Source organism: Zootoca vivipara, chromosome 3, assembly GCF_963506605.1.
Source record: "Zootoca vivipara chromosome 3, rZooViv1.1, whole genome shotgun sequence".
In the NCBI taxonomy this organism is placed as follows: domain Eukaryota; kingdom Metazoa; phylum Chordata; class Lepidosauria; order Squamata; family Lacertidae; genus Zootoca; species Zootoca vivipara.
This window is the reverse complement of record NC_083278.1, coordinates 108,690,961-108,796,314: the sequence shown is the minus strand read 5'-3', so window position 1 is coordinate 108,796,314 and position 105,354 is coordinate 108,690,961. Positions and strand designations below refer to the sequence as shown.

General features: G+C 45.1%; 2 protein-coding genes across 5 annotated transcripts; both read right to left on the bottom strand.

Annotated features, from left to right (window-relative positions):
• Positions 1-24,574: 24,574 nt before the first annotated feature.
• Positions 24,575-38,334, bottom strand: C3H2orf73 (chromosome 3 C2orf73 homolog). The gene is made up of 5 exons (XM_035110483.2): positions 38,184-38,334; positions 33,163-33,376; positions 31,818-31,974; positions 28,884-28,999; positions 24,575-25,482 (listed from the first exon to the last, which is right to left on the bottom strand). Exons 1-5 carry the CDS (start codon positions 38,237-38,239, stop codon positions 25,042-25,044), a joined length of 984 nt encoding a protein of 327 aa, XP_034966374.2. The 5' UTR covers positions 38,240-38,334; the 3' UTR covers positions 24,575-25,041.
• A 13,106-nt stretch (positions 38,335-51,440) lies between these two features.
• ACYP2 (acylphosphatase 2) lies at positions 51,441-105,052 on the bottom strand. 4 transcript variants are annotated; one of them, XM_060273133.1, is made up of 4 exons: positions 104,137-104,651; positions 101,886-101,902; positions 98,758-98,867; positions 51,441-51,650 (listed from the first exon to the last, which is right to left on the bottom strand). In XM_060273133.1, the coding sequence occupies exons 1-4, from the start codon at positions 104,144-104,146 to the stop codon at positions 51,536-51,538; spliced, it is 252 nt and encodes an 83-aa protein (XP_060129116.1). In that variant the 5' UTR covers positions 104,147-104,651; the 3' UTR covers positions 51,441-51,535. The 4 variants fall into 4 exon arrangements, with proteins under 4 accessions (XP_060129116.1, XP_034966858.2, XP_034966857.2 ...); XM_035110967.2 differs by lacking the exon at positions 104,137-104,651 and adding an exon at positions 104,768-105,052 and having other exon boundaries at positions 51,448-51,650; XM_035110966.2 differs by lacking the exons at positions 51,441-51,650; positions 98,758-98,867; positions 104,137-104,651 and adding an exon at positions 104,768-104,893 and having other exon boundaries at positions 98,875-101,902.
• Between the last annotated feature and the right edge of the window lie 302 nt (positions 105,053-105,354).

Below are 105,354 nucleotides of genomic sequence, written 5' to 3'. Positions count from 1 at the left end.
GATTCAAACTTCAAGAAAGAAGATTCCACCTAAACATTAGGAAGAACTTCCTGACAGTAAGAGCTGTTCGACAGTGGAATTTGCTGCTAAGAAGTGTGGTGGAGTCTCCTTCTTTGGAGGTCTTTAAGCAGAGGCTTGACAGGCATATGTCAAGAATGCTTTGATTGTGTTTCCTGCTTGGCAGGGGGTTGGACTGGATGGCCCTTGTGGTCTCTTCCAACTCTATGATTCTATGACTACCAAGGTACCACTGCAGTCTCTAGAAATTCGAAAGATTAAAATGTGCCCTTTGAGTGGCTGATCAACAACATTTTTGGGGGCAAGAGGCCTAATAATATCCTGGTTCTCCTGAACATACTGGGATCAAAGAAGAAACCGGGACGGCTTCTGTAAATCTGGGACTGTTCCTGGAAAACAGGGACACTTGCAATGGAGAAGTGTGCTTTTAGGGGCGAAAGTACTTACTACAGAGAATGTGCTGGATGAGGGAAGAGGATGATCAACAGCCCAGATCTGGGAAGTGATGGTGTGCAGCACCAACAATTCCCATGACCTTGGGAAAGTCAAGCTGGGCCTTCTGAGTTTCAACCTTCAGAAAGGCCTTGGCGGTTGAAAGCAGCGAAAGACGCCCAGCGAATATTTGGCAGTTCTGCTTCAGCAGTATTATAAACATCTCCACGAGAACATGGAGGCACACAATGGCTAGGCTTACCCTAGAGGAAATGGTACTTCATCAGGGCGTAACTTGTTTAAATAATCTCTTAATTGAAAGGGGGGGAATCTGGATAGACACTGAATGTCTTTTTAGAGCAGGAAAAAGAGAGCAGGAATGGTCAGCTCCAAGTCTTCAGGATATGCTGAGTGGCCCTACATGACTTGTTTTGCTAGGCAAAACAAGAGGGTCAAAGAGGGAGGACATCATTCACCCAAAAAGCATGGAGCTTGTACCTTTTTGTGAAGAGCTACCACCTGCTTCTATTACGTCTCTAACTATGAGAGAGAGAGAGAGAGAGAGAGAGAGAGAGAGAGAGAGAGATGATAGAATAGATAGAGAGATAGATGATAGATAGATAGATATAGCTCTCCAGACTGAAAAAGCGCCCAGGTACTGTAGTATAATAACCACATTAAACAGTCATGCCTTCGCCCAAAGAATCCTGGGAAATTTAGCTTGCCAAGGGTGATGAGCATCATTAAAGGTAAAGGGGCCCCTGACCATCAGGTCCAGTCGTGTCCGACTCTGGGGTTGCGGCGCTCATCTCACTCTATAGGCCAAGGGAGCCAGCATTTGTCCGCAGACAGCTTCCAGGTCATGTGGCCAGCACGACAAAGCTGCTTCTGGCGAACCAGAGCAGCGCACGGAAACGCCGTTTACCTTCCCGCTGGAGCGGTCCCTATTTATCTACTTGCACTTTTGAAATATACTCGGAGTCGAGAGTGAATTTCATGCTCTTTATTCAGCTCATATTCATCAAGGAGAAGAAGAGAAGACGAATAGCTCTTTTCCCAAAACCATCTGCTTATATACATTATTTACACAATGGGCCTTGCGTGATTGGCTACTTCAGGGCTACACCTGTGGGCCAATTATATTGTGGATTGACTTCTGCCTGCAGCCTGATTGGCTGCTCCTACAGGCCAATCAGGTAGCAGATTCACTTCTGCCAGCCGCCTGATTGGCTGCTCCAGCAGGCCAATCAGGTTGCGGATTCACTTCCACCTGGAGTTGGATTGGGTAGCTCCCGCTGATTCTGAATCCTATTGTTCTAGGATTCAGCTCAGTACATAACAACTTTGGTGTGCTTTCGAACTGCTAGGTGGGCAGGAGCTGGGACCGAGCAACAGGAGCTCACCCCATTGCAGGGATTCGAACCGCCGACCTTCTGATCAGCAAGCCTCTGTGGTTTAACCCACAGCGCCACCTGGGTCCCTTTTGATGGTGCATCATTAGAAGACCCCTATTCCCGTCACCAGAGCTACAATTGTCAGGGTAATTTAACAACCAATTCCTCTTTCCTGGGAACTTTGGGAATTGTAATTCTTCAAGGGGAATAGCGTTCTCTCAGCACCCCTTAACAAACTTCCATTCCCAACATTCTCGGAGCGGGGGAGCCATATTCAAAGTGGTATAATATTGCTTTAAATCTATAGTGCAGATGGGGCTCACTTATGTGGACCAGCCTTTAGAGAGCATAGCTGTCAGGTTCTCCCTTTTTAAAAAGCGAAATTCCCTTATGCTGAATAGGCTTCCTCGTGAGAAAAGGGAAAACTTGACAACTATGTTAGAGAGATGGCTCATCTCTTTACAGGGCTTCTGTTCTCACTTGGCAGGGAGGGTGAAAAAAGAGGATTCCATCAGGAGTTAAGTGTGGGATTAATACAATCAACCAGTAGATTAATCAATAAAAGTTTGGTTTTTTTAAACCTTGCTGTTAAATGTTAATTGATAAGGGCAGATTTTAACCCATGTGGCTGAGTTTACACTGGCTTGCTTCTTAGGCCAGCATGTTACAGTAATGGGGAATAAAATATTAAAGATAGCCTTCCTTCTAACAAGTAATGGTGGCAGCAGCCTATTAAATGGTAAGTGGTTTCTATTATTTTCTTCAGTACGTTACATGCACCGTCCGTGAGTTAGGGACTCTGCACGTGAAGAAAGGCTCTCATGGATTCAGAGGATGAGGCCAATAGTAGGTCCAACAGTCAAGCAGGTGATTTCTTCACATGCTGTAGTAGAGGAAATGAGGGGCAGATGGGGGACATCAACCTGGGAAGGTAGCCTATCTACCGTAAGAGAAGAAAAACTCTGATCCTAAACCTCTGCTGCCTTGTGGGAAATATTCAAGAGAAAACAAGGAGTAAACCCTACACAAATCCAGAGTGGAGTCCCTAAAATGGCACCTTGTACGCCATGCCAGTGTGGTGTGATGGTTAAGAACGGTAGACTCGTAATCTGGGGAACCGGGTTCGCGTCTCTGCTCCTCCACATGCAGCTGCTGGGTGACCTTGGGCTAGTCACACTTCTCTGAAGTCTCTCAGCCTCACTCACCTCACAGAGTGTTTGTTGTGGGGGAGGAAGGGAAAATGAGACTGTTAGTCGCTTTGAGACTCCTTCGGGTAGTGATAAAGCGGGATATCAAATCCAAACTCTTCTTCTTCTGGAATTACAGTTCTGTGAGGAGAGAAACCAGGGAGTTAAGGGCCTCAGCATCCTTGTTTAACACTCTATATGATATATACTGTATAGTGAATTAACACAGATGCCTGCTTTTTTTTTTACGCTCCTCAAGGCCGTGCCAATGGTGGCTTTTGGAATAAGCTCCCACATTTCAGAATCTTGACTTCTTGTTTAATAGTCCAATGTTTGTTGACGCACCATCTTAGTCAAGGTGGCTTTGCAAATGCATCACACATTCCCCAGCTTGCAGGAATGAAAGATGGCAAAGTTTTGTATGAAGAACTTAAATCAGATTTTTAAAACATAAGTAAAGCTATCTTCTGATGGTCGGTCTACAATGAAGGTTTATGTTGCATGTATAAACCATATTAACCCAGAGAGCATATACTGGAGGTGACATCTGAGGTGGTTGGAATACTTCCACAGGAAAATAATGTATGTTCATTTTAAATACATTTCCCATGGGAAGAAGTTTATTTCCATTGCAAACATAAAACCAGCTTTGTTTTGTCTACAGCTCCACAGTGCAGAAGAACCCTTATCGTACGGGGCTTGGGTGTTTGGCTGTAACTTTGATCTAAATTCAGGCAGTCATAAAGCTAAAAGGGCTTGTGTTTATTAGTGCTTAGTTATGCCAAAAACTTTCCCTGCTATGCTCTCAGAGTTGAAAAGGTCCTTCAGTATCTTCCGATTTCTGCTGGCCCCATTATATCAGAGTCAGAATTGGTTGCTCACCACCTCCTCTGGAACCTGAAGAAGCCAAACCAGATATATATCCGGGAACCAGAAAATGCATGGAGGGAGCTTCACTGAGTCCTGGAAGAGGCTAGTTTGCAGTAGCTAGATTGCAGTAGCTCATGATGGCGGGCATCATTTCACATGAGAGCTGTGCCTTGTTGAACAGGAACCTGACAAAACCAAATATATTGGATGAACCCTTTCCTGATTTCTTGGGAAAGGCACCCCTGTTATGATTTCTGCATGTCTTGCAGCTATTACAAAGGCTGGGTGTGTGTGATTTCGTCCATGACTCCACATTGCAAATAGCAATCGCAACAACATATAGTGACATACATCTGCTCCTCTCACTTCACCGGTGGGTGCTTAACTGTTCTTTAACAAAAATGCAACAATTGCAACAGCTTTTAAAGCATTTCAGCAGTATAACCAATTGCATAATTTCCTGTAATATCCCCATAGTTATTATTTCTTCTGCTTTTTCATGGTGTGCCGCATGCCCCAATAAAGGTTGAGGTAATCTTAGGCGTTCCACATTTGTGAAATACATGGAGACGCGATTATTTTTGATGGGCAAAAGTTCTGACAGACAGTTTGATTCTTCCTCTAGACAGATGTGAATAAATAACCTTGCCCTTATGCCCCAGTGTGTCCACTGTTTTCATGTCTTATGATAACGACAACTACAAAAGGAACATTTCTGAAAGCTCTAGATCAGCCTTCGCCAACTTGATACGTCCCAAATGCTTTGGACTACAACTCCAATCAGCTCCAACTAGTTGCCAGTCCCAAAACATTTCTAGGGCACCCGGGTGACCAAATGCTGTGATGGCCATCTTTTTATAACATATTTTCCCTTGATTTCCATCCTGTCTGTATAGGCAGAACCAGAGAGCAAATGAGTGGGGTAACCTAAGGTTACCAGATTTTTTTCAATGAATCTGGGGACACAATAAATAAATAAATAAATAAATAAATAAATAAATAAATAAATAAATAAATGTTCAGGATGTTGATGCTGCAGCAATGGCGGTGGCAGAGAGGCGGTCGCTGCCTTGACCTCAACCACCACCTTTCCCCTTCCTCCAAGGCTTCTATCTCCTTTCTCCATGAGCCTGGGCAGCCCCTGAGTTGTTGGTTCTTCGGGGTGTGGGTGGGGAAGTGGTTTCGCGGTGGGTCAGGCATGGAAGGCGGAGAAGGAGGGCCGAGAGTGGTGGCGGCGGCAGCGAGGCTCAGGCAGCGCGATGCCTCCCTTCCCATCGGAGCAGCCCCAATCCCGTTCCTACTTGCGTGAAAGCAGGAGGGTGTGGGGAGCCCTCAGCTGGGAAGGGATGCTTCCCGTTGCCTAACTGAGAGCTCCCTGCCCCCTCCTGCTTGCATTCGAGCTCTGATAGGCAGCATGAAGCCTCCCTTCACAGCTTTGTTGCTGGGGTCAGGGAAGGTGGAGGCAGCCCGGAAGCTGCATCTCAGAGCCCCTGCACCACCATCATATCGGGACTTCCGAGCAGCTCCTGAAGTCAGCCAGAGCCAACTGCTGAGACTGCCGCTGCTGCGTTTCCCGGGGGCATTAGATGAAATTGGGGACATTCCGGGGATAGAATTTGTCCGAGGACTTATTCCCAAATCCGGGGACTGTCCCCGGGAAATGGGGACGTCTGGTGGTAACCCTAGGGAAACCTCTGCCCCCGCAATGATGGACCTCCTGTGATTACTCGAAGGAAAGTCACAAATTATAAACATGCTTGCCATCCTTGGGCTGAACAAGGTTCTCTACCCCCCAGTTTAAGTGTGTGGCTGTGAGAAATTGTTTCCCCAACAGCAGTGATATTACAGACAAATTTACTTCAATCAGGAAAACATCATAGAATCATAGAATCATAGAGTTGGAAGAGACCACAAGGGCCATCCAGTCCAACCCCCTGCCAAGCAGGAAACACCATCAAAGCATTCTTGACATATGGCTGTCAAGCCTCTGCTTAAAGACCTCCAAAGAAGGAGACTCCACCACACTTCTTGGTAGCAAATTCCACTGCTGAACAGCTCTTACTGCCAGGAAGTTCTTCCTAATGTTTAGGTGGAAGCTTCTTTCTTGTAGTTTGAATCCATTGCTCCGTGTCCGCTTCTCTGGAGCAGCAGAAAACAACCTTTCACCCTCCTCTATATGACATCCTTTTATATATTTGAACATGGCTATCATATCACCCCTTAACATGTGCCTTCCTTTCAGCCCTCCAAGAGGATTTGTGCACAGGACACTTCGCAACACCTCCATTCAACAGATTTTCTACATGTAACATGGTTTGCATTTTAGTGTTCTGCGGGAACAGCTAAACAATCTGAAACCCTCTTTCACCGAGAGCATGTGATAATATGGAAATTATCTCTGGAAGGACGCAGGGCAAGACTATATCTGTGCAGTTGGAAGTCATGCGTTTGATTTCAAGTCAGTGGTGGCACCGGGGGGGGGGGGGAATAGCGATGAGGGAGTGGGGCGGGGAGAGAGAGACTTTGTGGCTTATGTTTGATGAACTAAAACTGGCTGCTGTGGGTCTGAAAAGCAAGAGGGGGTTAATAGCAATCATAGGATTAAAAAGTGCACTCTGTGTATCCATATGGTGTTTTCCCACAATTTCGGTACATGCACATTGTGGAAGAGGGCTTCCATGCTCATGTCCTGTTTCTCAGCTTCCGATAGACATCTAATTGAATGGAATTTGTCCCCTGGCAGTTACCTGAGTGGCTTACATTTGGATATGATTTTCACCTGGCATTTTCATCTCCATCCTCCCACTATTATATGACTTTGATTGTGATTCATTTTTAGTTGCTTGGTGTAGGGATTTACAGAAGAAGGTGGTTTTTCTTATGATTTTTGCAATTGTTTTGCTGACGACTTGTGGGTTGTTCCATATGGTTTTACATTGCAGTTGTGACGTTCTATTGTGCTATTGGAATTCATTGTTCGTAAGCCACATTGTGACTCGTACGAGTGAAAAGCGGCATATGTATAACAAATGAAATTAAATGAAACTATTCGCCGTCCCAAGCAAACCTGCCTCTGTAGAAACTGTTTCATGTTAAAAAAAAAAGGAAAAGGAAAAGGAAAAGAACAAAAGGACAAAGGCATCCACAGAAATCTGGTAGCAGCACTTAGAAGATGGAGCAGATATCATTTTCAGATTTCCCGAGGATAGAGATGCTCTGGATTTAGAAGGGACAAAGTTTGGGGCAGCAGCTATTTACAGTGAATGTTGTATGGATGAGGGAGGGTTAAAGGAAACATGTAGGGTTACATATTCCACTTTAGACTGAGGTGTGGATGCACCCTTAGTTATCTTCTTCTTGGATACGGGCTTCCTTTGGTTTAGGCATCAGAATTTTTTGCTTCTTAGCTTACCACTGCTTGTAAAAAGGTAAAGGGACCCCTGACCATTAGGTCCAGTCACGGACGACTCTGGGGTTGCGGCACTCATCTTGCTTTATTGGCCGAGGGAGCAGGCATACAGCTTCCAGGTCTTGTGGCCAGCATGACCAAGCTGCTTCTGGCAAAACTGAGCAACAGGAGCTCACCCCTCATGAGGATTCGAACCGCCGACCTTCTGATCAGCAAGCCCTAGGCTCTGTGGTTTAACCCACAGTGCCACCCGCACCCCAGGTACCACTGCTTGTACTGTATACCTAATACCGAAAACTGCCCTGTTCTTAACTTGTGATTACCCAGCCCCTGCCTATCTTCCAGCAACCACGTGCCATGTTATTTTTAATTTGCAGCTGAAAGGGTATGCTGGGGAGGGTGGTAGAAACAGGAAATAATCTTGCAAATAAACAAAAGATACATAACAGGGCGGATCCCTAGCCTGCTGTAAACGAAAACTTTCCTTTTGGAAAGAACAGAGTTATATTTAAATTCTGATTCTTTCCCCAGGAGAAAATGAGAGAGGTGTGTCCGTCAGTCCGCTGCATTTCAAGATTCCATTTGGACAAAGAGCTCAGTCAGGAGGACCAGACAAAAGAGTTGTGCCCTGGACTTCAACTCCCTTCGCTCCAGTGAAAAAATATTTTATCTTTCAAAAGCTAGAAGATCAGAGAAATACACGCAGGCCACACCAGTGCACTGCAATCACCACCAACAGATCAGATAAGCTCCTTGGCCAGGTGTATTATAAACATCATTTCAAAAAATCTGAGGAGTGTAGCTTTTGTGTTTGTTTGGTTTGAATCTGAATACTGAAAGAATAAGCTTTCCTGAAATGGCCCAAGTAGTTAAGACTCAGTTATATAACAGGCAGAAACAGCACTTTGGGGAAGGGCTGTAGCTCAGGGTGTGAGAGTATCTGCTCTGCATGCCAGGTTCAGTCTGTGGTATCTTTGCATAGGGGCATAAGAGCCAAATCCTAGGGGCTGTGGGGGCTTTGCCACCACCCCCCAACAATAAAATATTTGAGGGGGCCAGGCCCCTGAAAAGTTGATGGGCATTCCCATCACATCACTTGGGGAGACAAGCGAACTAATACCAGTGTACTGGAAGAAGCAAAGATCGCCAGTGTTGAAGCAATGATTCTTCAACCTCAACTTTGTTGGACTGGTCATGTTGTTCGGATGCCTGATTATTGTCCTCCAAAGCAGCTACTCTATTCCAAACTTAAAAATGGGAAGTGTAATGCTGGTGGTCAACAAAAAGGTTTAAAGACTGTCTCAAGGCAAATCTTTAAAAATGTAGTATAAACACTAACAATTGGGGAACACTTGCCTGTGAGCCCTCCAATTGGAGAACAGCCTTTACTAAAGGTGTCATGGGCTTTGAAGACACTTGAACTCAGGACGAAAGGGAGAAACGTGCTAAGAGGAAGGCACGCTTGGCAAACCCTCATCATGATCAACTCCCACCCGGAAACCTATGTCCCCACTGTGGAAGGACGTGTGGATCCAGAATTGGCCTCCACAGTCACTTACGGACTCATTGTTAAAACCGTGTTTATGGAAGACAATCTTACTCAGCTACGAGGGATCGTCACAGAATAAGAAGTGCGCTGTGTCATGTGATCGATTATGCGGGGCAGGGCTTACCTGGGCCCCAACAATATTTTATTCAAGTTGACACCCCAATGTAGGGGTAGGAGGAAACCCTGGAGAGTCACTTCCAACAGCCAAGATGCCAATTTTTTTGCACTTCCATGACGATTTGTGCTCACGATGCTCTCAGGGTGGTCACACACAATGCTGCTTCCAGTACTCTTTGTGCCTGCAAAATCTTTGGGGGTGGCTGCACTGTTGTTGCTTTTCAGCCCATGCATATCCTGTAACTTCCTGCTAAAATCATGAAATGCTTTACACCACACTGTTGTTGTTTAGTCGTTTAGTCATGTCCAACTCTTCGTGACCCCATGGACCAGAGCACGCCAGGCACTCCTGTCTTCCACTGCCTCCCGCAGTTTGCTCAGACTCATGTTGGTGGCTTCGAGAACACTGTCCAACCATCTCATCCTCTGTCGTCCCCTTCTCCTTGTGCCCTCCATCTTTCCCAACATCAGGGTCTTTTCCAGGGAGTCACCACACTAGGGGCTGCCAACTCCCCAGATACAAGTACCAGTATCTGAGGGTTAGCAAGAAGTTTGGTAAAGAAGATAAACCTGTCCCTCCCACTTGCCTACTTTTTTTCCTCCTGGTGACGGATCATGGACAGTATTGAACCATTCATATGGCTATGAATAGCACTGATCTTGTTTCAAATAATTCACGGACAAGTTCTTATGCCCACTGGTGGATTGTTATAAGGGTCACTGACTATCAACGGGAGGAATGTGATTGCAATTTGTAGCCTGGGTTTGTTTTGCTTTGGATTCCACCTGTTGGAACCCACTAAGCTTTTCCCTGCTTGATCAAAGCAGTGGTTCCAATGCACATTTGGAGGTCGTTCATGCCCCTAGGGCCTAATCCAAGGTCCCCGGTAGTCAAGCGGAGTTAGTTGGGTAGATGTTAATAAGCGTTGGATCAAGGCCATAAATATGCAAGGCCATGCCTGGGCGGAAAACAAAACTGCAGGAGTTCTAAGAAGGGGAAATGCCTACTGGGGATTGTCAAACTAGGGACAGTTAAGAGGGGGGGCCCACCCTGACTGCTAGGAAGTGTGGAAAAGGGGAAGGGGCAGTCTCACCTCCATCAGGATGCATTCATGTTGCATGTAGCCTCCAGTGTAGGCACATGTGAAAAGTGATGCGCTTACTTTACATTATGAGAGTCGAACTCCTGATAGCAAGAATTACAGAGCAAGCAGAGCGAATGAGCTCTTCTGGTGAGCTGCCCCCGCTGCCAAATTGTATAAGATCTGCCAGAGGCTAATGTTATAATTCTCAAATCCCCAAGCAGACAATATCTTTCTTAAGATCTTAAGGAAACCTGTCAGTTTCAGGTTCTCTCCGTTTCCCCCCCTTTCCCCAGTGCTCAGTTCAGTTCCTCGCATTTTGGCGTCAGCTTACGCGGATCGTCTCCTCGTGAAAATTGGTTGGCGTTTTTGTGTGAATTTCTTCCACTATGCAATTTTTTTTCACAAGCAGATTTCCCCATGCGTAGTGCAATTTTGTATGTTGTTCTCACATATTTTATGCATTCTTTCCCCTAATATAGGCATCGTTTTACACTTTTTTTACACTTTTTTGATAATAATAATAATAATAATAATAATAATAATAATAATAATAGAGCGACGAAACATCAAACATTAAAAACTTTCCTAAACAGGGCTGTCTTCAGATGTCTTCTAAAAGTCAGATAGTTATTTATTCCCTTGACATCTGAAGGGAGGGCATTCCACAGGGTGGGTGCCACTACCAAGAAGGCCCTCTGCCTGTTCCCTGTAACCTCACTTCTCGCAGGGAGGGAACTGCCAGAAGGCCCTCGGCGCTGGACCTCAGTGTCCGGGCTGAATGATGGGGGATGGAGACGCTCCTTCAGGTATACTGGGCCGAGGCCGTTTAGGGCTTTAAAGGTCCAGCACCAGCACTTTGAATTGTGCTTGGAAACGTACTGGGAGCCAATGAAGATCCATTAGGACCGGTGCTACGTGGTCTCGGCGGCCACTCCCGGTCATCAGTCTAGCTGCTGCATTCTGGATTAGTTGTAGCTTCTGGGTCACCTTCAAAGGTAGCCCCATGGGAGCGCATTGCAGTTAAATCTCATGATGTGCCGTTGTTTTTTTATGGGATACATCTACGAACTTAGAAAATGCTGTACAGTATTCCAAATGAGGCACGCTCAGGGTCTCAAGGGAGCTGTGTGAGGAAGCTGGCTGCATTTGTAGTCCCAAGAATTAGACTTGTGTTGTGGCTCTCGGGGGCACCAAATCCTGGCTTCTCTCGGGTGCCAAGGCCTCCCTCCACCCAGGATGGAACCCTGGTGCGCAGATGGAGTGGCATCGTTCCAAAACAAAGCAGCTCGCTGCTTTTATGAACCCAAAGCCCCCACGATGAGAGGAGAGAGAGAGAGAGAGGCGAGCTGGAGGAAGCCACACCTTACCTCATCTCTGCTCTTTCCTCCATGCCCGTTGCCAAGCTGCAGTCTGGAAAGGGGGGGGAGAGAGAGGAGAGGGCAAGGATGGGGAGGGAACTGCGGGCCAGCCGGCGCCAGGCAGCTTCTGTGTTTCTCTGTGTTTGTGCACTGTCTCTGGCCGCTGGTTCGCAGAACAGCCAGCGCTTGTCATTCAGGGAGCAGCAGCTGCCGTCCGGAGCCAGGAAGGAAAGCTTCCTTTTTCTGTCTCTCCAAACTGTTCTGTATCTCCGAGAAATAAGCAGGAGAAGGACTCGTTAGGGCTGGAACAGGGCTTTTAAAGATTTGCTCTTCAGCCAATTTCTGGAGAAATGGGCAATTGCATTTTCAGATTATTGTATACTGCTTGCATACACTTGTTGCAAGGGCTGACTTTATCCTTTCTCTTGACCAGGGCGAAAATGGCCAGGAGTTCGGCGACACGCTCAGAAGAATTCTGTGTGTGTAGCTGCAACCCGTTTGGGCCTTTGTAGCTGCGAATTTCAGGGGGGTGACAGAGAAGGCCAACAGTGAGAGTAGAGCAGGCACCCCCAAAACTGCGGCCCTCCAGATGTTTTTGCCTACAACTCCCATGATCCCTAGCTAACAGGACCAGTGGTCAGGGATGATGGGAATTGTAGTCCAAAACATCTGGAGGGGATGCCTGGAGTAGAGTCTCTTAACCGGCCAATGGGAGACCCCAACCATCCATTTATGATAGGGCCAGAAAACTAGGGCTGGCCCTAGCATTTTGCAGAATGAGGCCGCTGCCTCAGGTGCTGGATGCTGTAGGATGATGCTCCTAAGTTAGCCCTGGTACCCCTAAGTTAGCCCTTAGCTAAACTTGGAGGAAGATTTCATGTTCAGTCTCCTGGCTTCTGCACGTGAGCGAGCGCCTTCATGTCTTTCATGTCAGGCAGAAGAATGTCTCGGCAGGGGCCCCCACTTGACCTCACCTGGCCTGTTATGATTAAGAAGATTCCTTGCCGATTTGAGTTTGCTAGTTTCCCATAGTTTCCCCATTTGGTTAGTGTGGGTTGTGGACATAAGCAGACACCCCTCTTCGCATGTCCCAGGTTCAGGATCCATCGTAGCATTGAGTTCCCCTTTCACAAAATATCTGAAGAACTACTGCAAGGAGGGATGAATCATAGAATCATAGAGTTGGAAGAGACCACAAGGGCCATCCAGTCCAACCCCTTGCCAAGCAGGAAACACCATCAAAGCATTCCTGACATATGGCCGTCAAGCCTCCGCTTAAAGACCTCCAAAGAAGGACACTCCTTGGCAGCAAATTCCACTGCCGAACAGCTCTTATTGTCAGGAAGTTCTTCCTAATGTTTAGGTGGAATCTTCTTTCTTGTAGCTTGAATCCATTGCTCTGTGTCCGCTTCTCTGGAGCAGCAGAAAACAACCTTTCTCCCTCCTCCATATGGCATCCTTTAATATAGGGGAGTCCTTGCTGCACCCACTAAACTAGCTTGCTGCCTTCAGGTGTGGTGGAGAACTCTGGCCCACCTTGACACTCCACCTTCCTCTGGCATCAGACAAGCCGCAAAATGAAGGCAGCCCTGTTTAGGGAAGGTTTTAATATTTAATGCTGTACAGTATTGTTTTAACACTTGATGGGGAGCCGCCCAGAGTGTCTGGGGAGACTCAGCCAGATGAGCGGGGTACAAATAATAAATTATTATTATTATTATTATTATTATTATTATTATTATTATTATTATTATTATTATGTATTTGGGCAAGACAATGAATGATCCCAATGCTAATCTTAATGGCTTGCTCCACTACCTATTTCAGTCCTGATGCTAATTTAAAACAATGAAACCATATTTGAACTATGAAATGAGAGGGTGTGGTAATCAATCTTCCCAAAATTTATTCCATTTTATCCAAAAGCCATTTTTAAAAATCCCATCTGTATGATGCCCAATAGGAGATTCCACACTGAATAGGGAAAACCACTTTGTAAACCAGACTTCCTCAGTCTGATGCCCCCACCCCCACCCCAGATTCTGTTGACTACAAATCCCATCATCCATGACCATTGACCATGCTGGCTGGGGCTGATAGGAGTTGTGGTCCAAAACATTTGGAGGGCACCATGTTGGGGAAGGCTGCTGTACATGCCAAAGGTAGGGCTGCCATACATCTGGGATCGGCAAAATGTCCAGGAAAGCCCGGACATACGGCAACTACTAGCCCGGATTGGCAACCCTACTGAAGGATATGATTTGATTTGTGTCCTGGCATTGCAAATAGGCATCGTGGGAACAAAGGAATCTGCCTTATACAACTTGGAACAAGTGATCTATCTAGCTCAGCATTTTCTACACTGAAGCTGAACTAGATGGATCAGTGGTCTGAGGTATACAAGCTGCCAAGTCTCCCGTTTTCCCCAGGAAATCCCCATTTTTACAGCTATTCCTAGCTGAAAAAACAGATTTTTTTGTTTTTTCCTGGTTTATTTTGGCGTGGCGGCCATTTTGGAACTGGGTGGAGCATGTTCAGAAGCGACTTTTGATGCTGCTCTGCCCAGTTCCAAAATGGCTGCAGTGCGACTTCTGGCGTGGCGGCCATTTTGGAACTGGGCAAAGCAGCATCAAAAGTCACTTATGAGCATGCTCTGCCCAGTTCCAAAATGGCGGCAGCGCTACCTCCGGCCTGCTATTTCCGGCCCGGTCCCTTATTTCTCTGGCAGCAACTTGGCGGGTATGCCCAGGGGTTCGGACAGGGGATTCTCCCAGCCCTTCTTTGAGATTCTGGAGGCTGAACGTGGGACATTTGGCACACAATCTACTACTGAACTATAACCCCCCTTCCCCAAAGCAGTGCCGATTCCAGTTTCAAATAAGTGCTGCATGAAACTCTTTGCTGACGCCACCTTCCCCTTCTGTAGGTGCTCTCAAGGCCCAGCTGAGCCGCTTTTAAGTGTTAGTATTGAATGATCCACAAATGAGCTCTTACTTTTTGAAAGGTCAATGGCTCCAAGAAAGAGGGCTCTAAATAGCCGGGATTGAGATAAAACAAGGGGCTGCGTCACAAGTGCACTTAGGCCAAGACAGAAGATGGGGAAAGAGAGAGATGAGAACAATAAGTTCAAAGTCACTGATTATCCGACCTGCATAAGGTGTATGACTAATATATGGTGGTCGGTCAGTCACGCAGTACATCTCCTTATTTTATTTCATTTGCTTCAGTACCAGGCAGACAGCAAAACCAGGGGTTTAATCACGCCCTTGATTGGCTGCCATTTAAAGCCGGGGAGCAGCATTTAGGTTGTTGAATCGTAGGTTTTGCAGGACTGGCTTAGCATCAGTGGTGATCTATGATATCCATGTATCTCAGGAGACAAGCGTACCCCATCTGGGTGGGGAACCAGGATGGGCCAGAGATAGGAATGGGTAGAGTCAAAGGTACATAACAGCCAACACTTGGAAGCCAAAATCCGGGACGTCATCTTCCTGGACGCCATCTTCCCATTTTTATAGCATGGTGGCCATTTTGGTTGCCATGATCTTGCGTGATTTCACACCGTAGTCCCGTCCCCCCCCCCAAAAAAGCACCTTTTCAGGCACAGAGAGCCCAAAATGTGCATTTTGGGACACCGCATGATCGCAGCCCCCCCCCAAGTGTTTTATTTGGGGGGAAATCGTGCCACAAAATTGCGCGAGATCACAGCACCCAAAATGGCCACTGTTGTCTTGCAATAAAAAAAAATGTTTTGGGGGGACACTTTCGGGGTATGCAGGTGTGAGTCTTACCTTTGTACAGTCAGTTGGAGGTTTCTAGGAACATTTCCATGTACACATATTTTCATACAGGCATAAAGGGGACATTATTAAAGCATTACAACCAGGACATGTTGCATTTTTCAACTTTCAAATTCCAAAAATTAGGGGTGTGCTAAAAAAAAGTTGCAATATGACTTGGGAATTCAAAATATATTTTGCTTAAATTAATATAATTCAGTTTTGCTTGGTAAGTAAAATGCGTGTGAAATTTCATGGCAATCACTAAAAACGATTCCCATGTACTTGCAGTTATATTATATATTATTTTATTTATTTATTTATTTATTTATTTATCATTATCATTATTATTATTAATATTATTATTACTACTATTATTGAGCAGTACCTGACATTTTCGAAACGTAACATTTAAAAAACATTTGGCTTTCCAAAAGCAGCTAATGTGCTTCTTCATCAGACGTAGACTTACCAAGCTAAGTGTTATCCAGTCACAACGATAACAGCTGGTTTTAATTCCTCACACTGAAGAACAGATATATATATATATATCCCACTGAAAAGAAAAATGCAAAAATTAAGTTTGGCCCCTTAAAATGGCACAGCCACCTCAGGTACTTTGGTTAGTAGGTGGTGAATAAATACCATATATTCCAGGGTATAAGACGACTGGGCGTATAAGACGATCCCCAACTTTTGAGAAGATTTTCCTGGGTCAAAAAGTAGTCTTATATGCATGAATATACAGTATTTCACATAATACAGAACAGTCACGCTGTGTACAATAGACCTATAAGGCACATTCAAAGCACATATTCCCCCTCAAAGAATTCTGGGCACTGTAGTTTACTCCTCACAGAGATACAACCCCCAGCAAACTTTAACAAACTGCAGTGTCCAGAATTGTCTGAGGGACAGAACGAGCTTTGAAGATACAGGGAGTATGCCACCTTACAAGGGCTGTCATATGTCTGGATTTTCCCGGACATTACCAGGATCTTGGGCAAGTCAATCAAAAAACTGTGGGGGGTTTTGCGAAAAAAACTCAACAATTCTGGGGTGTCCTTTTTTTTTACTTTTTGAAATATGGCCACCCCACCTAGAACAGAGGCAGTCAAGGTTGTGTCCTCCGCATGTCACCAAATTACAACTTGTAACATCCTTGACCTTTGGCCCTGCTGGCTGGGACTGATGGGAGTTCGACTCAGGCAACATCTAGAAAGCCACAAGTCCCGCACAAGAACATTCCTTCCAAGCCCAAATTGGTGTGATCAGTCCAGACCCTGGGCTCCTGTAAACCTAGCCACCTAAGTCTCCCCAATGGAGAGGTTAACGGGTAAAAACGTCACCCAAACAGTGATTTACAATGTGGGTATGTCCCATAGCTGCCAAGTTTTCCCTTTTCTCGCGAGGAAGCCTATTCAGCATAAGGGAATTTCCCTTAAAAAAAAGGGAGAACTTGGCAGCTATGGTATGTCCTGTCCATTCACTGTTCAACAGGAAGTCAGCTGGAAAACAGGTCTGCCTTTATTAGCTGCAAGGAACTTTTCTACGCCGAAGAGCCAGAGTCCATTTTTTCATGTGCCACTTGTGGCAAATCCTTAATTGCTTGGGTGCCAGACTCCTTCGCAACGCTCGCCTTGCCGCAGGTTGCTTGGCCAATTAGTTCCTCCCCAGTTGCCTGGTAACCTAGGAGACAAGAAAGTCACATTTCTAGGTAAGGAGGCTGCTAAAAGAGTTCTTTCTCTTTCTCTCCTACACTGAGAAAGCATCTTGGTATAACTCCACACTGAAACTAAGGTTTCGGGAGCTGGTACTTAGAATATAACCGGGTGTGAGAATGCTATTTTGCAGCAGTTTGCCTGTGGTTCTTTTTATCTGGCCTGGGAAGAAAGTCTACTGATTTTGCGGGGACCGAAAAGGAAAAGATAATAATGCAGTCTTCATATCCTTCTATGTCAACATGAAGTTGATCAGGGGCAGAGCACGTGCTTTGTGCATGCAGAAGTCCGCACATTCAATGTGCATGTCCCCAAGTGGAACCTAGGTAATTACTGTATCTTATACAAAGTCAGACGATTGGCCAATCTAGCTCATTGTCTGTTGTTGCCTTCGACTAGCGGTGTGTCGTGGACCGGTTGGATGATGAGGAATGGGGGGGGGGGGAGAACTAGCTGGGAAGACGGCTCAGAGCCCAGGGATTCTCGGTGGGATGACAATGAGTGGTCAGAGGGAGAAGACTGGGAGGAGGAGGTGTCTGAAGCTGAAGAGGTAACAGGGTTTAGTGAGCTGGGAGAGTTGGTGGCAGAGAGCAGTCCAGAATCAGGGACAGAAGCTGGAGAGGAGGGAGGCCAAGAGGCAGAGATGACTCTGACTGGTGCAGAGTCACAGGTGTCTCCCCCTCCTATGGTGACAAGCTTGATCTCTCAGGGAACCCCGTGCCCTAGCAATTTTGTTTGCAAAAAAAAAAAGACTGCTAAACAGGTATGTCTCTGATATGTAAAGCAGAAGACAGAGGTCCTCTGGTTGGGTCGGGATGACATGGGGCGAGGGGGCCAACTTCCATCTTTCGCTGGGGCTCAATTGGTGTCAGCCACTTCTGTCAAGAGCTTGGGTGTAACCTTGGATGCCTCCCTTTCCATGGAGGCACAGGTTGCAACCACAGCCAAGGTGGCATTTTTCCATCTTCGCCGCATTAAGCAGTTGGTCCCCTACCTCTCTCAACCTGATCTGGCCACAGTGATCCATGCGATGGTCACCTCCAGGCTTGATTATTGTAACTCGCTCTATGCGGGGCTGCTCTCGAAACTGACCCAGAAACTCCAGCGGGTGCAGAATGCTGCGGCGAGGTTACTTACGGGGTCCCGGCCACGGGATCACATTCATCCAGTGCTTTACCAACTGCACTGGCTCCCGGTGGAGTACAGGATCAGGTTTAAGGTGCTGGTTTTGACCTTTAAAGCCTTATGCGGCTTAGGACCCTCGTACCTACGGGACCGCCTCTCCCGGTATGACCCACAGAGGACATTAAGGTCCACAAATAATAACGTATTGGAGATCCCGAGTCACAAGATGGTTAGGCTAGCCTCGACCAGGGCCTGGGCCTTCTCAGTACTGGCCCCGACCTGGTGGAACGCTCTGTCCCAGGAGACTAGGGCCCTGCAGGATTTGTCATCTTTTCGTGGCGCCTGCAAGACAGAGCTGTTCCGTTTGGCCTTCGGACTGACACAGCCTGACCCCACGGTTACCCTGCCCTAAGGTTTTATTTCATAATGGTTTTATCTTATTCGTAGATTTTTAATTTTAAAATTGAATTTTAACATTGTATTAATCTGCGTTTTAACTGAATTGTTTCTTTTATACTTGTGTTATTATTTGTTGTTGACTGGGAAGGGCGGGGTATAAATAAAAATAATTATTATTATTATTATTATTAAGTACAGGTGACTTGTTGCTATATAGGAGGTAATGATGGGAGTTGCCCCAGGAAGGAGGGCATTTCTTTCTTCATCCCCTACCCCGTCTAGAAGTGATGCTCCAATTGTCTGCTTGCAAAAAAGAACAATACAATGGCAGTTTGATACGAAAGCAGCTCCATGGTGGGAGTTCTTAGAGTTTGCCATCCCTGGTTGCATAAGAGCACGTGTTGCTGTCTGAAGTGGAATGGGAAGGAGGCCATTAGAGCCTCTCCCAGTGACCTGTGAGGACATAATGTCCCCTCTAATCTCCTCTTTGCCGCTTTGAAGAGTTTTCAGTTCGCACAGATCAATGGCCCAGCTGGAGAGTTTACTCAGCTGTTTCTGAGGTAATGCCTCATGTCTGGGTTCCCCACAATGCTTTTGAAATGTTAGAAAAAGTCACTGCTTATTGCAGAGAAACATGCAGATCCCAGGAGCTCGATGGCGGGGGCTTATTTATCCAGTGCCAATAACCCTACAAATGCCAGGGCATGATTTGAAAGGCTTTCGCCAGAGTTCAAAACGTTTCTGGAGAAAAATGCCAGTGCTGCCTCGATAAGTCTTTATCAGATCAAAATTTCTAGCAATTAAACAAAACAACAACAACTCCTTTATAGCCTAGGCATCTGTACGTTAGGCAGGCCTCGTCTTCTCAAGTAAGGGAGATGTTTTTGAAAAAAATATGTCTCAGACTGTGTGCACATTCTCATTTCCTGTACCTTAGCACCTTAGCACAATCCGTGTCTATCCTGACACTTAATAATAATAATAATTTATCATTTATACCCCGCCCATCTGGCCGGGTTCCCCCAGCCACTCTGGGCGGCTTCCAACAAAATATTAAAATACAGAAATCCATCAAACATTAAAAGCTTTCCTAAACAGGGCTGCCTTAAGATGCCTTCTAAAGGTCTGGTAATTGTTATTCTCTTTGACCTCTGGTGGGAGGGCATTCCACAGGGTGGGCGCCACTACCGAGAAGGCCCTCTGCCTGGTTCCCTGTAACTTGGCTTCTCGTAGCGAGGGAACCGCCAGAAGGCCCTCGGCGCTGGATCTCAGTGTGCGGGCAGAATGATGGGGGAGGAGACGCTCCTTCAGGTATACTGGACCGAGGCTGTTTAGGGCTTTAAAGGTCAGCACCAACACTTTGAATTGTGCTTGGAAACGTACTGGGAGCCAATGTAGGTCTTTCAGGACCGGTGTTATGTGGTCTCGGCGGCCACTCCCAGTCACCAGTCTAGCTGCCGCATTCTGGATTAATCGCAGTTTCCGGGTCACCTTCAAAGGTAGCCCCACGTAGAGCGCATTACAGTAGTCCAAGCGGGAGATAACCAGAGCATGCACTACTCTGGTGAGACAGTCCGCTTCTTCGGAAATACTTCTTCGGAAATACTGCATTTTGATGCATTCCCCCCCCCCAAAAAAAACCAGCCGGTAATGTGAATACACCATGAGCCGAGTTTCAGGAAGGCTTTTGTTATTACACCTAGAGGATTTATATATTGCTGTCTGGTGATGAAAAGCTACATTACATTGTGTGTCTCCTTATTCCTGCTGGCGGGCAGGAAGCTAAATTTGCGGATCTGCTCTGAAATATTTCTTTTGTTTTCATTATGGCATATAGCTAAATTATTGCAGCTGCTATGGGTAGGTCCAGTATTTGGCATGGTATGTTATGTATATGTATTCTCCCCTTCACACAACACACAAGCAACGCGTCTGTTTATGTATTACCAATTCAAACATCCTCCCCACAGAGATTCTCGTGTTGGAATTAAAGTATCTCCTGTCTCATTAACAAAGGGAAAGAAAGGAAGCAAATTCTCACGAAAAGTGTCTATCCTTGAAGTGCCTTTAATTACTTTTCTGTGATGAGTACGGCATTCAACAGAGCCACGTTCCAAATATTATTGAACCAGATTTCAATGGGGATAACCATTTTGCTTGATTTCAATGATGAATGCTGCACACGCTGCTATGTTATTGTTATGGATTCCTCCTACTGCTGTCTTTATGGTGCTTCTGGTATATTTTAGTTGTTTTAATTATATGTTGGAAGTTGGAACTGACCCTAGAAGGCCTCCTAAAATACTTTTAACGATGATTGTAGCAGCAGCAGCAGCAGCGACTTCGGGGAGCATGATTTTCAGACGTCAGCAGCGCGTTACATTTGTGTTATATTCTGAGAAATCACTTGCAAAAATGTGTGCATTTGTCAAAACGACATACATGATTGCGTTTATTAGGAAACGTTTGCACCAAAATGCTGAAGAATTTGTGAAGTTTTGTTTTGTTATATGTAAAAAAAAACAGATTGCAAATTGCTGCAGAAATGTGTAGAATGAGAGAGAGAAGCTGAGAGAACCGAGTCTGACAGATCTCTAAAGGGAATACAGAAGGGAAAGGCATACTGTTGCAGCTGTAAACTTTATAGGCAGAACTGTAGAGAAAATGAAGGCTCCCTGCAGGCCATCCAGTTGTTTAAAACACTGAAATAGTTTATGGCGTATGCAGCAGATATTGCTGAGCAATAGTGGGGACTCAAGCCATCCAAACTACTGCCCCACCCCTCCAGAAATAGTTTATTTTTTGAGCATCCCGTCCCCTGCAGAGCATTCCTACGCCTTCAGATCTTCCATAGTGGCAGGGCCTTCTCCTGCCCAGCCTCTTCCTGGGCCCTGCTGCTTGCCGTGCGGCATAGCTGTAGCCCCAGTCAGTTGCACCAGGTCGGGGAAGAACAGGGGTTGGGTGGGAACAGGCAGGAAAACTGCAGCTGCCTTGCTTCCTGCCATATTTGGGAGGTTTTAAAGGCATAGGAGTGCTCTTTGGTTTCCAAACTAGCAATCCTGCACGGACAGCATTTGGAGGTTGCTTCCGACGGCAGACATTTTAGCAGCACTCAATCATTGCTGTGCTGAAAGCATTGGTAGAAGCTTGGGGAAGAGCCTCAGTCAAAAAGCCCTAAGCACGTTTTCCAGCGCCTGTTGATCCCAAGCATGACTGGAGGAGAGTCCTGCAGGATGTAACCTAAGCAGTCAAGTGCAACACTTCCAGTTTGCCCAGAGTGGACACACAGGGGGATGTTACTCCAGCCAGGAGGACTTCCTGTCACACCTGTCTGGAGCATCCTCCCCCTTCCTGTGACCAGTTAGATGGGCATGGCCCTGTGAAACCCTGTAAAAGTGCCAGTCACACAACCATCTTCCTCTTGATGCCATGCTCTCTTTGACTGTTTAGAGAAGTTTTTAATATTTGATGAATTATTGTATTTTAATATTTTGCTGGAAGCCGCCCAGAGTGGCTGGGTAAACCCAGCCATATGGGCGGGGTATAAATAAATGATGATGATGATGATGATGATGATGATGATAACTCTTTGACTCTCTTCAGAAATGTATTTTGCTGTCTGCTGGCTCTTAGCCAGCAGGACATGGGCTCATTCCCATATGGGATGAACTCAAATCCTTTTCTGTAACTACAAGCTAAAGCCTGCCTTCAGGGAACCTACTGTGAACTGAATGTAAGTAAATTTATTCTCATTCCTTTTAAAAGAAGATTGTTGTGTCTTTATTCTTTTTAAGAGGGATTAAAGGGGAATTTTTATATGCCTGTTGTCTTTGTCCAATCTTTTGAAAGATTGAGGGCACAAGGAGAAGGGGACGACAGAGGACGAGATGGCTGGACAGTGTTCTCGAAGCTACCAACATGAGTCTGACCAAACTGCAGGAGGCAGTGGAAGACAGGAGTGCCTGGCGTGCTCTGGTCCATGAGGTCATGAAGAGTTGGACACGACTAAACGACTAAACAACAACAAAAGGGAATTTACCAGGAACAAACCCAATCTGGACAAGCCAGACTGCATTGCTTAAGTAAAGAGATTCAATTGAATCTACCAACCAGCTTCTTGCAATATACCGGGGAATATTCTCTGCTACTGACTCACTAGGGTGAGGAAGGATAATATTCAATCAACATACCATCTCCTACTATCCACAACATTCCCACAAGTCCGGTGTGGAGAATCCCTGTACATCATAGACCACAACTCTGCGGAAATTTTATCTGCATCACTATGAAAGGTGCCACGGCCCTGTCCTCATCTAGTAACTAGAGCCCTGTGCCAGGCAGCCACCCACCCACTGTGGTACCTGAAGGGGATGGTCTTGGGTGGTGACATCACTATGCCAACGCTCCTTCCTAAGCACTTACCGGTAGGAGCTAAAGGGTTGCTTTACAGGTCACTTTTTTGTCAGCCCAAAACATAGGATGCTGCCAAATCCCGAGTTAGGCCATTGGTCCATTTTACTCAGCATGACCCAAATGGGCAGTGGCCCTCCAAGATTTCAGAGGAATGCACTCTGCGTGGGGCTACCTTTGAAGGTGACCTGGAAACTACAACTAATCCAGAATGCGGCAGCTAGACTGGTGACTGGGAATGCCTCCAAGACCACATAACACAGGTCTTGAAAGACCTACATTGGCTCCCAGTATGTTTCCAAGCACAATTCAAAGTGTTGCTGCTGATCTTTAAAGCCCAGTTTTGGCCCAGTATACCTGAAGGAGCGTTTCCACCCCCATTGTTCTGCCCAGACACTGAGGTCCAGCTCCGAGGGCCTTCTGGCGGTTCCCTCACTGCGAGAAGCAAAGCTACAGGGAACCAGGCAGAGGGCCTTCTCAGTAGTGGCGCCCGCCCTGTGGAACGCCCTCCCTTTAGATGTCAAGGAAATAACCAACTATCTGATTTTTAGAAAACTTCTGAAAGCAGCCCTGTTTAGGGTAGTTTTTTATGTTTGATGTTTTGTCGCTCTATTATTATTATTATTATTATTATTATTATTGACTGTCAATGTGGATTGCGTATGGGAGACTGTCCATATATGTAGGTAGGCCTGACAGTGTTCCTTATGGTGAAGACAAACCCTAAACATATATAACTTGCATGCATCTAAGCTTTTATGCTAGTTGCACATAGGAGGTGAGAGGGGCAGGCGTGAGTGGCCCATAGCTGCCAAGTTTTCGCTTTTCTCGCAAGGAAGCCTATTCAGCATAAGGGAAAATCCCTTTAAAAAAGGGATAACTTGGCAGCTATGGAGTGGCCACGATCCTGTCCCCCCTCTAGGCATATTTCCTACACAAGCATCTAGCACGTATAGGCTTAATAAGCTTGTTAAAAAGAGAGAAATCCATAGAGGGGGAGGCATCAGTCCTGATAACCCCATGTACAGAGATACTACGCTTCTTTGTGGCTCAGTTGGTTAGAGCCTGGTGCTGATAATGCCAAGGTCATGAGTTCGATCCCTGTGCGGGCCAGTTGCGTATTCCTGCATTGCAGGAGATTGGAATACACAATCGTCTGGGACCCTTCCAACTCTACAATTGTACGATTCCCTATTAGATGCTAGTCCCAGATAGAAGGCGGCTTTCGTCAAGATTCATGCATTGCAGGAGGTTGAACCAGATCACCCGCAAGGCCCTTTCTAACTCTACAGTTCTATGATTCCGTGATTCTAAACGCTGTTGCCTTTAAGGCCTGCTCGCTCCCTAAGTTTCTCCAAAGAATTTGGCTTGCCACCGCTGGAAACAACCTTTGAGTTGGATGCAGTGTCTTTCAGGGCTTATCTCATAGGATCATTGCTAAAAGTGTGAAATGGAAGGTAAATAGCATTAGAGGTACCGTGAAGAGAAATCTGTATACAGATTTTAATCCGATCTGCAGCCCTGACCTTGAGGACAAATTCCAGGAAACGGTTACAGCAAAAAGTGAAGGTAGCCATACCGGTGCCCTTCCTGACTGGGCTGAGCAATGGAACATAACTTACATTCTTAATGGACATTACCTCCTCTGTCACTGTTTCCGACAGAAATAACAATGGCTTCTGCTCATCACAGGATGACAACGCAGCACGTCCAAATTTTTTTACTATTATCTGCTTGCCATTCTTGCCAAGAAGCCACACTTTAAAGGTATCAGGCAGGAACCCAAAACACCCCACCGCCCAACGCTTGCAAATAGTCAAAATGTCGAAAGCAAAGCAACATAACTGCTGACATTAATTGCTCATTATTCATTAGCGGCGTCCTTAAGTCGCTCTCGACATTCTGGAACCTTCCCCAGCAAACGAGCAGATAATCCAGATAATTTTGAGTTGAGGGGGCGGGCAGGGAAATAACCTAACTGCAACGGCAGAGAGAAACCATAATAAAAGATTCATAGGATTATATATATATATATAAATATAGGACTCTCATTTTCAAGAGGCATCAAAGCACGCTGCAGCTGTTGTTATGTAAAGGCGAGAGCGCGTTGCCTCAGACCGTTTGCTGGTGTCAGTTTGTGTTTGGCGTTACTGAAATTACACCAGGCCAACCCCCGCACTTGGACCTCTTAGGCCTTCTGAATTTCTGCCAGAGACTGCGTGGCTTCATGAATGGGGGGCAACTGGTCCTCCTGCTGTTTCTCAAGGTAGCCCATCTTTGGAGGGCTGAGAGGCCTTTTCTCCCCCGAGGGATGGCCAACATCCACTTCCCCTGCCTGAGAAATCCCTGGACTCCCCTCCTGTCCTTTCTCCGGGGCTCCGGGATCTGTTTTGGCTCCTGCGCTGCTATCTGCTTTTGATAAGCGTAGGTTGGAGTCTGGGGGCATCTCTGGAGAATCCGGCAAGCGGAGGCCAGCTGAGGTCACGCAGCTTTCTGCAGAGCCCCCTTTCTCTGCTTTTGGCTCTTCCAGCAGCTCCGGTCCCCCAGAGCCTGGCTGGGCTCTGGTCCCCTCAGGAACTGACTCCCCCTTCTCTGGATTTATCTTCGTCCACACAAAAGCTCCACGTTTCTGGAAAGGGAAACAAGGTTGATGTTAAGCAGGGGGACATGGGGGGTGAGGAGATGCAGCTGTGAGCTGAATTCATTTATTAACTCAAGCACTGGCATGCCTCCCTCTTCTTGCTCTCCCTCTCCCTCCCTCTCTCTGGACTCTCCTCTGGCAAACAGAGGCCAGGATGTTCCGTATTTTTCGCTCCATAAGACACACTTTTTTCCTCCTAAAAAGAAAGAGGAAATGTCTGTGTGTCTTATGGAGCGAATGTGTGGTCCCTTGAGCCGAATTGCCCAGAGTCCAAAGGCAGATTGTGGTTTGTTTGTTTTTTAAGAAAGAGCTAAAGGCTAACAAGAGGGAAAGAGGGCGTTGTAAGGAACCCGCTCAGCAGCTGATTGCAAGAGATCGGGGAGGGAGATAAGGGACGCTAGCTCCCTTCCCGGCCCCTCCCGGCCCCTTGCCTAGGCCCCAATTGCTGTCTGCAGAGGGAGACATGTGACAGGCTGATTAGATTATCTGTCTGGAAACTGTAGAAATGGGTCCCTTTCCTTTCCTAGAGAAGCTGCAGAACTCTGAGTTGAACCCCATAAAAACAGGATTTTTTCCCTTTGCAAGGAAACTCAAAAACTTTGAGCTCATCCTTAAAAATGGAGCTTTCCCCCTTTGCAAAAAAGATGCACAACTGTGAGCTGACCCCCCCCCCCAAAATGGGCCTTTTCCCATTTGCAAAAAAAGCTGCACAACTTTGAGCTGATCCTCAAAAAAATGGAGCTTTCGCCCTTTGCAAAAGAAGCTTCCTCAAATATTTAATTGGGGGGGGGCAAAGGAGTTGGCTGCTATGCCTAGGACAATTCAAGAAAGCAAAAAAAAAATTCTTGTTTTCCTCCTCTAAAAACTAGGTGCGTCCTATGGTCAGGTGCGTCCTATGGAGCGAAAACTACGGTGGCTGGGAGTGAACAGAACGGCTGAGCCATCAGCTCCCCTGGTTTGCAAAGCAAGGAAAGGTGTCATGCGTGGGTGGGTGGGGGAAGGCAACAGGAGAAAACGAACGAGACAAAACCCTGCCAATGCCGTCCCCTTTCCTGCCCCCCAGTTCTGCTTTTTTTAATTTGAAAATGGCTATGGTGCTCTTGCAAACTCGCATTTTCTTTTCCGCAGGGCAGTGCCTATCCCCGTCAAATTTTATTTCTTGCTACACGGGTTGCTATGGATACAACTGCAAACCACTGGCTGATGCAGGCCAAAGATTTATGAGCGCTTGCCAAATGACTTTGGCCATTAAGGGTTGCACGAGAAGAATAGGATTAATTTGATTATATATATATAAAAGCGGGGGTGAAAGTCAACAAAAAGCCAAAGTGGGAACAAACAGGGCTCTGTTTTGTTGCAGCATGTCTCCGAGAACAAGGTTCTCCATTTGGAAACCTGATTCAGTAGGTTTTGCTCCCATTTCTCCACTGTTGATCCTGATTCATCCCATAACCTTTTCTTGGTTACCAACTCCGGGTTGGAAGTCCACTCAGTACAGAAGCACTTGACAGACAAAGTCAACCAGACAAAAATAATTATGTTAAGACATGGACGGAGATTTAAAAAGATATGTAAGGATGGGAGAAATTAAAATGATCTCCACTGGGTTGAATTTCTGTGATAAAGGTGAATATATTGCCCAGAATGATATTTTTGTTCCAAACAATGCCTACTGTAGCTAATGACTTACCATTCAGACAATGGCAAAATAATAATAATAATAATAATAATAATAATAATAATAATAATAATAATAATAAATCTAGTTTTTATGGCAAGGGAAAAACACCACGTGTTAAAATATTAAAAGTTGCAAAGGGAAGGGAAGAATCGGCATACCAATGTAAAATTGTACTTTGCAGCCTGTTGTTTAATGTGAATGAAGGAGTTGAGAAATGAGAGGTTCCTGGAAATAGGACATGACTGGACGGAATGGGTATTTGTGGTACGGCAAAAGTAATGTGGACTTTAAAACCAGTATCTTTTGATAAAAGCAGAAGACAGCCTGTCATTCTTCATCACGTATCTCCAAATTAAAGAAAGTTTGATACTGGGAGATACCAAGGAATAATCAGAATTACCAGAAACCAGGTGGCTTTTCAAATACAGTAGGCAGTGTTAGCTCTAAAATCAAACAACTAAATTATAATTTCACTGGAATTACGTCCCAGTGAAGTTTTTGAAAGTCAGCTCCTACTAGACTGAAGATATGGAACTTGAGTGGCCCTGGCTGCCTGTCAGAATGAACCGTGGGGCTTGGGGGAGGTCTGGATCCAGCCCTCTGGCAAGCTGCAGCTTTGCAAACCCCTGCTTCAGAGAATCTCAGCGGAAGTTTAATTTCTTATCGGACTTCATGCCTTTCCCTGGGGGTGGCTTACAACCATAATTGCAACAACGATGCAGCTGGGACCCTGGAGGAGCCTCAGTCCTAGGCATACTGAGGGATAATAATTCTTAGGCTTAGCAAACCATGTCTGGGTTTTTAAACTCATACAACTGTAGTGTTGGAAGGAGCCACGAGAGTAATCTAGTCCAACCACCTGCAATGCAGGAATCAATAGGTAATACTAAGGTACAACACAAACACACATGGCTCCAATTTTATTATTATTATTATTATTATTATTATTATTATTATTATTATTATTATTATTATTATTTTATTTATATCCCACCCATTTGTCTGGGTTTCCCCAGCCACTTTGGGCAGCTCCCAGCAGAATATAAAATACATGATAAAACATCAAACATTAGAAACTTCCCTAAACAGGGCTGCCTTCAGTTGTCTTCTAAAAGTCAGATAGTTGTTTATTTCCTTGACATCTGATGGGGGGGCGTTCCACAGGGCGGGGGCCACCACTGAGAAGGCCCTCTTGCCTGGTTCCCTGTAACCTCACTTCTCGCAGGGAGGGAACCGCCAGAAGGTGCTCGGAGCTGGACCTCAGTGTCTGGGCTGAGAGAAGGTGGTGGATATATACTGGTATACTGGGCCAAGGCCATTTAGGGCTTTAAAGGGACTACATCAGGACCACAGCATTTGGAAAGGGGGAAGTTTAACAACAACAAAACTCCTCCTGTACTGAATTAAATCTTTGAGGTGGAGGGTGGTAGGAAGTCCTTGGTCCCTCACATCGCAGTGGCCACCTTCTGCTACGACATCCCAGGATCTTTTGTAAGGCAACCAAGTCGCAAGAACGTGCCCGTCCCGATACTTCACTGCCCTGTCTTTCTAAGGCCCGAGGGCGGGTGCGAATACCCAACGCCAGCGACTGCAACGCACGCAGTGACATTCCCCAGTCCCAGAACAATTGTGCTGGAGGCCTATGAGGTAAACACATCCTCCTGGCTTCCTGCTGAATGTTCAGAGCACAGGATGCACATGGCCTTACCTTCCCTTGATAGGGGATGCAGGGGGTGGCTCTGGCATTGAAGTCGTATTTGAAAGTGATCTGCTCTTGGAAAATTCTCGGAAGGCGGCCCGGCGACGGAGGAGCTACAAGTGGAACTGCGACAGAAAATGGACAGTATAGTCTCGCTTCCAGGTGGTTTGCATGGCTGCAGCTGGCATTGCATGCGGGAGACAGGGACACAGGAATCTGCCTTATAGAGAGTCGGACCACTGGTTCATCAAGCTTAGTATTGTCTACATGGATCGGCAGCATCTCAACAGGGTTTAAGAGCAGGGTTCTCTCCAGGCCCTACATGGAGTTGGTGGGGATTGAACCTGTATGCAAAACAGATGCTCTACCCCTGAGCTACGCCACTCTCCCGAGCATCCTGGGTGAATAATAATAATTTTATTACTTATATGCAGCCTATCTGGCTGGGTTGCCCCAGCCACTCTGGGCAGCTTCCAGCGCATATAAAAACATAATAAAACGTCAAACATTAAAAACTTCCCAATACAGGGCTGCCTTCAGATGCCTTGTAAAAGGACGTTCCACAGGGTGGGTGCCACTACCAAGAAGGCCCTCTTCCTGAGTCCCTGTAATTTCGCTTCTAGCAGTCTTCTACCAGAAGGCCCTCGGAGCTGGGTTCTGAACAATCGGTTCAGCGGTGCTGATGTATTTTATTAAACAACATTTAAGAAACGGCAATGTTGCATCTTACTGAATTTCTGCAATATTGGATAACTGCAATAGGAGACAACCTGTTAGATAACTTGTTGAGGCTTCTGTTGTCCCACATTATACAACACCCTCACAACACACATCTGAAGGCTCCCCGCATCACAGCATGTCTGGCTAGAAGCCTGAAAAAAGAAGTCTCCACCGTTCAGAACTGGTCCACAGACACAGTTTCTTTTGTGGCTCAGTAGGTCAAAGCCAGGCTGGATAAACAACTGTCAGGAATGGCTTAAGAGCCGGACTAGCAAATCCGGCTACAATGGATTCACGTTCGGCTTGGTGACCCAGGATGTCCTTTTCAGCCCCTGCGAAGCTACACTAATGCCCAGGGAAAGGTTAGCTGTCGGTTGTTTCAAAGAATGCAAAGCCAAATGCTGACCTACGCATTCAAAGCATTGTCTCCAGCTCCTATGAGAAATCTGGCTTGCAGGAGCCACGATGGATTTCTGCAGAATATTTCTTTGTGTGTGCACGTAGCCTTTTAGGGACTAGTTTTGCCAAGCCCAGCATCTCTGCCGAGACGCTGTCCCCTTGCCTTGGAGAGCACCAGCCCAAATCCAGACAAACAGCCAGCTCCATGTTGGCAGTCCAACAAACATGCTCACATATGGAAGCTATCCTTCCCCCCACCCTTGTAAACACGGAAGTGTGACTGGAGTTGTCATGCTCTGGCTATGTGCTGCTTGCTAGAGCTCAGCCATCCGTCATTGTTTGCCAACAAGCTGGATAGCTATTGTGGGGCTGAATCAGAAGGAAATTCCACGTTTATGTGAATCTAATCTAATCGGATCTAATGCCCACCTCGATTTTCAAAACCTTGAAACCAAAAAAGTATTTGCTGGAGAATGTAAATGTGCCATCAAATCTAATGTGCACTATATTTTTTGTGATGTAGTTTGGTCAAAAAAAGGTGCACATGACATTTGAGTAAATACGGTACTTTAAAAAAAAAAAAAAGGTTATGCCAATCAATGGGAAATGAAGGCCACAAACGATGGCTGCTGCAGTCTGAATTGCCAAAGTGAGCAGAGCTTGCTTAAATTAATACCGCCATAAAGACTCTGCTCCAGGATCTAAGGACAAGAAAGGATTTGGAAGCTTGAAAGATTTGCAGCCTGATTGCGGGAGGGGGGTGACAGAAAGCCCCCAAACTGGGAGCTACTGTTCTTTGTGTTTCATCAATCGAACTGAACTGAAAGGTGTCCACTGCTTGTATGATCAGGAGAAGGTGATTGAAGTGGAGACTGAGAATGGAAGAGTTGAAGACACTGGAATAGGATCGTTGTTGCCTAGGGTGTAGAAATTCATTTCTACTATCTGGCTCTCTAGCTGCAGGCTTCTGAAGCACTGTACACAGAGCTGACGATGGGACGCATGTGCAGATTATGGGATTCACAGGAGGTGGTTGAAGCTGAGAATTAGGAATCAATACATGTTAGGTCAGCGAAATGTGCCCAGATTTTGGAGCCATCGCTCAGTGGCGGAGCACATGGTCCGCCTGAAGGTGGGCAAAGGTTCAATAACAGTTCAGTAACAGGCACGAGGGAGCCTGATTTTGTAAGCAAATGTACTACTGCAGAATGCAGCAATCTCCTTTCCCATCCAGCAGCACTTGACACCTGTTGGCTGTTTTCTGTTCCGACTACACCTGGGCATGCAACAGGTCATAGTTTCGACCACATGGCACCAGCCAAACTGATAGAGACCACCTCTCTGCAACTGAACCAACCCAGAACCTGCACTCATCACCTGAGGACTTCCTTTGTGTGCCTGCTGCACGTGAGGTCCAGAGGGCAGCAACACGAGAATGGGTCTTTTCTGTGGTGGCTCCCTATTCGTGGAACGCTCTCCCCAGGGAGGCTCGCCTGGCGCCTTCACTAAATATCGTTAGGTGCCAGGCAAAAACATCTCTCTTCTCCCAGGCCTCTGGCTGGTCTAGACATTCTATGGCCTTTGATATGTGTTCATGGGAGAGGGGTTTTTGGCTCACTTTTGTTTCATTGTGGATTTTGTGATCTCATTTTGTATTTTTAAAATTGCGAACCACCCTGTCATCTTGGCATGAAGGGCGGCACACAGATTTAATAAAGAATAATGCTTTTGTAGAAGCAGAAGCTGAACCACCGTTATATTTTAACTTGTCTAATTTTGGTGGAAAGAGAGAAGGGAAGGGAAGCTTTCCCCTAAAAGTCTTACCTATTCCACGCGATGGTTGCCGCTTAGTGTTGAACTTAAGGGGCCGAATCAATCTACAGGCCGGCCTCTGGAAATGACTTCTTTGTGTGCTCTGCTTGTCGTAAGGTGGTTTAGGGCACGGAGCAACAAAGGGTTCAAGGCTTGGCCACCAATGATCCTTTGCAGGGAACATAAATTAATTTGTCAACAACTAGCCATTATTTATACTTTTCAAGTTTATACATTTCATTAATTTTACAATTTTACATTTCAAAATTTGACTTCCTTCCCCCTCTTTCTGCAGTTCCTTAAATGTATGTTTTTTAATATCTTCTGCATATCCAAATTCATTTAACTTGCTCCTTTCATTATCTACTGTAGATATATGATCTTGTGAAACTGCAGGTTATTACAATAATCCTGCTAATGTTTTTATCTGTTTACAACTTATCTGTAAATATTCAATAAACCATTTCCATTCTGTTATAAAAAGTTTGCTATCTTTATTTCTTATTCTTCCGGTAAGTTTCGCCACGTCTGCATTTTCCGAAAGTTTTTGTATCCATTCTTCCTCCTTCTGATGAAACCATGCTTTGGTGTATGGGTGGGGAACCTCCTTCAGACCAAGGCATACCTTCCAACTCCCGGTTAGAAAAATCCGGGATCAGCAGCGCCGGCACCAGAAGTCGCTTCCAGACATGCATAGAAGCAACTTCCGGTGCCGGCGCTGCCCGATTTCTGGTGCCCAATCATGGGCAGAGTGGCACCGGAAGTTGCCTCTACACATGTCCAGACATGCTCAGAAGCGACATCCGGTGCCGCTCTGCACGATTTCCGGTGCCCAGACATGGGCAGAGCACCCGAAATCGGTTCTGCGCATGTCCAGACATGCGCAGAAGGAGCCTCCCTGGCAGGTACTGAAATCCGGGGGATTTATGGGATTTTTTCCAATCCGGGCTGTCAGCGGGAAACGGTTTAAAATACGGGGGTTTCCCGCAAAAAACGGGAGACTTGGCAGCTATGGACCAAGGGCCACTTTGCCTCATGGGCAAGCTTCCAGGGGCCGCATAGCAATTACCTTCCTGCAGTAGGCTGGCTACACAATGCAGAAATTTGTGGTTCCTGCACACAAACATGGAAGCACAGCACTCCAGACTCCCTCCAGGATGGCAAAAGGCATTATCACAATTCCAGAACACATTCCAGCCAGGCAAAAAACAGGGCAGGACCGGTGGGGCTATGGCCTGGGACAGTCCTGAGGAACTGAGAGGGCTAGATTTGGCCCCTAGGCCTGAGATTCCCCAGTCTGGGTTGAGCACTGTGGTGAAACTGGACCATGATTTCACTTTCACTAAGCCATCCTCACCTGCTTTGCTTTTGTGCTGTCTGTGTCCATATACAATATTGGTTTATTTAAAAACTTGGTGTTGAGCTTTATGCATTTTGCGTGTATCGGCTGAGGGTTATTACGGCACTCCAGCTTATACTGCTGTTCCTTTGGCATATGTACCTCTTCGGTTTTAGCTAGCACCTTATACTTTTCTGGGAACTTGAGGTTAAGTACTCTGTAGGAATCTGGGCTGAAAACATATGAGAAAGCAGGACCGCATTTACTACCCTGGAAATGACACTGGTTTTAAACAAACGCACACAGAAAAACTACTTCCAAAGGTTTGGCTCCAAAGTGTGGATATCTCTCTCAAGTTAAAACAGCAGGCTGTTTTTTTTAAAGTGCATGGATATTTGGTTAAAATGCCTCTTCCTCACAATATAATTGAAACGACAAATGCAATATGTATTTGAGTAATACAGGCGAGGTAAAAAGGAAATAAAATAGAGTAGGTAGAAAATGTAACGGGAGTTTGGTAACATAGCATAGCTAGCAAAAGCAAGGAAAATGTTTCTTGGGTGAATTGGTGTATATATTGGCATCCGATCCCAGCATTAAGGTGCCTGCTTAAAAGTCACCCGTCTACTCAGGCTTTCCCCGAAGGGTGATCCAGCTACATAGATCTCATAAATCTGATCTACTGATTTGTGACGTGTTTAACATTTGTTTCGCTGCTGTAAATTTATTGTTGATTTTGGTGTGTGCAATCAGACCCGAAGCCATACAGATATGAACCGATATGAAGTGCATGTGGCAGGCAGGGAGAAGGAGCACTTTGCTGGGCTCCAAGAAAGAAATGAGAACACACCCTTAGCTCCTACACTCTTTCCTGCCATGCCTTGTCTGCGGCCTTCCAGCAACTGGCCGTCCGAAATACCTCGTTCTTGATAAGCGGCTGTCCAGGAAGGACTCGTTCTAAAATTAATGGGTGAGCCTGTCCCCACTCAACATTCCACCTTGCCAGGCTTCACATTCCTGATCCTCACCCTTCCCCTCCAACAGCAACAGCCCTTCCTCCCAGATTTATCGGTAGCCTCTGCACGGGAGGCTCGACTCAGCATCTCCATCACCTTGCCTCTAATGGGTTTTTCCTCCTCACCCCTGATAGCGTCCTCAAATAATGGCCCATATCCGCTCCTGGTGCCTGCTTCTCGGCTGAAAAAAACCCACCACTTCCCCACTCCACTGCCCTATGGCCTGCATTTTATAGGCACTTAGTGATGTCGTCTCCACAGGGCCCTGCTACAAGGCAGTTTTCAAGCACCATTCAAGGTCAATAAGCTCTCAAGTTATTGAGCGTATTGCTAGATCTATCTACATATGCCATCTGCTTTGGCGTGTGTGTGTGTGTGTGTGCGCACACACACACACACACACACACAGGGTTGTTTTCTACTTCAGGGTTTCTGGACTCTTCTAAATAATAATAATAATAATAATAAATTATTATTTATTCCTCGCCCATCTGGCTGGGTTTCCCCAGCCACTCTGGGCGGCTTCCAACAGAATATTAAAGTACAATAATCTATTAAACATTAAAAGCTTCCCTAAACAGGGCTGCCTTCAGATGTCTTCTAAAAGTCTGGTAGATGTTTTTCTCTTTGACATCTGGTGGGACGGCATTTCGCAGGGCGGGTGCCACTACCAAGAAGGCCCTCTGCCTGGTTCCCTGTAACTTGGCTTCTCACAGCGAAGGAACTGCCGGAAGGCCTTCGGCGCCGGAGCTCAGTGTCTGGGCAGAACGATGGGGGTGGAGACGCTCCTTCAGGTATACTGGACCGAGGCCGTTTAGGGCTTTAAATGCTTTAAATGGATAGAATAGACTTTAAGTCAAGGCTGGCCCAAGACATTTTGGCACCTGAGGTGGACCCCAGATTGGAGTCCCCGCTCCCTGCCAGGGAAGAAGGGGTGAGGGGAGATCTGTATCACCAATGTTGAAGCAATGATTCTTCAACATCAACTTCGTTGGATTGGTCATGTTGTGCGGATGCCTGATTATCGTCTTCCAAAGCAACTACTCTACTCCAAACTTTAAAATGGAAAGTGTAATGCTGGTGATCAACAAAAGAGGTTCAAAGACTCTCCCAAGGCAAATCTAAAAAGATATAGTATAAATACCGACAACTGGGAAACACTGGCCTGTGAGCGCTCCAATTGGAGAACAGCCTTTACCAAAGGTACCATGGGCTTTGAAGATGCTCAAACTCAGGACAAAAGGGAGAAACATGCTAAGAGGAAGGAATGCTTGGCAAACCCTCTCCGTGATCAATTCCTGCCCGGAAACCTATATGTCCCCACTGTGGAAGGACATGTGGATCCAGAATTGGCCTCCACAGTCACTTACAGACTCACTTTTAAAACCATGTTTATGGAAGACAATCTTACTTGGCTACGAGTGATCGCCAAAGAAGAAGAATATCAGGAAGATCTACATCAGAAACATCAGGACATTGGGATCTGCTGCCCTGGTGGATCCCTTGCCTCATGGGTAGGCAGATCCTGCTTGCTGTGTGAGGACAGAGAGGGGCATTTGTCCATGCAGGAAAGAGGGAAGCCCCAGGTTTCATTTATCCCTTTGTTTTCATGGGCCATGGGGCAAGAAGCTTGTCCCAAGTCACAAAAAGCAATGCCTTCAGCCTTTCTGCATGCAGCTCTAAGTGCCCTCTCCTTGAAGAGCCAGAAGCAGCTAGTATTTCTTTTCCTTGCTTGTGTTACCTGTTCTCTTGGCCAGAAGAACAGGTAGCGATGGCAAGAAGAGAAGAATTATCCCTGATGCCAACCCAGGCATGCCTCTTTGGAAATATTAAGAGGAGGGACTCGTCGAGAGATGAAACAGGCAGCCCTTGCTGATGACAAGCAGTTCTGCTGCACCTCTGCACCACATGTGACTGGGTTATCCAATCACAGCTGATGCAGAGACATGCTCTGAAGAGCATCACTCACTGCGAGCAGGGAGTTTGGGTGGCCAGCAATGGCCTTTCGACAGTTGCCTTTGATGACACGCTGTTAGTTTGGGAACAGCTGCCTGCCAAGGGTTAGAGAGCTGCATCATTTCTCATAGCTCTTGCAAGGGAAGAAAATTGGTCTCAAATAACCGAGTGCATCTGTTCTAGAAGCCTGGCTATCTTACGAACTGCAAGGGTTTGTTTTTATTTTACGTACTGGGAAAGCTTTGGGGGTGGGTGGGAGGTATGTGTTTTGTTGGTTTTTTGGTAAGAAGAATAGAAAAATGGTTTTTATGAAATCGGTATCACCTGATGGAGGTTTAATATGTTTTGTGAGTTTGGTTTTAGTATGGGTATACTTTATTGCTGTTTAGTTGCTTTAGGATTTTGCTTTTGCCGGGGGGGGGGGGTAAATGAGGGTTTTTTAATAAAAATAAATAAATTAACCATTTGCCCCAAATTATCCCCAGATGACTACTTGCACTGCTTTCACTTGTTGTGAAGGTAAAACACGGTGGCTTTGATTTGAGACTGGTGTGAGAGCTGGGGAATAGGAATACAGGCAAAGCCTGTTACGGCAAGAATAAGGTGCCTTTAGTGCTGTGGGCCTAGTTCCCTCCCACTAGAAATCAGGCAGGCACAGTCCCTAATATGTTTCAGGTGCCAGGTTAAAATGGTTTTATTTCACTATTGCAATATGAATGCCGCTCCAGCATTTGCTGTCTTCTGATATTCTAACTTATGTTTTAAGTTCTGTGTATTTTATGCTTTACTCTTTCTTTTAAGCCACTTTGAGACAAATTATGAAAAGCAGGGTGTAAATTTCTTGAACAAAACAAAATTATTTCTGCAATTGCATTCCTGGCTCAGGAACATTGCCACCATGGAATACACTTGAAATTTTTTACCTGATGCCTATCAAAAGCCGCGTCAGAAACTAGTACAGTGGTACCTTGGTTTACGAACTTAATCTGTGTTCTGGAATTCCATTCTTAAACCAAAGCCATTCTTAAACCAAGGCGAGCTTTCCCTATTGAGGCCTCCCGCCGCCGGTGCCCTTCCACCTTTCGGCTTCCGTTCGTAGATCGAGGTAACGTTCGCTAAGCGGAACAATACTTCTGGTATTGCGGAGTTCGTATACCAAATAGTTCGTAAACAGGGCTGTTCTTAAACCAAGGCACCACTGTATGTGCTTAGAAGTAACACTATTATGCATGGAAATATAATATTGTTTTAAAAACCGTATTAATTATTATTATTCAATAAATCATAGGTACAGTACAGCAACAATGCAGAAAGACTGCAGTACTGCTTCATGACATAGGGCCAAATGAATACTTTGAATTATTAGTTGGAAGGAGAGATGGGGACTTGGAAAACAGAGCAGCCAGCTCCCTACAATCAAGCAAGACTTTGGAGCCTTTTAACAGCTAACAGGAAAGGGGGTGAGGCTCAGGAAGTGATGCCATTTTATGCCACTGCATGCAGGAAACACTGAAGCTGTGGTCCTCAACTTACAATGGTGTAAGCCCCAACTAAAACCACTGTGACTTACTTTTGAGTAACAGGTAGGTAGCCGTGGTATCTGAAGAAGTGTGCATGCACACGAAAGCTCATACCAAAATAAAAACTTAGTTGGTCTTTAAGGTGCTACTGAAGGATTTTTTTTACTTTTGAGTAGACACTGTACACCTACCACTCCTAGAGCTCTTGGGGCCCGAGAAGCTGTAGCAGCCAGGTTTGACTTGTTATTTTTGAAAGCAGCAAACATTTAAAGCTTATTTATAAGCTTATTATTACTTTTTGGAAAGCAGCAAATTTTCAAAGCTCTTAAAACTGTGACCATCGCCCCTTTTGCCGTGATGTACCCCTTCATGCAGGGTTTCTCTAAATCAGCCCAGGCACCCTCCTGGCACAAGGGTGGGCTGAATATCCGGGGGGGGCGGGCTTTTAAAATCCGGGTGCTGACTCCGGGTGCTGGATGGAAGGGGGGTGCCTCTGCAAAGCCAACTCCCGCAGAGCCCCCTGACAAGGGATGCTGCAGCAACTTACATGAAGCGCGGCGGCGCCTTTTTCCGCCGCCCCATCTCCAGGATCTCGTACAACATGGTGCTGGCCTGGCACCCAAGGGGGAGAGGAAAGCGTGGGAGGGCGCGCAGCTTTGAACGCCGCGACGGGGAGCGGAGACGCAGCGCCGCGCTTTGATGCCGGATGGTTGCTAGGCGACTGCAGCCCGGAGAGAGGCGGGGACAGAACGCGGAGGGCGGAATGTGGGCGGCGCGCGCTCCCCTTGGCCAATCAGAATTGCCCCGCTGGCCGTAGGATAGTATGTACCTGTTCATGCTTTAAAGCGGGGTGGGGTGGGGGGACAATCTCCTGCCCATTTGCTCGGAAGTAAGTCCCGCACCTTGTTCTTTGGGACTGGATCTCAGTTACTAAGTGTGACTAGGATGGAGATATTCATGATAAGGGCTGCAATCCTGCCCTGCTAGGACTCGAGTAAGTCTCGTGGAATTATTCATTGGGGACTTGCTTTTGAGTAGCCCTACAGAGGGTTGTGTTGCAACTGCATCTGACCTAAAGACCCTGCGCACCATAGATTTAGAGCACGTTCCTTCTCCCCAATCCTGGGAAACATAGTTTCTTAAGGGTGCTGGGAATTGTAGCGCCGTGAGAGGCAAACTGCAGTTCTCAGGATTCTTTTGTAGGTGCGACGTGCCTGAAATGCGACGTGCCCGTCCGTTCATGCCCCTTGTTTAAAAACCTCAAAATTAAGACGTTTAAATTATTAAGGAGACATCAGCCTCGGCACTTACTTTTTCTCCTCCCGTGTTCAGGTTGTAACACAGAGGCGAGTGCCTCAGCTGGTGAGTTTGGGGTGCCATGCAGACTGGAAACCAGAGAGGCAGACGGATCTGGCCCGCTGGGCATAAGCCATTGTGTTGCACACGAGCCCCAGGGAACTTCCCAATGGATTGTGCTTTGAGTTAATTAGTGGGGAAATCCATATTGGATAATATTTATTTCAGGCTGGATGCGCTGTAGTTTGTTAAATGTGTTGGGGTAAACTCCAGTTCCCAGGATTCATTGGGGGAAGGTTATTTTCTCTCTCTCCATATTTTTTTTATTAAATATTTCTTGGTTTACAAAAGTATGTGCAATGTCTCTTCTTTTCAATTTACATTTTCTACAGATCAGTTTCATTTGTTGAGACATTAGTGTTCTAAATGTATGGTGTTTGCGCCGAGATCTCTTGGGCTGTCCCGGAACACGTCTCACCTCAAATCTATATAACTGGGCCAACCAAATCAAAATCGTGCAACACACGGTTTTCATTCTTTGTTTAAAACGACAATTTATTGTTTTATGGTGACAGAACAGCCGAGTCTAACGAAGAATCCCTAATTTGCCTACAGAAATATCTTCATCAAAGCATTGTGGCATAGCACTAATAAATAAACATTAGCTTCCCTAGCATGGAAAGGCTTCCTTGCTCCTTTGTTCACCTGTAAACTCACTCCTCACGGCAGTCATTAATTGCTGCCTAGTAGCCCCCTAGTTTTATATAATCACAGCATCCGGGAAGACATCCACTAGTGAGTTTGCCAGGACCAGCTTCCTGCTCTAAACTGATTTTTTTCATGGATTTCTCACCTAGCCGGTTCCAAAGTCCATGTTCTCCAAGGGGTGGAACATCCCTGCAAAGTGGAAGGAACCAAGTGATGAGAGTTCATCTGCCTCTATGCTCAGCCACAGTCATTTATTTAGTTTCCACCAATTCACTTCCCCCTGCTTTTATTTTACGCAGGCTATAAGTCTGTGCTGCTTTGCTAGAAACAGATTGCCAGAAGACAAAACTTAGACCTGGTCCACAGCGATGTCCACAACGATGTTGGAACAAGGTCTTCAGGTGACCTGCTCTCTTATTACCTATGATATTCAAGTGGAACATCTCTGTCCAGAAGCAGTATATCTGTGTGTATTAGAAGCTGGAAAACAAACTTCTGGAGAAGGCTTGTGAGTATCCAGAGGAATCTAGTTTAGTCCATACCGTGTCCAATTCTGGGAACCACAAGCTACGAAGGATATTGACAAGCTGGAAGGTGTGCAGAGGAGGGCGACCATGATGATCTATTCTGGAAGGTAGGACCCAAACTTCCAGTGGCACCTTAAAGATCAACTAAATATAAGGTTTCAAGGTATGAGCTTTCGTGTGTAATGCACAGTGTATCAGATACTCTGAAGCAGAGGGCAAGGGATTTTTAAAGGGATAGATGACCAAAATTAGCTTTAGTTACAGGTAGGTAGCCATGTTGGTCTGACGTAGTCGGGGGGGGAAATATCCTGCCAGTAAATTAGCTTTAGCATGTATAATGGGACATGAATCCAATATCTCTATTCAGACCAGGTCTCTCAATAGTTTTTAGTTTGGTAATGAGTTGTAATTCATCAACTTCTCTTTCAAGTGTATTTCTAAAATTCTTTTGCAATAAGACAGCTACTTTAAGATCTTGTATAGAATGTCCTGGGAGACTGAAGTGTTCTCCTATTGGTTTCTCTGTTTATGACTCCTGATGTCAGGTTTATGCCCATTTATCCTTTGGCGTAAAGATTGTCCTGTTTGTCCCATTATACATACTAAAGCTAATTTTGGTCCTCTCTCCCTTTAAAAATCCCTTGCCCTTCCCTGTGGAACCAACTGCCATAACAGTCATCAACAGTTGTGTATAAGGCGGAAGCCAGCTCTGCTTCAGAGTATCTGACGAAGTGTGTATTACACAAGAAAGCTCTTACCTTGAAACCTTATATTTAGTTGATCTTAAAGGTGCCACTGGAATTATTAAAAAAAGGTTCTTTCATCTTTCATCTTTTTATTTATTATGACTATGACAGATCAACACGGTCGGCTATCCACCTGAATCTTTAAAAGTATGGTATGATTCGACTGTAACCTTATTGCTTTTCAATAAACAAAATGGACTCCTAACTCCTCTTGTCTCTGAGTTTTATTGGCTAACTCAGAAGATAAGCCGCTTTTTGGCTTGCAACACTTGTACCCAGGGTTGCCTGCACCTGAATTGCTAGTGAGTAGGCTGAGCAGCGTCACATTCAGGTGTGACCAAGAGCCAGCATGGAAGTAAACTGATGGGGAATGGTTTGCCTGCTACATTTCTGTGGGGCACAGGCTACCGTTAAAGTCATTAGAGCAAACCTGGAAAACTGGCTGAAGGAATCCTAATCGAGAAGCTTGGAGCAAGTTATTGCGTGTTAAAAATCCTACAAAGGGAACAAGAACGGGCCGACAGCCCAACTTAAGCAACCGTACTATAAACTGCCTTATTATTACAGCTATGTATATTTTTTCATGCTTAAAAAAAAATCCCCCCCAAACAAAGAAGGCGTTTCATTTTAATTTGCACATTTATTTTTCCGTGGAGGACCTCCCGTTCAAAAGAAGGATAGCATCTCGTCCAACAAGCTAAACCCCATTTTCCCCTTCGGTGTGTTCCTGTCCCTCTGCCCCCCCAACCCACCCCCGGCTAGCCAGTCTCTGTTATGCATGCTTGGTTACAGGGATCCCCTGTGGCATTATGCTGTCAGAGAACATCTTCAACATATACCCAGTGGTGTGTGCTGGAGCGTAAATATATATATAAAATCCACAGATAAACCCTTTCATGGCAGAGGTGTGGCGGCTGTCATGGGTGTAGCCAGGATTTTTGTTAGGGAGGGGCAGAACCTCAGTTTGCTATGCAGTAAATAGCATCATGGCCAGAAGGACGTTATAAAATAAATAATGGCATTTTTCTCTGGGCTGCCTTAAAATGAAATAATCTGGATCCTTGCTCAGCCTCCTGGAAAACCTGGTGAAAAACTCAGCAGGAAACCCCCCAGAGGGCTCTGCAAAGGGTTCTGGGAGTTTTTTTCAGGCTACAAAATGCTTACTGACCTCACACTCAAGAGAAAGATTCATCAGCCTTTGGGGAAAGAGGATGTCATACTTGGCTTAAGATAAGACTGTATGCAGATCTCTCTCTTTAAAAAGAAAAAAAAGTGCACGGTTTAGGAATGGTTGCAAAACAATAGATGATTTAGCTTTTGTAATAAGATTAATTGCCATCTTCATTGAGTCCTCTGAACTAAGCACAGAGTACAGTATTGAATTACAAGCAATTTTATTTTATCCTAAATGCTGAGCCGTGAATTTGGGGCACAGGCACGCAATGCATTTAAACTTCCCTCAAAGGATCCTGGGAACTGTGGTCTGTTAATGGTGCCAGGTAGAGTAAATTACAGTACCTAGAATTCTTTGAGGGAAGCCATGACTGTTAAAGTGGTCGCCAAAGCCTCCTTTCTGGTGTTGCGTGGCAGCATCTTCTGGGTTCACACAAAATCTTGAGAGCTCTGCAAAATCTTGCCAGAATACAGATGCTACAGCTGCCTTTCCCTTGCCTCTCCAGCGGCAGCAGGGGTTGCCCCACCATCACCAAGGGTGCAATACCTTGCTGGAAGCTGCCGCCACTTCTCTCCGCTTCTCGGGCGGCAGTATTGCTCCCATTATAAACTTAAGAATGGATATGCAGTATCTTGATAAATAATTGAACCAAGGAAGGGATTAGAGGGAAGTCAACTTGTTTTGTTTTTGTGTTGTTGTTGTTGTTTATTTTTGTTACTTTTTGAAAATTAATAAAATATTAATAAAAAATAAAAAAGGAAACCAAGTTTCTATTGCAGAATTTTGTTTTGCATTTGATTTGTATATATAATGGGTTTAAGATATGTTGCAAACTGCTTACAGATTCTCCTCCCCTAAAAAAAGCAACACACACACACATACACACACACCATAAAATAAAAACAAACAAATACATAAATAAATAACAGACATAGATTAGGCCTGGGAGGGCAGGATTTCAGCATGGCCATCAAAGTTTGCTGACTCTTCCAAAACAAAATGATGACAGGGTACAACCAACTTCCAACAATAGGCAGCGGGGCAAGAAGAATAGGCTGCTAGGCGCTATTTATCAGAGTTAAGCTGCAGTTTCAATACAGCAGTGCTGATCTGATGACCTAAATCCATTATCTGGGCCCTGTAATCTCGCAGTCCCCCTAATGGGCTGATGAAAAGGAATGTACTTTTTGTACTCGTCCCTGACAGAAGGAACAGTTTGCGAACACAAGATCTGTCCCGTGCGGGGTGTGTTGACAAAACATGGTCAGAGGAAAGAAAGGCTTCCTTTCCTCTCCAAAATGACAACTGGACTTGGGGTTCCCTGACAAAGCTGGCTGGCAGCTCAGGACAAAGCCAAAGGAGACAGACAGCCTCAGCTACGAGTTTTGATGGTTTTCGAAAGAATCAGACATCCATGAGGTTGTTGTTGTTGTTGTTGTTGTTGTTGTTGTTGTTGTTGTTGTTGTTGTTATAAACGCCATCTCCAACTCCTCGAAAGATTCCATCAACGGTGTCTCCGAAAAATTTTACACATCACTTGGGAAGACAGGTGAACTAATGCCAGTGTACTGGAAGAAGAAGCAAAGATCACCAGTGTTGAAGCAATGATTCTTCAACATCAACTTTGTTGGACTGGTCATGTTGTGCGGATGCCTGATGATCGTCTTCCAAAGCAACCACTCTATTCCAAACTTAAAAATGGAAAGTGTAATGCTGGTGGTCAACAAAAGAGGTTTAAGGACTCTCTCAAGGCAAATCTTTAAAATGTAGTATAAACACTGACAACTGGGAAACACTGGCCTGCAGGCACTCCAATTGGAGAACAGCCTTTACCAAAGGTGTCATGGGCTTTGAAGAAACTCGATCTCAGGACACAAAGGAGAAACGTGCTAAGAGGAAGGCACGCTTGGCAAATCCACACCGTGATCAACTCCCGCCTGGAAACCAATGTCCCCACTGTGGAAGGACGTGTGGATCCAGAATTGGCCTCCACAGTCACTTACGGACCCATTGTTAAAATCGTGTTTATGGAAGACAATCTTACTCGGCTACGAGTGATAAGAAGAAGAAGAAGAAGAAGAAGAAGAAGAAGAAGAAGAAGAAGAAGAAGAAGAAGAAGAAGAAGAAGAAGAAGAAGTTAGGGCTCATTAGCCATGCACGCCCAATGGAGCCTCCTTCTGCAGAAACAGTATACCATAAAAAGGGGAGGGTCTGCTTGCACAATCTGGCTTGCAATATTGCTGTTCGAAGACAATGTGTGCCCTTTTGTGAGTCAAGTCAATGAAAAAATAATGAGAAGCTTATAAATACATTCATATTTCTCTAAGGAAAAGAAGGAAACCTTCTTGGCTGCTTTTCCTCTCTGGGTTGGAGTATAAGCAGGTCCACTGACCTAAGGTGTGTAAGAGACCCGTACTAATATATTATCCATGGGGGCTTCCTTTCTGGAAGCATATTTTATTTAAGGTTTTTTTAGATTCGTGCATTACAAGTAGCGATGCCAGAGGGGGAGGCTGTTACAGAGCCTTGGTTGACTTAGAAATTATCCCCACCAGGAAAAGCAAAGTGAGTGATTATGAGGAAGAGACTTTGCAGGAGGAGACATGTTGACGTCACTTTAAAACAGGCATCCCCAAACTCGGCCCTTCAGATGTTTTGGGACTACACATCCCTTTGCTCTGGTCCTGTTAGCTAGGGATGATGGGAATTATAGTCCCAAAACATCTGGAGGGCCAAGTTTGGGGATGCCTGCTTTAAAAGATGTAGGTCCACTGCAAAACAGTCCAGTGTGTTGCTCATTTAAGCCACATTAGTGCAATGCTTTTGAATTATGGTGCTGGAGGAGACTCTTGAGAGTCCCATGGACTGCAAGAAGATCAAACCTATCCATTCTGAAGGAAATCAGCCCTGAGTGCTCACTGGAAGGACAGATCGTGAAGCTGAGGCTCCAATACTTTGGCCACCTCATGAGAAGAGAAGAATCCTTGGAAAAGACCCTGATGTTGGGAAAGATTGAGGGCACTAGGAGAAGGGGATGACAGAGGACGAGATGGCTGGACAGTGTTCTCAAAGCTACAGACATGAGTTTGACCAAACTGCGGGAGGCAGTGCAAGACAGGAGTGCCTGGCGTGCTATGGTCCATGGGGTCACGAAGAGTCGGACACGACTAAACGACTAAACAACAACAACAGTGCAATACCACTTTAAAGAGTCATGTTTATGGAATTCAGGGAGATGTAGTTTGTTAATGGTGCTGAGAGAAGTTAGAACCCCCCTATTCTGCTCACAGAGCCAAAGTTCAGACTGGATTGAGAATCCCTTTCCCCAGGAAATTCTGGGAATTCCCTGGGAACTCTTGGAATTGTCCTGCAAGATTGGGAGAGCCACTGGCTCCACCACTCATCCTTCCCCTCTTTCTTGATGTCAGCTTGTGGCTATGCAAAGGTTCCTGGTGGTCTAGTGAATCTATTTGAAAGACTGTCAGAGGACAGTCCTCTATCAGGTGTAAATCTGGTTTAACAATGATGAACCATAAGATGGGAGAGCAGAAGGAGCCCTGAAGTTGCCCGTCAGCATCAGACAGATCACCTGGGCGCAGTTTTCTCTGTTTCCGCAGTGTATCTCTGTTTAATTATGGTAATTATTTCTAAATGTGCATCCGTATCTACAAATTAGCACACACAAACGTTGCTTAAATCCCTGTCCTCTTTTTGTTTTGTTTTTTTGACAGTGGACACTTTGCAGTCGGGAAGAGACGGCAGCCCCATATTATTAATCAGTAAAGCTCTCCGGACTAATCCTGTTCTTTCTCTCTCTCTTTCTCTCTCAGAGTAAGAGGATTCTGCGAGCAAACATGCACACAGATTTCTAAGAATAAAAAGAGCGCCAGGAAAGGCTGCGGGGGACTTCAGGGAAATGAGACGCGACAGATTGGTGTCGCGTAAGGGAAAGTATAGCAGCAGATCCCCGTCGTGGGGGGACGTGGCTGGGAAAACGTCCTCGTTGCTTTGCGGCACATCAAATACTGTAGGAATGTCAGAGGCCCAAACAGGTTGGACAGAGGACTTGGTGAGAGTCCCCTCCTTGATCAAAGGCCCCAAGCTTGATTATGTGGGCTAAACGGCCTCGGTCCAGTATACCCAAAGGAGTGTCTCCACCTCCATCGTTCTGCCCGGACACTGAGGTCCAGCGCCGAGGGCCTTCTGGCGGTTCCCTCCCTGCGAGAAGCCAAGTTACAGGGAACCAGGCAGAGGGCCTTCTCGGTAGTGGCACCCGCCCTGTGGTAGTGGCACCCGCCCTCCCACCAGATGTCAAAGAGAAAAACAACTACGGTGGTACCTCGGTTTAAGTACACAATTGGTTCCGGAAGTCTGTACTTAACCTGAAGCGTACGTAACCTGAAGCGAACTTTCCCATTGAAAGTAATGGAAAGTGGATTAATCCATTCCAGATGGGTCCGCGGAGTACTTAAACTGAAAGTACTCAAACCGAGGCATACCTAAACCAAGGTATGACTGTACCAGACTTTTAGAGGACATCTGAAGGCAGCCCTGTTTAGGGAAGCTTTTAATGTTTAATAAATTATTGTATTTTAACCCTTCTGTTGGAAGCCGCCCAGAGTGGCTGGGGAAACTCAGCCAGATGGGTGGGGTATAAGTTGTTGTTGTTGTTGTTGTTGTTGTTGTTGTTGTTCTGGCACCCAGCTGTTTTCTACAGCAGGGTGACAGCAGTCTGTGCTTCTCCAGGTGTTACAGGACTACAGCTCCCACAAACTCTCATTTCTGGTCATGCTGACTGGGGCTGATGGGAACTGGAATCCAATCACATGTGCAAAGTCACTGGGTCTTCATTCCTATTTTAGGAGGCTTTAAAGACCGCCTCTCCTCATACAAACAGTCCCAGACCCTGCGCTTTTCGTCTGAGGTTCTTTTCTATGTCTCCACCCCCCACCAAAGAAGTCCAGAGAGTGGCAACACAAAAACAGGCCTTTCCAGTGGTGGCTCCCCAATTGTGGAATGCTCTCCCCCAGAGAGGCTTGCTTGGCGCCTTCACTACATGTCGTCAGGCGAAAACATTCCTTTTTACCCAGGCCTATGTCTGGGTGACGCTGTGGGTTAAACCACAGAGCCTAGGGCTTGCCGATCTAGGAGGTCAGCGGTTCGAATCCCCGCAATGGGGTGAGCTCCCATTGTTTGGTCCCAGCTCCTGCCAACCTAGCAGTTCGAAAGCACGTCAAAATGCAAGTAGATAAATAGGTACCACTCCAGCGGGAAGGTAAACGGCGTTTCCGTGCGCTGCTCTGGTTCACCAGAAGCGGCTTTGTCATGCTGGCCACATGACTTGGAAGCTGTCCTTCGGCCAATAATGCGAGATGAGCGCTGCAACCCCAGAGTCGGTCACGACTGGACCTAATGGTCACGGGTCCCTTTACCTTTACCTATGTCTATTAAATAATCTATTGCCTGTAAAAGTGTGGCGGGGGGGGGAGGAGGAATGTCATGAGGATTATTATTTTATGATTAGGCTGTCAGTATGTTTTTTACTGTATTTTTATTATGTTTTTATCATTGGTGTTCTGTCATGTGTTTTCAATGTGGTTCACTGCCCTGGAATCTTTTGACAAAGGGCAGTATATAAATGAATGAATGAATGAATGAATGAATGAATGAATGAATGAATGAATGAAGTTTGTGTTTCCTTTCCTGATGCCATTTTCCACTTCTCGCCAGCTTGGTATCTTCCTGTTTGTTGGACTTCAATCCCACCAGCCCCTGCTAGCATGGCCTATGGTCAGGGAACAACAACTTGTACTCCAACAACTTCTGGAGGGCATCAGGTTAGGTGAAAATGCCTCATGCGTTGGACTGCTAGATGCAGAGCACTCACATATTTCATGCATCTCTCCATCCAAAGCCATGATATAACCCCCCAATTCCATCTCTCTAGGTACCTGCCCTTCTATTACTCTCTCCTGGTGGCTGATGTGCTCATTTCCTCTACTCTTGCATACTCAATTCCTTGATCCCATGCCTCTACATGTCTAATGCTTGCAGTCCTCTGCTGATCATCGGGCCATATTTCCCAGTCCCTCCTGAGCATTTGGTAGACAATCTGATTATTCTGCTTGTATGTGCACTGGAATCTTTGCACAGGGATGAGAAGGGCTTTGAGTACTACCAATACTAGCAAAAAAGAGAGATCCATGGAAGAGCTTATTTAACACATGTATATTAGCTGTCCGGCCTTCATGCCTTAGAGACTCCTGTAGATCTCAGTTTAGACAATTGTCCTTCAACTTTTTATCCCACACAGCAGGAACGGGGAAGGTGGGATAGCTCAGGTGGTAGAGCATGAAACTCTTCATCTCGGGGTCGTGGGTTCGAGCCCCATGTTGGGTGAAAGATTCCTGCATTGCAGGGGGTTAGACTAGATGGCCCTCAGGGTCCCTTCCAGCTCTAAAATTTTATGATTTTGTGGTGTCGGGAGATACTGTACAGTAATACATAGTATATACAGTAATACATACAGTAATAGTATTTCTCTAGTGGTGGAGTCTTCTTTGGAGGTCTTTAAGCGGAGGCTTGACAGCCATCTGTCAGGAATGCTTTGATGGTGTTTCCTGCTTAGGGGGTTGGACTGGATGGCCCTTGTGGTCTCTTCCAACTCTATGATTCTACAAGTGGTGATACAAGTGTGATACTCTAGATCTCTGGGGGATTTGCAGTGGACCTTGTAGTAGATTTACAGCTTGTAACTCCCAATTGTTTAACAATAGCATCAACCAAACTACTTTCCCCACCTAAATTAGACTGAGGACATGAAGCATGCTAACCAGAAGTGACCTTTTCGTGGGAGAGAACTGGCTTCAGTTCTAGTACTGAAAACAAATTCCTTGGCTCAGGACGTGCTCAGAGGCACCACATTCTTTCACTGTATGTCTTCTGCACCTGGTCAGTAGGTCTTGGGGTTCTAGTAAAAATACCCAAAGTAGATCCACTAAGCCTATAGTCTGCCCACCCCCTGCCTTACACCACAGCACAGCAATAATGAATCGTGGAAATAACACGTTGAGCTGTTTTTGTGTGTGTGTCCTGTAACTCAACATCACCATCATTTTGGCTCTGGATCACAGTCTCCAGCCGAAGGATATTCCGGCTATTGAACAAGACCTACACTTGATCTTTGCCATTTTGCATTTCATTTTAACAAGGGTCACCCTCTAGGAACTCAACAAAGGATGCTTGTGGGTGATCACAAAAGCTGTGTGTATCTGGAACGATAACAACTTATTAGCAACCCAGGCAAGAACTTGAAGGAAATCCCCAGGGCTAGGCATGGACAAAAGACCCAATGAAAAAAAATCCACTGGTCAGAAGGAACAGTGCTCTTCACACACATGCTGTTCCGCCATGGCAGACCATTTCTTAGTTATTTTTTAAAAAATTGAATTCGTGCTTTACGAATGACATCAGTAAAACAGTGCTAGAGAATAACTCCTTTGGTTCTACATGAGAAGATGCCTCCAGACTGCCGCTGTTTTGTAGGAAGAATTCAAGCACGTCCTGGAACTTTAAGTTTGTGCAATTAAATGGATGAAAGAGCTCTACCAACTTAGCCCAACAAATCCACTTTAAGAAAGAAAGGGACATTTTGCAGTTGGCGAATGCATCGGCAAAGTACAGAATGAGTGAACGATTAAAGAAATGATGTATGAACACCCTGCAAGCAAACAAAGATGAACGCAGGGCAACTGTTCATTATCATATAACCACCCTGAATGTTCCATAAGGACTGGAAGGGAGTCTAACCTCTCTGGTAGTTTTGTGCAGGCAAATGCTACATGCCATTGTCACAAAGGACAGTGGTGATCTCAATGAGCAACATCTTCCAGTCACATCAGGTTGACTATGGTGCCTCAAAATCTCCATCATGTTATCATGAGTGCTTATTGATACCAGTGCAAAACAACCATCAAGATTTCTGTTCGTAATTTTCACGTGGCACGTTCAGTACATTGCTAGGGTTAGTAAGGAATAAGGAATTTGCACAAGGTAAAACAGAGATAAGACTGAAACACCTTTTCTATTTTCTTTTTATTTAATTCATTTTCCACATTTCCATCGGTCCATTGTAAACTGTCCCCCCCCCCCATGTTATAGATGGATGAACCCTGGATTCAAGCAATGAAAATTTGCGAGGAAGAGCAAAGCAGGTTTTGCAGTTCTGATTGGCTAGTGCCACTTTCCTTCCTAGAAAGAACTGTGCTCTTGTTGCCGAATGGCCTGCGGCTACCGCAGCAAAGGAGTAGTCATTCGAACAATGGCTACCAGCCAGAGAACTAAGGGCATTGGGCAGTTTTCATATTGTTTTAACATTGTCTAAGTCACTTGGGTCAGAATGCAAGGTAAACATATTGAAAGATAGGCTGTGGAGAGAGAGAGAGAGAGAGAGAGAGAGAGAGAGAGAGAGAGAGAGAGAGAGAGAGAGAGAGAGAGAGAGAGAGGTGGTGTTGTAGTTTCTGTGATGTGAAGCCAGCCAGATACAGCTGAGGGACCCTATAGTGAAGAACCCAGCACTTACCTGGGAGTAAGCCGCACTGGATGCAGTGGTACTTACTTCCAAGTAAAGATGGGTAGGGTTGCTCTGTAAATAAACACAGCAATAATTGCCAAGGGCACAATCTAATGAAATTATGCTTTGGATTTCTATTGGAACCTGTGTGCTTAATGCTTAGTTATGAGTTGGGTGTGGTTCAGACTGGATGGGATCTTAAATGCACTAATGTGCCATGTTTTCTTCCAAGCAGCAGCCATGGGTGATCAGGATTGGGAGCCTGGTGTGTCAACCCTTCTCGCATTGCCGTATTCCCAGCGAAAATCACATCCCCAAACTGCCCTTAGCCTCAGGAGGGTCGCTTCCATCACAACCTCATTTCACAACCCAACCCAGCTGCTCTTTAGAAGAAGGAAACAGCCAAGTTAAATGCAATCACACTTTTAGTTGTGCTTGCTAAGAACTTGCCTCAAGAGAGGTTCCTATTTGCCTTTTGGGAATCTGTAGGGACAGCTTCAGCTTCGGGGATCCAGTGGTTGTAAAGACGTCCTTTATCAAAAAAATGTCTCTCTAAAATTACAGCACACAGCAGTTCCTATTGAATGCAAATAGGAGAACTGCTACATTTCCCTAACATTCAGGAAGGTTCCAAAAAGTGGGATTGTGCACTTCAGAGAAGCATGAAACAGTATCATGCAAAAGCAGAAACCTAACAATATAATAATAATAATAATAATAATAATAATAATAATAATAATAATAATAATAATAATAAATATTATAATATTATTATAGTGTTTCAATTAAGTAAATAACATAATGATAACACCAACAATAATTTCAATTAATTTATTACTATAAGAAGTACAATAAGCTTGGTGTTGTTCTGTTGGGCTAGTATCTTGTGCTAAAGCCAGTGAACTCAAGTTTAGTGATCTCTTTCTCATTAGCAAAATTAGTCCGGTCGATGCGTGAGCTTGGGCTTCCGACGTTGGTCAGCCAGGCCTTCCTGCAAGGAGAAAGTAAAGGGCAGACCAGTTAGAGGACTGCAAGATTTCCTGTATAATAGTCACTCTGCTTGTGTGTTTCATGGGTTCCCTTCAACTTCAAAAGACCTCCTATCCCTGTATAGACCTGTAAAATCAGTATCTGTCCTTTTCAGTTTTCCAAGTTTCTCACCCTTTATCCCACTCTTAAATCTAGTTCTCCACATTTCTGCATCAATTTGTGATTTTTTAAAAGAAAGAATAGAGTCCTCATTTTAAAAATTGCATTATTTTAGTGCATGCAGTATTTTTACTTATCTTTATGCAATTTGTGACTATTATACACATTTCCGCCAGCTATTTCATGTTAATTTAGCAGGTTCTCCTTTTGACTAAATCAAATGTCTTCCCCATCCCTAAAGATCACTTGGGTCATCTGGGGAAATTTTTACTCCTGGCATTTTTTCATCGTTGCACCAGCCCTGTGGCATTCCCTTCCCTCTTTGTGAAGCATTCATCCTTCAGCTTCTTCAGAAATCTTGTAAAGACGCATATATTTTCCCCTAGGTTTTCCTCAACCCATATACTAGATCCTATCTATATATATAAAAATGTAAAAATCTTGAAATTGCCGGCTGCTATGTTCTCCGTAACCGCTTGACCGATCGTCCTGAAATTTTGACACGGCGATCCAGGCCACTCCCCGAGGGTTGTAGGGGACATGAAAAACCTCAAATCACACACCTCGGCAGGATTTGACCCGCTTTCCCACCAAGTCAAACAGCGCCCTCAAGTGGAATTCCTCCCACAGTAACCCCCTCCCTTCCTGAGAAATCTAAGCCACACCCACAAACCAAATGACATCATCATCAACCAAGCAACTGAAACACACCAAGGCGGCCATTATCTAGGCCTTTGTTTTAGGCCCATGACAGGCTGCCAGGCCTCCACTAGGCCTGGGGAGGGGTTGGAATGTTAAAACTGGGTGCTAGACCCGTGTGTTTCAAGCCAGACCTGTGTGCATCAAGCTGTGTGCTAGACACTTTGAATCCCCTGGAATCAGCAAATGTTAAAAGCTAATTAAGCAGTTATTTAAAAAACTGCTTTATTGGTTTTATAACTGTATAACACGAATAGTAGTAGTAGTAATAATAATAATAATAGTAATAATAATAATAACAATAATAAGTTATGATTTGTACCCTGCCCGTCCGGCTGGGTTTCCCCAACCACTCTGGGCGGCTTCCAACAAAGATTAAAATACATTAAAATGTCACACATTAAAAAACTTCCCTAAACAATAGTCAATATAGTCAAATAGTCAAAAGATGTTAAAGACAACATAGAAATAAACAAACATTCATTCCATAATTGTTACTCATTGTGTACATCAATTAGTGATTAAATTCGTCGTGACCTCCGATCTCCCCATTGTGTTCTCAAACCACATTCTTTAGTTACACACTTAGCTTTATCTTCTCTGCATTATTCTGATTGCTTTAAATTTATAAAGTTGTGCTATTACACGCAAAAACTCAATCAAGACCTGCCAAAGGATTTATATTTTGGCAATGTTCTTTCAGGTAAACTCTATATATGTCCCACTCTCTAATAAAGTTTTCATCTGTAATGTCTTGTAACCTTGCTGATATTCTCGCTAGTTCAGCATACTCTCTCAGTTTATTTTGCCAGACTGATTTGGATGGGATAACTTCTCCCTTCCAGCTTTTTGCGATTAGAATTCTGGCAGCTACTGTAAATTATGCTGGAAATGTAAAGATAAAGATGGTGAATTTTACCATATTGGTGGACATGCGAAAAAGTAAAAAAGGTTTTGGGAAATGATATATAATGAATTGAAAAAGATGTTTAGGTATACCTTTCCCCAAAAAACCTGAAGCTGATTGACTATGCAGAGTTAGCAAAGTTGACCTGCGGGATCCGTAACCAGGGAGAGACAAAGTTCCAAAGAGAATGGAGTAAATTCATTGACTATATGGAGAAGAACTGTAGAAGTTTAAAGACACTTGCAGGACTGAATTAAATCCTACGAACTGGTTTAAAATGTGGGTAAAAAGGAACTGCGAGATAAGAGTGAGAAAGCCGAATGACAGGAGGAAGTCACAGCTTGGCAGAGTGAAATGAACTGAGATGGGTGAACATAAGATGAATTGTATTTTAAAAAATTGTTTTCGTTTTGTTTATTTGGAAAAAAATTTAATAAAAAAATTTTCCTGGAAAAAAATAGAATTCTGGCAGCTACTGTGGTGAGCATGAAAACTCTCCTGAACATCTTTGGGATTTTGTTGTCCATAATTCCTAGCAGGAAGGCTTCGGGCTTTTTAGGGAAAGAGTGTTTAAACATTTTCTTAAGTTCGTTATAGATCATTTCCCAAAACTCTCCGATCTTTTTACAGTTCCACCACATGGGGATTAATGTGCCTTCAGCCTCCCTGCATTTCCAACAGGTGTTTTGACCTAGATCTAAACATTTCCGCTAATTAAACAGGTGTTAAATACCACCTGTAAAGCATTTTCATACAGCTTTCTTTTAGATCCTAACATGACATAAATTTAATCTCTTCCCTCCAGAGCCTCTCCCATGCTTCCATTTGAGTGTTATAGCTATAATTAAGCTAGGTTAAGATTCCCATGCCTAGGAAATTGCCTGGGGTGATGGGCCATTAGGGGGACTAAAGGAAGATGATGAGACATTAGGTGAGCCAAAGAGAGGGGGCAGACAGCAAAGGGGAAGGGCTCCTCTCTTGACCCAGAGTTAGTTAGAAGATAAAATCAGAGGTTAGAGTTATGTGAATGAGACCCAAAGCAGCAGGCAGAGCAGAATGGCTGATGACAGTTTGGATTCAGGGCTGTGCCTATGGACGAAGCAAGGCCCTCTTGGACTGTTTATGCTGTGAACTACTCCATCATAGGCTCAGGTTGTATATGCCGTCTTTTCCCATGTGTTGGACGAGGTTTTTGGACACAAAAATCATGTCAAAAAACTGGGGTCGTCCAATACACAGATAGTGGCATGGGGGGGAGATGCTGCTGCACGCGGGGAGAGATCTGGGGGCACTGGCTGGCGGTGCGCAGCTTCTCCCGATGCTGCTGTGTGTGGGAAGCACTCATTGGATCGTTTCCCCTGCGCAGCAGCATGGGGGAAGGTGCCCTCCGGCCAACCGGCTGGCTGGCTGGAGTGCAACATCCCTTGATGCTATGGCGCACAGGAAACAAACTAGGGTGTGTTTCCTGCCCGCAGCTGCATGGAAGGAGAGGCTCAACAGCTTTGGGTCATCCCCCCTCATTTTCTTAAAACTGAGTCCCCCCCAAATAGGGGGGAGTCTTATATATGGGGGTGTCTAATAGATGGGAAAGTATGGTTGTTGTTGTTTAGTCGTTTAGTCATGTCCGACTCTTCGTGACCCCATGGACCATAGCACGCCAGGCACTCCTGTCTTGCACTGCCTCCCACAGTTTGGTCAAACTCATGTCTGTAGCTTTGAGAACACTGTCCAACCATCTCGTGCTCTGTCGTCCCCTTCTCCTAGTGCCCTCAATCTTTCCCAACATCAGGGTCTTTTCCAAGGATTCTTCTCTTCTCATGAGGTGACCAAAGTATTGGAGCCTCAGCTTCACGATCTGTCCTTCCAGTGAGCACTCAGGGCTGATTTCCTTCAGAATGGATAGGTTTGATCTTCTTGCAGTCCATGGGACTCTCAAGAGTCTCCTCCAGCACCATAATTCAAAAGCATAAATTCTTCGGCGATCAGCCTTCTTTATGGTCCACCTCTCACTTTATGGTCCAGCTCTCACTTCCATACATGATGTTGAGCTTCTTTGCTCAACATAAAAAAAAACCAAGATCATGGCCACTGGTCCCATCACCTTCTGGCAAATGGAAGGGGAAGAAATGTAGGCAGTGAGAGATTTTACTTTCTTGGGCTCCTTGATCACTGCAGATGGTGACAGCAGTCACGAAATTAAAAGACACCTGCTTCTTGGGAGAAAAGCAATGACAAACCTAGACAGCATCTTAAAAAGCAGAGACATCACCTTGCCTACAAAGGTCCGTATAGTTAAAGCTATGGTTTTCCCAGTAATGATGTATGGAAGTATGGAAAAGTATGGTATGTGCAAATAAATCATATGTCATGAAAGATACCACAATTTCCACTGTGCCTCATTTCCAAAAGAATACATGGACCCCAAGTAAGTGTGGCTGAAACCCCTGGAATCTCCCATTGCTTGCAGACTGGGCTGGCTGGCAAAATTCCGGCTGATTTTAATGGCGCTGGATCTCAATCAATGTGTATTTTATATAGTGGGTTGTATTGGATTTAATAAAACGCTCTCTGCAATCACCTATATAGCATATAAACACACACAAATACATTATCATCACTGTGGTCGGAAAGGTCTGGCAGGGTCAACACATTAAGTTTCAACCAGAAAGCGAACAAAATTAAAAAGCATGTGATTAAAATTCAACAATGGGCACCAAAAGGTTAGGAAATGTCAGGATTCTGCCTAGTCTTAATGCAAAGCCTTTGGGGTGTATATATGCAGCACAATATTTCATCAAAAAAATCAATGCTCTCTCCTTCTTTGCTTCCATTATGTGGATTTTCAGCACCGGCTAAGTGAGAAATTTGCAACCTGTTTACCCTATTAGTATCTTCCGTCCTGCGGATTGGTGGTTTACGTCTGCGCTCTGATTCCCCCAAACACACGGCATGTGAAAGCAATGCAAACAAAGTCAGCGATTGACTACAAACCATAAACCACGAGTCTGAGCAGATCGTAGTAACTACCCATTGTTCAAATAAGCTTTCCGCACACAGCATGGAACATTCATGGTAAATGTCATTAGGCAGTTTTCGGTCTTGTTCTTAAAACTGCAAACACTAGAGAGACAGGTTTCCATGCTAGCTGGGGCCAATGGGAGTTGGAGTCCAACAGCATCTCATGGGCACCATGTTGACTGTCCCTGACTTAAGACAATGGGCTGTGTCACAAAATTACTCCCAGATCATTATAACCAAGCACTCCCTATCCAGACTAAAACTTTCCGGGGAAGAGTCTTCCCTAGAAATTACCACGAAGGGTGATCCACTCCATGTCGCGAGAACCGTGGATTGAAAGGAATGGAATGTGCCGCTCTCAAGACTTGGGGAGCCTTGCCTTCTGAAGCGGAATGCTTTCATCTGCCGATGGCCTTAAAGTCAAAATCTGTCTGTCTCTGCTGCCATGGAAACCAAATTCACCCGTTTGGCAAAAATAGGGAGGCTGGTTTTAAGGTTTCCATGCCTCCTCTTTCTAAAGGATCGAGGAAACCCAGGACTCAACACCGGGTAAAGTTTACGAGGCTATTAATCACATGAGATCACAGGGACATCTCTCTGGAGCAGAGGTGGGCAGAATGCAGAGAGGGGTCTACTGGTACATCTATGGATGATTTGTAGTAATGGGCAATAATTGTTCGTTTGTTTGCTTCTTCTTTTTACTCCCAACTGTTTAGCAGCAGAAACGGAGGGGGGGGGGGCGTTTCCCGCTCATGCCTAGCTTCACATGGTTGAGAAGAAGCAGGGATTTAAGAATCCCTGATATGCAGTAACTCAAATGCACAATTGTGTCTATCTACGGTATCTATCTATCTATCGATCTATCTATCTATCGATTGATCGATCGATCTATCACATACCAGAATACGGCTTAGTTTTTATATTGCCACAGCAGGCACTGCAACCTTCCAACAGTTTGAACAACAGTGATTATAAACCACCCTGTGGTCCTCGGAGGAAGGGGCAGGACAGAAACTTAAATCAATGAAATAATAATGATAATTTATTTCTCCAGCCACTCTGGGTGGCTTCCAACTGGTGGGGGGGGGGCAGTCCGACCCAGGTGTCATGCCTAAGGGTGTGTGTGTGTGAAAAAATTCCCCCCGGGTGGATCAGCGTTGTGGCGCTTGCACCCCTGACGGTCGGATTTTCGCGGCGCATCGTGCAAATATGCCCTGTGGTCGGAGCTTGCACCCCCCCTAGTGGGCGCGCCCCCGGTGCCACGCGAGGGTCGCGGCAGCGGTGTCCCCCCGCATGAGGATCATGGTGGTGGCGGCCCCTGTGCAAGGATTGTGGCTGTGGCGGCCCCCACGCAAGGATCACGGTAGCAGCCCTGTGGGCGGGTCGTCCCGCCCCCACTGCACCAGGTACCAGAGGAGCTAGCTACGCCCCTGCTTCCAACAAAAGATTAAAAATACATTAAAACATCAGTCATTAAAAACTTCCCTAAACAGGGCTGCCTTCAGATGTCTTCTAAACATCAGATAATTGTTTATTCCTTTGACATTTGATGGGAGGGCATTCCACAGGGCGGGTGCCACTACTGAGAAGGCCCTCTGCTTGGTTCCCTGTAACCTTACATATCGCAGTGAGGGAACTGCCAGAAGGCCCTTGAAGCTGGATCTCAGTGTCCAGGCTGAATGATGGGGGGTGGAGATGCTCCTTCAGGTATACTGGGTCGAGGCCATTTAGGGCTTTAAAGGTCAGCACCAACACTTTGAATAGAGTTCGGAAATGTACTAGGAGCGAAGGCAGGCATTTTTGTAATAGATTAAAGGCAAGGTTAAATAAGGATTTATTTATTTATTTATTTATAAATATAATCGTAATGTTGGCCTCTAGCACACACATGCCCAGTAGAAACCTTGCTCAGTTTCAATTTGTTTCATATAGTGTCAGGCTTCGGGGACTCAGCTTCCTCCCCTCCCCCTTTGGCCGTAGATAAACAGGACAAAGCGAGAATAGTTGCTTACCATTTTAATGATCACAGCAAAAGAACGAAGCAGCCATTCTCGGAATGATGGTGTTCCCAAATAAGGTTTCCACCCACTTCCCCCCTAGTCACTTCCGCGCCTTGCAACCTGATCTGGCAACCGCCGTGCTTTTTGTGTAGCCACCTTATCTGCTCTACGTGGCCTTGGACTGGTAGGCTGGACACTTTCCAGCGAGAGAGAGTCTGTTCGCTCTCTCTCTCTTCCAGTTCTTCTTCACTTTGCTGTTCAACCCCCCCCCAGTTCTTCCCAACTTTTGCCTTCAGAACTATGCCCCTCTGCAAACCCCTGTTCCAAATCTATACTGCTCCACTGTTCATGGTCAGCTTCAGGATCCTGGTCAGGAGCAGGGGGAGGGGGAGGCTCCCATTATTCCTCATCAGAGCAGTACTACTCAGCCTGGACTCTGACATCCAGGCGGCTGCCTTGCACTGAATCAGACCGCATATTTCTCTAGCTCAGTATTGTCTGCAACTGGGGTGGTTCATCTGTGGTCCTCCAAATGCTGTTGGACTCCAACTCCCAACACCCCCCAGCCAGCCTGGCCAGTAGTCAGGGATGATGGGGTTTGTAGTGTACAAGGATGGTCTGCAGGTTAGTGGCCGAGCATCTGCTTGCATGCATAAGGTCCCAGGTTCAATCCTATGGCCTCTCCAGGTAGGGCTGGGGAAGAGTCGCCACCTGAAACCTCAGAGAGCTGCTGCCAGTCAGTGTAGACAACACTGAGGTAGACGGACCCATGGACTGACTTGGTACAAGGCGGTTTCCTAAGTGGTCCAGCAAGCTCTGAAAGATCACAGGTTAGCCATCTCTGATCTATGCTGGCTGTCTGATTGTTGTAGAGCAGAGTCTTTCTCAGGTCTTCTCAGAGGTACCAGGAACTGATCCTGCCACCATTTGCACACAAGTCATGTGTTCTGCAACTCAGCTGCAGCCCATAGACAGGTTTTCTGTACATTCAGCAAAGTGTACATTTTCCTGAAGGTCAACCTGCTCACGATCCAGAATTACAAAACAATTTAAGGCAGAAAAGGGGGAATATTTTGCATGTATTATTATCCGTTCTGCATCCCACGCTCCTTTGTACAAGCTTAAACTGAATGCCGCTCTGTGTGATTTACCATTTAAATGAAATACATCAAACAGTGTTTGTTAAAGACCTAGGCTGCAATCCTGCCTACAGTTGTAAGCTGCCAAATCGTACCACAGTTTTCAGCGTAAATTATGTGCTTTGCAGGAATGTCACCCTAAGGGAGAGCCAATTCCCTATAGAAATATGTATCATTTTGCCGTCTGTAGCAAATATTATTTTAGCAATGCCTAGAAAGAAAAATCAGGATCCCTACACATGTAAATGAAAAGAGACTCTTTGAATTAAAGAATACTTCATTATATCGTTTCCAATAATGCCTTACAATTAAATTCAGATTTCACTTGGAGAGAAAAAGCTCTTCATTAATTGTATATGATTATATCAAAACAAACAAACAAACAAACAAAATACAGCCCCCCAAGCATTGCAACTAGCATGAGTGGAAGCGGAATATTGATTTATTGCACATTAATGCTCACAAAGAACAAGGCCACTAACGAATCTGATTCATTATCCCTTGTTTGAGTCCTTGACCAATTATTATTTCCCATGAATCTTCCATTGGCCTGAGGTTTACTATAACTAAAGCTTATTCTGAACCAGGGATGGGGAAACCCAGTCCTGAAACTGTTGGGACTCCAGCTTTCATCAACCCTGGTCAGGACAGTCAGTGGGCAGGGTTAATGGAAGCTGTGTTCCAGCAACAATCTGGTCTCCTGCCTTTGGTTTAGAACAAAGTAGGGCAAATGAATATAGGGACGCGGGTGGCGCTGTGGGTTAAACCACAGAGCCTAGGGCTTGCTGATCAGAAGGTCGGCGGTTTGAATCCCCACGACAGAGTCAGCTCCCGTTGCTTGGTCCCTGCTCCTGCCAACCTAGCAGTTCGAAAGCACGTCAAAATGCAAGTAGATAAATAGGTACCACTCTGGCAGGAAGGTAAACGGAGTTTCCGTGCACTGCTCTGGTTTCGCCAGAAGCGGCTTAGTCATGCTGGCCACATGACCCGGAAGCTGTATGCCAGCTCCCTCTGCCAGTAAAGCGAGATGAGCGCCGCAACCCCAGAGTCGTCCGCGACTGGACCTAACGGTCAGGGGTCCGTTACCTTTTACCTTTAGGGCGAATGATATCTGGAGTACCTTATCTGATCTGATAAATAAGATCTGATTAACATAGTTGTAAAATGACATTTTAAAAAACAGTATCTGATAAACATTATTTGAAGGTCCCAGGCCAGACAAATGAAACCAATCAAACAAGTTAGCCACGACTAACTCCCGTCATAATTTTTAATGGGTTATTTGTGACAAGTAGTATTTGCAAACTCAGGGTCATCGTCTTCCAAATCTCAGTCACCCACACACAGTTCAAGCACCATCCATTATTGGGTGAAGGCAGCCCTGTTTAGAGAAGTTTTTAATGTTTGATGTTTTATCATGTTTTTAATATCCTGTTGGGAGCTGCCCAGAGTGGCTGGGGAAACCTCGCCAGATGGGTGGGGTATAAACAAATTATTATTATTATTATTACAATCTACAATCTTTGGCCATCACCACACCAGTAAATTAAGAAGGGCTAGTTACACAATATTATACCAATAAATTTACGCAAGTCCTGTTTGTAAATTGCAGGTTATAAGCCAAGGAAATGGGTTTAACTCCACTGCAAAGCAAGTTCCATTGATTTCAATGTGGCGTAATGACACGTAAGCAGGTATCCTATGGGATAATTTTGCCATGCACAACTGTTATAGGGTCCTCTTGATTTGCTTCTTATTTTCTCTCTCTGACAAAGTACTTAACATTTATTTCAATTTTTCTTCTCATGATCATGCTTCATCTTCTGAGAAAGCATCTCCCCCTCGCCGAGGGGCGGTGTTACAGGCAGGCCTCACGCTCTCTCCATGTACAGCGGCGGCAGCATGGCAATGCCACTCGTGTCACAGGGAGTTCTGGCCGCGTCACGCCCCCACGGCTGACCAATCCGGTCGCCCAGGGTGTGTGGCTTGAGCTACTTAAGCGGCCGGGGGGTTCTCCCTTGCTTACTGTCTCCTCCAACGGATCTTCTGCCCTGTTTTCATGCGTTCACCATCTTGGCCTTGTCATGGACAACGGTTGGTCGCCCGTTGAGGCGGCCAGGTAGGAATTTCCCCACATGGCAAATTGGCACCAGCCATGTGGTTTTCGCCTGCCTCATAGCTATCGTCACAACTTTGTAAGATTTGGCGGTTAGGCATTGGTAAAACCTGGTTTATGGGAGGGGAGGTTCTGGCCTTTACCTGCCCCTCCTCTTTAAGGGTATTCTGTTAAAGGGATCCGGGGGTGTGGATCTCGTCCGAAGCCCAGGTATGGGCTAGGGTCATGCCACGACCCCATCGGGGACCCTGGGGGAGCTCTCAGTTGATGTACATCAACAGGGCTCCCCCTACTTGTGGTTGACCCTTACTAGACTGCCTGCATGGTGGGCAGGGGTCAGATATAGTCGGTTCAATTCCAACGCCTAAGAAAATACCACTCACGTTCTGTAACCAATAACGTTGTGGCCTTAATGATCCCATTAACCCAAAATACTGGTGTCCGTGTGTTTTTATTATTCATCAAATAGGAGGGGCTTGGGGGCCTTGACATGCAAAAAGGGCATAACACCAGTCCAAATGGCACAGCTGGTTGCCGCTTGATGACAACTTGGACTCCATATGGGAATGAGTCATCACAGATTAGACGCCGAGGACCAAGTGGCCAGCAGATGTTGCCGGACTCCAACTCCCATCATCCCTGATCTGACATCATCCCGGATGCTGGCTTGGGGAGAAGGGAGTTGGAGTCCAACAACATCTGGACGGCTGCAGGTTTGCTTATTCCTGCCTTGAGCCAAACTTCTAGATCACTTCAAATGCAATGACTTTCTGTTCAGCTGGCTCCTACATTTAGCCGCAGGAGTTACAAGGACGAGAATCATGTGAACTGCCTCGAGTCCAACGCTCTAACCATTATGCCTCACTGGCTTATGTTGCCAACAGCCTGTTCTTGTGAGCATGTTACAGTAATCAAGTCTCCAGGTTATCAGTGCATGCATAATAATAATAATAATAATAATAATAATAATAATAATAATAAACAACTTTTATTTGTATCTCGCCCTCCTCGGCTGAGACCAGGCTCAGGGCGGCTAACATCAAATATAGGACCCAACTCCAAAGGGCTGTGGGTGCTTGGGTACCAACAATAATATAAATGTGGCAGCTGGGCACCCATAAAGTCAATGAAAAAGTGCTGCCTCCGAGAGAGAAGCAATTCAGCTCCGCCCTCCGCAGCCAGCCAGCGAGACACCCTTTTCTGGAGGGTGGAGCTCGGACACGGAGGCAGTCTCTCTGCCTCCAAGTCCGAGCCCCTCCCCAGGGAAATGGGGACATATTGTGTGTGATGTCACACATCAGGCGTGTGCATGTGACATTGCGCATCCATGTAGCAGCGGCAGGCACCCACAATCCTGAGGGCGAGATGGTAACCCTGAGTGCATCGATAGGCCAGAATTCTCCAGTCCAGGGATGGTTGCAGCTGACAGATCAGCTGAAGGTGGTAAAAGGTCTTTTCAGCCACCAAATCTGGGTGCTTAAGTGTCATAACAGCCAGGTCAGAAAAGCTGGAAAAAAAGAAGAAGAAAACTGTCCGGTGGCCCGCGTTTAATCCGCCAGACTCATAGCAGCTTCTGCCATTTCCTTGTGCTTCATTTATTTATATGCTAAATAAATGATGAAGGGCTGTTCGCATTATATAAGTGATATCACGTTTGGCTCTTTCGTTCTCTGAGCAGCAGGGCACGAATATCTACTCCATGCTCGGTTTCCAGGGACGGTTTCCAACAGGGGCTGGAAAGAGGCCCAGAGTATTTCTGTGGCTTTAGAAACTCATAGGCGTCGCCTCCCATCGTCTCTGATCAGGGATGGGGAGGAATTGCATCAAATTCGCACGTGCTGAACCAATGCGCAAACTGAATCGCAGCTGTCCCTTGAAATTTGCACTTCTCTAACCAAATGAATGGGTGCAGGAAAAGTGTGCATTGGGGGAAAGTGTGCACAATAATGCTTATATTATTGAAGGTGGCATACATAAAGGCATTATATTATGCAAAATTGCATACAATGGTGCTTATACCAGACCAGTTTGCTTACGGGATCGCCTTGCCCCATTCGTGCAAGTCGGATCTGCGGAACTTGCACTTCTACAAGTGCCACACATTGTTTTCCACATTTGTAAGGGAACATTCCATTACTGTGGCATTCCTTTACCTTTGGAACTCCCTGCCTATTGATACTAGACAGGCACCATCACTTAACTCTTTGAGCCACCTGCTGAAAACTTTTATGTTTCGGGGACCTGTCCAGACACGTGATTTGGTGACACCTCTTTTTAAAATTTGCTTTAAACACTTGATTCCACCTCATGAGAAGAGAAGACTCCCTGGAAAAGACCCTGATGTTGGGAAAGAGGGAGGGCACAAGGAGAAGGGGACGACAGTAGACGAGATGGCTGGACAGTGTTCTCGAAGCTACGAACATGAGTCTGACCAAACTGCGGGAGGCAGTGCAAGACAGGAGTGCCTGGCGTGCTATGGTCCATGGGGTCACATTAATATGTGAAATTATAAATGAAATCGTGCCACTGCTGTCTCTGTTGGGCTGTGGTGTTGGTTTGGGAGGGAAGTTTGCAATATTTGGAGTTTTCTATTGGGGGGGGGAGCAAAGAAATGGGTGTTCCCAGTAGTGATGTATGGAAGTGAGAGCTGGACCATAAAGAAGGCTGATCACCGAAGAATTGATGCTTTTGAATTATGGTGCTGGAGGAGACTCTTGAGAGTCCCATGGACTGCAAGAAGATCAAACCTCTCCATTCTGAAGGAAATCAGCCCTGAGTGCTCACTGGAAGGACAGATCCTGAAGCTGAGGCTCCAATACTTTGGCCACCTCATGAGAAGAGAAGACTCCCTGGAAAAGACCCTGATGTTGGGAAAGATTGAGGGCACTAGGAGAAGGGGACGACAGAGGACGAGATGGTTGGACAGTGTTCTCGAAGCTACGGACATGAGTTTGACCAAACTGCGGGAGGCAGTGGAAGACAGGAGTGCCTGGCGTGCTCTGGTCCATGGGGTCACGAAGAGTCGGACACGACTAAACGACTAAACAACAACAACAACAATTGAGTTTCTTGTTTCCGTAATTGCATTTTTAAAATCACAGATGGGTTTTGCTGCCCTGGGCTTCTTTGGGAGGACGGATGGAATATGATCACACATACATACATACATACATACATACATACATACATACATACATACATACATACATGTTAACTCATATGTGCTGGCAGGACTGTGAGTTTAAAGATGTAAGGGGAAGACCTATAGCTCAGTGTTAGACAAAATGTCCCAGGTTCAAACATCGGCATCTCCAAGCAGATCTGGGCAAGATTCTGTGCCTGAAATCCTGAAGAATAGCTGCTGGTTAGAGGAGACTGTGCTGAGCAAGATGTACAGTGGTACCTTGGTTCTCAAACTTAATCCATTGCGGAAATCCATTCCAAAACCATCCCCATCCCCTGTCCATTCCAAAACCATCCCCATCCCAATTCCAAAGAAGGGCAGTGCCAAAGAATGCTCCAACTACCGCACAATTGCGCTCATTTCACATGCTAGCAAGGTTATGCTTAAAATTCTACAAGGCAGGCTTAGGCAGTATGTGGACCGAGAACTCCCAGAAGTGCAAGCTGGATTTCGAAAGGGCAGAGGAACCAGAGACCAAATAGCAAACATGCGCTGGATTATGGAGAAAGCTAGAGAGTTCCAGAAAAACGTCTACTTCTGCTTCATTGACTATGCAAAAGCCTTTGACTGTGTCGACCACAGCAAACTATGGCAAGTTCTTAAAGAAATGGGAGTGCCTGATCACCTCATCTGTCTCCTGAGAAATCTCTATGTGGGACAAGAAGCTACAGTTAGAACTGGATATGGAACAACTGATTGGTTCAAAATTGGGAAAGGAGTACGACAAGGTTGTATATTGTCTCCCTGCTTATTTAACTTATATGCAGAATTCATCATGCGAAAGGCTGGACTAGATGAATCCCAAGCAGGAATTAAGATTGCCGGAAGAAATATCAACAACCTCAGATATGCAGATGACACAACCTTGATGGCAGAAAGTGAGGAGGAATTAAAGAACCTTTTAATGAGGGTGAAAGAGGAGAGCGCAAAATATGGTCTGAAGCTCAACATCAAAAAAACCAAGATCATGGCCACTGGTCCCATCACCTCCTGGCAAATAGAAGGGGAAGAAATGGAGGCAGTGAGAGATTTTACTTTCTTGGGCTCCTTGATCACTGCAGATGGTGACAGCAGTCACGAAATTAAAAGACGCCTGCTTCTTGGGAGAAAAGCAATGACAAACCTAGACAGCATCTTAAAAAGCAGAGACATCACCTTGCCGACAAAGGTCCGTATAGTTAAAGCTATGGTTTTCCCAGTAGTGATGTATGGAAGTGAGAGCTGGACCATAAAGAAGGCTGATCGCCGAAGAATTGATGCTTTTGAATTATGGTGCTGGAGGAGACTCTTGAGAGTCCCATGGACTGCTAGAAGATCAAACCTATCAATTCTTAAGGAAATCAGCCCTGAGTGCTCCCTGGAAGGACAGATCGTGAAGCTGAGGCTCCAATACTTTGGCCACCTCATGAGAAGAGAAGAATCCTTGGAAAAGACTCTGATGTTGGGAAAGATTGAGGGCACTAGGAGAAGGGGACGACAGAGGACAAGATGGTTGGACAGTGTTCTCGAAGCTACGAACATGAGTTTGACCAAACTACGGGAGGCAGTGCAAGACAGGAGTGCCTGGCATGCTATGGTCCATGGGGTCACGAAGAGTCGGACACGACTAAACGACTAAACAACAACAACAACATTCCAAAACCAAGACCTTCCAAAACCAAGGCGCGCTTTCCCAGAGAAAGTAATGCAAAATGGATTAATCCGTTCCAGACTTTTAAAAACAACCCCTAAAACAGCAATTTAACATGGATTTTTACTATCGAATGAGACCCTTGATCCATAAAATGAAAGCAATCAACAATGTACTACTGTCACACAATCAATCAATCAATCAATCGCTGAACTGGGTTTCACACAGTCACAAAAAAGAGCCTCAAAAACAAAAACGCAAAATAAATAGCAAAAACAGACAGACCTCTGCGTAACACTCAAAACCGAAGTGTGGCACTCAAAACAGAGCACCTTTGGCTTCTGAAGAAAGTTCACAAACCAGAACACTTACTTCCGGGTTTGCAGCGTTTGGGTCCCAAGTTGTTCTAGTACCAAGGTGTTTGAGAACCAAGGTACCACTGTACTGTGCTTCTGACTTGACACAAGGCCACCACCCCCTATGTCCCAGGAAGATATGAGACAAGAGCCCAGGACATTTCTGCAAAGTCCTATAATCCATCATCAGTTAGCGGGAATGTGCATATTGTGATTTCGCCCCGATACGTTTGAAAGTATAAGACATGCATTCAAGCATCTTGTTTCAAATCTACTGGCAGGCAAGGGGTCCTCCGTTATCCCACCCCCCACTTACCATTTTTAAATGGCCAGGGTCCAATTTCAGTGTTTGTTGTTCTCTTTGTGAAGGGATGCAATTTAATTAAAAACAACAACAACAACAACAACAACAACAACAACAACAACAACAACAACAACGATTCTGACTTAATTCAAAAAAGAGATCTTTTCAGGCTTGGAGCCCAGCACAGGAAGTTACAATCCAGCCCAAATATTTTAGAGCTTAGCTGTAAACCCCTGAAAAGTAAGAGTTTATAGGAGTTAGTGTTGACAGATCCTCCGCTATTGTGGTACAAATGGTTCTGCTCCGATTACATCATTTTCCTTTGTACTCATGTGGGAGAAACGGCCCTTTATTTATGCAGCGTTTGGTTCTTCAAGCTGAAAATGTGGCAGAGAAATTGCATCTAACTCCACCCTGAATTTGATAAGAATTATTGCACTTTAGCAAGAAGAAGGTGTGGGTGGGCGTTTTGGATTTCACCAACTTGCAGATATTCGGTCTCTCCTATTTATTTTCTTTAAGCTTCCGTGCACTCATCTAGCAATGTATTACATACCCTGCAGAGATCCCAGTAGACATGGGACTCGCCCACCCAGAAAAGGCTCCTTGTGAGATTTCGGTGGAGGCAACAACTTCACACAATGCTTTCGCACAGGTGGAACTGCCTTAAAGTCTCTCTTAAAATAAACGGGGAAGGTTGAGGGTCTGGGTTAGAGAAGGGCTTGAATCAAACAGTAAGAGAGAGCTGTGCTTGCCATTTCCCCCACAGGATATGTGGCTCATGTGGACATTTCCTATACTGTATCAGTGGAGCACCTGCTTGGAGACCAGCATGTAAGATGCTGTAGTTCTAGAACTCAGGACTCTGCAAGCAGAACCATAATAATAATAATAATAATAATAATAATAATAATAATAATAATAATAATTTATTTATACCCCGCCCATCTGGCTGGGTTTCCCCAGCCACTCTGTGCGGCTTCCAACAGAAAAAATAAAACACAGTAATCTATTAAACAGGGACCCAGGTGGCGCTGTGGTTAAACAGCAGAGCATGAGACTCTTAATCCTGGGGTCGTGGATCCGAGCCCCATACTGTGCAAATGATTCCTGCATTGCAGGGGGTTGGACTAGATGACCCTCATGGTACCTTCCAACTCTACAGTTCCACGATTCCATGACGCTGGACTGGATAGGCCTTTCGTTTGACCCAGCAGGGATCTTCCTATATCCTGCTGAGTGTTCGGGGGCTCCTTGCGCCTATCAAAGCTCTCTTGGCAATAAGCAAATTTATACGTATGATCCTGATTAATGCATGGTGGCGTGTTCCCCTCCCTCCCAGTGAATGTTTAAATAATACATAGCTGCCTCGGCTGTCCTGGCTGACAGCACTTTACCTAGGAAATGTGCAAACGATCAGATCATAGGATTTGCTAGTGCACCTTTGGAGCGTTAATTTACAGACATTTCCGGCCCTAGGGAGTGGATTCCTGGCATTCGTAAACCACACATGGGGAGGGACATCTAAGGTTCCTCATACGCAACTGTGCAGGGCTTAGATCTAGCTACGTGCACAAAGAAATCAAATATGTATATGGCGGCAAAAAGGGAGCGCTCTTCTTTATCAAGACAAAGGCAAATCACGTGGTTGCAGCAGGGAGTTGGAAGGATCTGATTCAATTAAATATTAATAGATACTACTTTTCTAGTTTTCTCTAAAGCAGTTAGATGTAATATATTTTTAAATGCACCAGGAAGTGGAGAGAGATTTAAAGCAGAGAATTTTATTATTATTATTATTACTTTTAACCGCATGCATCTATGGTTTTAATTGAATCAAGGCAAGCCCAGGTTTATTCCAAAGAAACCACTTTGCAGCTCTTGGGACAGAGAACTATGAAAAATTGGAAATATTTTGGACTTGTGGAATGTAGCAAAAGAGGAGACTCTCCAACCTCGCCTTTATCACTCTGCTTGTCTGTTTCTGCCCTTTCCCCGGTTGTCTGCATCTTCTTGCAGTCTCTCCATTTGAAAACTGAAGTGTGGATTCAAAGGTTACTCTGGGCTGTCCTGGAATTTAAAAGAAGAAGCTCTGGATCTGGCTTTTAAAGCTAGAGCTTTGAATGAATGAATGAATGAAAGGCTGTATGCTTACCAGGCAGGGAAGAAAAAAAGGCAGGCAGCAGCAGGAGAAGGAATGCATGTCAGAATGCTGCCAGGTGATCTTTGGTCTCCATTAAAACAGCAACTACGTTAATCCATGCATGAGGTGACGCCTTGCACAGTACAGTGCCTTAAATCAGACATGTGAGTATTATTTGCATCTATGGGATAACAACACAAGTCCAACATCTGGTAAATGGTGCAGAATTTGGCAGCCTTAGAATCCCAGTTTCTTTTTTGTTGAAAAAGACACAAGTTTCCAGACCTTAAGGTTTTAGAGATAGAAAGCTTGGAAGTACACATGATCAAATCTCCTTTCTAAATGATCATTTTTACAGTGCAGAGAATGTGAACATTAGGAGAAACCTCTTGACAGTAACAGCAGCTTGACCCTGGGTCCAGTTGGGTCCAGGGATGGTAGGCTCTTGCTCAAGGGAGGTCTTCAAGCAGAAGACAGACAGCTTTGCCCAATGTAAATCATTTCTGTATGCTATTTTCACAAATATATGGTTTTCATACACATTCCCCCCAATATATGTGTTTTTCTACACGTCGGGAAGAGCGAAATAGATGGATCTACCTTCAGTTGTAGACTGACCAGAGCTTCTCCTCCATTCCTGGAGTGAGAACCCTCCTCTCACTTCTAAAGTAACATGGGATGCCCAAGAAAACGAAGAGCTGAATGCGGAAGTGGACTGTTGCACTCAACCCGCTGCGCCACACCTGCTCCAGTTGGGACGCATGATGCTCAATGGGCACATGCAGCTGCTATATGAACAGGATTTCCCATTTATTCCCATGGCCAGGGCAGCTCCATGCAGTTTTCTCATTGGATATGCAGACCTCTCCCTGCACCCCCAGTTCAATTTACTTACCGAAGTAAATGGGGAAGCCTTTGCACGTGAAGGAACCTTGTGCCCTCATTCACCCTCCCATGCCTGAAAGAAGAAATGGCCGCTGGAGTGCCGGAAAGGAATAGGCAGAGCATACTTAAGAGGGTTCTCTGGAGGTCCTCTTAGTGCTATTGTTTCATGCTGGTGCTCCTCTGAACAGCACTCAAGGTGGCGGGGAGGAAGGGAAGCGCATCTCGGACTGAAAGATCTCATTCATCTAAAACTGTCAAGGCAAAAAGCTTTCAGTTCTGACCCTTTTTACACGCGCATCTGCCTTCCCCCTGACGCCTTTGCAAGGTTAGCTCAGGGCACCCATAAGACTGTCAAGAGCAGCGTCCCCTGGGCTCTCTTAAGTGTTCGGATTCGAAGGTCTGAAACTTGTTAAGTACTCTGAAGGCATCACTTTGCTCAGAGCTATTGGTCCTTGGGCCGGAGGCGCCAAGTGATTATGTAAAAAGATATTCCAGGAAGGAGAGATGCATCTTGCAGAGGAAAGGAACACACGTACGCACCACCGCAATCCATCCATGCGCTCCGCAAGCAAAATAAGCGCAGGTGAATCTGGGGCCAGAACTATGTGGCAAGCTGGTGAACATTTGCTTGAAAATCCACAGCTCACAGCTGGGGGGAGGGGGGGACTCGGGTCAATTCACATTTTTTACGTGAGCCTACCTGATTTGGACTTACTAAACAAGACACAAAGATGGGGTGTAAACTGAATAAAACAAACATGCAAATTAACTGAAAAACCTAGTATGGAGGCACCCCAGAAGCATAGCCTTGGAGTTCTGTACAATCAGTTTTCTGGGAATCCGATGCTTGCAGGGAGGAAAAAAATCCTGCTTGCTTCCGTTTATGTTCTGTTTGTGCATCCATGAACAAAGATCACAAAGACACCTGAGTCATTAGCGCTTTCTCACCGACTTTCGACTTTTGGCCCCTGGAACTTCTTACCACTCCTCGCCTTGTATGGTGACCTCAGTCGGAAGAGACAGGGGAAATGTGTCCTTGTCCATTCTCCTCGATCTCTCAGTGGCTTTTGGTACCATCGGCTGAGTTAGAAGTGGGTGGCACTACTTTGCAGTGGTTCCAGTCCTACTTGGGTGCTCATTTCCAGAGGGTGATGTTTAGGGAGTGCTCTTCAGCCCCAGGGAGCCTTCAGTGTGAGGTTCCTCAGGATTTGATGTTATCCCCTATGCTGTTTAACATCTACACGAAACCGCTGAGTGGCATTATCCAGAGTTTTGGAGTACATTGTCAGCAATATGCTGATGACACGCAGCTCTCCTTCTCCTTTACATCTGCAGGTGAGGCAGGACTATTGCTTGGCTCAGTAACGGACTGCATGAGAGCTCCTAAGCTGAAGCTCAATCCAGATAAGACTGCTAGTGGGCAGTTCCCTAGACCAGATGGGTGGGAGCTTGCCTGCTCTTGATGGGGTTACACTCCCTCCGAAGGAGCAGGTACGTAGCTTGGGGGTACTGTCACTTGAGGGTCACTTGCTGTCACTTGAGGGTCAGGTGGTCTCGGTGGCACAGAGTGCTTACCATCAGCTTCGGCTGGTGGCCCACCTACGCCCCTATCTGGACAGGGATAGCCTCACTTCTGTTGTCTATGGTCTGGTAGATTACTGCAACACATTATACCCGGGGCTGCCTTTGAAGATGCTTCACAAAATGCAGCTGGTGCAGAAATCGGTGGCCAGGTTGCTCACCGGGGCAAGGCGGTTTGAACATATTACACCGATTCTGGCCCAACTGCACTGGCTGCCAATTAGTGTCTGGGCCCGATTCAAAGTGCTGGCATTGACCAATAAAAACAGCTCAAGGACCGCCTCTCCCTAAATGAACCAACCTGGACCCTGCAATCATCTTCTGAGATCCTTTGTTGTGTGTCCTTTCTACATGAGGTCCAGAGGGTGGCAACATGAGAACGGGCCTTTTCTGTGGGGGCTCCCTGGTGCGTTCATGGTACATCTTTAGGCGAAAACATTCCTCTTCAGCCCAGACCTTTGGCTGATTAATATTCTATGTCCTTTTTGTAGGAGTGGGGGTTGTGGGGTTGTTTTGTTCTTGTTCTTATTACGTATTTCGTGTTTTTATTTTTGTATTTTTTGTATTTTTATGCTGTGAACCGCACCAAAGATCTTCGGATGAAGGGCGGTATGCAGATTTAATAAATAATTAAATGAATAACAACAACAATCGGTGTTTTTTTTTCTGTGGGGACGCAGGGGTATGCATACCCCTAAACATTTTTTTGAATCTAAGTTTGGCCTCATTGAGGGGCAGTATAACAATATGAGTAGGAAAATACCCCTAAACATTTTTTTAGGGGGTGGGTGGGAAAGCACTGACAAAGTTAAGGAAACATCAATAGAACACAATTGTCCCATCCAAGAAGGGAGAATGTCCTTCTACACATGGAGCTATTGTGGGTGTAAGTGCATTTGCCCCTATATTACAATGCTCATCTGGGTTCCAGTGAACCGGCTGGATGCATTGTTTGATGCAACTTGGGATGTGCTTAGACCCCTGAGCAAAGGAAAGGATAAGCAGCAGCCCCCTCCCCCCAGTACAAAAAGCCAAAACAAGGAATTATCTCCCTATGCGGTAATGACGCAGGCACTGTTTGCACACGAGGTTGACTGCTGAATACTGAACACTGAGCCATGCAACAAGAATATCAGGAATTAGCAACTCACTTGTCACTAGTATTTAAATAGCACTCATTCCTGGCTACATGGCATGAATCCCTAGGGTAACAGAACACAACTGGAAGTCAACTAAATTTGAGAAGCAAGTAAAGTAAGGCCAACTGTGCTGAAGGGTTTGTGGAGTCCAGCGATGGATTCCAGGCATTCCAGTGCCCACAGATAATGGAAAACCTTGATAAGGTGATTGCTAGAGGCTGCTAATGTTTTGGAATTGAAAACAAAAAACAAAACAAACATAGAGAAGGTAGGAGGAGAAAACTGGCAGGTGGCTGAGTGGCAAGTCCTTGAAAGAATCAAGAGAAGCTCTGGAAACTATCATGCCTCTTCCATCCTGTCATCTGGATGGGAAAAAAGAAAAAAAAAGAAATATTATCTCCGTGTTTAGGTTCCTATGTTAGGGTTGCCGTACGTCCATATTTTCCCAGATGCGTCCAGGAATCGGACAGCATTTTGGTACGCACAAAACAGTGTGGCAAATCACATTCTCCTCTCTTTCTTTCCACCAATAGTCTTTACACATGTGCCAAGAGACACAGAGGAAAAGAGGTAGTTGTTACAGCATAGAGCTGTAGTCTGTCACTCTCCTGCTCGGCTTTTGCACACGTGCAAAGATTGTGCAGGAGCAGAGAACTGTACAAACTGAAAGTGCAAAAGCTGCTCTCAAAATGGAGAGATGTGTTTTTTTCTCTAGGAGGGAAGGTGGGTTGAGATATTTGATTAAGTTTGCATTTAAAGGCAAGCCTACCTAATTTGCACTCTGAAACAATAAGGAAACTGAAACCCATCCGGCTACCTGTCAAAATTTGCACTGCTCCCGATTTCGCGAGGCTGTTCTCCAGCCATGCATTGTGTGCAATCAAAGAAGCATATCCTAGAGTAAATTTCAGATTTGAAAAATGAAAAGAATCAACCCAATGGATGAAAGAAGGATCTAGAATATGAAGTCTATTATCATCCAGCAGTCTATGCTGGTACAGTGACATCTAGTGTAGGAATATAGAACTATTAAGTTTTATATGATACATACAAGAACACCCACCCTTTTAATGTAAAAAGAAAAGACAATACTTCAGAACCATAGATCAAGGCAAGCACTTCTGCTTTATATTTTCAGGGGCTGCTTCAATCTCCTAGTATTTTCTATCCTATGTTTACTTATAGCATTTAACCTTTCCCTTTTCCTCTCCTGGGAGAGAAAGGATCCATCTACGACGTGAAAAAGAATTGAGTCTTCATGCAGTGGTAGAGTAGGGAGAAAGGGGGAAATGATGAAATGCCTCCCCTCCCCACTGTCTCCATACCTCAGAGCCTGGGAGAAACAGCTTGGATCCACCCCACTGGTACAGCCATTCAGCGGATGATTGAATATCCAACAGGCTCTTTGGCACATTAAAAGCAGCTGCTTCTTGCTGCAGCTTTCTTGTGTAGTGGGGGGGGGGAGGTTTATTGGTAGCAGCTGAGGCCAATGAACTGATTGTAGCCTACCTGCTAACCTCAGGTGCGATGGAGAACCTGAACTGCCTGCTGGATCAGGTCAAAGGCCCATCTGGTCCAGCATCCCGTGGCCAACCAGATGTCCATGGGAAACCAGCAAAGCAGGATTCAGGCACAAGAACATTCTTGCCTCCTGGGGTTTCCAGCAGCTGCTATTTGGAAGCAATGCTGTTGATCCCCAGTCAGCACTCATTCTCAGCCTCTCTCCTTACTTACAACCAGCCTAGAGGTGGAGCACTGCATGTTAGCCTCCTCCATGTTGACTATGTAGAACTCATCAGGGAGGATGGGGACGAAACCAGAAATAGTTGGCTCCACCTGCAATTGACCTCTTTGACTTCTGCCCTACCAATGCCAGTGAGCACCAGCCTCCACTGAATCACCTGCAAGTTTAGTTTAGGGTTGCCAGACTCAATAGAGGACAGGACTTCTGTGCCTTTAATTGCCCTGCTCTCTTTTGAGTCTGGAAACCTTAAAGAGAAACCAGCAGACCCTTTGCTTGGAAATTAAAGAAAGGGTCTGCTGGTTTCTCTTTAAGGTTTCCAGACTCAAAAGAGAGCAGGGCAATTAAAGGCACAGAAGTCCTGTCCTCTATTGAGTCTGGCAACCCTAGTTTAGTTAGCCTTTGAACATGGACTTTAGGGGAGCATTGCCTTCTCCTTTGCCCCAGGCGGCAAAATGTCTTGGACTGACCCTGCTCAATAGAAGATTACTCAAAGCAGGAATTTGATTCTGGGCTTGCTATATACAAGCAAAGAACACGTTCCCTACAACACACTGGCTTTTATGGCCAGGGAGAACTATAAGAGACCTTGAACTTTCCTCAGTTATGACCTGCCGAGATAGCATTGGGTGTCATAGCCCCGCCACACGCATTTGAAATGTATATTGGGTGCTTTATTTACATCTGATTCCACCAGTGGATCAATCCTGGGGATGTGGAAATCTCCAAGATTACTTCTGCTCAGGTGACAGTGACACAACACATCAAGAACCATTTCAAAATACAAGTTTGCTCCTGCAGATTCACATGAAGTTGGGCTGCTGCTTGCTAAAATTAGCTGCACCTTCACAATCATAATTTGTGCTTCCATACTGAAGAATCCGAACCCTGATTAACAGCAACAAATATCTGGGTTGGCATTTCTTGGGTGTTGTTGTTGTTGTTGTTGTTTTTGGATAACTTTTATAGGCAAACTTCCTATGCATTTTTATGGCCCTTACCAACACTGGCATAAATAACTGTTTTATGCATTTATACTGCTGCCTTAAAAAACAAACAAGGGAAAAAATCTACTCCTAGACCTATCAGCTCTGACTCTCTTTATGCTGCCTGTTATTGTGGATAGGGCTGTTGGAGAATTCTGATGAGAATGGAAATAGGAGCAGAGATTGCCGCAGTTTGTTTATTTGGCCCATGTCTGGAATGGAACTCAATCCAGAGAGTAGATTATTATTTTCCAACTCTACAATCCTGTGATCCTTCTGCGACAAATGCATTCACTGGTACAGTGGAACCTTGGTTGTCGAACGCTTTGGAAGCCGAACAATTCGGAACCCGAATGCCAACAACCCGGAAGTGAAGGCTTCCGTTTTCAAACAATTTCCAGAAGTCGAACAGCTTCTGAGGCACTTTTCTCCATTTTTTTCAATAGATTTTGCTGACCGGCAATTGCGCCTTGGTTGTCGAATGTTTTGGAAGTCAAACGGTCTTCCAGAACAGATTACATTCGACAACCGAGGTTCCACTGTACAGTAGTCTAAATGTGAAAAGAGAAGGATCAGTCCAGGTGGAGAATTCCACAACTGTGATGCCACCAACCAAAAAAAATCCTGGGCTTAGTACCAACCAACCCAATCCTCACTAGTGATGGGCCATGAAACAGGAAGCTCTGGGGTTGATCTCAGAGCTTGGGTAGGTTTGGATGTGTGCAGATGTCTAATTGCATGCCTTTTGTGCCCGGCTCTGTTTGGTGGCTCTTGTGGCTTGACAAAACGACAACAACAAAGTAGACCTCACAAGGCTGAAGTCTTCCTGGCCTAGGTGGGGTGGGTGAAGCAATGCTTCGCATCCACTTGCCCCACCCTGGCTACAAGCCCTGTAGAGCCTGTTGATGCCTGGCTGACCACACCGGCAGAATAATGCCTGGCCTATGCATGCGGCAAATTATCACACACTCCTCCCTTTGCCCACCCTTGCAATGGCCAGACAACATCTATTTGTTAAATGGCCCGTGCTCCCTGTCTCTTGAATCCGTGCGCCAAGCTGCCACTTAACGCCTGATCAATAACGATTAATAATTTGGCGCCTTCCATTTGTTGTTGTTGTTGTTGTGTGTGTGTGTGTGTTCCATTCTTCTTTCGCGCCATTACTCCAGAGCCCTCCCCAAGAATCTTCTCTCCGAACACACTGTCCCTTTTCTTTGCAATCAGGCTACAAGCCATTTATTATCTAAATAACTCCCATGCACTCTTGAGTGCCTTTGTGTCGGAGGGGCAGCAGAAGGGGGGGGAGTGGGGCGGATAGAGACTCTGGCAGCGTTAAGCGAGCCTCTTTGTTAGCTACTCCCCAGCAGACACTTAAGCTGGTAGGACTGGAGTGTGCTGAGGAAAACTGAGTGAGAGCCCATAAATCTGCATTAGCTATGGTAGTTCTGGCAGTGACTTGTGTCGCTGCATCCAAAGTGGCGATGTAAAGGCTATATCCATTACCAAAGGAAGCCTAACAGAAAACGTAAGAGGAGGCCTGCTTTATCAGGTCCAAATGCCCGTTTAGTTTGCAGTGGCCAACTAGATGCCGATGGTAAGCCTCCAAAGAGAACCTAACCCAAACAACACTTGACATTTCCAACATCTGATATTCAGAGGCATGGTGCCTACAGCAGTTGAGGTAGAACAGAGCCCTCAAGGCTGCAGTCCATGGAGAGCTTTATCTTCTATTAATTTGTCCAATCCTCATTTAAAGCCATCCAAGTTGGTGGCCGTTGCAGCTTCCTCTGGCAGCGAAGTCTGTTATTTAACTATTGTTGTTGTTGTTGTTTAGTCGTTTAGTCGTGTCTGACTCTTCGTGACCCCATGGACCAGAGCACGCCAGGCACTCCTGTCTTCCACTGCCTCCCGCAGTTTGGTCAAACTCATGTTCGTAGCTTCGAGAACTATAAGCGGTGTGAAAAAGTATTTCCTTTTATCTGTCCTGAATCTTCCAAAATTCAGCTTCGTTGGATGCCCACAAGTTCTGGTGATTTGAGGGGGGAGACGGGGGACGGTTTTCTATCCAATTTCTCCATTCAAGGCATATCATTTCATAAACTTCTATCATGGCATCTTTTCCTTGCCTTTTTACAAAGTTCCAAATGCTGCAATCTTTTGTCGCGGGAGAGCTGCTTCACCCTCTTGACCATTTTGGTTGCCTTTTTTTCTGAAGTTTTCCCAGCTCTACAATCTCCTTTTTGAAGCCAAACGACCATAAATGTCTACAGTATGTGGTTGCATCATAGGTCCTTGTGGACCACAAGCTTAACATGAGACAACATTGTGATACAGCAGCAAAAAAAGCTAATGCTACTCTAGGCTGCATCAGCTACAACTAATCCAGAATGCGGCAGCAGGACTGGTGACTGGGGTTGGCCGCCAAGATCATAGAACACTGGTCCTGGAAGACCTACATTGGCTCCCGGTACATTTCTGAGCACAATTAAAAGTGTTGGTGCTGACCTTTAAAGCCCTAAACAGCCTTGGCTGAAGGAGCGTCTCCACCCCCATCATTCAGCCCAGACACTGAGGTCCAGCTCTGAGGGCCTTCTGGCGGTTCCCTCACTGCGAAAAGTGAGGTTACAGGGAACCAGGCAGAGGGCCTTCTCAGTAGTGGAGCCCGCCCTGTGGAATATCCTCCCATCAAATAAACAACTATCTGACTTTTAGAAGACATCTGAAGGCAACAACAACAATAACAACAAAATGTATAATGTCCAGATCAAGGGAAGTAATAGTAATACTCTATTCTGCCTTAGTCAGACCACACCTGGGGTACTGTGTCCCATTCTGGGCACCACAATTTAAGAAGGATATTCACAAGCTGGAATGTGCGCAGAAGAGGGCAAACAAACTGATCAAGGATCTGGAAACCAAGCTTTATGAGGGAAGGTTGAAGGAGGTGGGTTTATTTTGCCTGGAAAAAAGGAGGCTGAGATGTGATATGATAGCCATCTCCAAATATCTCAAGGACTGACACATGGAAGATGGAGCATGGTTGTTTCCTCCTGCTCAGGAGAGTAGGACTTGAACCAATGGCTTCAAGGTACAAGAAAGGAGTTTACAACTAAACATCAGGAAGAACTTTCTGATAGTACCGGTAAGAGTTGTTCAACAGTGTAACACACTCCTTCAGAAGGTTGTGGACTCTGCTTCCTTGGAGGTTTTAAAGCATAGGTTGGATGGCCATCCATCATGGATGTGTTAGCTGTGATTCCTGCATTGTAGAAGGTTGTACTAGACGACCCTTGAGGTCCCTTCCAACTCTACAATTCTACTATTTGTATGGCAGGAGTTATCATACAAATCAGGAGTTTTCTCAGGACCATGTTGTATGTTACATCGTGTTCTGTATATGTCCATCCCATATAATGAAGACACCCCCCCCAAATGCAACAACATCTAAATACATTAACTGGCTCATATTCGTCCTTCGTTATCATTGCCCTTATTCCCAAGCCAGAAAGGAAGGCTGGAGATTGGAGTCAGGAAGAGAACTATTGTTTCAGCAATGCTAGAAGTTCAGGCTGGGAACCAATATAGGACCAGGAGGCCCCACCCCTTCCAGGTTCTCAGTCAGGTCAGGGCCCATGCAGGGTTTTCTATGTGCTTTGTTCCATGTAACTGTCGGGGCTAATAACTATTAGCGATGGGGAAGAATTTGATTCAGTTGACAATTCAGGCAAATCTACCCAATTCATACTTTCTGGAACAGCAGAAGAACAAAAACACAGCCCTACTTTGAAATCCACATTTCCTTGAATTTTGTAATGCAGTTCTTCGGCCAAGTTATGTGTACCAAAATGGCTATGTTAGAATAAAGCATGCACAAAAAGGCATATATTAGTGAAAACATACAAAAAACTCATTATATTAGGGGGGATTAAGGGAAGTGGCATATGAATGTGCAAAGTAGGAGAAATTAGTACTAAAATGTTGATGAATTTTCATAAGGACTTGGGAGGGGGGAGTCACGCCCTGATGTAAAAATCTGGATTTAAGATTGGAAAAAAATGAGGAACTGACTGAAACCAAAATCGGCAGATTTGCCTGTTCCCAATACCTTTTTGAATCATCCATAAATCTGTCTCACCCTTAAATAAAGAGAGAAACTACCTATATAAGAAGGATCCTCAGCCTTAAGAGCTATGAGATTACAGGAACTGGCTGAGTGATTTTAAAAGGATGTTTACTACAACGTGTGGCTTTCATTCCCACAGCTAAATCATAGCTGCCAAGTTATCCCTTTTTTTAAGGGATTTTCCCTTATGCTGAATAGGCTTCCTCGCGAGAAAAGGGAAAACTTGGCAGCTATGAGCTAAATGTGAAATTGACAATAGTAATGAGAAACAGGAGGCCTGTGGGTGGACTAAGATGGAGACCGAGGCTTGAGAGAACAAAATATTTCTGCGTTCTGAGGACAAGCAATTAATTTTACTGCTGTTTCCAAGCTATGTTTGCCTAGCTCCAGCTATCAGCATCAGATTGCACATCATGTTTTTCCTCTCACAAGCATCAGAATGCATGAAGAACCCAACTGAATTAGGTCGAAGACTCAACTTCGTCCAGTACTCTGCTCTCACAGCGACCAACCACTTGCCTGTGGGAAGCTTATATCTGAGCACGAGATCACTCTCTCCACTTGTGAGCCCCAACAACTTGCATACAGAGACATACTGTCTCTGACAGAGGAGGTAACACACAGCTTTTGAGATGCACTTACTGCATCTCCCATCAAGCTACCTATCGGTTCTGACTGCTAAGAATACCAAATATGACACTTGGTTTGATGCTGACTTTGTGTAACGTCAACCGTTCCTGCACGAACTTCTCTCTGCTGCTGGGATTATGCATGCTTTCGTAGCAAAAGCTGAATGATATAATATTTGCATTATCAGCAGGCTAGGACTTGTGATCCAACAGAATGAGGAACCGGTGAAAAACCAGGAATCCCCCAAGATTATGTGTTGCAAGGAAGAAGAAGAAGAAGAAGAAGAAGAAGAAGAAGAAGAAGAAGAAGAAGAAGAAGAAGAAGAAGAAGAAGAAGAAGAAGAAGAAGAAGATACACATTCTCCTGGGCCAAGGAGGGCGGATGTCAAACACTTCTTCAAATGCTAGAGGAAAGAATAAGGATGATCCGAGAAAGGAAGCTGCTTGCAGCTGACACTTTCACGGATGGGTTTGGGAGTTCCCTGGTACGGATGAGTAACATGCCCACCCACTGAAGACCGAGCTGCTATTTACAGCCGTGCCCTTTAAATGCTAACTTCCGAGATAAGTCGTTAACTCAGAATGTCATTGGAAGCGGAAGGATAAATTTCTTAGCCACAATGCTACACCGTCTCCCTCTCGCCAGCAAAGCCAGGTCAACAGCCCATCTGCTTTGCCATCCTTTTCACACAGTGGCCAATCAGATGTCCGTGGGAAGCCCACAAGCACCATAGTACTCTTACCAGCTACGCCCCCAGCATAGCTAACACACACCCCCCGTGGTTTTCAGAACCACACTGACTCCAACAGAAGAGGGAGAACACAGCCGTGGTGGCTGGGAGTCCTATCCGCCATAAAACTATCTAATCCTTTTTGAAAGCCAGCCCAAGATGGCGGCCATCACTACTTCTGGTGCGATAATATATGTCCAAACTTTGCCAACCTAGCGCCCTCCAGATGTTTTGAATGACAGCCCCAGCCAAGGTAGATGATTATCTAATGGTGGAGGATTACAAATACCTAGCAATGGTATTCCTCTCCCTTCATATCTGGGGACATGGTAAACAGTGTGAACCTGGAAGATCTGCTAGCAAACAGTAGTGGCTAATAAATAGAGCTGTGCACCAGAAAGTCCCTGATTCAAATCTCATCTTCTCCAAGATCTCACTTTGGCAAGCCTGTCACAGTCCAAGCCTCCTCCTTAGCCACTGTGTTAATCTTATGGTTGCTCAGCTTGCTTGCTTGCTTGCTTGCTTGCTTGCTTCCTTCCTTCCTTCCTTCCTTCCTTCCTTCCTTCCTTCCTTCCTTCCTTCCTTCCTTCCTTCTTTCTTGAAATTCATCTCTCTCCCTCAAAGGCAGATGTGAACAAAGAGCTGGTGTCATTACACTTTGAATTCCATGTTGCTTTATGTTAGGTTCTGTGTTGTTGTTGTTATTTGTTGCACTAATAAGGTTTTAATGATTGGATTGGATTTGCCTGTTTTATTGATTTTTGCAAACTGTTCAGGGAACTTGGTTGATGGCCATCTAGAAACATAGCAAATGCAGTATGGAGATCAATAACACCTGCTGATCTAGCACAGAAAAAATGCTAAATTTTATTACTGTGGTGCAGCAGTTGGGGGGTTGGGCTAGGATGTGGAAGACCTGGGGAGGCCAGTGTTCAAATCCCCACTCAGCCTACTGAGTGACCAGGCATCTGGTATCTCTCAGCGTGAGGATAAAATGGAGAAAGCAAAGCACAATGGATTCTTATGCCATTCTTTTATCATTTGGCAGAAGCCACAAGTAGCACTGTTAACAGTGCTAAATATTTATTATGAAAGATTAGGCCTTGGCTGTCATCTTTACCTGCAACATCACACATGCAAACTTTCATGTACAAGTCGGGCAGGAATACAAAGGATTTGGTCCTGCTCCTACCTGCATTCCCAGAAGGAACCTCACAGAAAAGAATCTATCTTTTTAGATAGTGTGACATGTTTTATGGTGCCCTAAAGGCCAGTGTTATTCACACTGACAGTGGCTTTTATTGGAAAGGTTGATTTATAGGGCATGTGAGCAGTCACAGTCTGAAGTGAAAAGAACTGGATCCCCTTCAGTCAAAGCAATTAGCGTGTGCAAATTATGTAAGTAATCCTCTGATGAATGGTTCTACAATTCTATTTATAGGGCCGGCCCTAGCACCAGGCAAAGAGAGGCAACTGCCTCAGGCGGCAAATGCTGTTAGGCAGCAGGGATCATCTCCCAGGTGTTCCTACTTAACAACAACAATAGTAATAATAATGATTTTAGTTACAGGTGATTAGCCGTGTTGGTCTGAGTCGAAGCAAAATAAAAAAATTCCTTCAGTAGCACCTTAAAGACCAACTAAGTTTATATTTTGGTATGAGCTTTCGTGTGCATGCACACTTCTTCAGATACAGAAAACTAAATAATGATTTTAGTTTTCTCATTTATACTCCACCCATCTGGCTGGGTTTCCCCAGCCACTATGGGCGGCTCCCCGCAGAATAATAAAACATGATCAAACATTAAAAACTTCCCTAAACAGTGCTGCTTTCAGGTATCTTAACCACTTAAGTCATGCCCTGTTGATGGACAAGAGATGTGTTTATGCTACATGGTCTGTCCTGCACTCATTCATTCATTTAACTTACCACCTTTCATCTGAAGGTCACCGGGCAGTTTAAAACATAAAAATGCAGAATAAAAGCAAAATAAGTAACATATTAGCAAAAAAACAATACCTCCCATAACCCACCCCTCCCAAGCCGTTGCCCTCGGGTTTAGCTACCCTTATTGCCATGACTGAAGTAAGATCCCAATATCAGTCCAGTATTTTTCTGGACTGGAGGGGGGAACCAACTTGCCCTTTTCCTCAAGCAGAAATGTATCTTGTGCTGACCCGAGCATCTTTTGAAGAGCTGGGGACTGAACTTCAATCTTTAAATCAATGAGCTGCACTAAAAATAAAATAAAATAAAATATGGATGTATAGTAGAGATTGATGATTCTGTTGATTTTGGTTTCTTCCCATATCTCCTTTCCCCACACTTAAGTTCAGTTCTCCGGATCAGTTTGCTTTTTAAAAATTACTCGTGGAAATTCATCAGCTGACTGCAATTTTTTTCCTTACGTACACATTTTTGTATGCAATTTTGCCTAATGTGCTTTTTTGTGTGTGCAAAACAGTTCTCCCCAAGGGCTTTTTTATTCAGCTCATCGGACCTCAGTTCCGGTACCTATCAGGAGGGTGCTACTATAAGATGACCGGGAGTCCCCGTTTCCCGGGGACAGTCCCCGGATTTACAAATCAGTCCCCTGACAAAATCCTATCATTCCTATTGAAGTTGAAAAGTATCCCCAGATTCATTGAAAAAAATCTGGTAACCTTATGCTACTACAGCACTGGTTCTCCCTAATATAGAATGTACTTTTCTACATTATTTTCACTAAGGTGTGCTTTTTCCGGATGCTTTACCCCAGTATATTCATTTTTGTACTCCTGATTTGGCTGGAGAACTACACTGCAAAATTTGGAAAAGTGTGAATTTCAAAGGCTGGCTGTGTTTTGGTTCTCATATTGTTTCGGAAAGAGCAAACTGAGCATCAGGAAGAATTTTCTGACAGTAAGAGCTGTTTGACAGTGGAGCAGGCTTTCCTCATAAGGTGGTGGACTGTCCCTCATTGGAGGTTTTTGAGCAGAGGCTGGATGGCCATCTGTCATGAATGCTTTAGTTGAGACTCCTGCAATGCAGGGGGTTGGACTAGATGACCCCCCTGGGTTCCTTCCAACTCTTATGATTCTATGAGATTAGGTTAGGTTCATGTTTAAATGCAAACTTGAAATGAATTTCTCCTCCAGCCCTACCATGATCTCTCACACATCTATGCACCTTGTGAATGCCACCCCTAAATTCACTTTGATTTCACCCCCACTTCCCACTAATATAATAGACACAGTATTTAACAGCATGCATGGACATCATTAATGCCGTAGATAGTGCATTATTACCATTGTGTTCATCAAGTATCTATGTACACCATTCCTGCTGGCTATATTTAGTAGGCACTTTATTGCTTTTTTGATATAAAAGAGTTGCTGTGAAAATAATAAGCATTGGAAAATGACATTTGGTTATGGTTGTGTGTGTGTGTGTGTGTGTGTGTGTGTGTGTGTGTTTAATCATTTAGATTACTGATATGTTTCAAAACAACATTTTTGGATTGCTGCTGTTATGTTGTTAGTGGTTCCAGCTCCTGCCAACCTAGCAGTGCAAGTAGATAAATAGGTACCACTCTGGCGGGAAGGGAAATGGTGTTTCAGTGCGCTGCTCTGGTTTCGCCAGAAGCGGCTTAGTCATGCTGGCCAAATTCAAACCAACAGAATGTATTTACAACATATGTAATATCAAAAACAAGACTGGAAACTGAACATATCTAATATAATTCACATGAAGACAAATCCTATATCTCTCTGAAAGTCCCTGTTGATATGAATGGAACCAAATGGCAGAAAGTCATTCAGTAAGAAACAAGCTGAAAAGCTTTGTATTGCAAAGTTCCAAAGTAGCTAAAGTAGTCAGCGAACAGTACTCATAGACTCATGCACTGTTCCGCAAGCATATATTTATCCATATGATGGATGTGTTCATGAGATACATCAATTTTCTGTTTCTGCGCTAAAGAAGTTCTCACAAAACAGTGTGTCATTCCATAAACACTGTCCGACAAGTTTGTTGACAACTTCAGCTACTTTGGAACTTTGGAATACGACAAGTTCGCTGACTACTTTAGCTACTCTGTGTACAAATATTATTTGTGGAAGATTTGGTATTTAAATAAGCCTGACTTTGCCTCTAAGAGGAAGAATGAACAATGAAGCAATAATGTGAAAGACTTCATTGCAGAGAGTGAATTGTTTCAGGATTTCTTCCAGAAATTTTAAGTCCAAAAACACTCTCATTGTTTCTTTTCTTTTTTAGGGTAGAGCAGATCAGCTGCTGTTAAAGGAGTGGACCCTTACTGATTGGAACTCCACCTCACGCTGTAAATTATCCAGAAAATTAATCTCAGTTGGCCCAACTTGAAGCCCCTAAGAGTTTCGCTTTCTTAGAAGAGGACATTTGAAAAGAATTTGCTCCACCCTGCATCGCTTGCCAACCCAAGGAAGGCTCTGTTTCATTTCCCAGAGGTAATGATTCTAGGAAAATTGTCCCGGTGGCTCGGAAAGCAGAGAGCACAGGAAGTGAGGGTTTTGAGACCTGGCTGAGAACTGAAGCCAACTCCCTGGAACGAAGCCATTGGACACATGTAAGATAAAACATTCCCTTCCTCTTCACCAAGGATGACTGCTTAGGGAACAAAAGAAATTAACCAGCGAACATTCCCCACATATGAAATCAAGGGTTTAGCATGATTTGTCCTTTTCCGTATGAACTGTGAACTTGGGAGTGGGAGACCTTCTTTTTCATTCATATTTGTTGAGAGCTCCATGCTGGAAGTGGGTGAGCTAGATTTCCCCCCTCTTGGAATACTGGCAAACATTGAAAAATGGTACACCCTTTGTTCACGGAGGAACTAGGACTTCAGTTTTTGGTAGAAGCAGCTTTCCTCACAAACCACTGATGGGGAGTTGCGGTTAAGGAGATTGATGCCGAAATCCAGCATCACCTGAGCTCCGTGAGTGCGGCTTTCTCCCGATTGAAGTGCAGAGGTGTTTGAGGACCAGGACATTCACAGAGAAACCAGGTTACAGGTAGGTAGCCGTGTTGGTCTGGATCGAAGTAAAATAAAAAAATTCCTTCAGTAGCACCTTAAAGACCAACTAAGTTTTTATTTTGGTATGAGCTTTCGTGTATCTGAAGAAGTGTGCATGCACACGAAAGCTCATACCAAAATAAAAACTTAGTTGGTCTTTAAGGTGCTACTGAAGGAATTTTTTTATTTTACAGAGAAACCAAAATGCATGTTTACAAAGCTATTGTACTACCAACCTTACTGTATGCTTGTGAAACACGGACCACTTATAAATGCCATATCCAACTCCTTGAAAGATTCCATCAATGGTGTCTCCGAAAAATTTTACACATCACTTGGGAAGACAGGTGAACAAATGCCAGTGTACTAGAAGAAGCAAAGATCACCAGTGTTGAAGCAATGATTCTTCAACATCAACTTCATTGGACTGGTCATGTTGTGTGAATGCCTGATGATCATCTTCCAAAGCAACTACTCTATTCCAAACTTAAAAATGGAAAGCGTAATGCTGGTGGTCAGCGAAAGAGGTTTAAAGACTGTCTCGAGGCAAATCTAAAAAAAATAGTAGTATAAACACCAACAATTGGGAAACACTTGCCTGCAATCGCTCCAATTGGAGAACAGCCTTTACCAAAGGTGTCATGGGCTCTGAGGACACTCAAACTCAGGATGAAAAGGAGAAATGTGCTAAGAAGAAGGTACGCTTGGCAAATCCACACCTGATCAACTCCCACCCAGAAACCAATCTCTCCACTGTGGAAGGACGTGTGGATCCAGAATTAGCCTCCACAGTCTCTTATGGACTCATTGTTAAAACCATGTTTATGGAAGACAATCTTACTCAGCTACGAGTGATCACCAAAGAAGAAGGCTGTTGGGGAAATTTGGAAAGAATATTTAGATTTGGAAAGAATATTTGATTTGGAAAGAATATTTAAATTTGGAAAGAATACATTAGATGACACAACCTTGATGGCAGAAAGTGAGGAGGAATTAAAGAACCTTTTAATGAGGGTGAAAGAGGAGAGCGCAAAATATGGTCTGAAGCTCAACATCAAAAAAACCAAGATCATGGCCACTGGTCCCATCACCTCCTGGCAAATAGAAGGGGAAGAAATGGAGGCAGTGAGAGATTTTACTTTCTTGGGCTCCTTGATCACTGCAGATGGTGACAGCAGTCACGAAATTAAAAGACGCCTGCTTCTTGGGAGAAAAGCAATGACAAACCTAGACAGCATCTTAAAAAGCAGAGACATCACCTTGCCGACAAAGGTCCGTATAGTTAAAGCTATGGTTTTCCCAGTAGTGATGTATGGAAGTGAGAGCTGGACCATAAAGAAGGCTGATCGCCGAAGAATTGATGCTTTTGAATTATGGTGCTGGAGGAGACTCTTGAGAGTCCCATGGACTGCTAGAAGATCAAACCTATCCATTCTTAAGGAAATCAGCCCTGAGTGCTCCCTGGAAGGACAGATCGTGAAGCTGAGGCTCCAATACTTTGGCCACCTCATGAGAAGAGAAGAATCCTTGGAAAAGACCCTGATGTTGGGAAAGATTGAGGGCACTAGGAGAAGGGGACGACAGAGGACAAGATGGTTGGACAGTGTTCTCGAAGCTACGAACATGAGTTTGACCAAACTACGGGAGGCAGTGGAAGACAGGAGTGCCTGGCGTGCTATGGTCCATGGGGTCACGAAGAGTCGGACACGACTAAACGACTAAACAACAACAACAAATTTAGATTTGATGTTGTAGTCTTTCCCAATCTTTGGATCCTGGTAACAGCAGAAACAGAGTATATTCTAAGACACGTGAGGCCATCACTTTCCTGGAGCTAAGTAGGTCAGGATCTGGTTAGTGCCTGGATAGGCGACTACCTGGCAAGCACATCCATACTGACTTGGGTTCCATGCCACGTGGGATATAAATGTTAGAAAATAATTAAATCCATAGTCTTGTGAATCAGTTTCCTTTTTAGTTTCCTGGTCGTCTGATCATTCATTCATTCTTTTTTCAGTAAATGTATTGTTAATGATTTGTTGTGCAGCTTCCGGGTGTCTCCTCTACAGGAAGTGCCTATGGTGCAAGGGCACAGCATTTCTGCTGGATGCAATGACTTTGCTGCTGGGGAAATGCAATTCTTCCTCTAAGTAGCATGTCCATTTCTGTTGAGAGAGCTGCATCAGCTTAAGATCAGACATAGATATTCAACTTACATGGAGGGAAGGAGTAAAGGGGAGGGAGCAAGGGAATGTTGCAGACTGAATTTAAGGCTGGAATAATGAGGCACTTAGGCGAAACCAAAATTGATAGGATTCGTCCATCCCCTAAACAAGACCACCGGTCTAAATGGCTTCAGTTCTCCTTGCAACTGCGCAGACAGCCATTGCAACCCGGCTATCCAAAATACCACTTCATCTGGAGAGGACAGGGATTAAACCAGGGCTTTCTGTATGCAAAGCAGCTGCCATGGATGTATTGGGGCCCCTTTCATGTTCTTCTATAGCTCAGCTAAAGAACACAAAGGCACTCCAAGCTGGGGAAAGTGCTGACACAGGGAGCAAACTGACTAATGCACAAGTGCATTGAAGAGCCTTCGACTACAGTGGGCTTTAATTCATGCCCTGACACTGCCAGCGCGCTCTGCATGCCAAGTGGCTCGAGCTCTTGACTCCTGAGTGCTTCTCCCTGGCCTCCTTCGTGCTATTGCCATCAGTCTCTTCCTTTCCTCTTTTCTCCTTCGCGCTTTCTCAAAGGGAGTGGGACAGAGAGCCTGGAGCCAAAAACAACTGATGGAATAATAATAATAATGAGGGGGGGGTTCATTGCCAGGGCAGCCTGTGCCTGATCCTCCCAGCAACGTTGGGGTGGTAGTGGAAAGATTGCAACGGAGCCCTTCTGAGGGCACAGCGATGAAAATGAATGGAGAGGGAAGGATAGGCAAGCATTCCATAGGAGCCTGCGGGGGATCTGGAGAACACAACACACACACACACACACATAGATGAAAGATAGTGTTCTATAGTGGTTAGAGCACAGCTTTCCAAACTGTGTGTTGGCTGCAAGGTGTAGGTGTGTCACGTGAACACTCCCCATGCTCCTCCCGGGGCTGGAAAGGGGTTAGTTGAACTTCCGATTTGCTAGTACAATGGAATTACTGTGTTGCGAAATGATGCATGTCTAAAAAGCGTGTCACCAACGTGAAAAGATTGGAAAGCTCTGGGTTAGAGTGTTGGACTTAGGACCTGGGAGGCCAGGGTTCAAATTTCTGCTCAGTCCTGAAGCTCACCGGGTGAGCTTTGGCCTGTCACTGACTCCCAGTAGAACCTACTTCAAAGGATGGGCAAGGTTACAGCACAGATATGGTGGCTCTCCCCTCTCTAAGGATGCTGCCCACATCCTCAGGCTCCACAAACTGAAATGCTTTCATTGTCACAGGACAAGCAACAGCCAGATACATCCACAGGATCTGATTCAAACACAGCACTCAAGTCACGAGCGGATCCAAGCAACTTTGTCTGCAAAGTGTGCCACAAATTTATCACAGCGGGCTGTCGAGTAAGCTTCTTGTGGGCCAGGGTGCATAGCCACATAGAAGTAACTCCTGTTGAGTTCACTAAGGCTTACACACCAAGGTACCTGGGCACAGGGACTGCAGCCTTAAAAGAATTGCTTAATTCTCCCAAGGAAATCAACCAGACATAACTCTTTGGGCTAGATTGGGCTGTTTGTTGCCAGTATTAATATGGACATTAAGTGTTTTTCTGCACTGGTCCAGTAAAACACTTCAGCTGCACTGTACAGACCAGAAACAGTTCTCTTTGCAGAGCATTAAGCACAGTGACTGGATTCTTGTTGCGGTAAAAGCCTTGTAGCTTTGCAGCAGAAACGACCCACGGAAGCCCAACTTTCGAAGACAGTTTTATTGCAGACAGATAACAGAGAGCTTTCAGACATGACTGCTCTACACCCCACAGGCAAACAAAACAAACGCAACATCTTAACAACTTAACGACTTAACAACTTAAATCACATGACCTTGCTACTTTGCTCTTTGAAGAGGTGTGTGTCCAAAATTAGGTGTGAGACACTGTAGAAAAAGATGAATATGGAAGGTGAGCTGGAAGTAACATTTGTTAAACTTATGGAAGTCAATTACAGATTTTGAAATAGTTAATAGTAGATTTTGGGATGCACCTAGGAGCATAAACGGCACACTCACTCGCCGGATCATTACCTTGTCGTGGTGAGTGGGCTTGCATGTTCCTATGACCCTTGTGAGCGAAGCCGTCGGGAATCTCGTACTCCCAGCAGGGTCACCCAAGGCGGTAAGGTCAAAGGGAAGGAGCTAGACACAGAATGATCCAAGAAGTCCTCAACGGCAGAAGAGGCGTATGATAACAAGTGGTATGTTACAACGGCTGTGAAGGCGGATGAAGGCTGCAGCAGACAGGAATCTACCGGTTTGTCGTGACTACTTCATGCTATCGGAACAGAGCCCTACTGCGAAGACTGTGCGTTGGTCAGCGTGCACTGTTCTACACACATAGAACAAATTCACGCACAGGCATCTTCCAAAAACCCAACCTAAACCTCAAAAGTCCCATGGCAATCGGCAAATGGTAACGGGGGCAGGATCGTGAAATCTGGAAGCCCCTAGTCATGAACCGGCACATGGGCGGTGGATACAGATTGATTCGTTCTGACTCAAGGAACGAGGGAGTTGAGCAGCTCGGCAGCTGTATCCATGACTGAGCAGCCCTTTTTAGGATCCACTCTGTTTACAAAGCTATTGTATTACCAACCTTACTACAGTATATGCTTGTGAAACATGGACCACTTATAAACGCCATCTCCAACTGCTCGAAAGATTCCATCAACGGTGTCTCTGAAAAATTTTACACATCACTTGGGAAGACAGGCGAACTAATATCAGTGTACTGGAAGAAGCAAAGATCACCAGTGTTAAAGCAATGATTCTTCAACGTCAACTTTGTTGGACTAGTCATGGTGTGCGGATGCCTGATGATGGTCTTCCAAAGCAACTACTCTATTCCGAACTTAAAAATGGAAAGCGTAATGCTGGTGGTCAACAAAAGAGGTTTAAAGACTGTCTCAAGGCAAATCTAAAAAAATGTAGTATAAACACCAACAACTGGGAAAGACTGGCCTGCGAGTGCTCCAGTTGGAGAACAGCCTTTACCAAAGGTGTCATGGGCTTTGAAGACACTCGATCTCAGGACGCAAGGGAGAAACGTGCTAAGAGGAAAGCACGCTTGGCAAATCCACACCGTGATCAACTCCTGCCCGGAAACCAATGTCCCCACTGTGGAAGGATGTGCAGATCCAGAATTGGCCTCCACAGTCACTTACGGACTCATTGTTAAAACCGTGTTTATGGAATACAATCTTACTCGGCTACAAGTGATCGCCAAAGAAGAAAACATAACTAAACTCCACAACTCTGCTGTGAATGCATTAGAAAGTGTGGGGTGGGGGAGAGGCTAATATACAATTGCTAGCTAGCTAGCAAAGCTTGTGGCATTTCCATGCAAAATGACCTTTAAGAGCCAAGAAAATGTCATGATTCAGCTTCTGCGAGGAGACGTTCTGCAAAATCCCAATTAAGAGATTGTATTAAGCCTTCAGCTGGCATAAAGAATTTTGCCACATTCATACAAATGAGGGACAGCAGCACCGTGGGAATTTGGTTTCCATGAATTTGGAGAGAATCCTTAATATATGTTGATTACTTTAATTGCCAGCATTTAAAATGAGTGCACAGGCCTTCAAATTGGGTGCAAACAATATCAGACAAAGTTTAAGAAAATGGGAACATAGAAAGATGACTTTTGCCTGGGGGTACTATTTGTCCATCTAACCTAGCATTGTCTACTCTGGCTGGTAGCAGCTCTTTAAGGGTCAGTCTCATGAAGATGTTTTTCATCATTGACTGGTGCTTGATCCAAGAGATTCCGGGGACTGATGAACCTATGGAAGCCTTCCCAACTTAGTACCCTCCAAATGTTTTGCACCATAACTCCCATCAACCCTAACACAGCTTGAGCTGATGGGATATGTAGTCCAAAACACCTGGAGGGCACCCAGTTGGGGATAGCTGACCTAGGCCCTTCTGCAAGCAATGCACAACCAGGGCTTGCAAAAATCCTGAAAGAAATTGGGAGTGGTGGAACCCGGTTAGTATGAAACTCTAGAGAACTCAAAATTGCCAGCTTTGCTTTGCTGCACTGTACAGGTTAAGAGCATGCAGCCACTGTGGGAGGAGGGCATTGTGGGGGCAAAGGTCCTGATCCAAACCATACTTTGCAATATTTTTTTTAAAAACAAACAAACCGAAAAACCTCCACATTTACCCAATTTCTTCTTGCATTCTAATGTCATTTACAGTCTTCGGGACACACAACACTGCTTTCCCAGCAGATCTTACAAGGGTGCATAGGATCATAGGGAAGGAGACAGTCATTTGGATATCCTGACCCAAATCCATTCAGGGCTTTCAAGGTCCTTGAACTGAACCTGGAAACAGATCAGTAGTCAGTTCAACTCGAGCAACCTATGAAGCAATGACACGTCCCAGAGGATAAGCATCAACCAGAATGTTTGCTGCATCAAATTACTGGAATTTGGAATCAGCCTATGGAATGGTTGAACAGTAGATTCAGGGCAAGACATCCTTACATGCTGCTTGGTTGCCTTGGGGAAGTAGGTTGTCAACGTGGTGCCCACCGGTGCCAGTGTGCCTGCCAGTATCTCCTGTGGTGCCCACATAGAGTCCCCCCCCCGAATACACAGTGTATAAGCCTTCTTGCTCAGGGTGCACTGCCTCAGTGTCTCCCACACTGAACATAGCCCCTTCAACACATGCCTATTTCAATGGGTGTCAGGATTGGACAACCAGCCTCCCAGCTTCTCCGTGGGAGTGCGGCACTGGTGGCTGAAGTGGGTGCCTTTCCGCCCCACTGGTGGAAGGGCATGCCAGTGGCCTTGTCAGCAAGAAGATTTCCCACAAAACATCTGGCTGGCCACAACGGGAAACAGGATGCTTGACAAGATGGGCCTACAGTCCGACCGAGCTTGAATATTCTCTCCTGTCTTTAACAGTGGCTTAATCCATGTGATGTAGTGGTTAAAAGCAGTGGACTTGTAATCTGGTGAACCGGGTTTGCAACCCTGCTCGAATGATTATTGAAAATCCCAATGGTGTTAATTCAGCTGAGGTGCAATATTCATCAATTGCCAGCGCTCTCTTCAAATTTTCCATCAGGAACACGATTACTACTTATAGCCTCTGGCAGGAACAAAGAACAGCCTTTTTCAACCGCTTCTAAATTTACATTTTGTCCTCGCTCTGGAAAATAAATTTACCTCCACCTCCAGCAAGCTTCCTACCTCCTGCTCTGGAAATGAGAATTATGCTGCAACGTAAACGTGGAACAAGCTCCGCACCAAAAAAGGAAGGCCTGTCGTATCATGGCAGGTTACTATAGCAACAATTGGAACAGCTTCATTTTTGGACTACAGATCAAAAAGCACAGCTACGAATGCCTCACCATTTGTGCCACTCCAAAACAAAAAGCAAAAATCAACCGAACAGGAATCTTCTCAGTTTTTGTCCTGAAACGTTTTGAAACAAACATACTGTACCAAAGTGAAGTTCGCATTTGTTGCCCCATCCACTTTTGCCCCTGGCCCTCACAGGCCTGTGGCCCTCAGGATGAAGACATTTCCGCACCCCTTTTCTAAGGACAAGCCGTTTGCATCTGCATGCATTAACGTGGGCTGTGCTTTAAAGAACGGCCATGTCTTTCTGTGTGCTGGCTTGACGTGCGCTCTTAGAAATAGCAATAATAAAGGACACGAAACAGGTGGCATTTTGGTGATGCAAGAGTCCAGTATCCTCTCCTCACTCTATAAAGGACATCCCTTCTGAAATGCCCAGCCCCTCAGAAAAGGGAGGAGCAGAAAGGCGCACATTGTATTGCTTGGGCAGGGGTAGGCAACCTAAGGCCTGGGGGCCGGATGTGGCCCAATTGCCTTCTCAATCCGGCCTGCGGACGGTCCAGGAATCAGCGTGTTTTTACATGAGTAGAATGTGCCCTTTTATTTAAAATGCATCTCTGGGTTATTTGTGGGGCATAGGAATTCGTTCATTGTTATTTTTTCAAAATATAGTCCGGCCCACCACATGGTCTGTGGACCGGCCCACAGATGAAAAAGGTTGCTGACCCCTGCTCTTGGGCTTGCCGATCAGGAGGTCGGTGGTTCGAATGCCCATGGCAGGGTGAGCTCCCATTGCCATGTCCCAGCTCCTGCCAACCTAGCAGTTTGAAAGCACACCGGTACAAGTAGATGAATAGGTACCACTGTGGTGGGAAGGTAAATGGTGTCTCCCGTGTGCTTTGGTTTCCGTCAGTGTTCCATTGTGCAGATGTGGTTTAGTCATGCTGGCCATATGACCCAGAAAGCTGTCTGTGGACAAACGCCGGCTCCCTCGGCCTGAAAGCGAGATGAGCACCGCAACCCCGTAGTCGCCTTTGTCTGGACTTAACCGTCCAGGGGTCCTTTACCTTTACCTTTTTTTACCTGGAGATTGAAACTGGGAACTCCTCCAAGCAAAGCAGATGCTCCACCACTGAGCTATGGCCCATTTTGATTGGCAACACAGGGACTATTAAGACGCAGTAGGAGGAAAGATCCCATGTTGCGGGGAAAGAAGAGATTGTCTCAGGAGGCAGCTAAAAATAGGTGAGCATGTTACCATTACCCATCAAACAGCTCCACCTAGAGCTCAGAAAGTTAGGTCCTTTGAGAAGCCATGCTAGTTCCACTTCAGCAAGACTTGTTTATCCATAAGCTTTCTAATTTTATGCTTGATTATACTTCCCATCAGTTTTCCTAAAACAGGTGTTACGCTAAACAAACCGTAAGTTCCTGGATCCCCCCAAATCCCTTTTCAAAAATTGCTGTTACACTGCACACTTTCCAAGGTACGTATTTTTGTTAGAAGATCAACATTCTCACATTTTCTCGGCAACTGTCCATTTACATTCCTGCATTGCAGAGGGTTGAACTAGATGACCCTCAGGGTCCCCTTTCAACTCTACAGTTACGATTCTATACATATCCGTTAAATCAGATAGCACTGTGCTCAATATTGGTTTAACAACACCTACAGCTTGCCTCAGCTCCTGGGTGCCACTTAAGTCCAGGTTTGCTGAGGGGAACTGAAGTTCAACCATTAATCCAGCATTTCCTCTTTAGGATGCTTCTTTGTTTTCATTCTCCATCTCAAGGTGACCCTGAGCGTTTTGGCCAGGACAACATGCCTCCCCCCGTACTCAATTATTCTTGGATCCTGGTATCACCACCCACAGTGATTCTGTGGGGTTTCAAACTTGCTAAGACTCTATGTCCTATTTGACATACAGAGCATCACCACCCCCGAAACACCCTTCTTTGTCCCTTCCTATACAGTTTATATTCAGAGATAACTGTGTCCTACTGCTTCTCTCCAATCCACCAAGTTTCCTTTATGCCTACTGTATCTATGTCTTCTCTAAGAAACCAACCCTCCAGCTTGGCTTGGAAGTTTCAAGCATTAGCGCATCAACACATAAAATAGGGCCTCTCTCCAAATGTGTTTGATACATGCGCTTTACCCTACAGACCTTTGGCTCTCTGAATTGCTGCTGTGTGCTCCTGCCCTCCAAGCGTCTAGTTCTACCTCACCCACACCTGAACAATCATAAATATTTCCCCCCTCAACCTGATGATTTGTTCTGAATCAGCTCCTCTCGACTTCCCCCATGCAATCAGTTTAAAAGCTGCTCTGCTACCTTTTTTAAAGCACCGTATCCCTGGCTCTATATCTCCGTCCCCAGACCAAAAAGAATATGACATTCCTATCTTGAAATCAAAACAACACATAAATTAACGGCCCCATCACATGTTATGCGAAACGATCAGCAATCTTGGCAGAAATACAGCATTTCTACCAAACTAATTGCCTCTAATCAGCCTTACACAACAGAAATTAGAATGCCTTTGATTTATTGCATTCTGTTTCCCCAGCATTACTCAGTACTCTAGTCTTCTTCCTTCCAAGTACTAGACTAACAAGCCTCCACCCTCTGCCCTCACCCTTTTCATCTTGGCACCTGGCCACGTTTGGAGTTCTGTTTTTACACGGTTATAAGAGGAACCTGCAACAAAAGGGACTACACCCTCACCTCCCAGCAGGACTGCTCAAGTTATTCAGGATCCATCCCAGGCCATCCAGGATGTTCTCTGGGGATAGCCAACATGGAGCCATCTTGATGTTGAAACAAAACAAAAAAAATTCCTTCCAGTAGCACCTTAAGAGACCAATTACGTTTGTCATTGGTATGAGCTTTTGTGTGCATGCACACTTCTTCAGATACGGTAGATGCACACGAAAGCTCATACCAATGACAAACTTAGTTGGTCTCTAAGGTGCTACTGGAAGGAATTTTTTTTATTTTGTTTTGACTACGCCAGACCAACACAGCTACCTACCTGTAACTACATCTTGATGTTGTTTGACTACAAATCCCACCACTCCTGAACACTGACTATGCTGGCTGTGGATGATGGGAGCTGGAGTCAAATACTCTCTTGATGACACCATATTGACTATGCCTGCTATATAACGAATGCATGTATATGCCATGAATATGCAGAAATTCAGAATGTAGTTCAGGGTGCAACTTAATAAAAAACCCACCAAGTTTCAATCCCTCATTTTTTTGAAGATTTGTTCAAAAGCATGTGATCAGCAGCTGGTGAAATCTCTGAGGTCAGAGGGGTGTGTGAATACAATTCTCAGTGATCGGGGCTGGGACTTCAGTGCCAAGCAGAGTTCCTTGACCCACTAGATTAATTATCACAAGCAAAGTAAATAAAGATCCATAGTAAAAACAGCAGGACAAATCATGCAAAATAATCACACAGATGTGTATCGATCTCGCCCGATGGGAGTTGCAGTCTAAATATATGGAAAGCATCAGGCTATCTGTAAAAAACAACTCTATGGAACTCAGAACTCTATGGAACCCCTGCTCTCCCTATGGTGCAGATTCAGTTCATTCTTCAAACAGCTTTGCAATATTTTCCAATGAAAAAGCTCCGCTCATTGTTCCTTCTGACTCCTATAGCTTAGGCTTGACCCATAGGCACAACTGGGTCTACTGATGATGTGTGGCCAAATGGGTGTGTGGGGGTCCGATTGCGTCCAACCTTCTCATCAAAGATTACATGTTCTTGCCTATGATGTCATTAGCAAGCTCCCAAACCGAAAAGGATCTCAGCAGGCCCCAACTCCACCTTGAATGCCATCCTTTGCTTGGGGCCAAGAGACATAGGCTGGTCGTCCACAGATCCCCATCTCCTGGCTTTAGAAAGCTGGAAACAGCCGTATAGCAAAGGAAGGAGGACTCTTAATAGGAATGCTTAACATTTCCTGGCAAATGTAAGCCCTAAGGGGGTCTTCTATCAACAGCCCCTCCTTCTAAAGGGCTTGGGCAGACTTCAGATTGTTTAGGAAGGTGGGTATCCTCAGAAGTCACATATCACCTTCATAAAATGAAGCCACAGCTGCAGCAATTATGCTGGTTCCCTTAATAGGAAACCATTTGGCAAGAGACCGTTCTGTCTCTGGGCGCTTGTAAGCCATTTCTATTTTCAAGCAGGATTCAGTCATATGCCAGCAAATCCAGGTGGTACAATTCAAGCGGATATGGAGCTCTTGCACAACACTGGGAGAGCAGGCTTCAAATCCCCACTCAGTCCTGAAGCAAGTGGCCCAGTCACCATCTCTCAGCCTAAGCAACCTCACAGGGTTGTTGCGAGGATGAAATGGGGAGGAGAATCGCATAAACCGCCCTGAGATTTTTGGAATATACAAGTGGTATATAAATGTGATAAATAATAAAATAAAATATCAGACATTTACAATAAGAAGTGTGACAGGGAAATGCACTGAGAAGTATGGGGTAATAAATATTTGACGCAATGCTGGAAAACCTCCCCAAGAAACACATCAGAATGAATGCTCAATAAACAGCCAATGTTGTCTAACTTCCTCTACACACTTTGTGCAAATAAATTAGAGTGAATGCTTAATAAGCTGGTCATCTGGAAGTGACAACAGAGCCAATCTCTCTAATTTACACATCTAGGGCAGTAGCCAACATGTTTCATGTGTGCAGATTACCGCTAGCACAATTGGAACATTCTCCCTCTTCTCCCTCTGCATGCCATACCCAAATCTGATCCAGAGGGTTGAGAGGATCCCTAGAGCAGATACAGGGATTGCCAGGGACTGTAGGAGCTCCACTGTGAGCTAACAGACATCCTTGGTTTGACCGAACTACTTACTTAACGCAAGGTTGAATATAAGTCCAAGTGAGCAAATTGTTTCATTTAAGACCTGGAGGAAGTCCAGTTTAGAGCTTCAGTATCATTTCCCCAAACCATTTTGTTAATTGGCAGAAGCGTTTTAACCAATCCAGCAAGTTAGTGAAGCCAGCACAGCACACATTTCAGAAAACACTGTACAGTACTTACATCTCCTGTACTTTATCTTCTGGACCCTGTACCTGGCCAGTAACCGTCCCTTGTCTGGTATTTTTAACCCAGCCAACTACTCCCATTTTCCTAGCTTTATCTTCTGTATACTGGTTGAGGGTTGCGGGTAACGGGGGGGGGGGGGAGAAGAAGAAGAAGATACACAGATTTTATGCAGTATCTGAAATCGTATAATGCAGCTCAGCCTTAAAACATCACATTTCTTTCTGCACAATTTTCCCCCTAAGGATTCAAGAGGACCAACAGACATGGAGTTGCATCTCACAAAAGTCGTATCTCGCTTTGCAGAATGTCTGAATGCCGTGTGAAAGTCTCAAGAGTTTCCTGTTTCATCCACACCAAGAAATTATGGTTACTGGCTGTGAAACAAGCCATGATTCAAAAACAAACTTTATAAATGATGATTTAGAATCCTGGCTTGTATAGAAACTGCCCACCATAATTTCCTGGTTCAGCAAAACAGGAAACTATGGTGAGTTAGCAATCTTTGCTTTGCATCCAGGTGTGCAACAAAGAGAGGAGCAAATGAGTTGTGTACAAAACCAAAAGGCTCCTTCATCTGGCTTATTAAACACAGATGTAAGATCAGGCATAGGCAAACTCAGCCCTCCAGATGTTTTTGGACTACAACTCCCATCATCCCTGACCACTGGTCCTGTTAGCCAAGAATGATGGGAGTTTTAGTCCCAAAACATCTGGAGGGTCGAGTTTGCCTATGCCTGTGTAAGATCATCCAAGTGTTGACATGGGTGTTTAACAACTGCAGTTAGAACTTTATGATGGGGCATTTCTTGGAAGAGTGAATTTGAGATTACATTCTCCCACTGCTGTTTAAAAATAAAATTTTACATACTTTTACAGTACACTGCTTGCACTTCTATTATGTTCCTGTTAACATAATTTGCAAGGCATCTTAAGTTTAAAAGGACAAAGTTGGACTACTAAGGAAAGAAAGACAAATTGCATGCTGCAATAAGCCAGGAAGTCTTCATTTAACTTTCATTCACTATTAGCATTCAAACTGGGAAACCGTGGTTACAAAGTTCAGAACAAACCAGAATCTAACCATGATTTGAAGTTGGTGTAAGAACTTGGCTTGTTCCATACTTGCTCACCAGAATTTCCTAGTTTGGACAAAACTGGAAACTATGGTTAATTGAAGACTTCTGGGTTTGATAGTGGGACACAGAGAAGGAGAAGGTGCTGCATGTGCCAGAACAAAGCTCATTAGTATCTGAATAAAGTTATTAACTTGCTTTGGGCACACAGAACATGTTGCATAGTTCATTGGACTCTACTAAAAAGAGAAAACTGAATTAACATTAGCTCAGTGTATGGTTTCTGACTTCCCATCTTGAAAGCATGTACAGTACTGTATCATTTTGTTTCCAAAGCTCCCCCACCCCCAGATGTCCAATGGGTGGGATCTTAGCTGCAAAGAGCCCGGCTATTAAGAAAGAAATTAAACCATTAAGGTCCATTTCTTAAATCACTTGCAAATCTCTGAAGCTCTACTTTCATTTCCAACACCAGCATATAAATAAAATCATTTGCTCAAAGGCTAACATTTTCCAAAGAAATCATCAAGCTATCTACAAGCTCTCAGTAACACCACTTTAAATTATCAGATGGACCTCTGGCCCAGAGAGAGACCCTCCACAAGCTTTGAATAGAGGCAATAGAGGAATAGAGCCTTGTATGTTTAGTTTTCAGGGGCATTGTATTTTAACAGGAACATGTGTCCACATTTACAGTATTTACAGTAGAACCTGATTTTATGAACTAATTGAGGAGATAGGAGTTCATAAAATAAAGTTCAGAAAACTGCTTTTGAGCATTACAGCAACTACAGTGCTTTGAGTGAGAAAGACAAACTGAAATGCCTTTTGATTTATTTTTCAGTCATACAGTGCATTATCAACAGCAACAGATCTATCATTGGACTATGTCAAGAATCAAGTTTTTATTATTGTCTTTTCTTGCTGCCAAAAGTTCTGATCTTATTTTTGCTTGAGAGAATTCGCTATCTTCTTTGCAGCCAAATCTCTCAGGCTTTTCAAAAATAGGAGCTGTACCACATCACTTTCTTCTTGATCTTCCAGCCACTGCAGAGCTATTTCTAATGCATTGTAAGCTTCCGAATGTGAGGGTCCAGGAACGACAACGGTGTTGTAAATGCTCTCGGCGTCAGAGTCCTCCTCTGTTTTGAAATCTGTAAATTCTTTTTTGAGGCATTGAGCGGCTGCCTGATCAGCAGAAAGCTTCTCATGATGAACACCAAGATGGTGAATCCCGTGGCGAGACTTGAACCGCGCCAGCCATCCTGAGCTAGCCTTGAAGTCAGGGTTGCCATTCAATTTCTTGTTCATTTCTAAGGCCTTTTCACATAGAAGTGGGCCTGAGACTGGCTCGCCAATATTCCTCATGTGGGAAAACCAAGCGTACAGAGCATCTTCCAAGGTTGAGTTCTTTGCGCATTTCATCGTCTTCCGCTTCTTTTTGCCATTTTCGCTGCCCATCGTTGAGACAAAATGCAGGAGTGTGTCTTTGTTTTTCTTGAGTTGTGAAATCGTGGACTTCCCAATTCCAAACTCCTCTGCCAACACTGTTGCCGTTTCGCCTTTCTCCAACCTTTCCACAATCTCTATTTTGCTTTGGAAAGTGAGCACAGTTCGCTTGCGTTTCTTGGTCACTGTGAAAAACGGCGTGTTGCTCAAACATAATCTTTCCATGCTGTATGTTTGGGAGTATGGGCCACGGGAAGATCAAGGGGCAAAAACTTTTAAGTCTATGAGACCTTTGCACAAAGTTAAAGTTCATGCATATGTACCGTGGTGCTTTTTTCTCATCTGGTTGAGTAAGATGGCTCATAAATGTATTGTTCATACAACTAGTTTTCATAAAATCAGGGTTCTACTGCATTTTATAAAAAAGGATCTCCGTTAAAACACATACCACAGATACATAATACTTAACTGTTCAGATTAGCTTTGAAAACTTGGCATTACAGACTCTTGGGGTCTCTGTACAGGCCAGAGGCCTTATTTTTATTCTTAGAAATATGATACAGCAGCGATGAAAGATTGATGTACTTCATGTTGTCTTACCATTCTGAAACATACACCTAGGAAAGAAGAAAAAGAACATTAAAATAAATAAATGTTTTTATTCAATCTAGTGCAGCAACATTTTAGCATGTTCAGGAAACAGGATGCCAGAAACATTTATAGGAAGTTGTGCACGTTTGCCACGAAGTTTTTGTTGTGCTCGGTATAACTATTTGCAAATTGACAGATGATTATGAATAACTCCTATGTTCTCTGATGTAGCAAGCGAGATTTAGATTTGCTGTAGAAATGAAGCTCAGCTGTGTGCTCCTGATCTTTATGAATGTGTCTGCTGAATTTCATGGAGATACACAGCCATATGCAGGGGGCATTTTTATCTACTGTACTTCTATAGGTTTGGATGCAGTTGTTTTATATTACCGTATTTAAAAGTTTGCTGGTTATTTTACTTGTTGGGTTGGTAAGAATCAATGAGCTTACTTGTTGAAGTTGTTTGTGTGACATGTATGTAAATCTAAAATGAAATAAATAAATAAATATAGGTTTGTTTTTGCAAGAATCTTATAGAATTGATTTTTGTCAGCATGTGTGTGGTTTTATTTGTGATTTGTGTATGTGTGTGTGCACGTTTCAGCTGCTCTGAAAGTCTCATTGAGCCAGGCTATATAAAATAAACATAACTTAATAGTTATATGCAACAAGAGCTGAACTGAGACCGGAGAATGTCATTTTAAAAGCTTTTCTTTTGACTAGCCTGTTTTCTGCAGCTGGGGGAAAAGGATGAAGCCAGTACTGTGCAGGAAACATAACAGCCACAGTTATTTTTGTCCACTACTTGGTGCTGTTGCATTCACTTTTTTTCCATTCTCCTTCCTGATTATCCTGCTTCCTACGGCCAATTAGCAGGAGGGAACAGACAGCCCCATTACTTTAAATGGCATATGCTTTACTTCCCAGTGAAATCAGTGGGATTAAATATTTCTTTAGATGTACCTTGCCCAGTGTATGAAACTGGTTACCATTCCTTGTATCTTACACCATATTAACTTTAGTTGAGCACCTGTGGATGAAAGCTGCAAATTTAAGGATGCTTTCAATGCAAGAAACTCTGTTGAATGTAGTGGGATGAATTGTGTCACAGTAAACTTGTTTAGGATTAAGTTTCCAACTCATATATACAGTATGAGCTGAATTATGTAAGAAAATAAATTTAACAATGAGGTTGCAACATCTTATAATATAAAGTTATTTGTTTTCCTGATGATAGGTCAATGAAGTTCATGAAAGGGTTACGCGGGATCCCTATACAACATATAATTTATACATGGTGGATCCAAAGTCATTGTACATACATTCTTAACTTCTATGTTATGGATTCTCTTCACATCTAGCTACATGCTCTCTATCCTGGCCACCTTTTAGCTATGGATCCTATATACAGAAGATAAATTTTTCCATGTCTTCCCACACCTCCACCACTCTGCTGAAGCAAAGTACAGTAGGTTCAGATCTGTTCTGTCCCTGGATGGGAGACTGCCTGAGAACCACATGCCTTGGGAGGTCCCATGATGGAAGAAAGGCAGAATTTAAATGTAAGAAACAGAAAATTAAATAAATTTTCAGTAGTGGCCCGACAACAGTGAAATGCCCTTATCATCGGGCGCCACCTTTAGAATGCAATCCTATACCTGTACACACTTACTGGGAGTGTCCCACTGAACTCAATGAGGCTTACTTCAGAGTGGACATCTATAGGATTGTGTGATCCTAAACCCACTAATGGGGGAGCAAACCCATTTACACTCAATAGGATTTGCTTGTGAGTAAACATGTCTTTAGAGGGACCCAGGTGGCGCTGTGGGTTAAACCACAGAGCCTAGGGCTTGCTGATCAGAAGGTCAGCGGTTCGAATCCCTGTGACGGGGTGAGCTCCCGTTGCTTGGTCCCAGCTCCTGCCAACCTAGCAGTTCGAAAGCACGTCAAAATGCAAGTAGATAACTAGGAACCGCTACAGCGGGAAGGTAAAAGGCGTTTCCATGTGGTGCTGCTCTGGTTCGCCAGAAGTGGCTTTGTCATGCTGGCTACATGACCTGGAAGCTGTATGCCGGCTCCCTCGGCCAGTAATGCGAGATGAGCGCGCAACCCCAGAGTCGGTCACGACTGGACCTAATGGTCAGGGTCCCTTTACCTTTAAACATGTCTTTAACCTACATGCACAACAGCTCGTTTACACCTCGTCTTTAAACCCCCCCCCTCCATTTTGTTCCTCTGCTTCTCCCTTATTCATTACCAATGTTCATTATTTGTTTAGCCAACCAGGCAGTGTGCAACGTTCTTCACTGACGAAATACGCGCTGAAGGGTTCTTTGAGGTAGAGGATCTTGCATTTCCTCTCCTTAATAACAGCAATAACAACAACAACCCTATTAAGCCATTTAAAATAATAACAGTTGCAGTCTTAGGCTGGGGGGGGGGGGGCTGCTCCTCCTGAAACCAGTAAACGAAAGAATGTGGGGGGGGGAGGAATTCTTACAATCGAAGCAACGAAATCAATTGGCGTTAAAATGCCCAAAGCAACCACCTTGCACTTTTTCGCTTTCCCTGCACGTTGCGCATGCGCAGCAGAGTCCCTGCGTAGGGTGGGAAGCTCTACTTCTGGCTAGCGGAGGAACTCCGAACGTTACCCGTAACCGCACATGCGCCGCAGGCGACGGTACTTGCGCATGCGAATTCCCTCCCTTTCTCGCGCCCCCCTCTCGGTAAGCTTCCACAGCCTGAGGGAACCTCGCGCATGCGCCCTCTCTCCCTTTCCCCTCTTCCCCTGGTAATTCGAATACAATCCCCCTCCCCCTCCCGCTCATTGATTATTATTATTATATTATATTAATAATAATAATAATAATAACCCGGCCGCTGCTCACCCTGCACCCGGCCGAACACTTCGTAATCCACCGATTTGAGGACCCGAGACATGATGAGGGAAGCGTCAAACCGCCAGACCCGGCACCGGAGACCACCCAGCGCCCCCCCCCCGCAACGCAGCGTCACTGGTGGGGAAAGGGCAGCGAGAGCGCCGAAGAGAAGACGCGAGAGCGGCTCCAATAGCCTTAGCTGGCGGAGGAGGTCGCGACGGAAAGTCGGGAGGCTCAAGCTTCGCGGGATAGCGACCGCCCGCCTAGTCCGGGAGCGCAGCCGCCACCGGCATCCCTTTCTCTCTACGAGGAGGAAGGAAGTTGGGAGAACCTTCACTTCTCCCTAAAGCTCTCTGCTGGAGGGATGGGATGTGGCCGGGAGGGAAGGGATACAGGCTGGGCCCCTTACGACAGGGATACCGCGTTAACTCCCGCTCCGCATTCTGCTACAGAACCCGGTCGCTTGGCTTAGCGTTGACGGCGCCTGCCCTTTGGAACTCCCTGCCTCTTGATGTAGAGCCGTGCCCTTTCCGGCCACTGCTTTGAATGCCTTTCCTGTACAGAGCATATATAATATTATTTCCCAGGCATGGGCG

Bases quoted from the DNA above. Each gene is read 5' to 3' on its own strand.
- C3H2orf73 (XM_035110483.2), bottom strand. From the start codon at position 38,239: ATGTTGTACGAGATCCTGGAGATGGGGCGGCGGAAAAAGGCGCCGCCG. The intron at 33,377-38,183 runs GTAAGTTGCTGC...ATATGTTTTCAG, and splicing joins AAGGCGCCGCCGCGCTTCAT to CCCAGATTCCTACAGAGTAC. The intron at 25,483-28,883 runs GTAAGGCCATGT...TTCCCTTTCCAG, and splicing joins GCATCCCCTATCAAGGGAAG to AAACGTGGAGCTTTTGTGTG.
- ACYP2 (XM_035110966.2), bottom strand. From the start codon at position 101,510: ATGGAAAGATTATGTTTGAGCAACACGCCGTTTTTCACAGTGACCAAG.